The sequence below is a fragment of the Vanellus vanellus genome (assembly GCF_965231255.1).
Source record: "Vanellus vanellus genome assembly, chromosome: 5".
Lineage (NCBI taxonomy): Eukaryota > Metazoa > Chordata > Aves > Charadriiformes > Charadriidae > Vanellus > Vanellus vanellus.
Window position 1 is genome coordinate 45,033,589 of NC_138910.1, and position 102,811 is coordinate 45,136,399.

General features: G+C 49.1%; 5 protein-coding genes across 5 annotated transcripts; 2 read left to right on the plus strand and 3 right to left on the minus strand.

The window, feature by feature from the left end:
- Positions 1-3,024: 3,024 nt before the first annotated feature.
- FTCD (formimidoyltransferase cyclodeaminase) lies at positions 3,025-9,162 on the minus strand (the record flags this gene model as incomplete). The annotated part of the gene is made up of 14 exons (XM_082483677.1): positions 3,025-3,135; positions 3,332-3,427; positions 3,800-3,938; positions 4,019-4,062; positions 4,322-4,483; positions 4,622-4,751; positions 5,522-5,583; positions 6,240-6,371; positions 6,690-6,827; positions 6,916-7,095; positions 7,343-7,431; positions 7,648-7,776; positions 8,135-8,318; positions 9,109-9,162. 14 exons carry the CDS (start codon positions 9,160-9,162, stop codon positions 3,049-3,051), a joined length of 1,626 nt encoding a protein of 541 aa, XP_082339803.1. The 3' UTR covers positions 3,025-3,048.
- An 8,845-nt stretch (positions 9,163-18,007) lies between these two features.
- LOC309672483 (feather beta keratin-like) lies at positions 18,008-23,545 on the minus strand (the record flags this gene model as incomplete). The annotated part of the gene is made up of 2 exons (XM_082484012.1): positions 18,008-18,049; positions 23,282-23,545. The coding sequence occupies 2 exons, from the start codon at positions 23,543-23,545 to the stop codon at positions 18,008-18,010; spliced, it is 306 nt and encodes a 101-aa protein (XP_082340138.1).
- A 15,876-nt stretch (positions 23,546-39,421) lies between these two features.
- On the minus strand, positions 39,422-67,837 carry MCM3AP (minichromosome maintenance complex component 3 associated protein; the record flags this gene model as incomplete). The annotated part of the gene is made up of 28 exons (XM_082483257.1): positions 39,422-41,016; positions 41,504-41,654; positions 42,292-42,498; positions 43,440-43,569; positions 44,288-44,545; positions 44,692-45,082; positions 46,929-47,026; positions 47,390-47,648; positions 48,104-48,257; positions 48,593-48,727; positions 49,420-49,488; positions 49,788-49,985; positions 51,428-51,580; positions 52,094-52,207; positions 52,787-52,918; positions 54,521-54,621; positions 55,592-55,782; positions 56,478-56,722; positions 57,938-58,098; positions 58,675-58,837; positions 59,487-59,755; positions 59,975-60,172; positions 60,661-60,800; positions 61,754-61,950; positions 62,409-62,556; positions 65,956-66,034; positions 66,729-66,952; positions 67,036-67,837. The coding sequence occupies 28 exons, from the start codon at positions 67,835-67,837 to the stop codon at positions 40,858-40,860; spliced, it is 5,526 nt and encodes a 1,841-aa protein (XP_082339383.1). The 3' UTR covers positions 39,422-40,857.
- A 151-nt stretch (positions 67,838-67,988) lies between these two features.
- YBEY (ybeY metalloendoribonuclease) lies at positions 67,989-69,349 on the plus strand (the record flags this gene model as incomplete). Its single annotated transcript, XM_082483213.1, has 3 exons — positions 67,989-68,327; positions 68,785-68,853; positions 69,113-69,349. The coding sequence occupies 3 exons, from the start codon at positions 67,989-67,991 to the stop codon at positions 69,197-69,199; spliced, it is 495 nt and encodes a 164-aa protein (XP_082339339.1). The 3' UTR covers positions 69,200-69,349.
- On the plus strand, positions 69,216-87,760 carry POFUT2 (protein O-fucosyltransferase 2). The gene is made up of 9 exons (XM_082484145.1): positions 69,216-69,447; positions 72,936-73,186; positions 74,269-74,413; positions 74,752-74,862; positions 81,557-81,623; positions 84,940-85,065; positions 85,615-85,795; positions 86,652-86,775; positions 87,059-87,760. Exons 1-9 carry the CDS (start codon positions 69,263-69,265, stop codon positions 87,210-87,212), a joined length of 1,344 nt encoding a protein of 447 aa, XP_082340271.1. The 5' UTR covers positions 69,216-69,262; the 3' UTR covers positions 87,213-87,760.
- The last annotated feature ends 15,051 nt before the right edge of the window (positions 87,761-102,811 follow it).

Below are 102,811 nucleotides of genomic sequence, written 5' to 3' on the forward strand. Positions count from 1 at the left end.
CCAGGTTTTAGAGTTTGGAGCCATTATTTTTCTGCTTGGAGAATACAATTATGGGCATATCATGGGAGGGCTGGGTTTTTTATTATTATTTTACAAGGCTGTTCAGGCCAAATAAGCAAACTCCAGAAGGGTCCTGCTCTCTGCCAGCAAGGACAAACATCAAGGCAGATCACTGTCAGAGCTGTTACACAGTGAGAGGAAGTGATGGTTTGCTTTGTTTGGAAAATGCTCCTACTGGGAGCATTCAAATGGTGGGACTGCGGTTTTGTTGAGCAGTCCCTCACTCTATTCACCATCTATTCTAGATGGTGCCCATCCCTGGAATGGCATTTTCTGCAACATCTACTCCTGTCACAGAGAATTGCTTTTCCTTTTTTTTTTTTTTTGGTTTTTTTTTTTGGTTGGTTTGTTTTTGTTTTTTTTTAAGAGGGAGCTGAACTGCTCTTCTGCTGCAGGACACTGAGCAAATATCCCTTACGGAGGCATTACTTGCTTTAAGGTGAGCAGGACAAAGTCCTGCTACACTGTGTGGTGCACCCTAAGCTGTGTCACTGTTTCAAAAGGCTTCAAGGAATTTCATGGGTCATGTTTCAAAAGACTCTCTTGAAATGACTCATGTTTACCTATTTATTAACCAAAGGGGAGTCTCCCCATCTAAAAATAGCCACTGAGGTGTTGGCAGCCAACTCCAGCCACCAAAGGGTGGAAGAGGAGAGCCCCAGCTGCCCAGGCTGGATGCTGTGGCATGCATGAAGGTGTCCAAAGGACCACAACAGAGATTCAGAAGGATCTGCTGCTGCCTAACTCTTACCTTGCTTCCATGGTGCTTGGAGTGCTTCTTCTTGTGCTTCTTCTTGTGCTTCTGATGGCAGTCAGGGGGGCACCCCGGCATTCCTGGCGGTCCCGGATGGGGATGCCCATGGGGATGATGCCCCTGTGGGTGGTGCCCGTGCGGGTGCTGACCCGGTGGGTAGGGGCCAGGTGGAGGGGGGGCACAGGGATAGCCAGCTGGGGGTGCTTGCGGATAGGCTCCGGGGGCACCGGGCGGCACTGGAGGGTAGCCGGGGTAGGGACCTGCTGGGGCGCCAGGAACAGGGTATCCCGGAGGAGCAGGTGGGCAAATTTGCACTTGTGGTGGTGGAACCCCTCCGGGCACGCCTGGGAAGAAGAGGGTGGCTGTTAGCAAGCAGAGCTAGGCTCTCCCTGGCCAGGCAATGCAGGGAACTGGTGTACCCATGCACCCAAAGGACCCCTCCCAGTCTACCCCCCTCCTCAGAAATGATGTCCCACTCCCCTTTGGTACTCAGGTAATCCCCCAGGTTCACCGTGGCAATTGCAGAGAGCTCCTCTCTGAGCCCCGATGACTATGTGTTACCCACAACCCTGCCCGGCCGCATGGTCCCTCACCTGGGTTGGGGTTCCACATCCTCCGTGGTCCCCAAGCTGCAAGGGAAGGACAGGCACTGTCAGTGTCCTCCTCCTGTCACGGGGAGGTCATTGTCCTGCCAGCAGCTGGGAACCGGCTCCTCTGTCCCACATCTGCCTTGGACAGAGACCGTGCTCGCTTCCCAAGGAGTGCTGTCCCTCCGCAGACCCCAACAGCCACCCCATCTCTTCAAGTGACAGCCGACCCTGGCTGGCTGTCCCCACCTCTGTGCACACCCAAAGCCCAAGCATGTGGTTTCCACTGTTAATGGAAATAATAAACCAACCCCAGCTGAGTCTGGGTGCCCAGCCCATGTCCTTGTAGACCATGAGGGGCTGGGGACACCACGTCTCACTGTGGCAACAGCCATGAGGACGGTGCACCCTGACCCACACGTGCCAACTGTCCCACTGTGCCCAGGCTCCCTGGCTCCCATGCACCCCACCAGGTGCAGCTACCCAAGGGAGCCTCTTTCACTCACCGAACCTGCAGAAAAGCTCCCAGCAGAGGCGATGCTGGCAGCACCAGCACCAGCAGCACCCCTGATCACTGTCCTCAGCACAGCTCTCCTGGGTGGCAGGCACCCACTAAATACCCAGGCCCTACCCAAGCAAGGACGGGTGCAGTGGGCAGGGGTGACACAGAGGCACTCCTTGCACAGCGGCCGTCACCATGGGCACACAGGAAACGTCAACACACCACTCCCAGCCGGCTCAAAGGTCCAACAGGGCTGATAATAACAGGGAATGGAGGGTGGTGGTTTCACCTCCCAGTGTCAGGTGATGGAGTGAGTCAGGCATCCCCACCATGAACCCTGGCTTGGTGCTCCCAGCATGGACACAGAGTCCAGGGATGAGGGCCGGCACAGGGGTTGGGGGTGGGTGGGGTGTCACCTGCCTGCAGGCACTGCTGTGGGACAGTGGAGCTTAAGGTCCAGCTAATGTGACACTGCTTAGGCTGCTGCCATGGTGTGCAGTTAGAGGAGGTGATAACTGCCATCAGACCCAGTCAACAGAGACAGAAAGCAGGGCTGGATACCCCAATGCTCAGGTCTTCCTCTCAGGGGGGTCTGTGAGGAGGGGCAGAGCTCTTCCCGTCCCATCCTCACCTCCCCACTAACACCCCCGATGGTGCCCCACAGTGCTCCCTTCCCGGGCCAAGGAGCAATGCAAAAGGCTGATGATATACCATCAAAAAGACACCTGGCAGAAAGGGACTGTGCTAGGTCTTGTCCCAGACCTGCAGACAGGGGGGTGTCTTGTGGGGGTTTCTGGGCACAGAAACACACAGAGGTGTGTGGGGTCAGGAGGTGCCCATAGACAGGCATCTCCTCCTGGGCAGCACCACAGGGTCACTGCTGTCCCCTCCGTCGAGAGCCCTGTGGCCCAAGGCACTGCCAGCCCAGCTGGCTCCTTCTGTCCTAGGGATGAGGCAATGATGTCCCAGGGATGTCCGAGCCTCAGACAGCAAAAATCACCCTCAGCCGGCGAAAGCCCAGCAGGGGATATGCCTGAGTGGAGCAGCTCTCCCGAGGCGGATACTGAAGGAGCCCAGGCAGTGGCAAGCATGTTTCCCAACTGTATTTGCTGCTGCAGAGCCCCCAGTTCATCCCCAATCCCCTCTCAGAGCGCCCGCTTCTCCAGCAGTGCCAGCACAAGCGCTGAGCCTTGTTTCGCCTCCTCCAGCAGCCCAGAGACCTTCTGCGACATCTGTATGGTGAGGGAAAAGGTACATCATTTGCCACTTGACAGGACAGAAGAGCCATCCACCATCCAGCCCACACATCCCGTTGGTGGCAAAGGGAGGGGGTACCTGGGCATAAGAGGTCCCAGGGGCTTCATCTCCATCTCTGTCCCACCTCAACCCCACCACCAAGGTCAGGACACACTCATGGCCCCTGCTTACCACAAGCTTGAAGTTCTCATCCGTTATGTCTTTGAGGTTGATCATGACGTTGAAGTAAGCTCCGAACACAGCTGCTTCCAGCATTTTGGCTCCTACCTAGAAAAAAAGGCTTGCAAGAAGCTATCCTGCTGAACCAGAGCACTCACATACAGTCCTGCAGCAAGGCAGACCCTTATGCTGCAGGACTCCCACCCTCCATGACCCAGCGGCACGCAACACTTTCCAACACAGCGTTTTCAGGATGTGGCTCCAGCAGTGGGAACCATTCACGGCCTTGCCACACAGCTGGGAAAACTCAGGCAAGGGCTGGCAGAAGTCAACTCTCCTACAAAGGTTGCAAGCTGGCAAAAAGTTAGTGGGGTAAGTGTGTCTGGAAAGATGCAAGATGGAGGCCAGGACATGATGGGACACCTCGCAGGGAAAAGCAGTGAGCCTGTCAGCCTCCGATGCCCCAGCCCAGGGCCATACCTGGATGTCGGATTTGCAGGCCAGGTTGCAGTGGCATGCCAGCTCTTTCAGAGCAGGCCAGAGGCTGCTCACTTTCTCTGCCAGGGCACAGGGCACCCTCACAGCTGTCTTCAACCCCTGCTGCATGGCAGACCTGCGTCTGGGAGGGAGGACAGACCCAGGGTGAGTGCTGGCTGGCCGTGCTCCCCCAGTCTGCAAGTCCTCACCAGCCCAGCTCACCTCTCCCGCTCTTCAGGGGTGCTTTGTGGCAGCTTCATAGCTTCCTGCAGGCAAAAAAAAGCAGATTTGCTACCATTTGCTCCAAGACCTCGCATGTGTTGCATCAGGGGCCCGGGCAGACCTGATAGCTCCCATGGTCTTGCACACCTCTTTTAGGTCATGATGTCCCTTTCTCTGAACCTGGCTTGGGCCAAGGTCACAGCCCTACTCCTAAGGACACTGGGGCCATATGATGCCAGCCCCCCTCCCAGCTAGAAAGCCCCCCACTTCCCTGTGGGATGTCTGCCACCGGTGGGACCTCACCATGTAGCTGCTGAAGGCGCGGGAGTCGGCATCCACCATTGCCACCAGCTCATCCATGCCATGGTGAAAGGGGGGGATCAGCTTCCTCATGATGGGGTCCAGCTCCTCAAACTGCCTCTTCCCATAGCTCATCAGCCCCACCATGCAGCCCAGTGCCGCTCCCTGCAAGGGCACAGGGGTAAGTCCTCCAGCAGGACACAGCACCCAGCACTACTGTCATGTCAGCTCCCCTTGGGGGCTCAGCACACCCAGAGGACCCCCCAGGGAGGCAGGGACCCCATCCTGGTGTGGGACACATACCAGGGCAGCTGCAGCTGCAGACACAGAGCCTCCTCCTGGCGCTGCCGACCTCCCACCAACTGCTCGCACGAAGGCACCCAGTGGCTTGGCCACCAGGCCCCCATCCACCTCTCCTGCCTGCACCAGGTACCTGCAGCACAGTGGCCCTGTGGGTCAGAGCCCCCCAGGTGCAGAAACACCCACCACCCTGTCCCTTCTCACCTGGCACTGCCCTTTCCAACAGGTTTTCATCCACCCTTTGGCTCTGTGGGTGGCTGAGAAGGGGTCTAGCCCAAAAAACACAGCAGGAGGGTTGGGGAGAGGACACAGAGCCCCATGGGGACAGACGGACAGCTGGGGAGCACATGTCCTGGTGGTGTAGGGGTTTGCTCTGCATTAGACAGGGTGAACTCATGTAAACAGCACTTGGTGGAACAGAAACACACCTGCAGCCACGTCCCCAGGGGTCAATGACAAGGACTTGAAGTGCACGGCCTGATTTCATCTTGGCATACGTGCATTTCCCTTCCTCTATCCGCACAGACATGCATTTTACACCAGGCACTGCAGCATGGCATCTCTCCTTGGAGGGCAGCGTGTGAGCCAGAGACAGTGAAATTTGGGCTGGGGATGGGGTGGAGGATTTAACGTGTACATGCTCAAGTTTGGCCATGGAACCTGCTTCTGCTGCCTGCACAAGTGACCCGGAGTCCCCCCACCCCGCATTCACAACCATCAGCATTTGGGAGCAGGGACCACCCCACGCCTGCACAACACCCAGCAGAGATGTTCCCTGGTTGTGAGGAGGAGCTGGGCGCAGGTGCCACTCCTAAAAGAAGCTGAGAGCGAGAGGCAGGTAGCGGGACCCCCCGTCCAGGGAGGGATGGACATCATGATGAGACACAGGATGGGGGTCCCTACTCGATGATGCGCTCCTGGGGGTGAAACGGAGACAGGGAGTCCAGGCCCAGACGGCTGACCACCTGCGAGGAGCAGCACAGCCATGTCAGCCCCGTCATGATAAGTCCCATTGCATCCTCATTCCTTGCTGTTAATTAACAATATGTGATCCAGCTCTAGGACAGAGTTGCTCAGGCCACCACCCAGGGAGAGGACAGCTGGCGTCACCATTCTGTCCTATCCCAGACTTGGGGGTGGAGTGCAGCCGCCTGTGAATGACTGGAAACTGTGTTAATAATTAGCTGGCTCTTATCTAGCATGTTCCCCATAGGGTGGACATGTCCCTCCCTCTTGCAGCTGAAAAGCAGAGCCTGTCTCCTCATTTCCAGCTTACGCCAGTCCTGGTGCATTTTCCTATAACTCCATACACTGTCCTTGAGCTCTGGGGAGGTCTTCTTCCCCTCCTGGCCTCCATGCAGGCAAGCTGGGCAGCTGCTGCCCATACTCTGTCCTCATGGGATGGGCTTTCTGCTCCCTGGGCACTGCACCAACCTCAGGACAATAAAGCAACTTGTCCCATTTGTTGTGGTCTCACAGCTTGCCAGGCACCATTCTTAGAGACAAATGGCTGCTGTGGTCCCAAATCTCTGCTCAGTGCCACTTTGGGAGGCTGGGGGAGTGGGAGGGTGTCTCTCTCATGATCCCACCCTTGTCTTGGTACTAGGAGGAGCCACATTACCAGCCTGATCTTCTGTTCCTCCTCCAGGATGAAGAGTTTTTCCTTCTTGATGTAAAACTCAGCCGCGTCCAGCATGGCCTTCTTGGGGACAAGCCCCACCAGCTGGGACCCCACCACTGGGAGGTTCAGTGCCTGCAAAGGACAGAAACATGACTGTCCCCAGAGCCACCTGTCCTGCCACCACTCCCACCCCAGCCTAGTTGTCCTCATCCCTTCCCAGGACCTAGGGAGCTCATGGAAAAGCCTTCAGTCGAGGAGCTGGGAGCTAGCAGCAAGTTGCTGAGCTTTTGGGGTTTTCATGCCATTCAGCACCTTGCCCAGCTTGGCTGAGCCGACTGTGAGATAAAGCAGAGCCTGACATGGGGATGGGTAGAAAAACAACTTGGAGGGAGATATTCTCTGTGAAGCACTCATTGAAACAAGCATGCCGTGCCATCCTGCACTACCTACCTTCGCATCCTGGCAGACCTCCTCGTAGACAACATGGAGCGGTGTGGTCTCAAAGTCCAGCAGGTTTGTTGAAACCTGAGCTATATTCTCTTCCTCCAAATACCAGCCGATGCCCTGCACGCTCTTCAAGCGCCCGGGCTGCCAAGAACTGCTGCAGTCAAGGCATAGCCCAGGAAGCATGGGGGCAAGCAGATCTGCTCGCAGCATGCCACTGGCATGTGAGTACCTGATCAGCGCCACGACCCTGCTCGCGGATGTTGAGGGCAATGCGGTGAGCCAGCTCCTTGGTGCACAGCAGATTGATGTTGTATGCAATAAGGAAGGTCCGGGCACCCGTCACTGTGGCCCCCCACCGGGGTACAAAGGTTGGGGGCCCAAAATCAGGAGCCCACTCTGGTTTTGCAAGCTGGGGAGAAGAGAGTGTGTGGGCTGGCACCGCCAAGCAGCATGAGCCATCCTCCCAGGGACAGCATCTCCCTCCCCAGCCATCAGCTGCCATGTTCACCTCCATGTTCAGCAACACCCAAAGCATTTCAACAGCTCTTCTCTGTGTGAAGGGACTATGCCAGCCCCCAGCACCCTCTCCGAAGCCGGGGAGGTACAGCTCAGATCTTACCAGTCCATGCTTCCCAGAGGGGTGCTGCCAGTCTCACCTTCTCAGGCAGAGCCTCATACTCCCCAGCGCGGATGGTGGGCAGGGCTTTCCTGCTCTCCTCCCGCGCTGCCTCTCCATACAGGTAAACTGCAAGACAGAGCCAAGCATGAGCACTGCCAAGCAGGGGCTGGTGGCCATCTAGTGAGGTCATCTAGTGTCATCTAGTGAGGTCTGGTTTTGCCCATATGGGAGCAAACCTCATTTTCTCCTTGGTTAAGCTTTTGCAGAAGGTGTGCAGTTTCTCCACAGCTGGAAGCACGCGGGGTGGGATGGGACGGGCAGAGGTTCCTGGCTCCCACTCACCAGGAACACCCAGTTCTGCTGCCAAGCGCTGGCCAAAGATGTGGGCGCAGGTGACACACTCCTCCATGCTGATGTTCATCACCGGCACGAAGGGGCAGACATCCAGGGCCCCCATGCGAGGATGTTCACCTGAGGACAGGGCAGATATAAGGACGGGAGCTGGGAAGAGCAAACGGACAAAGAGGAAGGACAGCCCTTTCACAGCCTTTTTTGTAGACTGAGCACTGCTGCTGCGAGGAAAGTTGTGTTTGTGGCAGTAATGTCTACTCCAGCCTCTCTGGACTGGGGGGATGAGCAAGAGATTTGCACGGTCCCACCACCATCCATCCCACCAGCGCTGCTTGCTGTAGGTGCAGTAACCTGCTGTGCTTGGCTGCCAGCAGCTGATTTTAGCTCCACCCATGCAAGGTGCACCCGGAACCACCCATGCACTGCAGCCAAGGGATGCTCTGCACCAGGTCGGCTCCTGCGCCACCCCCGAGCTCACCCTTGTGCTGGCTCATGTCAATGAGCCGCCCAGCCACGCGGGCTGCACTCAGCGCCCCTTCAACAACAGCCTCGGGAGACCCCACAAAGGTGTAGACAGTGCGGTTGGTGGAGGCACCGGCATCCACGTCCAGCAGCACGCATCCCGGCGTCCGGGAGATGGCCTGCCCAAGCGCGTCGATCACCTGCCAGACAGTGGAAGGGGTCAAGACAGCTGAGCCAGCCAGACCCCTGGCACAGCCCTAGCTTAGCAAGGTAGGGGACACCTTTTGTCAGCTCTCCCACCAGCACTGGGGTTGGGGATGAGCCCACCATCAGTGGGGGTGCAGCCCTGTGCAGCAGAGGATGAAGGATCCAAAGGCACAAGCGTCCCACTCCTACCCAGGGAGTCTGGGACACCCCTGGCTCCCAGCGAGCCCCAAACCCACCATGGTGGTGAATAACTACCCGGACTGCTGCTGCACGTTGGAGAGCACCACTGCAAACTGCTGTTCTTGAGGATACTGTCCCCTGCCAGCTTCAAAACAGATTTGGCTCTGTAAAGCCTGTTCCCTTGGGGAAGCTGTGGTTCTATTGCAATTTTGGGTTTGCTGAACTCCCCCACCCCAGCAGGGCCAAAGTTCGGACTAGGGCTGATGACCATTAACCTGGACCGTGTGTTTTGGCACAACAACCACAAACAATATTTCTCTGAGAGGGTATGCCAGACTGCCCCAAGCCCTGGTGCTACAGCAACACTCAGGCAGTGGGGAGGAGGGCATCTGAGCCCCCACTTCTCACCAAGGTACCAAAAGGGAGCAGGGGCTGCCTTTAGGCATTTTTGGCATTAGCCAGGCAGGGAGAGCTGCACAGCATTTCAAAGGAGGCAGGGCAGAGCCTTGCAGCAGGCGCTGCCTGCATGGCTCCTCCACAAGGGCAGCCCAGCCACCTGCCCCGGCATCGCCCACCCCTCAGCCCCTCCTCGCGCTCCCTCACCTCCTTGTTATTCCCCTCTGAGAAGTTGGGGACGCACTCCACCAGCTTGGCCATGGTCCCAGCGTCTGCCTGCACCCCACGGCCACGCGCTCAGCTCTTCACGACCTGTGGGTTTGCTGGGTTTGCCTGTCCTTTCCTGTCCAACTGTGGAGCAAAAGCCTCCCAGCACCCAACCCGTTGCCTCTTCCCCGAGTCAGGGTTTCTCATTAACTGCATCGATCTGCAGCCAGGAGACAGAAAGGGTCCTCGGACAAACAACCCCTCCTGTGTCTGGAGGAGCTCCAGGCACAAGGGCACTGCATGCTCACCAGGGCCAGCCTGTAACAGTAATTACCCACAAGCGCCAATTAGTTGCTGGGAGAAGGTGATGCCAATGAAGGAAAGCATCTGTTTTGCCCAGCACCATGCCTTGGCTACCAGATGGGGGCGCAGGCAACAGGCTCACCAGCACTCCGCGGTGGTGGGGGGACATCTGTTCCCGAGGACGGCCGACATGGGTCACAGGGCAGAGGGTAAAATCTCTCACTGTGAGCAGGATTCGAACCTGCGCAGCAAAACCCCATTGGATTTCAGCTCCAACGCCTTCACCCCTCAGCCATCACAGCTCCAGCCGCTGGCACTCAGGGGGGACACCTGCAGCCCAACCAGGCCATCCCCCTGGTTCCTCCTGGGCATGCTGTTTTCCTGGGAAGTGGGAAAGTCTCTGGGGTGGCCTGTGCACCCCTGCACACGACCTCAGCCCTGTTCTGCTCCCCAGGCGCTGCCAGAAGGGTCTGGCCCTGAAAAGCGGCTGCTGGGGCCCCAGGATCCTCAGACAGCACTGCCCCCTCAGCACCCCAGTGGCTGGCACGGGATGGGGGTGCCCAGATGGCTGTACACTGTGGCTCGTTGGTCTAGGGGTATGATTCTCGCTTAGGGTGCGAGAGGTCCCGGGTTCAACTCCCGGACGAGCCCTCCTTTTGGACACCCACTGCCAAGCACAGCCCCTGTGGCAACGAGGAACGGATGGGATGACATTCCCATTGGGCAGCTCTGCCTGGGACTGTGATGCAGGGTGGTGCGGGTATGGGAATAGCGCTGTGCCCACCCTGTCATAACTACAGGTAGCCCCTGACCTCAGAATACGTGTCCAGAAAATCATGCTCTTGGTCAGGATGGAGGCATCCCCCTCCTGGTCCTGGACCAGCATGGGGCACCTGAGGCACACCCAGCAACTGCAAAGCACTGTACTAATCAGTCGGTTGCTCCGCGGGGCTGGGGAAGGAAACAGTGACTGGGATTTTCTGGGAGTGGTGAGACAGCCAGGTTAGTGTGGAACATTGGCTTTGGGGGATGCCCCATGAACAAGGAAAGGCAGGGAGTGATGCTGCAAAGCACCGGCCATTTCAACCACTGCAAGGCTCAGGGAGTTCACTTGGAGGAACAAAACCCCCAGAGATTGTGGGAATTGGAGATGCTGGGCACCAGCACCCTGCATTAACTTCAAGCTACTGCATCCATGGACCAGGGATGGCAAGAGGGACCTCCCTGCATCCAGAGTGCACAGAGGCTCGCACACAGTCTCAGCTGTGTGGGCCTCAGTGTGTAAGCCACAGAGGCTGGGGGTGGAATAGGTTGCAGCCCCCCAGCTCCTTGGTCTAGAGCTATGATTCTCAGGTTCAACTCCTGGACAAGTCCTACTTTTGGGCACCCACCTTCCCCAGTGGTGCATGAGACCATGGCGTAACCAGGGCATGGCAAGGGCAGCAGTGTCCAGCACAGGGGGGTTGGTGCCCTGTCCTGGCTGGACACATCTCCATGGGCAGGATGGACCCCCAGGAGCCAGCAGCGAGGTGCTGCCTGGTGCGAGGGCAGGGAGGAAGATGGAAGCAGATGGAAGAAGGGGTAGGAAAGGGCAGTTGGAGGCAGCACTGGGCACAGCAGAGAAGACCAGATACTGCCAGCAGCGTATGCCATAAGGGTCTGTTTCTGGGGGCAGAGCAGGATGGGTGGCGGGCAGAGGGACAGCGGTGAGGTGTGAGGGGACTTGTCCAGCCCCCATCCCTGCCTATGCACAGGGGATGTAGCTCAGCGGGAGAGCGCTTGCTTTGCATGTAAGAGGCCCTGGGTTCAACCCCCAGCATCTCCAGCTTTTGCCTACCCAGACCCCTCTCCCTGCCAGCTGCGCGGCTGGAAGAGCCCCTGAACGCCCCTAGAAATGCTCTGGGACTGCCTGTGGGCACGGCTGGCCTGGGGATCCTTCCTGGCACCTGCAAGCTGCAAGAAAATGCCCACTCCCCTGGCTGGGAGGGGGAAATGCTCCCTCTGCAGGGCATGGGCGCATACTGTTTCCCTTCCCCATGGGCTTGGGGTCTCACTTGGGGTGGACGTCGGTGCTGGGGGGAGCAGCCAGGTGGGAGGAGAGTGGTGGGTGTCCAAAAGGAGGGCTTGTCCAGGAGTAGAGCTGGGGTCTTCTTGCACCCTAAGTGAGAATCATACCCCTAGACCAATGAGCTGCAGTGTGCCGCTGTTCAACCCCCACCCCCCACCCCCACCCCCAGCTTGTGCCAGGCACTGGGGTGCTGGGGGAGCAGTGCTGTCTGGGGACTCCAGGGCCCCAGGAGCCACTTTGTGGGGATAGGTCCTGCTGGCAGGCCCTGGGGGAGCAGAGTGGGGCTGAACATGTGTGCAGGGATGTACTGCCACCCTGGAGATTCCCAGGAATACAGGGTGTCCAAGGGATACAAGGACAGATTTTGGGTGGCCAGTGCAGGGGGACCTAAGGGTGCACAGGCAGCCCTGCAATGCTGAAGGCTGGGACTGTGATGGCCCTGGGGCAGGAGGGGAAAAGTTCCCCCCTGTGGTTTTCCAGACTTTGCAGCCCTGGGATATGTGGGGAAGTGCCATTTTCCTGGAATGCAATGTGGACTACCCCACATTGCCCTGTGCCTTGTTGCTGGGGGAGCCGATGACAAGAGAGCAGAGGGGAGGGAGCGGGCAGCAGCCTGGGCCACCAACCACCTGTGCTGTGCACCAGGTTGGCCTGTGCAATACCCAGGGCCATGGGTCCATGGGGGACAGGAGCTGAGCTAAATTCAATCTGTAAGCCGTGGCTTGTTGGTCTAGAGGTATGATTCTCACTGAGGGTGTGAGAGGTCCAGGGTTCAACTCGTGGACAAGCCCTCCTTTTGGACACCCACCCTGGACAAGCCCTCCTTTTGGACACCCACCACTCTCCTCCCACCTGGCTGCTCCCCCCAGCACCGACGTCCACCCCAAGTGAGACCCCAAGCCCATGGGGAAGGGAAACAGTATGCGCCCATGCCCTGCAGAGGGAGCATTTCCCCCTCCCAGCCAGGGGAGTGGGCATTTTCTTGCAGCTTGCAGGTGCCAGGAAGGATCCCCAGGCCAGCCGTGCCCACAGGCAGTCCCAGAGCATTTCTAGGGGCGTTCAGGGGCTCTTCCAGCCGCGCAGCTGGCAGGGAGAGGGGTCTGGGTAGGCAAAAGCTGGAGATGCTGGGGGTTGAACCCAGGGCCTCTTACATGCAAAGCAAGCGCTCTCCCGCTGAGCTACATCCCCTGTGCATAGGCAGGGATGGGGGCTGGACAAGTCCCCTCACACCTCACCGCTGTCCCTCTGCCCGCCACCCATCCTGCTCTGCCCCCAGAAACAGACCCTTATGGCATACGCTGCTGGCAGTATCTGGTCTTCTCTGCTGTGCCCAGTGCTGCCTCCAACTGCCCTTTCCTACCCCTTCTTCCATCTGCTTCCATCTTCCTCCCTGCCCTCGCACCAGGCAGCACCTCGCTGCTGGCTCCTGGGGGTCCATCCTGCCCATGGAGATGTGTCCAGCCAGGACAGGGCACCAACCCCCCTGTGCTGGACACTGCTGCCCTTGCCATGCCCTGGTTACGCCATGGTCTCATGCACCACTGGGGAAGGTGGGTGCCCAAAAGTAGGACTTGTCCAGGAGTTGAACCTGAGAATCATAGCTCTAGACCAAGGAGCTGGGGGGCTGCAACCTATTCCACCCCCAGCCTCTGTGGCTTACACACTGAGGCCCACACAGCTGAGACTGTGTGCGAGCCTCTGTGCACTCTGGATGCAGGGAGGTCCCTCTTGCCATCCCTGGTCCATGGATGCAGTAGCTTGAAGTTAATGCAGGGTGCTGGTGCCCAGCATCTCCAATTCCCACAATCTCTGGGGGTTTTGTTCCTCCAAGTGAACTCCCTGAGCCTTGCAGTGGTTGAAATGGCCGGTGCTTTGCAGCATCACTCCCTGCCTTTCCTTGTTCATGGGGCATCCCCCAAAGCCAATGTTCCACACTAACCTGGCTGTCTCACCACTCCCAGAAAATCCCAGTCACTGTTTCCTTCCCCAGCCCCGCGGAGCAACCGACTGATTAGTACAGTGCTTTGCAGTTGCTGGGTGTGCCTCAGGTGCCCCATGCTGGTCCAGGACCAGGAGGGGGATGCCTCCATCCTGACCAAGAGCATGATTTTCTGGACACGTATTCTGAGGTCAGGGGCTACCTGTAGTTATGACAGGGTGGGCACAGCGCTATTCCCATACCCGCACCACCCTGCATCACAGTCCCAGGCAGAGCTGCCCAATGGGAATGTCATCCCATCCGTTCCTCGTTGCCACAGGGGCTGTGCTTGGCAGTGGGTGTCCAAAAGGAGGGCTCGTCCGGGAGTTGAACCCGGGACCTCTCGCACCCTAAGCGAGAATCATACCCCTAGACCAACGAGCCACAGTGTACAGCCATCTGGGCACCCCCATCCCGTGCCAGCCACTGGGGTGCTGAGGGGGCAGTGCTGTCTGAGGATCCTGGGGCCCCAGCAGCCGCTTTTCAGGGCCAGACCCTTCTGGCAGCGCCTGGGGAGCAGAACAGGGCTGAGGTCGTGTGCAGGGGTGCACAGGCCACCCCAGAGACTTTCCCACTTCCCAGGAAAACAGCATGCCCAGGAGGAACCAGGGGGATGGCCTGGTTGGGCTGCAGGTGTCCCCCCTGAGTGCCAGCGGCTGGAGCTGTGATGGCTGAGGGGTGAAGGCGTTGGAGCTGAAATCCAATGGGGTTTTGCTGCGCAGGTTCGAATCCTGCTCACAGTGAGAGATTTTACCCTCTGCCCTGTGACCCATGTCGGCCGTCCTCGGGAACAGATGTCCCCCCACCACCGCGGAGTGCTGGTGAGCCTGTTGCCTGCGCCCCCATCTGGTAGCCAAGGCATGGTGCTGGGCAAAACAGATGCTTTCCTTCATTGGCATCACCTTCTCCCAGCAACTAATTGGCGCTTGTGGGTAATTACTGTTACAGGCTGGCCCTGGTGAGCATGCAGTGCCCTTGTGCCTGGAGCTCCTCCAGACACAGGAGGGGTTGTTTGTCCGAGGACCCTTTCTGTCTCCTGGCTGCAGATCGATGCAGTTAATGAGAAACCCTGACTCGGGGAAGAGGCAACGGGTTGGGTGCTGGGAGGCTTTTGCTCCACAGTTGGACAGGAAAGGACAGGCAAACCCAGCAAACCCACAGGTCGTGAAGAGCTGAGCGCGTGGCCGTGGGGTGCAGGCAGACGCTGGGACCATGGCCAAGCTGGTGGAGTGCGTCCCCAACTTCTCAGAGGGGAATAACAAGGAGGTGAGGGAGCGCGAGGAGGGGCTGAGGGGTGGGCGATGCCGGGGCAGGTGGCTGGGCTGCCCTTGTGGAGGAGCCATGCAGGCAGCGCCTGCTGCAAGGCTCTGCCCTGCCTCCTTTGAAATGCTGTGCAGCTCTCCCTGCCTGGCTAATGCCAAAAATGCCTAAAGGCAGCCCCTGCTCCCTTTTGGTACCTTGGTGAGAAGTGGGGGCTCAGATGCCCTCCTCCCCACTGCCTGAGTGTTGCTGTAGCACCAGGGCTTGGGGCAGTCTGGCATACCCTCTCAGAGAAATATTGTTTGTGGTTGTTGTGCCAAAACACACGGTCCAGGTTAATGGTCATCAGCCCTAGTCCGAACTTTGGCCCTGCTGGGGTGGGGGAGTTCAGCAAACCCAAAATTGCAATAGAACCACAGCTTCCCCAAGGGAACAGGCTTTACAGAGCCAAATCTGTTTTGAAGCTGGCAGGGGACAGTATCCTCAAGAACAGCAGTTTGCAGTGGTGCTCTCCAACGTGCAGCAGCAGTCCGGGTAGTTATTCACCACCATGGTGGGTTTGGGGCTCGCTGGGAGCCAGGGGTGTCCCAGACTCCCTGGGTAGGAGTGGGACGCTTGTGCCTTTGGATCCTTCATCCTCTGCTGCACAGGGCTGCACCCCCACTGATGGTGGGCTCATCCCCAACCCCAGTGCTGGTGGGAGAGCTGACAAAAGGTGTCCCCTACCTTGCTAAGCTAGGGCTGTGCCAGGGGTCTGGCTGGCTCAGCTGTCTTGACCCCTTCCACTGTCTGGCAGGTGATCGACGCGCTTGGGCAGGCCATCTCCCGGACGCCGGGATGCGTGCTGCTGGACGTGGATGCCGGTGCCTCCACCAACCGCACTGTCTACACCTTTGTGGGGTCTCCCGAGGCTGTTGTTGAAGGGGCGCTGAGTGCAGCCCGCGTGGCTGGGCGGCTCATTGACATGAGCCAGCACAAGGGTGAGCTCGGGGGTGGCGCAGGAGCCGACCTGGTGCAGAGCATCCCTTGGCTGCAGTGCATGGGTGGTTCCGGGTGCACCTTGCATGGGTGGAGCTAAAATCAGCTGCTGGCAGCCAAGCACAGCAGGTTACTGCACCTACAGCAAGCAGCGCTGGTGGGATGGATGGTGGTGGGACCGTGCAAATCTCTTGCTCATCCCCCCAGTCCAGAGAGGCTGGAGTAGACATTACTGCCACAAACACAACTTTCCTCGCAGCAGCAGTGCTCAGTCTACAAAAAAGGCTGTGAAAGGGCTGTCCTTCCTCTTTGTCCGTTTGCTCTTCCCAGCTCCCGTCCTTATATCTGCCCTGTCCTCAGGTGAACATCCTCGCATGGGGGCCCTGGACGTCTGCCCCTTCGTGCCGGTGATGAACATCAGCATGGAGGAGTGTGTCACCTGCGCCCACATCTTTGGCCAGCGCTTGGCAGCAGAACTGGGTGTTCCTGGTGAGTGGGAGCCAGGAACCTCTGCCCGTCCCATCCCACCCCGCGTGCTTCCAGCTGTGGAGAAACTGCACACCTTCTGCAAAAGCTTAACCAAGGAGAAAATGAGGTTTGCTCCCATATGGGCAAAACCAGACCTCACTAGATGACACTAGATGACCTCACTAGATGGCCACCAGCCCCTGCTTGGCAGTGCTCATGCTTGGCTCTGTCTTGCAGTTTACCTGTATGGAGAGGCAGCGCGGGAGGAGAGCAGGAAAGCCCTGCCCACCATCCGCGCTGGGGAGTATGAGGCACTGCCACTTGGACCCTGCAGGGTGGGGAAGGTGCTGTTGGGGCAGTGGGGGACTGCATAGTGGTGCCTCACTGCCACCAAATGCCTGATGGGCAGCTCTGCCCGGCAGCAGAGGAAGATTGCTCTGAAACAAACACTGGGATTTCAGGTTGCAAGGTGGAGAAAAGAAACAGTGCTAGAGGGAGATCAGCTTTGGGCATGTCCCATGCAGCAAGAAAGGGAATGTTTCCTACTGCATGTTTTCAGGGAGGAAAAGCTGGAGATGCTGGGGGTTGAACCCAGGGCCTCTTACATGCGAAGCAAGCGCTCTCCCGCTGAGCTACATCCCCTGCCTGGGGTGATTCCCAACAGGTGTACTGTCCATGACACCAGAGCAGCTGTGTTCAAGCTTGCTAAAACCAGTGTCAGCTAAAAAAGAAACCCTATGTATGCACCACAGGGTGCCATTTGCATGCAGCCATGGGATGCCAGGGCTGACACTCTTCCACCAGGTCTGCAGAGAGCAGCAGGAATGCAGTCCCCAAAGAAGGGTTTGTGCCAAAAGGAGGACTTGTCTGGGTTTTGAACTAGAGACCTCTCACAACCAAAGTGAGAATCATGCCCCTAGACCATAGAGCCACAGTGCTGCACCCTTATTTGCACTCCCAGCCACTCTGTCCCTGACATTTTGGGGTTAGGGGTGCCGGGAAGCATCCCCAGGCCTGCCGTGCCTACAGGCAGCAGCCCCAGCACTTTTCTGGTGGGCCCTGCTAGCCACACAGCCATCAAGGAGAGGGATTTGGGTAGGCAAAAGCTGGAGATGCTGGGGGTTGAACCCAGAACCTCTTAGATGGAGAATAAGCACTCTCCTGCTGAGCCACATCCCCCTATACCAGCAGGGTCTTGCTCCTGGCTCTTGGGGGTCCATCCTGCCCATGGGTTTGTGCCCAGCCAGGACTTGGCACTGATCCCACTGTGCTGGGCACAGCTGCCCTTGCCACACTCTGGTCACACATGCTGCCACCAGGAAAGTTGGGTACCCAAAAGATGGGCTCGTCCGGGAGTTGAACCCGGGACCTCTCGCACCCGAAGCGAGAATCATACCCCTAGACCAACGAGCCATGGCAAAGCCACCACCCCTGCCCTTGGCACCTGTTCTCCAGCCACTCATTGCACTGGGCACAGGATGGTGGCTCTGTGTTGCCCCCATCTCCCATCACTGCACCTCAGAGACCCATTTCACAGGGGCCAGGGCTAATGATCTCCCTCTCCACTGCCCCACAGGTGCCAGTGTGGCTTTGGGACAAGGGACAGGAGCTGCAAGTGCTGGGTTACTGGGAAATAATCCTAGTCATTCCCTTTTCACAGCCCCTAGGAGCTGCCAAACTTGGGGGTCAGCAGGGTGCAGGTGCTGGTGCTGGGGCTCCCATGGGTGTTGTGAGGGACAGGAGTGGGAGGTTGGTTCTGGGGCAGACCAGGGGAATTTTTCAGGACACAGTCCCCAAGGATAGGGCTACCTGTAACTGTGCCGAGGTGGGAAGCTGAGCTGCTGCTAGAGTCCCAGCTGGCGGGGACCCCCCTCCTCGCAGGACAGCTGCAGGGGGAACAGGGCAAAGATCTGATTTTCAGACAGCCCACCTGCTTCGAGCCTCTGATGCTAATTATGTTGCATTGCAGGTTGTGCCAAAGCAAGGCTTTGCTCCCTGGGGGCACATCCAAACCCTGTGAGCTGACCCAGGGGGATTGGGAGGAAGGATCAGCCACAGACAGCGCAGGCAAGCCTCAGTCCTCTTCCCTGTCCTGTGAATCATGGAGATGTGGGGATAAGCGGGCAGGGGGAGTGCTGCATCCCCATGATTTCCAGGTCACATAACCCCCATGGCTGCCCCAATCCTTCAACCCCATGCATCCAGTGCTAATAACAGCCACCTTATACAACAATGACCAGATCACCCTTCTCTTTGGGAAACAGGCAGACACCTAATTCTCAGCAAACGTGAATTAACAGCCCTGGAATATTTAATTCAACAATTATTGAGTTTGAAACTCAAATCCCAAAGTATTTCACTCCCAGGACCGTGTAAACCATTGGGATTTGGGCCCCACTTTCATTGTGCTCATCCCTGTCTTTCCCCAAGGGCTGCCCTCCCCAGGGGGAAAAGCTCAGAAAAGAAGAGGGTGTAGGACAGCCAGGAGCAGTGTCTGGCAATGATTTGGGCTCAGCATGAAGCACGATGCTTGCGGAGCCAACAGGGCTGCAGGCTCACCAGGGTGCAAGCCTTATGAGCCCCACTCCCACAGGTAGCACCAGGAGGGCCAGACCAGGATGCCAGGTCTTTTTGATTTGCCTGATTCTTCCCCAGTGACTCACACATGTGAGTGGCCTGTTATTTTCCTGCTTCGTGGGATTTCCAGCCCGGGGCAAAGAATTGGAACCCTTGCTGGAGCCATTGCCTGTCTGGGTCCCCAGGCTGGAACAGGGCCCTTGCATGGTAGGGAGAGTGCCCTTGAGAAACCACAGCAAGCCCCTGCCTTGTGGTCAGTCTGTGGGTGCCTGGGATGGGATGTCCTCTCAGTGGTGCCCTCTCCTTCCTCTTATCTCAGTCATGCAACCACTTTCTCTCCCCTTCCTAAAGCCTAAGAGCAGCTGTTCTCCCTGCTTTGGTGGGAAATCTCGTTACGAGGCTTTGGTGGGTGAGGAAGGAGATTTTCATTGGGAAACAAGTACCATCTCAATCTGCCATGCCTGCAGGATCCAGCTCCAAGGGCTCTTTCGCTCAACCTGGCTGGCTCCAGGATGCATGTCACCAAGTGCTCTGGCCAGGAGCCCTTGCCCTGGTGAGGAGGATATGAGACACCACCTGTTAAGGCCAGCTTGCCCTACTGGCATTGCCGTCAGCTTGGTGCCCAGGTGCTGGGGTGGAATACTCTTTTTGCAACCCAGCAAAAGGCACTGGTAGTGGATCTGTCTCTTCATGCTATAGTACTGCTGTGAATCACCAGGATTTTTGTCTTCTCATCTGGATGTGCAGAGAAGCCACAGATCGATATGCTGGGATCTTGTTGACCCAGCAATCATCCAGCCACTATTGGTCCCCTCCATCCCAGTCACCAGCCCCATGCCACCCAGAGTTTCCACTCCTGATGGTCCTACTTGCTTGCTATTCATACCAGTCTTCTGTTTTTCATGGCAACTCTAAGCTTCTCCATTTGTTCCAACTCAAACCATGACTTCACCCTCCTCCCCACCTCATCCACACATGTGGTGGCAAGGTACCCACCATCAGAGATGCTCACTGGCTGCTTCTGTTGGCTTCCCCAAGTACATAAACGCAGAGAAACCTGAGAAAGCCCATTTGCCCCATGTAGTGGTGCAGGCTGGGGTGTCCCCAGTTACACAAATCCCAAAGAGGAGATCAGTACCCCCATGGATGTGACCCTGCAACGGGGAGCTACTACCATCACCTTCCCCAGTGTTTCATCTCCTCCCTGTTGAGCTGGTGTATCCCACCGTTATTAATGCAGTGTAATTTTTGATGGTGCTGTTGGCTTCACCAAAGCAAGGGATAAAAGAAATAAAATGAAGGGAAATAGGAGTCTCCAGGAAGCTGCTGGAGGAGGATGATGAGTGACAGCAGGGAGAAGGTTTCCTCCAAGAACACGAGCAGGTGAGGGAAGATAGGAGGTGGGGAGAAGACGTGAAACTCAACAGAGACAGGCATGGCCAAAGTGTTGCATTTGGGCTAAGATCCAGGCTTTTCTTAAAAATGCTTCTGCTGCTGCTGCTGTTGAAAACTGTAAGTAGGCAATGCTGGGGCCAAACCCCAGGACCCACATCTTTCCCTCCATGTGTATCCTTCCACCTGCTAAGCATTATTTTTCATCTCAGTCTTGGTATGTAGTTCCCTGTTTTTCATCAGGGCCTTTGGCTGCACTACCTTTGCAGAAACCTGTCTTTTAGGGCCTGATCAGCAGGTCTGTGGGGTCCTGCCCTGGGCAAGCACTGGCTGGGGGGGGATATGTGGCAGCTTGAAATCAGGACAGCTCTTGAGCTGGAAGCCAAGATAGCATGGCTCCCAGCTGGGAGTCACAGCACCCATGGAAGACAGCATGCCAGGTCCCTTGTGACAGGGATCCCTGCAGGGCACCAAGGTCCTCAATTCCCTGACTCTGTCTGCACTAAGATGTCACAATTTTCAAGTCAAATCAAGGACCTGTGTGGATTTTAGCCTCCTTTGAGACACTGTCTCTTCAGAAAAAATATCTGTACAACCTTACCAGTGGAGTCATTCAGTGAAAAGCCACATAAAAATGTCATTATTCTGTCTCCCTGCACCATCCTGGACTGTCCTATGCAGCAGACTGGTGGAAGACAGTTGCACAAGCCACAAATGCCTCCAACTTTCTAATGAAGCTTTTGCTGGAAATCCAATGCTTTTCCTCATTGCAGTGTTCAGGAGAATTTTGCATCCCATCTCTGCAGACAACTTCTGGAGCTGATATAAAAATATCTGAGCAGTCCTTGGAAGAGAGATGTGAAACCACATCTCTCTTCCCAGTTCTCTTACTGCTGATCAATTGCCATGTAAATTTTCTCCAAATTAGGAGCACCTCTGTGAAGATCTCCCAAGCAATAAAACCAGTTGAACTCAATCAAAGGCTTTTGAAGACCAACATGCTTTCAAGCTCATCATAATCCCTTATGAATAAACACTCATAAGCTTTATGCAAATTGTTATGCAAAATTTATTATGCAAAATACTTAAGGTATGAAGGAAGATTTAAACAATACCCATGGAGTATTGAGTTGCACTCTTACTCCTCCTTCCACCAGCTGAAAAGGTTCTGTTTGGTAATGTATGGCGTCTTAAAAAGATGCTTTATTCAATGCCTGGCATCTTTTCCCAGAAACACCTGCATGCCTTCCCTGTAAAACAATTATTCTCCAATTCTCTAATGTGTTCAAGTAAAATCTTGGGTCTCAGTTTTGGGGAAAACCTCAGTACGGAGCTCGTTGTGCTGTGGCTGGGGCCAAGGATTATGGGGGTTGGGGTTATCCTTGTTCTCCTCTAACTACCAGCTCATGGGCACAGGACATGCAGGTCTCTCCACTGAACAGCAAAGCTCCCTGCTGAGTGCCAGTCCAGCTGTTGCTCTCGCCTCTGCATCTGCAGCACACGGGAAAATTATAGTTTCTTCTTCACGTCCTTATTATTATGTTTATATATCTTTCCTGGTGGCATTATCACAGGTCTGAGTGTCCATCAAGCTTCATGTCTCTGAGAAATGTTAGGATGCATCTCCCCATGACACCTCTGATCCACCAGTGCTCAGTTACAGGTCTCAGCAAATTTGGGCTCCCAAATGTCTGTGTGTCTAGAGGAAACCTGGGTAACCCTGCACTGTGTTTCATACTTCAGGCACCGCTCTTTCTCTGATGAGGTTGTGGATGGTTCTGCAGTCATGGGCTGGACAAGGTGCACCCTTATCCAGAGTGGGATGCCATCCCCTGAGCCGTCATACTGAGCTGGCACCAGGGCATGGGTATATTCAGCTCATGTTATTCATAGGGCTCACTCAAGGCAAATGTTGCAGTCATGCCTGTACATATGCATGTCTATGTGTGCATGCAGCAGCACAGAAAAAAACATTTCTGCTGTTTCAATAAGAGATACGACTAGATGAAGACACATCACATGCCTCACAGGCATCTGGCTATTGGGGTTTGAATCATTGCATACTTAGTTGTATAAGACCTCTTTTTTCCCCATGCTGTTGTAAAGAGCAAGAATGAAGAACCTAATGCTTGACGTGTAGTTTTGTCGTGGTATATCTTAGGAATTTTTTACTCTTCATTGTCACCCATAAAACATTGGGCGAGTTGGGTGTAGGATGACCATCCAAAGGACCATCTGCCAAGAAGCCATATTCTGCCTTTTTTTCCCTAACCCCACATCCATCCTCATTAGCTCACAAAAAAAAAAAAAAAAAAAAAAAAAAGCTGCGAAATGCAGTATAAATACCATTTTGAAATGTCAAACCTTTGTGTTCCCATCTCTTCAAGGGAACAGGCAACAAGCCTGCTCCTGTGGGAAGTTGTCCCTAAGCAGGTGCTTGCTATGGAGCAGCAGGAGAGGTTTCCAGGCTGAGAAAGTTGCCTTTGGGCTGATCACGGCAAAACACAAACTTACTTCAGCCAAGTGGAGCTGAGCAGCAGAAACTCCCATTTCAGACAAAAAAGAAACTCCTCCCCATAGCAACAAGTTGCCTCCAGAGCAAGTTACCCCTCCAGACCAGAGGCACAAGGAACACCAGAAGACTTGGGCTATGATGTAGCATAACTTTAATGAGGAGGAGAAGAAAACAGTTCAGAGCATGAGAAGTGCATTTCCAGCACTTGATAAAGAAATGGATAAACCCCACTCCAGGACAAGCCAATCCCTACAAGGTTTTCCTCTGCCCCACCACCCCATGACTATCATCTTCTATAGCCCACTAGACGCATTTTCACCCAGCCAGTAGCAAATGCTGTGTAGCACTGCAGGGTGTGACACCTATGTGGAAATATAAAGTAAAGCTTAGCGAGAGAAAGGTATACAGAGGCACAGTCTTGAATGACAAGCTTTCATGGATCCCTTACTCCTGGGGGGGTTGCAGATGCCCCCCACAGCTGGGAAACCCATGGGCATTTCCTTAGTCCTCTTCCCCAGTCTTGGTCCTGTGCTTGGTTTTTCCTTCCTGACATGGCCGCTCAGCTGGCATTGGCAGGAGGAGGTGGCTGCTGGGGAAATCCCTACAGCCTGCTACCCAGGCACAGCAATCCCACCTTCCCCAGCCCCCGGGGACTGCCGGAGGCCACGGGGACCCCGCAGCACCGGAGGTAGCTCCCAACCGCCGCCGACGCTGTGGACCCCACCGTCGTGTTTTGTGGGTAGGAGCTGAGGATGGGCCCAGGCAGAGTCACCACGACAGTGGGGGGCTGGATGACAGCAGTGGAGTCCCCGCAGCGGCGGAAGCAGGGCTGGTTGCAGCTGGTGGCCAGCGGCCGGGGACCGCAGGAGGAGGGCAGGCACAGGTCGTAGCAGGACATCGTTCAGCAAGGATGTACACCTGAAAGCCAGAGCCAGGGAGTAAATGCAAGGCAGAGGCTGGTCCACCCCTGTTGAGCCCTCGTTTAGCAGCTCCCATAATAAGAGGTGTGGGAGAGCTAGCTACAGGGTGAGTTTGGATGGTTCAGAAATGCCGAAGGAAGCGTTTCCAAATGGGCGGGAGCTAGCTTCCCCCTTCCTTCACCCCATAAGCCGCTCAGGAGAAAGAGAGGAGTTTGGTTTGAGCTGCATGTCTGGGGAAGCTGGAGGCATGAGATGCTGAAAACACTGAGAACAGACCCACTTCTGCACACTGCCTGCCCTCAAGCTGATGGCAAGCCTTCAGCAAGTGAAATGCTCACTGAGATGCATCTAGTTGTAGCAAAACCCACTTAAATTAATACAATGTGAGTGAGCTGGACTTAACGTGAGCTGGGCTATCCCATCCCAAAATAGAAGGCATCTCTGCTGCCCTTCTGTAAACAGGAACACGTCAATATCTGCAACCCAGGCATGTGCTATTCTTTTCTTTTTCTTCAGCAAGGAAAACCATGCAGGATGCACCCAGCTATGTGGTTGTGGACCCTGCAAGCTCTGCATCCCACAACCCCTTGCACTTTGAACCCCAACTCCTCATTTTGCAGCGGAAATAAACCCTTCCCCAAACCCTCCACAGGCAGGAGGGAGCCAGGTAAAAAACCTTGAACTCTTGTGGAGGACCAGGCACAAGGCATTGGTGAAACCAAAAGCTCAGTGGGGAGAAGGAGACAGAGCCCGTATCGACTTACCAAGTTGGTGGAGGCAGCAGCAGTGGCTGGGAGCAGGTGGTAGAGCTGGGTGCCACGCAGGGTTTTTATAGATTGCACCGGCCCCTGGGGGAGCAGGTGCATGCCTTCCACCTGAAACTCCCCAACAACCAGCAGTTTTCTCCTGGAAAGCTCCCCCAGCTGATTAAACAGTTCCCTCTTTCATCTGTCATGTTTTGCTTCCACTTAATACTGAGTAAGACTGAAATGATTTGGGCTATAGGCATTAATTACCTTGCTTCCTAAGGCCTAAGTACATTTTAGGTCTTATGCCATAAGGCAGGAGAGTGTTTCAGCAGAATTTAGGGCAGGCACATCCCCAGCACATCACTCCCCACCTTCCTCCAAGCACAACCAATTCAGCTCCCCAGTGCATCTGAGGGGAACTCAGGGATTTAAGCTGAACATGAGAAACACACATCTGTACCTAAACCCTGTGACAGTGGTCTCATCGATGGCAGGAAAACCAGGGGGGCTGCAGGTGTGAGGGTGCTGGGGGACCATGTACGGCTGGGAGAAAAATGCTGGAGGGCCATTTCTCCTGCCCCAGCTGCCCAGCTGCTGAAGACACAGACACAGGGCCTTGAGACTTGAGCTAGCCTAGCATGAGCAAATTGTTACACTTTTGGATCCACTTGGAGGATTTTGTCTTTTGGGGTTATTATTCCTCACATCTGGGGTATGAATTCTGCTTGGAAGGCACATCAAATTTTAAAAGCAAAGTATCCATGGGCTCTGGAGTCCACCCCTGAAGGTGACACACACCAAAACTTAATAATTTTGCACAGTGATCTGATTTCTGAGACAAGAGCTTTTCCATCCTTCTCTTTCAATATGCTGACAGCAGCAAGCCAGAAGTTCACAGGTATGCTTCCTTGTGATGGAGTAACATCATCAAGACATTTTTAATTACAGGCTGCAGCGTGACACCAGATGGCTCTGCTGAAAGCCTGTTAGCTGCTAAACAGCCAGGGAGTCGCAAAAGTCCTTACCTGCACTTAAACATGAATCACCTGCACATTGGGGAGAGGGAGTTGCTGACATGGTCCCAAACAGGGGAATGAGCCATCAGGCTTTAGGGGCAAGGAAAGTTTGAAGAAGGCTTTTCATTTCATGCCAGCAAAGCCCAGATGAAGGCAAAAATATCTTCTGCTCTAGAATAAACCATGGTAGTACCAGGGCACATGTACTACGCATGTGTGGAGCTGGGGGTTGTCAGCATCACTGTTAAAGAAATGCCTTGTAGGGTTTCTGGGGTTATTTTAGTTCCTAGGGTGACTTGGCCTTGTAGAGCCATGGTTGATAGCACTGAATTGTCCCTAGTGACTCCTTCCTGCCCTGCCTACAGGGCAAAAAAGTCTTTCAGAGGGGTTGGGGTCAAGCTGAGCTATTTCTAACATCATTCTTGAAGGAGAAAGAGGAAATCAGCTTTTCCGAGGTGCAGCAGAAGACATGTGCGTCAGCCAGAAGCAACCTTCCAGCCTGCTGGAGTAAGGTTGAAGGCTGTGGGTTCATCACAACCTCCTAAATAGTAATTTCGCGAGCAGGAAAAGATGAGGTTTATTTTAAGCTTTACCTTTCTGCTTTTTGCACCTCTCATGAAGAACAAAATGATGCCATGGGTGCACCTTGAACCCACAACCTAAGAATTAAACTCTTCTTCTGCCGGTCATGGTTTCTTCCCCTTCACTAATCATCTTCTATCTCTTTTCTTTTTTGTGTGTGCGTCTGTGCACTTCCATGTTCCCAGTGAAAGCAGCTCTTACTGGAGGACTCCTTTCCTGGTTTCCAGGCAAAGGCTAGAATCTTCTGATTTGCAGCCTCACTGTGTTTTTCGGTTTTGCAACCCAGTTTAAGTACTTGAGGTTCTGCTCACATTGAACCATCGTGTCCCAGAAGAATAACCACGGATGCAGAGATGCTTGAAATAAATGCACAGGGGCAATTAGAAAGGGCATGTTGCTGAATGTGAGTGGATCTGTGTAGTGAAACAAGTCCTTTGCCTGGAGAAGGGGACAAGGGAAACAAAAGGCACGTGTCAGGAAGTTAAAATAATCAGATTTGTGTAATGAATAAGATTAAAACAAAGTAAAACCATAGGGAAAAGAGCTCTTATTGGAAATGCCTGGATCCAGGATATGTGGCCATCTAAGCCTTGGTTCTTCCTGCAGATAAGGGCATGAGGAGAAACATGGCCCTGGATCAATACTCTCTGTGTTTCCCTTTGCATCACTATCCCCAGCAGGACTTTGTAGTTCCAGTTTCACCGCTCTGCATTTTGATTTCCAACAACCCAAGGGCTATATGTCTCTGAGATTGGCTGGAGGTTGAAAGCTTGCCCCTGCCTCAAAATGTGTCCTGAAAGGCAAAGGCACATATTGGAGCACCAACAGACCCACTGCATCCCATCTCCAAAGAACACCTGCATCCAGAACTCTCACCCAGGGCTTGCTCCATGGCCACACCTGACCTGCCAGCAGCATGACATGCAGGGACCACTCCCAGGAAGTTGATGGGCAAGCAGGACACGCTGGTGCCAGGAGGCAGCATCCTGAGGCAGACAGAGTCACCTGGGTGGCTCCCCCTCCACCGCAGCTGCAGAGCATCCTTGGCTGCCTGTGTCCTTGTCAGGGCAGACTTGGGGTGCTTCAGGGCCGCTGTGTGAAGCCCAGGGAGTGGAGCCCAGCCGGTGCCACTGGGAAGAGCCAGGCTCCAGCTGCCATGTGCCGCCCTGGGGCTGCAGACAATCCAGTTTCATGCCGCCACACATACCCTATAATTGTCAGGTCCCTGGGTGGGCTGATGCTCCAAGGTGTCACTGAGGCTGGCATGTTTCCCCCAGGAGACCTCATCATCGCACACCAGGGCAGGGACAGGCATGTGCCAGGGTAGATACAGTCCAGCAGGGTTGAAGGGTGTCCCAAGGGAGTCAGCTTGTCTCGTCTCCTGGATGCCTCTGCCCTGAAAGCCCCCGTGTCCCATCCTGCTGCAGCAGCCCCTGTGCCATGCACCACCACCCAAGGAGAAGCCTGAACCCACCACCCCTTCCCATTTCACCATCTCCATCTGCAAGTTGGCGTTTCTCCAGGACTGTAACTCCTGTGCACCAAAACTCATGCCTTTCCCCAGGAAATCTCCCACATCTCTCTTGCAGGGTGCCTGGCTGTCTGGCTGTGGACATCCCCCTTTCCCAGGGCAGCAGAGCTGGCCAAGCACCACAGCATTCCACAGCAGCAGGATGGGACGGGGACGGTGTTTCCCTGCAGCCCAATCACCATTTCTGGCTCAGGAGAGGGAAGCAGCTCCTAGCTGGTTCCCAGGAGCATCTCCCCAAGGCATGGGAAGGAAACACGCCCCCAGGGAATGTCAAAAAGCCAGTGCAGGGCTTGCAGCATGGGTAGCTATGACTTAGCATCCTTGTCTTGCCTCCAAGCCACAGCATTGCTTGGCCACATCATCTACGGAAAGAAGGGGCGGGAGCAGGGAAGACACCTGCAAGGGTGGCACAACATGTTTCCCCAGCTGCATGCTCTGGGAACATGCTCTGAGAGAGGCTTCTCTCTCTGCAAGATCATCGGGATTTCAGCAGTTAAAAACCTCCCAGCAGGCGGGTCTTTTTACCTCTTTTTTTCATCTTGCAGTAGCTCACCTCTCCTCTCCCCAGGAACTCCCATTGTGAGCACTGCTGCAGACACAGGAGGGAGCTTCCAACATGCAGCAGCTATGCCATCCTCAAAAAAGCACAGCTCAGCAAGGCACAGCTTTGTCCAGGATTGGCTTTTGGCTCCCATTGGCATGATAGGGATGCCCAGGGCTTGTGAATGAGATGCAGAAAGGAATAAATTGGCTGACAGAGCAGAAGGGGAAAACAAGCAGTGTCCAGGCTCAGAGTGTGCCCACACTGATGCCCAGCCAGTCTGTTGCTGACCTTGCCTGCCCATGGTTTGGTGCTTTGCCACCTGGAGAAGACATGGTTGGCTGACAGGAGGTCAGTTAGCAGGTGGGCTGGGAGAATGGAGGGGTATAGTACTGTGCAGGGATGTGGGGCCCTCCATGTTGCGCAGAGAGCAACGAAGGTCCCTGATCAACTGGGAGCAGGTTTGGCAAGTAGGAGAAGCAATCCAAAGGCAGACGTGTATTTAAGATGAATGAGCAAAACAGAGAAAGGCAAGAGGAAACCAGTCATGCCAAAAGGCTCCACCTGCATGGAGGTCCCCAAAGTTCCGACGAGGGTGGGATTCGAACCCACGCGTGCAGAGCACAATGGATTAGCAGTCCATCGCCTTCACCACTCGGCCACCTCGTCCCCCATGATAGCCATTTTCTGGGAATTTTTTTCCCCTTTTTGACCAAAGGCTGCAAATCTGTGGCTGGTTCTTCCAGGTGTACTCCAGGGAGCCAGACTGGGCAGGCAGAGCTCTGGCAGCCTGTCTGCCTGTCTGTGGCAGCCAGCTGTCCACCCTCCTGTTGCAGGGCAGCTGGGCAGGGCAGTAAGCAGGTGTTTGGAACTCATTTGCCCTTCTCCATGCTCCCTTCTGTCCTTGTATCCAGACGATGGCAAAGGGCAGGGTGGCATTTATTTTTGTCATAAAAGTGCGTGCCCCAGGCTTTGTTACTTGTTGCAGGTCTCCATCACCCCTGAACCACCACCCACTTAACCTCAACAAGTGTCTGGAGGGTTTTCCTGCAGGATTCAGCAGCAATTGTGCAAATTACTGGGGAAGATGGTGGCATTCCAGACAGCATTGGATGTACCTCTTTATTTCCCAAATCCCCTGGGGTCTGGAGATAGTTTGGGTCATCTCTCCACTCTAAGCTGCCCAGGGAGATGGGACAGAAGGAAACTCCTTCACCCAAGTGGGGTTGATGGGAACAAAGGGGTGGGGGACTCTTCAATGGAGCAGGGCAGAAAGAAACTCCCAGCAGTGCCCCCAGCTTGGGGCAGGGAGTAAAAACAGCCCCTGAGCCCAGGCACCACTGAGAGTCAAAACCAGGATCTCCTATTTACTAGACAGGCACTTTAACCAGCTGAGCCATGGCACGCCTCCTTCCATGTGCCCTGTGCCATGGGGTGACCTCAACACACCTTCTCTGTCTGCCACTTCTCTATCTCTGTCTGCCACTGGGAACACCCCCACTGCTGACCCAGGCCCCTGGCAGGGAGCCCAAAACCTTTCTTAACAGCACCAGCTGGGTTTTGGAGTCCCAGCCCCTTCAGGAACTTGCTATCCCCTTCCCTTTCCCCAGCAGAGCCCTGCCAGCTCCCCCAGTGCCTGCACTGCCCCGAGGTGACTGCCTCTGTCTTGGCTCTCTCTCTCGCTGCTCACCCCAGCATCCTGAGAGTCCCCAGGGCATCATCTGCCTGCCCAGCTCACCTGTAAGCCCAAGGCCAACCCAAACAATCTCAGTGCAGCCTCTGAGGGCTCTGGCACCCGCAAATTCTCCAGGTTTTTGAGAGGTGCATGAGGCACATTGAGGGAGACAGCGACCGGGAGCAGCTCTCCAGTACAACAGGTGCTGGTGACACCCAGTGCTCACCCAGCTCCATTTACATCCTCCTGGCCTGGCCCAACCCCAGCACTGGGAAGGAGACCAGGGAAGGGGACCAACCCCTGCTCAGACATTGTCCACTAGCAGGGAGGCTGAAACACAGAGGATGGAATGCAGCCCTGCAGCACCCTCCAGCCGTGTCATCTGCCAAAGGTGGCCCTTCAATGGGGATGTCTCCAATCCCAGGCATCAGCAGCTGCTGGGTGCGAGAAACTCTGTGCTGTCCCTTGCACTTGAGCTGGCAGATCAGGCAGGGCTGGGGCAGGGTCCCTGTGGAGTCGTGGGGACAGGAGCTGTGCTAGGTCACAGCTGCCCACCCTGGCTTGTTGGTCTAGGGATATGATTCTCGCTTAGGGTGCATAAAGGTACAACCCCTGGAGGAGCCCTCCTTTTGGACACCCACTGCCTTCCTCCCATGCAGCTGCTCACACCACCAAAATCCACCCCAAGAGAGATCTCGAGCCCCGTGGGGAACAGACACAAGGTGCCTCCACACCCTGCAGCTCCTGGGCAGGGGAGGGAAAGGGCCATGTGCATAACTGGTAGGCTGTGGGTGTCAGGAAGCATCCCCAGGCCAGCCGTGCCCACAGGCAGTCCCAGAGCTTTTCTAGGGGGCTTGGGGGGCTCTTCCAGCCCTGCAGCTGGCAGGGAGGGGGTCTGGGTAGGCAAAAGCTGGAGATGCTGGGGGTTGAACCCAGGGCCTCTTACATGCAAAGCAAGCGCTCTCCCGCTGAGCTACATCCCCCTGAAGCAGCCTCTGACTTGGCTTTCTCATCACTCCCAGAAAATCCCAGTTGCTGTTTCCTTCCCCAGCCCCACAGAGCTGCTGACTGTGGGGTTTGGGGATTTGCAGGCACTGGGTGTCCCTTGGGCACCTGTGGGCTGGCAAGGGGGCTGAGACTGTAAGGACGGCTGTGGGGAAGACTGGGACTTCTTTTTCTGCACGCAGCTCCCAGGCAGAGCTGCCCACTGGGGACACGGTGGAAGCACGGTCTTGCTCTGATGTACCCCACTGCCATTTCCCCACCCAGAAGGGGCCAACCCCTGGACATGGCTGAGCCGTGTCTCTTTGCCCACGGGGCAGTGGGCAGCACCTCGCTCCCGACAGTGGTGGGACTGTCCCAGCAGAGGGGACATGGCCAAGCTCTTGAGGCCGCCCATCCTTCCTGTGCCAGGCAGCATGGCCCTGTCCCTGCAGGGGCTATGCCCGGTGGTGAGTGTCCAAAAGGAGGGCTTGTCCAGGAGTAGAGCTGGGGTCTTCTTGCACCCTAAGTGAGAATCATACCCCTAGACCAATGAGCTGCAATGTGTTGCTGCCAGCACCCCCCCCCGCCACCCCCAGCCTGTGCCAGGCACTGGGGTGCCGGGGGAGCAGTGCTGTCTGGGGACGCCAGGGCCCCAGGAGCCACTTTGTGGGGATAGGTCCTGCTGGCAGGCCCTGGGGAGCAGAGTGGGGTTGAACGTGTGTGCAGGGATGTACAGCCACCCCAGAGATTTTCCACTTCCTAGGAATATGGGGTGTCCAAGGGGGACCAGGGGGTGCCTGTGGTGGGGGCCAGGTGTCCCCCCCAGGTGTGAAGGGGCTGTGATGGCCGAGGGGTGAAGGCGTTGGACTCGAAATCCAATAGGGTTTCCCTGCGCAGGTTCGAATCCTGCTCACAGCGTGAGATTTTTACCTGATGCCCACACAGGGGAGCTGCTGTGGGAGTCAGGGCAATTCCAGCCCTGCACGTTCTCCCTGGAGAGCAGTTCCTGCAGCAGGGAACCTGATCCCTGGCTGAATCCAGCACAGCAACATCCCAGGCAGAGCTTGTGATGGACCCCAGTGCAGGAGGGGCACAGGCTCCCCCACGGTCTTCCAGGTTTTGCAGAGCTGGGAAAGGTGAGGAAGCAGCTGTTGAGGGGAGTGGGGTGTGGACCATTTTTCTGAGATACCGAGTGACACCCCATCATCACCCTGTGCCATGTCCCCAGGAGACCTAGGGTAGCTGATGGCCAGAGAGAGAGAGAGGGCAGCACCCTGGGGCAGCCACCACCTGCACTGTGCACCAAATTGTCTTATGCAGTACCCAGGGCTGCGGGTGACAGGAGCTGGGCTGGGTATCAGCTGCATGTTGGGGCTTGTTGGTCTAGGGGTATGATTCTTGCTTAGGATGTTAAGAGGTGCTGGGTTCAACTCCCAGACAAGCCCTTCTTTTGGACACCCACTGCCAGGCCCAGCCCTTCAGGCATGGGGCATGGTCAGGGTGATCCTGGCCTGCATAGGGCAGACAGGAAGCCTCGGCAACTCCGGTCAACACCAACATTTGCTCCAAGCCCCCTTGGGAAGGGGGAAACAACCGCACAATACCCGTGTAGGGGAGCGAATGGGTCATAGGCATTCCCTCACAGCCTGCAGGTGCCAGAAAGGATACCCATGTCAGCTGTGCCAGCAGATAACCCCAGGGCTTTTCTGTGGGGCTTGGGGGGCTTGTCTAGCCCTGCAGCTGGTAGGGAGGGGGTCTGGGGAGGCAAAAGGACATGGAGATGCTGGGTGTTGAACCCACAGCCTCTTATGTGCAAAGCAAGCACTCTCCTGCTGAGGTACTTCCCTCGTGTATGGGTAGGGGTGTGGGCTTAGCCAAGTCCCCTCACATCCCACCGTTGCCCCACTGCCCACTGCTCACCCTGCTCTGCCTCAAAACCAGCTTGACAAGGGCTGCACTCTACCAGCCCCATTGGTGCTTCTAATGGGCTCCAGCCTGGCCATGGGGACATGCCCATGCTCAACATTGCCCAACCCTGCTGCACCAGGCACCATTTCCCTCCCACCACCCTGGCCCCGGTCCTGTGGTTGGGCTGAGGCCACACATGCCAGCTGAGGAAGGTGAGTGTCTAAAATCAAAAGGTGGGCTCGTCCGGGAGTTGAACCCGGGACCTCTCGCACCCGAAGCGAGAATCATACCCCTAGACCAACGAGCCTGAGTGTCATAAGGAGGCAAGAACCCTGTTCTTGAGCTTCAGTTCTCAGAGAACAGGTTGGGCTGGGCTGGCACCCTGGGAAGTTTTTTTTGGTACTGATGGATATTCACAGCTGGGAGGTCCCCCATATTCTCTCCTGGCTGCAGGCCTGGCACCTGGACATGGCCATGGGCTGTAACAGCCCTGGCCTTCTTGGCCCCGCAGCTTTTGGGACCAGGGCAGGTAGCAGGACCCTTGGGTGTAATAAACCATTGACTGGGGGGGTGTAGCTCAGTGGAAGAGCGCTTGCTTCGCATGTAAGAGGCCCTGGGTTCAATCCCCAGCATCTCCACATAGTTTTGTCTCCTCAAACCTGCTTCCTCCAAGGGGCAGTTGTGATAAACTCCACTTCTACCTCTGGAAGGCATCCACAAAGGAGAGTTCCTGTGCATGCACCATGGCCCCCAGGCAGAGTTGTCTACCAGGAATGTGGTGGCAGCAGGGCCATGTCTCTTTGCTCACAGGGCATCAAGCAGCACCTCACTCCCAGCAGTGTCAGGACCATCCCAGCAGAGGGGACACAGCTAAGCTGTTGAGGCTGTCCATCTCCCCTGTACCGAGCAGTGTCACCCCATCCATATTGAAAAGAAGAGCTCTGCAGCGACTTGAACCCAGGGTCCCAACAGGCTGCCAGTGCTCAGTGTAGGAGAATGGCAGCTACTTGGATTGGATACTTTCCCTCCCTACGTAGCATTCTCCAGCCCTATAGGGATGGGGCTATCCAGGCCCCAAGCCATAGGTAAAACCTCTCGCTGTGAGCAGGATTCGAACCTGCGCAGGGAAACCCTATTGGATTTCAAGTCCAACGCCTTCACCCCTCGGCCATCACAGCCCCTCACACACCTCACTTTGGTGGGGACACTCCACATTTGCCCTGGGGTCTGTGTCTGGGGAGAAAATCTGCCCCAGCCTGGTGTGGGGCTATCTGCACAGTCTGAGTACCCCTTGCCAGCCCCAGTATCCACATGTGCCAGGGTTGGGAAAAGGAAACATCCAGGGGTATTTACCCATGGCTGGGAAAAAATCCAGGTGCAGTAGAGAGCCTTGCCAAAGGGCAGGCACCAAAGGGAAGTGTCCTCCAGCAATGCCCTGAGAGACAACGGGTTTCAGTGGGAAAAAGACTATGGAGATGCTGGGGGTTGAACCCAGGGCCTCTTACATGCAAAGCAAGTGCTCTCCCGCTGAGCTACATCCCCTATATTTATGCAGGGGTGGGAGCCAGGCAAGTGTGGGAAATTACCAGGCTTGTCAGTCTCAGAATATAGAGTCATTGTGAATCCAACTTGAGAGAAGTTAAGCAACATGCTTAACTTGCACTGGTAAGCACCAGCAATGGAGCAAGAGCTGCATACCTTGCTTTTCTTGCAAAGACCAGGACAGATGACTCGAATCAACTGACACCTGGGGTAAGGTGAAGGTCTCACAGCCTGATGTTATTTCAGTAAATCTGGGAGAGAAACTGTGCATCTCTACTGAACACAAGCCTTGTCAAGAGTTAATTGGCACATGATAAAAGACTAAGTCCCACCTCGCCAAAAGTATAAATATGGCATTTAGAATCCTCCCTTTTGAGGGTGAGGGTTCCAACTTCTGGATAGGTCTGGGCCTCTCCCCTCCCCAAGCAGGGATACCGCTTTGGTAAGATTCACACCTCCAACTACGTCAGATGTTACCTGGGAAAATATTGTTAACAAAAGCACTGAACTATTAATTCAAGCTCGATTTCAGCAGTAATTGTATTTATCAATAGCAATTCCAAATTTGTTATATCTGTCACCTTAATAAATCATTTAGCTTTTCAACTTTGTGAAACTGTCTCAGGGAAAGTCCTTGGCAGGGCTCTGAAACAGACAAATGTTGACTCTACGTGGCTAACATACATAATTCTTTGGACATAAAACATTGACAAATCTGGGACAAAGACTAGCTGCACCTAGACCCCTCTCTGAGAAGGAGTTCAGAAAGCACGGGGGTCCTTTTCAAACCTCGTGACTCAATGGGAGGGCTTCCCTCAGCCACATATCAGACTTACACTCCTAACGTGGCAGCAAGTCCCCTTCCCTCCCACCCCATCCCACTCATCCTGCTCTGCCCCAAAGACCCTGGCCCCAGAAACAGAATCTTGGGGCATGCACTGCTGGCTCTTTGGGGTCCATCCTGCTCACAGGGATGTGCCCAGCCAGGACGTGGCACTGATCCCTCTGTGCCAGGCACCACTGCCCTCATCGCACCCCGATAATACCACTGTCCCATGCGCCAGCCGAGGAATGTGGGTGTCCAAAAGGAGAGCTCGTCCAGGAGTTGAACCCGGGACCTCTCACACCCAAAGAGAGAATCATACCCCTAGACCAACGAGCCAGGGTACTGCATCTCACTACACCCCCAGCATCTGTGCCCCACGGTTTTGGGGGTTGGTGAGGGTGACTGATGCTGCCTTTTGCCCCTGGCACAGCCTGGAGCAGGTAAGTCCACCTTACTGTGCCCAGGATGTGGGGCTGGTGTTCAGAGGTGGCCACAACACATAACTGCCCTGGCCCCAGTGGCCATGGGGACAGCTGGACCATGGGGGTCAGTGGGGACCCCTGGGCACCATCCTGCCCAAACACAGGGGATGGAGCTCAGTGGGAAAGTGCTTGCTTCACATGTAAGAGGCCCTGGGTTCAACACCCAGTGTTTCCACATACTTTTGCTTCCTCAAAGCCCCCTCCCTGCTGGCTGCAGGGCTGGCAGAGCCCCCCAGAAAAGCCCTGGGGCTGCCTGTGGGCATGGCTGGCCCGTGGCGGGGGGAGTACAGCAGTTGTGCTCAGTGCATGCCCACTTCCCATGCCAGAATCCCGGAGAGAAGGAGCTGCACTACTTACCCTGCCCAGCCCAAAGCTGCAGTGACTGTCAGGGGGAACAAGGAGATGAAAGTCAACAGCTGAACTCAAATAAGCTCTGTACTCCCCAGACAAAAGCATGGCAGGCTTTGCCCAAAGGGAGGACTCCTCTGGGAGCTGGACCCAGGTTCTCTCACACATGAAAGTGGGACTGTACCCCAAGCCTGCATTGGGCTCCCCAGCTGTCCCCCTTGGCTTTGACCTTGGCTCGGTGTGGGTCCCACCTAGTCCACACCCCACTGGTAAAAGCAACTGCAGATAAATTCACAATTGATACCCCATGGCTGTGCTGTGGGTCCCCAGCTTCTCTGGGTGGTCCCATCTCACAGGGGAGAATTTCACATGGCCCCAGGGCAAGTGGCCCATGGCTCCTGCCCTATATTACTTCAGTCTCCCAGGGCTGCCAGCTAGCAGGTTTCCTGGTGCAGGAACTGCTTCCCAGGGAGGAGATGAGTTGCAGGGTCAGAGCTGCCATGGACCACAGTCTCCTCCTGCCCCTGCTCCCCCCACGCCCAGGCTGGCTTACATAACAGTGGGTAAAATCTCTTGCCCGGAGCAGGATTCGAACCTGTGCAGAAAAACCGCATTGGATTTTGAGTCCAACACCTTCATCCCCCAGCCATCACAGCCCCAGGCCTTGGCATTCAGGGGGGGATGACACCTGCCCCCCACCCAGGGCACCCCTTGGTCCCCCTTGGGTACCCCGTATTCCTGGGAAGTGGAAAAGTCACCGGAGTGGCTGGTACATCTCTGCACACATATTCAGCCCTGCTCTGCTCCCCAGGGCCTGGTGGCAGGGCCCCTCTCCCAAAAATAGCACCCAGTGTCCCCAGCACCCCAGTGGCTGGCACAGGATGGGGATGCCCAGATGGCTGTATACCGTGGCTCGTTGGTCTAGGGGTATGATTCTCGCTTAGGGTGCGAGAGGTCCCGGGTTCAACTCCCGGACGAGCCCTCCTTTTGGACACCTACTGCCCCACTCCCACCCAGCCAGCATAGAGCTTGTTTTGGACCTGGCTGTCAACTTTTATTCCCCAGGGACACCCTGGGGGGAATCACTGGGGTTTTGAGCTTAGCATGACACACAGGACTGTGCCCTATCCTCAGGGTCCCAACCCTTTGCCCAGGCCTTCTGGTCCTGCAGGGTGACCCTGGTATTGGGGTGGCAAGCAGGATGGGGACAGGGGATGGGCAGGGGTCATGGCCATGGCTTAACACCTGGCTGTGGGGCAACCCCTGCCACAGAGCAGGTGGGCACCATGGCTCAGCTGGTTAAAGCACCTGTCTAGTAAACAGGAGATCCTGGGTTCGACTCCCAGTGGTGCCTGGGTCTGTAGGCTGTTTTTCCTCCCTGCCCCAAGCTGGGGGCACTGATGGGGGTTTCTGCCTGCAAAGATGACTGGGCCCAATCTGGGTGCATGCTTTTACCGAGAGCTTATTTCAGGGTAGGACAGGGACAGTCCTTGGATGCAGGATACTTTGTATAAACAATACATACATTGCTAACGAACATACCCTTGAAGAGAAACAGAAGGCTGATAAAATGGGAACATCCCAGTGCAGGAGGCGCCAAAATCAGCCAAAAAAAACCAGACAACTGCTAAAAGAAGCATGAAGTCAACAGAGATCTGCAGTAACTGAGGTAAAGGCGGTAGGGGTTATCATGACTACCGACTTAATTAGCACCTGGGCAGACCTTGCCCTCACATTGGACTGAGCCATGTGCACATCAGTTAAAGGACACTGTAACTTTAAACGAAAGCGAGAGACCATACCAATCAATAGAAATTGTTAAGATAAGGTACTAACCCGTAACTGTAACTAAATGTGTGCATTTCTGTGTTTTGAACCGTATAAATATCCCAAGGAGTTTGTAGACTGGTGTGCTTTGTGGGTTAGCAGCTAGCACCCGTCTCTGCACAGAAACGATTTAAATAAATACCTCTGCTCTGCGTGTACATTGGCATCTTGCACACCGGGTAAATGACCCCGCTTTGGGACTACACTTCCCCTCTTCTCTGCCCTCACTCCCCAAGGTATCAATTTCATCATGGCCTCAGAGTTCATTTGTCCCCGTTTGCTTTCCAGTTGCTCCCTCCTCTTTTGCGTGTTGTCATCGTAACTGCTCAACAGCCTCTTTCTGCAGTAATAGCTCTTTTATGTATTTCTGAGTGTTTGGTTTTTTTTTTTTTTTCCCACAAGTCTAGGATAAGAGACTTCCAGCCACCTCCATGCCAGGACTTGGCTGCCCTTTTAGACGCTCCTTCGATTTCTTCTGCCTGGGCTTCTCCGTTTCCTCCTGCCTTCCCCTTTCCAAAGTCAAGCACTACTGGGGGGGGACTGGTGACCATTTCCCCATGGGAGGATGCAGTTCCCATGGTATACCAGGCACTTGCTACTAGATACCCCCGGGGCTCAGGCACCGCTGGGCGTAGAGCGCAGGGTACCCCTGTGCCAGGTAGGACCTTGAGTCAGTCTCGGCCAAAGGACACGCTCGCACAGGCTGACCCCAGTTCCCCCCTCGGCTCCGCAGCAAAAGTCCCGACGAGGGTGGGATTCGAACCCACGCGTGCAGAGCACAATGGATTAGCAGTCCATCGCCTTCACCACTCGGCCACCTCGTCCTGCCCGGCACCGCCTCCGGCCCCGCCCCTTGCTAACCGACGCGAGGCCCCACCGGCCGCTGCCGGCCTGAGGGCGGGCCGCCGCTGTCCGCCGGGGTACGGCCCGGCCGCACCTCCCCTGGGCCGCCCGCCGCGCTGAGGGCCGGCCCCGCCGCCCAGCCCGCCGGATGGAGGCCAGACCTAAGCACAACCTGCCATCGCCCTCTTAGCGCAGCCGGCAGCGCGTCAGTCTCATAATCTGAAGGTCCTGAGTTCGAGCCTCAGAGAGGGCAGGGCTTTTGCCACCCCGCTCTGGCGGGGAGCAGGACGCTGTTTTGCTGCCGCGCGCAGCCACACGACAGCGTGAGGGGGCCCTGACGTGGGCCCACCCCCGACCGCCCCCCCGGGGTCCTCCCCTGCCCGCGCCTGCAGGCCCGCTTCTCCCCGCCGCGGCGAGGCGGCCCTGCAGAAAGGGCGGTCCAGCGCCGCCGCCCCGCGGTAGCCAGCTCCCTTCGCCAGGTGGGGTAGCAAAAGCGCTGCCCTCTCTGAGGCTCGAACTCAGGACCTTCAGATTATGAGACTGACGCGCTGCCGGCTGCGCTAAGAGGGCACACCAAATTCGTACCTCTGCGGCGTCCTACCCCAGCTGGTGGCGGCGCAGGTACAGGCGAAGCTGATCGGCGGCGGGGAGGGGCGGGGCTGAGGGCGGCGCGGGGCAGGACGAGGTGGCCGAGTGGTGAAGGCGATGGACTGCTAATCCATTGTGCTCTGCACGCGTGGGTTCGAATCCCACCCTCGTCGGAACTTTTGCTGCCACCTTGAGTTCTCCCACCGCGCTCCGGAGCCGCAGCGAAAGCCGTGAAGTGCTGGGGCAGGACAACAGGAAGGCCGCCGGGGAACCAGACCAGCCTCTACAGCACTCGCACCCCTCTGCCATTTGGCAAACTGGGATATTTTACACTAGACAACCCAGGGATTAAACAATGCAGCACACTATAATGGAAACTTTTGCATATCAACCAGACAACAGCATATTCCAAGCCACTAAAAATTTATTAGGTACAAAACACATTTACATCAGGTGATGTGAACCATGCCCCAAAACAATTCCGTGTTTTTACAGCTGAATTCCAGGTAAACTGAGAACATCAATAGCAGTCCTGGGGTAAAGCATGTCTGAGAGCATCACACAGGCTTTGCTTTGCACACAGCAAATGAAAGTTAACACAACTCAGCCCAACAAAAGTATAGGTAGTATGAACCAGACTCAAAGCATAATTTCTTCAGTTCAAATTTCTTATTTCAACTTAATATTAAGCTACTATTTCTATTCTAGGTTTAAGAGAAATAATACAAATGCTATTAAACAAAAAAATAACTGTAAAATTACTTTTTTGGAAGGCAGCTGCCAGTTTTGGACTACTAAGAATTTCAAATGAAATTAGAAGCAAGTCAGACAACTGGTCTCTAGCAGGTAAGATAAGAGTTTACTGCCAAAGCTGCACTAATTTGTATTTCACCAGGCAGAAGTTTCTGTCTGAGAAAAATCTGCTGATACTGTAATTTAAAAAAAAAAAGAAAGGATGACTTATACAGGAGTATTAAAGACATGAAGTACATCTTCATACTATTAACTGGGAATCAATATTAAACTAAAAACAAAGGTCTTCAACTTCCAAAGCCATAGTTTTTCAAATACTGGAAAACACAGGTAATCTGCTCTTAAAAAAAAAGGAAAATAATTTCTCCATAGCTGTTTACTGAAGAAAGTGTCCTGCTTTCCAGCATGACAATTAATCTGTACAATAAGCAACTCATCTGGTTTTAATGATGTAAATATTCAATACAATAAAACCTGGGCCCAGCAGCACAAAAATCCTTCCAGATTTGCATTGAGCATCATTAAATACAAAATATGACCACGTGTTGCACTGACTTGAAAATGACAGTACTGAAATTCCTGGGCAACAAAACGGCAATTTCAAACCACAGTGCTGCTGCAAGGCAACTTCTGCATGAAGCAAGGAAACACAGAGCTGGAACAACATCTTGGGGACTGTATCTATGGAGAGCAATTGCTCTGATGTTCCCAGGGGTGCCTGCTACCTTATAGTTTTCTCCTGGTGAAGCTATGTTTACCCACCATAAGAGCTGGTAGAAAGAAAAATTACCACTAAGTGTCAATTTAAGGCCTTCCAAGAAAAGCATTTGACTCGTTTCTGTGCCTGTGAAGCAGAACAGGAGGGAGTCCCAGACCAGCCAACGCTCCGCAGTGAGCCAAAGGGACACAAAGGGACATGCCATCTCAGGCTGCCACAAGGCAGCCATGAGAGAAGGGTCCAGGCCGCACATCTGCTCTGTGTTCTTCTCCCAGGAGGACATCTGCTTTTTCTGGAACTTGCCCAAGGAGCTTGTCTGTTCAATCACACTGACATGGATTGCAGTCTCTTGGTCTGCACATGTATCTCAGCTCCGCTCAAATATCCACCATGTCCACCAGAGCAGATAGGTGGAGCTCAGAGGCAACTTCACCATCCTTGTTTGCTCTGAGGAGCTGTTGCAAGTGTTTCAGTCTGTCTGACAGCGTGGGGCTTAGCTCCTCTACCAAAAGCTTGCATCCCTCTTGACTCCCAGCCTGGGCAGAAGAAAAAAAGATATAAGACTGAAAAAGAAACATTACCCGGTACCAACAAGGAACTTCTCAGCTCACTAGCTGTTCCCCGACTTTTCAGAACCACCATGGAAGTCAGCAAGCCCCACCCCTGAGGAGGTAGGGCAAAAATACTATGTTCCATTTCTGTCCCCAGCCTTCCTTAACCTGGGGAAAGCTGACGCAAAACAGCCATTCCCCAAGTTAAAGTGCAGCACCACAAGAGATACTGCTATGACTGCCAGCAGCAGAAAGCATTAACACCTGTGAAGAACTCTTATTCTAGATCTGCAGAAAGCATTCCCCTCCCTGGAAAAAAAGTTATTTCCAAGGTGAAGCTTTTCAATTATTTCCCAAGCCTATCCAACACTGCACACCAAGGTAATTCCCACTAAAGGTTTTGCAACTACAGCAGGTTTGGTACCTGCGCTCCTCAGAGCTATAGCGAATTCTCAGTACCACCCTCTCTTACGTCTTGAGCAGATGATACAGGGGACTTCATCGATGGACAGGTGACAGTCGGAGTGGAGACCAGAGACTGAGGGAGATATAGAGGAAGACCTACAAGATCACCAAGGGGCTGAATGTCCTCAGCTATGCATTGATGCAACTGTTCTTCAAACCTGGACAAAAAGATCAAGAGGATCAGTCAGACTGCAGCCTTTGTTCTTGTAACTAGTGGGTTAACCAAGAGTTTTGGGTTCAGAAGTGTCTGCAAGAAGGATATGATGTTCAGTTGTTTCCAACATGGTCTGACATGCTATGATGAAAATCCATCATAGAAGGTTGTGGTACACAACAGAGCAACACAGACTGAAGACACCCAACTAAAGGGAAAGGCAGAAGAGACAAGAAATCCTTGGGCCAACCTCAAAAGCTTTAGCTCTTCAGCTTTGTGATCTGCATTGCTACAGGCACCAAACTGACATTCCAAAGTGGACTTCATAGACATTTGTGATACTGCAGGACACACAGACTACTGTACACAGTGTACTGCTTAGTTTTGGTGGTTTGATTGACCACTGACAGCTTCCTCAAAGCTCCAAGTATTTCTACCACCATGGACTGTTCCTATGATGCAGTAGGAGCTAGCAGGGACTGGAACGCACTGATGTGCTTGATGAAATTAGATGAAACTGGAGATAGTCTAGGCTGTTTCCTAGTACTGTTGAACTTCAGCTCCCCATTACATACAAGTTAGAAATCACTTATGACCCTGGGCTGGAGCTGCAAGGAAAGGATGCTGCTCTGGGAACTTACCTCCTGCTTTCTACTTTCTCCAGTTGCAACTGTGTCAACAGACGCTCTGAGAGAAGCTCCTGGACCGAGGCTGTCTCTGTGAATTCATTTGCACTAGGAACACTCTTTTCTTGACTTGAGTGCATGCTCATGCCAGAACCATATTGACCTGGCATCATGGAGACGCTATAGGGTTTCTTAAAAGAGCTGGGAGATTTAACCCTTGACCTGAGGGGGGAGGAGAAAAGAAAAAAAAAAAAAAAAAAAGCACAGAAATTGGTATGAGTACTTTTATTTTTCCCTACTGGCTTGAAGGGAAATAGCAGGGAGTAAGAATTGATCATTTGGAGACATAATTCCCTTGTCCCAGGGTCCAACATACCACCACCTGTGTGTGGGATTTGAGAGGAACTAATCTGCCAGGGGGCTGGGATTCACCCCAAAGAAAGGTATCTACCCAACATCTCCTGCTACACAGCAGAGCAGTGGCTAAGCTTCCAAGAGGGAAGACAGACTGGCTTCATCCTGAACAAGGCTAGGGAAGTAAGCTAGACTCTTCAGATCTCAAATTAATGCCACACAGCTCTAAGCTACCGTCCCCCCTCAGCCTCTAGCATTTTCTCTTTGCAGTGGGACTTCCCTGATGTCTTCCCACAAGCTGGAAACAAAGCCTCCTTTTGAACTCAAAATGCTGCAAAATTAACATGTAATTACAAATCATCTAACATACAATTCATTTGTCATGTCCAGGCTGCAACTGAAGGTGAATGTAAAGAAGGGGGCATTAAATAAAGTGCATATTCATGATTTATCCCTATGCTCTTCCCTAGCCTCGCACCATTTTTCCTCCATGCTTTGTGAACCTAGAGTATAATTCCAAAGTCTCAGCAGAACCTAATTTCTCCGTGTATAACAGTTTAAGCATCCCCCAAGCACTCCATTTCTTTAACAGATGACTAACCCTGCAGAAATAAAATCTACTCACTACCTGGTTTCAGCACACCCTTGTACATCATTTCAAGGAGATGTACACAAGCATGTTCTTGGAGGATGCCATATTCTGGTTTTCAGCTTCGTGACAGCACTATAGGTTCATAGTAGAGGCCCCAAGCAACCTCTGTGAAGTTCACCAAGCAACTCAGGTGGCACAACTCTAGCAGCTGCCTCACCTCTCGTGGCCTTGCCGGATCTCCTCCTGTGTGCGCAGTCTGGCTTGTTCCCACGAAAAAGGGAGAGTGAAGTTCTTTAAATGCTCCTTGAAGAAGTACACACGAATCTGTCCATCTTCACTTACTGCTTCTGTGAATAAACCCAAACTTGACTTTTAATATTAGAACAGATTTTCCCCTTCAGAAGAAAAGCTCAGTATTGAAAAGCCAGTTTGAAGAAAAATTGCATGTTCACTTTCAAGTAGCTTTAAGATGTAAACTGCATGTAAGAAGGTGCCTTCTTGAACTGATTTACAGTTCAAGAGATACTGGATTACTGGGAAAGACTATAAAATGCTGCTTTATCTTCATTTAAAAAATTTTAGTGCATCCAAGTTCAGTGTTCAGCGTTAAGTAATCATTTCATTAAAAGAGACTTCCTATAGTTAAGCCAAACAGCACCAAAAAAAGCTCACTGCACTTGAAATTGAAAAAACAGAATCTGAGACAATCTTCATCAATCCATGGAAGAGCTCATTAACACTGACAGCCTGCCATCTCAGCTGACTTAAGCTTACATGACTCCTGAGGGACCAAATTCTTGGCCTTAGGTTGAATGTAAACCCTGTTCTACTGGGAGGTGACTCTGACCAGACAGAGACAAAAATTTTTAATCACAAGCTCAAGTCAAATCATAATCAACACTAAATACAAATTCCAAAGAGAAGACATGTACAGTAAGTACAGCAAGATCATAGCTCCCTCCCTGCTACATATCACTTGCTGCCACACAGAAAGGCACCGCTGCCAAGTTACTAAACTCACTTATGCAAGAAGTATCATCCATGTTGTAGAAGGACACACAATACCTGGAGTAACAGGCAGTTTGGGTGGTTTCCAGTCTCTCAGTTTATGATCAATGCAGACTGCCACGATATCATCCCAAGGGATCTCATCAACAGAAGGTCCATCTTCATCAGAGTTCCCAGATGTCCTGTTTTTCCACTTCTGGTAAGTTTTGCTCAGCAGATTCTCCACTTGAGACTCGATCAGTGGTTGAGTATGGGAAGAACTAGCAATTTGAGACACATACTGAAAAATCATGCGGCAAACAGGACGCCAAGGAGCTATGGGAAAAAAACAACAAAGTAAAGTGCAAGAATTTGTGAGAGCGCCAAACTACCCACCTTACAGACTGGTAGTTCAACATGGCGCAGGCACATCTAAGAGAATGACATTCTGCCAAGTGGATACTGCAGTGTAATGTACATACCACCTAACGGAGGCAGATCTAGGTATGGGATCTGGAAGGACAGCACAGCCTTCTTCAGCCAGGCCAGGTGATCGGGCATGTTCCACTGCAGGTGGGGCAACAGCTTGTTACCCCCTGGCTCTGAAAACTCAGTAACAGGCCAAGACAAGTCACAAAGGTGCTCCGAGGATGCCACATCTGAAAGAAACTGCAGCACACTGTTGTACAGCTCTATGATGACCCCAGGCTCCTGAGATGGCAGGCCAGCTAAACGCCTCTCCTTCCAGTCATGGTAGAAGCGCTTGCCAAATTCACCATCAATCCCATCCTCAACGTACTCCTGAAGGGTCTGACTGCAGAGCTCAAGGGAGTCAGGGCACTGGGAAACCAGCCACCCCACAGCTGCAGAGATCTACAACACACAAAGCATAGGTGGTTGGAAACTGCTCCACAGTGATCAGGACACAAAGGATTTAACCTGCAACCTTAAGTTTGATGTAACAGTATTCAAGATACTATGCAGCACAATATAAACAAATCAACTACCAGCATCCTGGTATTTGCAACAGTAATTCTCCAACTAGGGGGTCACAAACTAAATTCATATGCAGGCTTAGGAAGAGACAGAGGCTGTTCCCACAAGGTGCGGCCATGCAGTGGAATTCCCTGCTGCAGGACATTGGAGATGCCAAAAACTTATTGGGATAAACTAGACAGATTCATCGAAATTAGCCCAGGGTGACTATACCCAGGGAGGCCATGTCTGATCCTGGCAGTCCTTAAACTGCAGAGAGATGCAAGCTGTGAGGGTTTGTGGGGGAGCATCACTCTGGGCTTGTCTTGTTCTCACCTTGTTTATTAGGCACTTTTTTCAGACACCTTGAGAAGGGAATACAGGGCTGGAGCTGCTTTTGGTCTGAGTCAACTTAGCTGCTCTTGGCCATTACACTCTCCCACCTCTCCAAACCACCCTGCTGACTCACACACAAAAAGCTATTTTAGATTTATAAGTATCATTTTCCATTGTGGGTTTTTGAGTCATCTCCAGGCCCCTATTGCCAAGCACACAGCAAACTGAAGGACAGGGGAGAAGCTGGTGTACTGGCTTCAGCTGGGACAGAGTTAATTTTCTTCCTAGTAGCGGCTGTGATTTGGATTTAGTATGAGAATAATGTTGATAACACATATTGTTTTAGTTGTTGCTAACTAATGCTTATATCAAGTCAAGGACTTTTTCAGCTTCACATAGACGCTGAGAGGGAGCATAGGCAGGACAAGCTGGCCAAAGGAATATTCCATACCACAGACATCATGCTCATTATATAAATGGAGGTTGGCCAGGGGGCAGGGATCCGTGATCGCTGCTGCTTGGGACAGGCTGGGCAATTGATCATTGGGTGGTGAGCAATTGTATTGCACCGCTCCTTTTGTGTATTCTTTTACCATTATTATTATTATTTTCTCTTCCATTACTGTTCTATTAAACTATCTTTATCTCAACCCACAATTTTTTTTTCCTTTTTCTCTTTTCCAGTCCTACTCGGGGAGGGGAAATGAGCAAACAGCTGCATGGTTCTAGTTGCCAGCTGGGGTTAAACCACAACAGGCTGCCAAGGAGAGATTCGTACAATCCTTCTTTGCATACGTGAGAAGACAGAGTCATCTATCATCAGGCATTCCTCAGTCCCATCCACCAAGATGGAATAATACTGGGTGATCTCACAGCAGCTAGAAGAGCTACAAAGGGTCATTTTCATTTTAGGACTGAGAGCTTAAGGGTACAAAGGCTTACCCACCACTTGTCTGTTAGGCAGAAACTGTACCCCTGCTAGTCAATGACCTAACAATCTGTGGATCTACATAATCCACTTATTTTGGTATTTAGTTTGCAGTATAACACAGATGAAAATACCTTTTATGCAGCAAATTCCACTGATCTCTAGTCAGATAGAACAGTCACAAATAATGGAAAAGTAGCAGAAATATTTCATTTCACAATAGTTCTGGCTGATGTTGGAATCATTATTAACAAGCGAGCAATCAACGCCAGCAAATTCAGGTGCATGAAAAAATGGTAATAGAGCTTTCTGAACAAAAACTATGTTACAGAAACTTCAATGGAAAAAAATATCCCATTACACAAGACTCAGTTGCAATTTAAGCTACTGAGAACATAATCATTTTTTATAAAGCATTAGTAATTGAGAGGTTAATGACAAATTAGTCAAGTATCTCTTCATGTGAGTTGCTGTTCTTACCCTTTTGGTGCCTTGTAAGTCATTGATAGAACCCGGGAGCTCAACAATGGTGTAGTCTGAAATAAGCTGGGCTGAAATCAAGTCCTGCAGCATCAAACCTTAAAAATAAGAAAACCTGCATATATACACAGAGAAAGAATAAATGGGTATTCTCCTACTCTGACCACACTCTCTGCTTACATTCACAGCATCACTTCTCTCCTCCATCCTTGCCCACAGACTCTTGGGATCAAATACTGTGCGCAAAGGAAAACTGGAAGCCAAAAAAGTTCATCTCTTTCCATATTGATCAGTTCTTAAGGCCTCAGGATTTCTAGCAAAGCTTTGAGAAGTATTTTACTTCACAGTATCTCCCTTTACTAGACGACACATTTGAGAGACTGCACTAGCAGCAATAGTTCTACTTGGGACAGCCCTAAACATTCACATTGTTTTTTCAAGGCACAGAAATAATTACATACCCTCTTCTACTTCTTTCTCTGTGGCCTCCTCTTCCTGACTGGGGACTAGAACCACCAAGGGAACTACCGGGTGGAAAGGTTTGGCCTGAAGCAACTGTTTCAACTGCAGCAAAGCTGAAAGCCAATAAACATCATCTTCTGCAACATCTTCACTCCTAACTCGAGGGGGCAGGAGAAGAATGAGACCACTGGTTCCAAGCAAGTCTTTTTGCATCTCAGCTGTATCAAGCTCAGAGTCAGAGAGCGCACCGTGTGCCACCTATATGAGTAACAAAGATGACAACAGTAATGTAGCTAAAGCTAAACAAAGCTATTTTCATGCTGAAATCTGCAGTTTACTATCATTAGCTTTCAACTTTGACATTCATTACCAGGAGCTTTACAATGAGCTGTTAGGCAGCGAAACGTGGATGTGTCCAATAGATGCAGGTGAGCACAAAAGTGCCCTCCAGCACTTGATTTGGCATCAGGAATTGATATGATTGAGGTTCTAAATATTGCGCTGCATTTAGGCAGGTACTTACTCAGTCGACTGGAAATAAGGAAAAATAATCTATCTTTTTTCAGACCTTTTCAACAAACCCATCCCTCCCAGTACCATCTCCCTCCATCTGACAGGACACAATGGGAAAAGCCTCCACACAACATCCACTGGAAAAGAGCACCACCCTGCTTTTATGGCCTCTTAGGTATCATGAAATTGTTCTCACCTACCTTTACGCACACGCTGACTTTAATGCTTCTGCTCCCTTGCATGCCAGGAGAATTAAATAACGTCAGTGTTTGAATTCTGCCTTCTGTATGTGAAGCGTTTTTCTTCCAGCTTTTGTCTCCCATAAATTTGGCTTTCAACCAATCCACCAGTACCCTAGCAAACATGAAAGAGTGGGCTTCTGGGGTTTTTGTTTAAAAAAACCAGCATTTTAGGGTTTTAGTACCAACACCTCTGAGACACCCCAACCTTCATATTGCTTGGATTTTGCTAAATAGCTATTAAATATCCTGAAATTGTCCACACTGGTACATATCTCAAGGTTTTTTTGTTTTCAGCATGAGCAAAAGGAATTCAATGACCAATGCCAGGAGAAAACAAACTGTAAATTTGACATGGTATGGGAAATAAATACATCAAGGATGTATACTACTACTCTTCTTCTATTTGACTGCCCTGTTTGAGACCCAGCAATCAACTCTTTTACTTACTTGTTGGGATCATCCTCCGCATATTCATCATCATTTGGCAAAACCAATAGCACCTTCCAAAAAACCCATTCTTGTTGAACCAGAATATGTTCAGTGATTAATGAGACAAGATCCAGCGGAGTCCAAGCTAAATCACTTAAAGAGAGACAAAAGCTGGTGAAAAGACACCCCCCTCTAGTGCTCATTCCCACCCGAGGAATGTTTTTCTTGCTTTGAACTAGTTACAATGTTGTAAGTTGCTACCATCCAGTTCAAACAGTCCAAAATTAGAGCCAATTCTTTAGATCTGTTGCCTATCTATTTTACTAAAGACCAGATGCTTTCATGAACTGCAGCTGCTAAATCTGCTACATGAGCCTTACTTTGGGGATTGTGGGACCATATGTGTATTGCTTCACTTCCACACTGCTTCAATACCCTGCTCTAACACACGCATCACTGGAGTGCATGACAAGCCATGAGAAGGAAGACCTCTTGCTGCACTTTAAACCCCCAGATCAATCCCTCTGTGCCACAAGCCTGGGTAGTAACAGCTCATTTATTCCTCTCCCCCTATACCCCATCCCAGGCACCATCCCACCCAGGTAGAAAAAAACCCGAATATCCATCAGATCCTTAAAGTTACACCCACAGCAATAGCATCAGATGGTCTAACACTTTCATGAGTTTATATTCCAGCTTCCCTTATCTGGAAAATACTCCCAGAATCAAGGCTGCATGTGGACACCAACAGTATGATTTGCCATTCCATACTGACATTTTCTATATCTCTGACATTTCTGTTACAATCTGCTTAGAAAGAAAATAAGGATTAAACACCAATGTACCTTAACAATTGCTGGTAGAAGTGCTGAACTTTAATTTCATGCATCGTCTTGTTTCTCAGCCAATTCAATCTGGAAGCAAGATTCTTGGTTGTAGTTTTTAGTGTAAAACAGGTACTTTAACCAAATTCAAGAAACACTAAGACCTGAGAAGTACTGCAGGCACTTTAGAAAGTTGCCATTAATAGAAGGGTTTCGTTAGGTTGCAGTCTTTGTCATGGCATTTGTGTAGCAAGGGTCTTTCTGGGGGTATTTGAGAACAAACAGTTTTGCAAAACTGTTCACAATGAAGGTTCAAAGAGGCCTACTTTGTAACTTACCTTCCAGAAATCAAACAGATTGCCAACTGCTGTTACTGTAAGTATCCTTACCTTGTGCAAGAGATCCCCAGCTTTCCGCCATTCCCCAGGTTTACAATTCTCTTGCATAAGTTTTCCATGTCTATAGGCCACTCAGCACTGGGGGACAGTGCTTTCAGTTTATTTTTTGGATCTGCACAACAGGGAGCAGCTGGAAACGCCCTCATTTGACGTTTCAACTTTGTTCGAGCTGCCACTGCCTCTCTCCACCTTTGGAAGAGAATAGATGAAAAGGTCACATTAATAAACTCTTCTGCAGACCAAACATGTTTTCTCATCTTTGCTCTTCAGACTGGACTGGGCTCTCAAAAACTCCAAAAGTCAGTCTGCCCAGGGTAAGTGCGAAGTGGTGCCTGTGGGTGCTGCAGCGGGCTCAGGCTGTTTTTCTACACGCAGACAAAGTCTGAGCTCAAACAGAGGTTGCACAGGACACAACCTGCCAGCTGTACACATGAAGTGTCCAAAAGGGGCAACTGCGTGCCCCATTCGAAAAAACAGTGCAGACAAAAGGAAGCAGCCTTCTGCTTAGCAAGCTGCACTTGCTCTCAGTGGCCAAAGAGATCACAGGAGGGAAGCAGGATTACCACTCTTCCATCTCATCCCTTCCTCAGCTGTCCTAGCTGTGCTCCCCAGGCAAAAGTTCAAGCATCGTTTTCTTTCCCAGTTTTCAGCGTGTTTATTCCTAGCACACAGAGCGTTTTACAATGATCCATTATAAAGCTTCTCTGATACCTCAAGCACTTGCTGAAAATACTGCAATAGATGTCATGAAGTAAGAAAGGTATATTTCTATTTTTCTTGTTCTGTTTTTAAGGAACATTTGAAAAGGCAAATTCACCAACAAGGAGAGAACATATAAGAAAGCCTTTATCATTAGATGCTAGTCTATTTTTCTATGACCAAAGGATTCGAAACATGTACCACCCAACAATTTTATAACACAAAAATTTATGAATTGAAATCTTTTATTTTGTTTCCTCAGGTATTTTAAGGGCTTATAAAAAAACATTCCTGCACCATCCAGTTTTCTTAACTGCTGCATGTACATTTGTTTCATGTATCTTTAGACTCCTCCTTAACCTCTCCTATTGCACTGAAGCTGATTTATGCATGCCTTGAAGAAACACATGAACTCAGTGTTAAGACAGAAAGAACTCTGCAAGGGAAGGTGCTCCACAATAAAGAGACTAGCCTGCTGCTTTCTCTTGAGCAGTGAGAAGTGCCACTCAAAACACACCTCAACCTGACTGCACAGGGGCAGCACAGCACAGGTAGAAATGAATCTCTGACTTGGAGCATCACAATAGCTACTGAACACTTCGCACACATCTAGAAAAACGCGCATCCAACAGAAAGAATAAAAGCAGAAATTACTACAAGCTTCTAGATAGAATGAAGCTGAAATTTCCTACCAAGCTCATTACCTGACTCTAATGAGGCGTGCTCCCCTCCCCACATACACCTAAGTAACTTATTAGAGACTGATAATAAGACCGTAAGTCTACACCTATAGTGGAAACAAGACGACAGAAAAAACAAACAAACAAACAACCCAAACCAAAAACACAGCCAGACAGCTGTAGTTCAAACTATTAACTGCTCCATGCCAATGCTGCCAAGAAAAGCAGTTGTGTCACAGGGCGGCAACTCACCGCTGCAAGTACTTGCAGAAACACTGGAGCTCCTGAAGGGTTTCCTTAGCAATCTGGAAAATCTCATCCTCCAGGAAGAGGTCCATGACATGACCACAGACAACTTCTGAACACCGGGCAATACGGGCTTGCCGGTCTCTTTCTAAGGCACATCTAGTTCAAAATGAAACAAACCAAGACCTCTAGTGAGATTGAGACTGCAGGAAATGCCAATACAATTAGCTGAGGTGCAAACAGGGAAGACCATCACATTTAGAAACATGAGAGATTTTCCACACTTCTACTCTATGGCCCTTCTAAATAAGGCCTGTAATCGATTAGAGGTCATTCAAGTTTTGCGCTGATCATGGGCTTCCAAAGAAGGGTCTACAAGAGAGCCCATAGCTGAGTGGTAAGGGAGTCAGAAAAAAAATAAGCACACAGAGCAGCCTTGTCCTAGACAAAGCCTCTATTTCGTCCACCGTGGAGGACTGCTGCTGCCTGACACAGTGCAACTGCAAACTGGTAGCCCACTGTACAATCACGTACCCTTATCCTCTCTTTAAAGTAGCTTATTGAAGATGAACTCAGAGAAGGCCAAGCAAGAAGTCCATCCCTCCCTAATAAATTCTTACCCTTAGAAAAGCATCCTACAGCAAAGTACAGCATACAGTATGTTGTACGTACTTTAACTCATTGGCTGAAGCTTCTTGAACACTCTCCTTTATTACTTCTTCCATTAACTCTATACCCACCAATTGGCTCAACTGCTTTATTAACTCTTCTCTTTCTTGCTTTTGCCTGGAAGGACAAAGAAGAGATTTACATAAGTTGCAAGACAAGAGTGGCAAGATTTACACAAGTGAAAAGACTTACAATGGCAAACCTGCCACTTAGTTACACAAGCTTAAAATTAAGTTTCCACTAGCTGGTTTCTCTCTCTAAAGATAAAGAGCTTTGCATGGAGCCAGGTTTCCCTCAAAAATACAGATAGATAACAACGGGGTTATTTTATTCTTACCCCAGTAAGCTACTGACAAGTAGCTCAGTAGCTCAATCAGGAGGAAAAGTTCCTGCATACAGCAGGACTGGGATGCATCTCCCTCTCTGGAAGCTCTGGGTGAATAAAAGTTCCCAAAATTCCCACTCACCATTTTCACCTCACCTCTGTGAGGTCACCAAAATACTAACTAGCAGATCACCTGAGAATACAGAAGCAACAGCCTGCCTGATCCCAGGGCAGTTCAAGGTGAGATAAACTGAGTGCTGTCAGCGTGACATATGAGCACACGTGCAAGGACTCAGGTTGGCACCAGCTGTCGTTATATTGCGTAAGGATGTATACAGCCTACCCCACCCACAGCAAAAGCAGTGACTCACCTCTCTTCCTCTACTCTGCGCCTTTCCTCTTTGACACGCTCCTTTTCCTCGCTAAGCACACTTCCAACCACTTGTCTGAGGATCTCCCCCATCACTTCAGTCACGAGTTCCTCCACGGTGGCCTCCGAGGTGCTATGCAGAAACAGCAATTCTTTTTTCAAAGCCAGAAAGTTTTCATTCAAAGCCCTATGTCTGTGCTTTTCTCAAGCACACCTTTGCTCCATTGTGGTGGGCTGATTCCAGCCACCAGCCAAACACCCGCACTGCTACTGGCTAACTCCCCTCCCCACATCAGGACAGAGGAGAAAATAGGAAGAACAAAAGCAAGAAAACTCATGGCTGGAGATAAAGACACTGGTGAAGGGAAAAAACCCACACCCATACCTACCAAGCAAAGCAAAGGAAGTCAGCCACCACATCCCACAGGCAGACCAATGCCCAGACAGTCTCCAATCAATGGTGAACCTGGAAGCCAGAAAATCACACCACCTTCTTCCTTTAACCCAGCTTTATTGCTGACCATGACATCACATGATATGGGCTTCAGTCTATCTGGGTCAGCTGCCCTAGCTATGTCCCCTCCCAGCCTCTGGCACACCCCTAACCTACTCAGGGGGTGCAGAGTGGTGTAGGGAGACAGTTAAGACGTCTCAATAGGAGACGGTAGTCAAAATGTCTCAAAATTCGCTTACCACAAGCAGACCAGCCACATCCTGTTTGTAACAGGGGCAAGGAGCACCCAAAACTTGCCAACCAAGCTGCAAGATGTGCCAAAGTTGTCTGCCAACATGGTACACATGACCACCAAGGGGTACATCAGGAGCAGCCATCTTCCAAGATACTTGTTACAACACACGACCAACTGCTAAAGATTGGCTGAGCAGAAGTAACACCTATACTGATTGATCAAGTATCAAGCAGACATTGACTATAAATTGGTGCCATGTCCCTCTACAATTGGGACCCTGGAACCCCTGCCATTGTTGTGATCTGAGGATTGTGAGTCAACAGGATGCTGCTGACACTAGAGGACTGTCGGGACACCACAGGCCTATGATGGTGACCATACTCTTGTTGTGCTTCTTAATACTGCTTCTCTCTCCTGCCTTTCCTCTACTTCCTCCTTTACTCTATTGCTCGTTTCAGTAATCATTGCTGGGAGATAACAATAACGCTTTAGTAGGTGGCATTTGACCTTGTTTGTCTTTTAATCTCATGTGTGGAATCATTATGGGTCTTCCCAGATCCTCCACTGGACCGGGACGTGACAAGTGGGTAACAAGGAAGACCTTGAGCCTGTGCTGTTCAGCAATAACCAAAACATTGGTACATTAATAACACTGTTTTGGTCACAAATCCACATCCACAACTCTACTAACTACCTTGGAGAGGAAGCATTATTTGAAGCAGAGAAGCAGCCAGATCTGGACTTACTCCTCTTGTCCCTCTTTGGGCACCTTCCCTTCCACAAGACACATTTCTCATGGCAGCAGTGTGAGTGTCATGCAAGGCAAGGTTTACAGAGGTTTGCAGTTAGCCTTCCATTAGGCTAACTGGTGTGTAACAGAGAGGTTGCAGACATCTGAAGAAGACCTGCTTTTCCCTCAACTCTATAAGTAAGACCACTACAGACCTTGCCTTGCTTAGTTTTATGATCTTCAATTTGCTGTAGCACCACCATGTGCGCAGCTTTGACAACAGACTCCAGGAATACCAGCAATAAATGCTCTTTACCAGAGGGCAGCAGTCACGTAAGCCACTCCTGCTCTGCTGACTTCGCCACACTCTCCTTTGAGGACATCATGCACAAGCCCATCCACCACTTCAGCGATGTCCTACAACACAGCAGAGGAAGCAGCTGAAGCAAGATGCAGTTCTGCTCAGGACAGCCTGGGCTCACATGTGAATTGGGAGCAAGGCTTTTCAGCCTTGTTTAACTGACTGCAATTAGCAACATCATCTGTACTTACAAACTAAGCTAACTTAATCAAACATAACAGCCTGGAAATTTTAGACTATCTAAAAGATTATTAACAGCCCAGAAACAAAAGCAGCTTCCTGTACTAAATATCAGCAAGTCAAGTTAGGAAATAATAGTTAAGAAAAGTGAATTTTGAGAGGGACTCCTATTTTCTTACTTCAGAGTTTCTCTCATTCTAACTTATTTAATTCCAAGTGACCAGATCTAATCTTCACTGAAACGCAGCCACATTTAGGTAGAATACGGCAGCTGTACTTTACAAAGCAATGAGACACTCCCAGATGGGTTCAGCATTAGTACATACCTAAACATATGTGGAATGGAGAAAAAGGGGAACAGCACAGATACACAGGGTACATATTCAAGACCCAACATTAATAATCATATAACCACAAGAAGAAACTTTGTCATGTCTCATTTGAAACATGAGCCATTAAGAAACAGTTCAATACTATTCACTAAAGAGAAGTTTACCTACTAATTCAAAAGATAACCACTTTCTACTGTCACTTTCTGACTCTCTCCTTAGAGGTTTCTCAAATAAATGCCAAACAGACAGGACTACTTATCCTATGAAGGAGTCAAAGCAAGCACTGACATTTCAGACTTGCAGCTGAACTCACTTAAGACTTTCTCTTTTCAGAACAGTCCAAGGAAACAACTTCTCAAAGCATCCAAGGCACTGAAGCAGGAAGTGTCTCCTTTTGACTCTACATAACACATGCAGATTCTGGAAAACTAAAACAACCTAAGAACTCAGTTACCTTTTATTATGTTTCACAGATCTTTCCCAAATACTTCATGATGGTTTTAAGTTTCCTTACTGTGTCTGTGTAGACAGGCTGAGGTTTTGAAGAGAGAGGCTCAGGTTGTCCAGCAGGCTGGGAGATTGCCTGCGCAGGAGGCAGCACTGGCACAAGCTGACGAGGTAACAGTGAGGGCAGAAGATGAGCTGGGGGCTGGACTCTTACTCCTGCGGCATCTAAATCCACACCTTTGCTTTCCACCCTTCCTTCTTGGGAGAGGGGAAGAGAAAAATTAAGGAAACCAGGTCAATCATAAATAGATGCAAAACTATTCTTATCTTCAAAAGCTGGCTTGTCTGATAAAACTCATCAGGTCATAAAACGAGTCCATAATAGAAGCTTGCTTCCTTAAAGCTAAAAATAGAATTCTATCATGAGTATTTTATACAAAAGATTCAAAAATTTCATTGCACATTACCTTCCATACCAAGTACATACATCTCCAATAAAACAACTGTTTTAAGTCAAGTACACCTAGCACCTACACTGTACTTTCTGTACATCTGTGCTTTCAACAAGGACAAAAAAAAGCATATGTTCAGCTAACTTGAAAAACAACATGATTACACACACAGTGGGGAAAAAAACAATTGCAATACATATCTGCAAACTGAAAATGGAAGCTGGCTATCTGAAATAGGCAAACATCTAGCTATTTAACCTATGTTGGCGTACTCATTTCTATTAGCGTGTTTCTTGTATTGGGAAATATATTAATCAGGTTGCTTCTTAGCTTTTACAGATACATTTAAATCAAAACATGATTTCATTTACATCCAAATTTCCATGCAACTTCAACCCATATGAGACAAGAACAGTTTCCGTTTTGTAAAATAAAACTACTCACAGTACTGACCAAGCAGTATGTTCCTAAGCAGTATCTAAAATACATGTTCGCTCTTACCTATTGCTTCCATGCTGGATTTTTGGCTACTACTAGCTTGATCCACAGAGGCACTTCCACCAGTATACTTGTTCTGTCCGTTGAAGCTGGACACAGGCATATGGTGAGGCACCGAGGGCAAGGGCCCACCGTTTACAACTTCTCCAACTGAGACAGTTAGCTTCTGGCTGACAAACATTGATTTACGTGGCTTAGGTAATCCATCTGGCTCCAAGAAAGCTGAGCGATTCAGCTCCACGTAAGCACTGGGGAAAAATAAAAAACAGGCGTGCATCCTCAAGGCTCCAGTAACCTATAGGTTTTCAGCTGGACAGCTTAGCAGGGCAAAGTGAGATGGGCACTGGGCACTCCAGGATTGCTCCCTGTAGCCCGGATCTCAACCTTTGGCTGGAACTAGAGCAGGGAAGGCAGAGAGCATTGTCCTCACAGCTATTCTCCTGGGACAGAGTACAACCTGCACTAACATTTCTGGGTACCCTTGTGGACTATTCTGTCTCTTTCTCCTTTTAACCTTTATCTACCATGTATATTATCTGTGCACATTTTACCTACACTACATCCCACATGACAGATGCCATGGCTGTCTACAGAAGTAATTTTAAAAACTGCAATCTTCTTCCAATCTTGGCACCTGTAGTCTGGCCAATTTATTATTTCAAAACAAAATGTTAACAGAAAATAGAGCACTAACTGGTATGCTCAAGTTTTTTGCCTTCTCCCATCTCTTGAGATTGCAAATCTGTATAAGTACACCTTACAATTTATGTATTTCCATAGCACACACTCTTATCTGCAAACTGTTGGCCTCCAGCATCCTCTAAAAACTGGTTTGCACTGTTCATCCTGCCCTACATGCATCACCATAACGCCAGTTTCCTGGGAAGCAAAACTGTATCCTCAATTCCTACAGAGCTGCAGTTTATGACAATTCAAATGCAAGATAAGAACTTAAAACAATTATTTTTTTTTCCCTAGGCTATCCACAGTTTCTTTCTAGGGAGGAAGTCCCTGGAGTCCAGTGTAGACCAAGCTCAATATCCAGTCTCTCCTTTGGGGGACATGTTTCTCTTGTTTTTTCACTATCTTCCAGAAGGCTGAATGAATTTTGTATCCTTGAAATCCTTTGTCACCAAGTAAAAAAACATATACAAGTGCAAAAAAAATCTACTGTGGGAAGTCACAGTAGTTACAGGGATACAAGCCCCATTTCTTTAGGGAAAGATGCAAAATTAAAGAACTTTTCACAATTACATCAACAAAAATGGAACACATTATAATAATTTGCACCCATCACTATCCTAGCGCTTTGCTTACAGAGCCCAGCTCCTACTCTTTGCCTGTTCTATTCTTTTTCTGGTTGCAAACTGCAGGAGCAGCTGATCCACATTAACGGTTCACCTAACATCAGTCTAGCCCCACTAGCCATATTAAGGCACAGACATCCTCTTCCTTCCACTTACCCATCAGACACACTCAGGCCATAATAACTTATAAAATCAGTTGCTTCCTCACAGTCTTTGAACAGTAGCATGCGGACCAGGTGATCCAAGGGAAACACTGTACATCTTTGGGTGCTCACAGTGTAGGCAATATTGAGAGATTTGAGAGCATCTTTACGAATCTGAGGGGAAATAAAAGAAAAAGCCACACAACCTCTAAGTTAATGACCCCAAAATACACTATAAAGTGTACTATAAACACGAAAATCACATTTAAAAGAAATCAGTACTCTGTCATCAAACATCCACACAAACAACTATTCAGATTTAAATTTCTTTTGAAATTCTATGCACTTGCTTTCTAGTTTCTGCTACTCTTCGATGCTGCTCATTTTGAGCATATCCCTTTGTGATTTCTGTGCAGAAGAAAAAGCTTGCAAGGCTTCTGAAAGTGCAGGTTGATACTTCCTTTGCAAAAGTTTCAGGCCTGCTTCTCTGCTTTCCAATTATTTTCAGGGGAAATACTATGTATTTGCACACAGTAATGGGAAAAAGTGCTGAGAAGAGCATTTTAGTGTTTACCATTTATATCACAGCACAAAACTCTTGATAAATTTGAAACGCTTTTGAAGAAGCAAAAATAAAATTATTTTTAAGGCTACATATTTACCAAGTTTTCTGCTAAGACTTCCTCCCAAAAGTCCCAGACTGTTTTACTGATTAACACTTTAAAAAATATCCATCTGCCTTTTTCTTACCTGGTTGAAATAACAATGTAAGAGACAGGCGTTCAGATAGGAAGCTGCTTGCACTAACTTGAAAAACCTCACAAAGTTGTTGCTGTTTAATGCAGCAAAAGCTTGAACTGCAAATCTAACTTCAGGAGAGTTTCTAACCTCTGGATGAAACTGCTGTACTTCTCTGCGGAGACAAAAGACAAAGACAAACCTTTTGCTTCAGTATTAACAATCACAAAACAAACGGCTGTGAATTAAATTTGCAGCATTATTTACTGATCATTAATCTTCTAATGATGCTTGCACAATCAACATATGATTATTTAGGTACATCAGCCCAACATCTAGGGAGGAAGGCAGCTAAGAGGTTGACCAGAAGAGCGAAGTATGACTCTACCCACAAAACAGTTTTTGCTTGGTCCAACTGCAGACAGAGCAGTGAACCTTGGATACCACTCTGGGAAGAAAAAAAAAAAATATTTCCTTGATTGAGAACAGTGAAGATTTAACTTTCTTTTTGTTTGGTTGGTTGTTTTTTTGGTTTGTTTTGTTTGTTTTTTTGGGGTTTTTTTTTTTTTTTTACTGCCTGCAGAGTTACTCAAGGAGATAAAACAAAGCTTTTATTTTCTTTTTTTCTTTTCTCAAAAAAAATACACTTTTTAAAATGACCTATTAAAAGATTCAAATAAAACATTACTAGAGTACAATTTCTTCGGCAAAAAAAAATTTGCAACTAAGCTCTTCACTTGCATTACAATTTGTCTGGACTTAATTCTAATCTCAATTCTTCCCAGAGGCAAAGACAGAAAACAAACAATATCTGTTGTTCCTACCTGAGAATATCACCCTTGTTGAGATTCAGCAAGACATTATAACCTCTGAACTCTGCTTCACTCTTGCAGTAAATCCCCTTGTTAGCCAAGTCTTGATACATCTCCTTCAAGCTCTGCAGGCATTTAGTCATGTTCTCATTGTTGATTTTGGCATCAAAGGAGGACATGGGCTCTTCACACAAGTGGTGAGCACAATGGATGTGAAAGCGAGTGCACTTCTCAATCAGAGACACCATCAGTGGGTTGCAGAGATGTTGCTGAGTTATATCCTAAACAGAATAACAAAGCAAGCGTTGCATGTACTTCTAAACTACAGTTGAAGAGCACAGGCATCTGGTACTACATTTGAAAAACTCATTTCAACTGTGCTTTGAGTCACTTTGCAATTCAAAACATTTCAATTACTATTGCTTTTTGCTTCACTTTTTATGGCATTATGTGATCTTTTGCTTTCTATCATCAAACATCTCCATCTGCCAAGTGCTTACCTTTCTTATTCCACGAGTTCTGTTCCAGACAAAGTCGTACCATTCTCGGTAGTTTCCTTCTCCTTGATCCATAATGTTTGTCACTAAATAGTCCATGGTCATGCTCAACACCTCAGAGGGTCTCAATTCATGGGGTAAAGGTTCCTCCTGATCTGCTGAAGACCTGCTATATTCCTTGATTGCTGCCGCATGATCTACCTGCAAGATATGGAGAAAAGAATCAGTCTAAGGAGCATGTTCCAACTTTTCAGGAATATAGAGGATTTCATTCCATCCATACCTTTATTTTAGCAAGGAGCAGACTATTAAAGGAGTTTCTCCACTTTTTACACTAACAGCCCACATCCATTCTGCTACAATAGCAAATGTATTTTATTTTCTTTTATGATAGGAACCGAAGTGTTGACTTATTCTCAAACTCATAACCAATGTATACTTCCTATAGTTTTAGAACAATAGTTCTAAAAGCCTGTCTGTAGCTAAAGAAAAGACATGACTTAGAGTGAAAATGCAATTCTCTAGCCTTCTTGTTCTACAATGGGGAATTGAAAGACATTAATGAAATGGCCTCCAGAATTTTTCCACCAGAATTAGCCCTGTAATCAACGAAACACTGACACCTTTATATAAGCAGCAAGCAAACACGACCTGGGAATAACAAACCCCTGCATACAAAGGGCTCATACCTTGTCAGATCCTAGAAGCAATTCAAAGATACTGAGCTGGTTTCTCGTCTCCCTCATGTAGCGCTCCTTTTCAGGACACATGTCTGGGCAAGTGCCAACAACAGTCTTTGCTTTGCCAAGATCAGTCCTTTTTATTCGAGCTAAAAAAAAGAATAAATAAAACTGAACAAACACTAAGCATCTCTTGATTTTGTTTTCATGACAAGCTATTACCCTGATGTGCCAACACAGCCCTAAGCATGCCAGGTGCCTCAGCTAGAGTCTGTACATTGGTCAATGGATGGATGTCAAGAAGTACATTGCTCAGCAACAATTCACAAAAAAAAGCTGGTGGGAAAAGGTCTCAAGAGATTCCCATCCTACATCTACTTAGACCAAGGCTGTACCCACACCTTGGCGTGGTCAGAAATGCACAAGAATGGATTTCTCTCACTCTGGGACTTGTCCCAATGCTGCACCACTCCTTTGGTGAAGTTTCTCCTATTGTCCCACCTGGACATCAAGAGTTCTGCTGAAAAGACTGAAGCTTCTAAAAGACATCCAACGTTTTGTGTCCTAATTAAGCACTGGCAATTTCACAATTCCACATCAAGTGGATGAGAAATTTGTTTGTCGATATTAAACACCAGATCTTAAATTAAAAGTAGGGTCAGCTTTGAAATGGCAAGAACAGAATAGAAGGCTTTACAACCCAGCACTGTGAAACAAAGGCCCATTTCCTGAAATAATTACCAGCTGTGTAGCAGTTTGAACTTAGTGAAACATGGTTAGGCTTTAGGTAGCTTGCTTCAAAGAGCCTGCAGTGATGCAAATCTCCCTACATGGACTCCTTCACAGAAGACGAACAGTCTGCTATTCACTTTCCACAAGAAATATGCATGTGTAATACGTAAAACAGATTTGTGCATGTCCAGCAAGAAATTAATGTATATATGTACATATGTACAATAGAAGAGTATTTTACAGACAGATCCATGTTAAACTCCCTCTTTAAAGCCATTTTCATAATACCACAACAGCTTGGCAACAGATACCAAACACATTTCTTTCCAGCAGAGAAGTAGATGTTACACTCATTAATTTGTATAATAACCTTGTCGCATGATTTTGTCCCTTTGGTCCAAAAGACGGTATCTTTCTTCAGATGTCTCGGCAACTAATCCTACCAGGTTACCAAGAGATGACAATGAAGCTCCCAAGGCCTCCGAGCTCTGCCCTTCAGAACTAGAATCAAACAGATCTGCTTCAAACTGCAGTGCCTTTCGAAGACCAGGCTTCTTTGCTGGAGAACTAAAAATAGAAGATTTTTTTATCAATAATGCATTAATGCATGCCCCAGACTTAATCAGTTCACTGTTCTTTAGGACATCAATGTCTCTGTTTAGAAGAATATTTTGTTCACAAAGCAACATATCACATAAATGAAGTATGCATTGATGTACTAAGGTTGTTATGAGCTAAATCTAGCGCCGGGAGTTAATGCTTCACTATTGCAGGTATTGTTACGCATGTTGTTATGAACAAAATATTCAAAAGAAACATTCAGGCCAAAGTAAGAGGCCTTAATATGCAGTTAAAAGTATCTTTCCGACAAAGTGTGAGATCTGTGAGCTTGTAATTCAGGCAAACCAGGAGACCAGGGAAGCACGATCCCCGATAAGAACATGACTATTTGGCACACACTGATCATCGTTATTCCCCATGCACCCTCTTTCCTGCCAGGTGGATTCCCAGAGGAGCAGACATACCTTTTACCAGGCATGACGCTGCCGGCAGAGGATCTTATTAAAGATTTTCGAAGAGGGGAATGCTGATAGTTTTGCTCTTCACTGCTTTGCCTTCCTTCATCTTCACCTGCTTTTTTCTCCTTGGATGAAAATTCTATTTTTGCTGGACCTGAAGTGACATATAAATATGAAGCCAGTTGCTTGCCAAATAGTTTAATCAACAACTCTTTTTTCCTCATGGGAGTAGTGGTGAGCAGTTTGTTTAAAAAAATAGTATGAGAAAATAAAACTAAGAATCACAGTTTTGTACACGAATGCAAAGTTTCCAGGATAACCTGCACTAGAAGCTGTACCAAGTAAGTCTAACAATTGCTAGTCAGCTTCACTGTTCTATAAAGAATCAGTATTTTTCAATAAAATATGACTTTGCAGTAACTATAACTGGTCATCAGATTGTCAGTAAATGAAGTCTGATCATCACCCAAATTTAAGTTCTCTCAGGTTTGCGATATAATCCAAAAGTCATAAGTCTCTACAGGATATGAAATCCACTTCACCTATGTAAACCACAATTCCCAGTGCTCCTGCTGAAGCATTTTAATTATTTATTTCACATACCCAAGCTTAGACTGAGACTGGCATGCTTTCTCATCTGCAACTTGCAGGAAGGGAGAATTTCTTCTCTCAAGTACAAATTTTCAACCAGTTGGATTTCTTAAATTCTCTCAGATTAGTTGTTTTAGAATATTGCCATTCACATTTCTATAGATTTAACACCACAATAAAGTGACAAAGGCAACCAGGCACCCCTATAGCTGCTGCTTCAAGATGTTAATTCTCAGGAAGACAGCTCTGCAGCTGTTCATGTTCTGGAAGGCAAGTTTGTGGTTGGTCAAAGCTGTGGTGAACCATTCCTTTGCTGACAGCATTAGTGTATCTCAAAGGCACACACACAGCAGTCATAAAGCTAAAGAAAGGGAAGCACCAGACGATTCAAGTATTGGTGAACAACTGATGTTCGCACCTCTCACCCTAATCCCAAGCAGGGTCTGGAATCCAGGTTTTCCCATTTTTGAACTTAGTTCTTGTGAGGCCAACCACGCACACTGTTGTCTCTTTCTGGTTCAATCAGTATGTAATTGTTGATACACACAACAGCAACCTCAGCAACACAGACACTTGCCCCAGGGTACTCCTTAACTTCTCAGGACACTTTCCTGAAAGCTGGAAGCCCACATCCCAGCCCATGCACTGAAGCAGGCAGCAAGGCACTTGAAACTGGGTTTTCTTACATCCCCAAAGAACATCCTGCTTCTAGATAGGAGCACAAAGTTAACATCACCATATTCCTTTTGTGTGGCTGCATGAATGGTTTTAAATTCTCTTGTAAAACTACACTGGTATTTCAAATGTCTTCAGCTCTTTCATATAGCTGAAACAGCATTTTGGCTCAGATCAAGCAAAATGTTTTAGACAGCAGGAATTTAAGAAAGAAACAGTGCAATTTCCAACTGTGATTTGCAGTCGCTCACTTAAAACTCACTCAATACCAGAGAACAGTACTGTGGATGCTGGAAGTTTACACAGCTTACAAAAGCAACTGGCTAACTTGACAAGACAAAAAAATTCTCAAAGGGCTAAGACACCCCTTCTGGCTCCCAGGGTTCCCGAGTCATACACTGTTAAAGGCTGAGAAATTAGTCTGGAAGCCATTACATGCTTCATCCTGTTCTTTTTCCCCTCCTCCGTATATTCACTATAAGCCTCTGCCAGACAAAACTAGCCACCATGTCATATAAAAGTCAGAACTATTTTTACGCTTCCGTAACGAATAACCTTCAGTGCTCCCAGAGCACAGTCTGATTATAAAAAGTCAAAGAGAACCATCATACTTCTGGAACTGTAACACTCCTACTGTGGAGAATCATAGAATTGTCTAGGTTGGAAGAGACCCTTGGGATCATCGAGTCCAACCATCTACCCTACTCTACAAAGTTCTCCCCTACACCATATCCCCCAACACCACCTCTAAACGTCTCTTAAACACATCCAGGGATGGTGACTCAACCGCCTCCCTGGGCAGTCTATTCCAATGCCCGACCACTCTTTCTGTGAAAAACTCTTTCCCAATGTTCAGTCTAAATCTACCCTGTTGGAGCTCGAAGCCATTCCCTCTTGTTCTGTCATTAATTACCTGTGAAAAGAGACCAGCACCAACCTCTCTACAGTGTCCTTTCAAATAGTTGTAGAGAGTGATGAGGTCTCCCCTCAGGCTCCTCCTCCTCAAACTAAACAGTCCCAGCTCCTTCAACCGCTCTTCATATGATTTGTTTGCTAGGCCCTTCACCAGCTTCGTTGCCCTCCTCTGCACTCGCTCCAGCACCTCGATATCTCTCTTGTAATGAGGTGCCCAAAACTGGACACAATACTCGAGGTGCGGCCTCACCAGTGTACAGGGTCACAATCACCTCCCTACTTCTGCTGGCCACGCTATTTCTAATACAAGCCAGGATGCCGCTGGCTTTCTTGGCCACCTGGGCACACTGCCGGCTCATATTCAGCCGCTTGTCAATTAGAACCCCCAGGTCTCTTTCTGCCAGGCAGCCTTCCAGCCACACTTCCCCAAGCCTGTAGCGCTGCATGGGGTTATTGTGGCCCAAGTGCAGGACCTGGCACTTGCCCTTGTTGAAACTCATACCATTGATGTTGGCCCCATGATCCAATCTATCCAAGTCTCTCTGTAGAGCTTCCCTATCCTCCTGGGAATCAACACTCCTGCTTAACTTGGTGTCATCTGCGAACTTGCTGGTGATACACCCTATGTCCTTATTGAGATCATCAATAAAGACATTAAACAGAAACGGTCCCAACACTGAGCCCTGAGGTACACCACTTGTGACCAGCCACCAGCTGGATTTAAATCCATTGAGCATCACTCTTTGGGACCTTCCAGTCAGCCAGTGCTTGATCCAGTGGATCGTAAGCTCATCCAGGCCATGCAAAGCCAGTTTTTCCACGAGAATTGTATGGAGGACAGTATCAAATGCTTTTCGAAAGTCCAGGTATACAATATCAACAGCCCTTCCCTCCTCCAACATTCTGGTTATCTTGTCATAGAAGGAGATCAGGTTCGTCTGGCAGGACCTGCCTTCCATAAACCCATGCTGACTAGGCCTGATCCCCGGGTCGCCCATTATGTGGGTTTTGATGGCACTCAAGATGACCTGCTCCATGACCTTCCCTGGTATCGAGGTTAGACTGACAGGTCTATAGTTACCTGGGTCCTCCTTTTTGTCTTTCTTATAGATGGCTGTTACATTTGCCACCCTCCAGTCCATTGGGACCTCCCCAGTTAGCCATGACTTCCTGTAAATGATGGAAAGCGGTTTGGCGAGCACATCTGCCAACTCTTTCAGCACTCTTGGGTGTAGCCCATCCGGTCCCATAGACTTCTGTGCATCTTGTGAACATCTTTGTATTGATCTCAGCACATCAGGAAACAAGAACAGGGCAGATGCCAAGCCATTTATGTATCACAGAGGAATCATATATGGAAACACAAACTTACTTGTTTTCTTCTTTTGCCAAAATGTTACTATGTCTTTATGCAACAATTTCGCTTTTTTTCTAGCAAGAGCTGCAGAGGCCTGAAAGAAAACAAAAGCAGAGTACTAAAACCTATTAGCATAACAACAGCAAAACATACACTACAGTTTTTGCCAGAGAAACATTTACTAATTTCCATAAAATTTTGGTTACTGCATTTTAATCTCTCACTTAAGACCTACATGCAACCAGCAGGACTGGGCATGTTTCCACAAAAATTGCTGCTTTTTGCTAGAGCCAGCTTAGAGCACTTGAGACAGAAGGTGTGCTTTTAAGCACAAAGCAGAAACAGAGCACACAGTCTCCAAACTGGCTCTTCAACACACCTCAGCACTGACTTAATGGCCGTATTTACAGCCAGCAGGTCACCCTACAGAGATGGCACGAGCTCACCTTACCCTTGGTGCTGCTGAGCCTGAGCAAGAATGCAGCAGCATATGTAATTCAGGTTTGGGCGACATGAGACAATAAACAGGGAAGATCTATTTGGTGTTTTGAGCTGGATGCTAACAGGACAGCTAAAGCCAGGCCGAGCTCTAACAGCTACCAAGCTTTAGTTGCAGCTCAGTACGCTTCTATCCCTGTCTGTAATACAACACTCACAATACAAAGCTTTCCCCCAGGGGAAAAACATACCGTATTACCAAACAGGGTTGCAGATCTCACTAGAGCTGGACCCATCTCAAGCACTCAAGATTTAAACCTGCTTTTGTGCCAACCCATTCTGACACTCACGTGATCAAAAAAGTGGAGAATAGCCATTTTCTTATTGCGCCTGGTCATGATCCGTCGAACTTTTACGAACTGGCCGAAGTGCTTCTCCAGCACCGTCCTGTCGTTGAGGTAATCAGGGACGTTCTTGCACTGGATGGCCGTCAGCTCGCCGGGAGACAGGCCCCCCAGCCCCTCCGTGCTCTCGCTGCCCTGAGGCCGGCGGGCGGGGGTTGCGGGGACGGCATCTGTAAAGCGAAGTGACACCCGGTCGGCAGGGTGTCGCCCGGCTCCCCCTCCCTACCCCTGCTCCCCCGCAGCCTTGCCTTACCTTCCCGGGGGGACTCCCGAGCCTCGGCCGGCGGCGGCGGCGGCGGCTCCTCGGACGGTCCCCGCTCGGCCTCCGCGGCGTCTCCGCGGTCGCGGTGCCCGCGGCCCTGGCTGCGCAGCACCTCCTGCAGCATGCGGCCGAAGAGCGCGCCGCCGCGGGGGCGGCTCAGCAGCACCGCCCGTTTTTCCGGCGGAGCCACCGCCGCCCGTCCGCCCGCTGCCGCCCGCCGCGGCGAGCGCTCCCGCTCCTCCTTCCGCTTCAGGCCCTTGGGCACCGGCTCCCCTGGCTCCTCGAAGAGCGGCCGCGGGCCCTTCTCCTCCGGCCGGCCCAGGGCGGCGGCGGGACGCGAGAAGGAGAAGGGCCCCGCCGCCTCCGGACCCGCCTCGGGCGCGAAGCCGAAGGGCGGCGAGAAGGTGAAGGCAGCGGATGCGGCCGGGCCCTTCTCCGCCTCACCGCCCGCCAGCGGCTTAAAGGCGGCGCCGCTCTCGGGCGCCTTGAAGCGGAACTCGGGCGCTGCAAAGGCCCCACCGCTGCCCAGCGCCTCGCTCGACCCCGGGAAGCTGCCCAGGTTAGTGGGCGGCTTGAAGCTGAACCCCGCGTTGCCCGCCGGAGCCCCACTGCTGACCGCCGCCGCGAAGGCCGGTGCCTGGCCTAGTCCGTAGAGCGGCCCGAAGGCGGCGGCGGGCCCAGGGGCGAAAGGGAGGCCGGCGGCGCCGCCGCCCTGCCCGAAGACGGCGGCCTGCCCGAAGCGCAACGGCGGCGGGAAGGCGGGCGGCCCCCGGAAGGGTCCCCCGGCGTTCATGGCGGCCGCAGCCACCGCCTCTCCTCGGCGGGCAGCTGCGAGATCCCGCCGGTGGGGCGGACCGGGATGACGGGGCGGAGCGGGAAGGCGGGGCAAGGCCGCGCGGGCGAAGCGGTGAGGCTGGGCGGGTCCCGCCGCCGCCGCCGCCATCATGAGCGTTGCGCTGCGCAACGCCCAGCGGGTCGTGCCGGTGCGGCGGGCTCCGCTCCGCCGCGCTGTGTGTGCCCTACGGGCTGCTCTGGGCGCCTCCCGCTTCGATGTGGGGCTGATCTGCGCTGGCAACGGGCTGATGCAGCGTCTCAACGGCGCGTACCGGCAGCGCCCGGAGCCCACCGACGTCCTCTCCTTCCCCTTCCACCAGGTGGCGGCAGGGGAGCTGCCGCGGCCGCGCTGCCGCGACGAGTACAACTTGGGGGACATCTTCCTGGGGGTGGAGTACATCCACCAGCAGTGCCGCGCCACTGGGGAGGACTTCGACAGCGTGCTGGTGGTGAGCCCGGCCACGGGCAGCGGGCCTGCCCGGCCCTCCCCGGGCAGGCCTCCCCCTGGTCATGCGCTGCAGGGAAAGACAGCCATGGGGTGTCCTACAAGGACAGGGTAATGGCTGCCGCTTTCCAACCCCGGGGGGGGGGGGGGGCTAAACAAGGAGACGATGATCTCACAGCTTACCCTAAGTGATTAAATGTGTTTTAAAACTCATTTATTTTAACTGGTGGATTCAGACACTACTTGATACTTGTCGTTTTGCATGCTGAGTACCAGCTTTCCCCCGCGAGTTCTGGCAAAATGGCAAATTATCAGGTACAGGTTTAGCCCTGGTCACCCTCCTGTACCCCGGTTTGTGCGGGGCGGGCTGCGGCAGTGGTGCTGGTGCTGTCTGCGCAGGCGAGCTGCTAATGTGGGGGTTAAGTTTGTGATATATGTCGTTTGCTCTTACCTCTGAACAGGTGACAGCAGCCCATGGGTTGTGCCATTTGCTTGGCTACCAGCACAACACAAAACCCGAGTGGCAACAGGTATGGTGGTGCCCTGGAACTGGGGAAGGTGTGTGGTGTCCAGCCTGTGTCAGGTCCTGCTCGGGTGGAAAGCATCTTCCTGTCTTGCACCCCAGTGGCAGGGAACCTGCGGGTCGGGCCCACTGGGCAGGTGGCTTTTCAGGGCTGTAGCTCACGTTGATGCTGATGTTGGCAGGCACTGAGACCCCGCTAGCCCAGCCACAGAGCACAGTGCCAGTAGCACTGACTGTGACTTCTCTTCTGCACCTTCCCCCCGCAGATGTACCAGAAGGAGGTGGAGATCCTGGAGGAGCTGAACCGGCTCACAGGGGCCAGCCTCCGGCCCCTGACCGCAGGCCTCTTCTGAGGGAGCTGCGCCAGGGACCCCATAGCTACTGCTTCCCGCCTGTGCACCAAGGGGCTGCCCCAGATGTGGTGTGGCATGGAGATGGCGGTGCAAGACCCTGACTGCCGCCTGCTGCTGCCGCAGCTGCTGCTTGGCCTAGCCGTGCTCACCCTCCCACTGTCTGCTGTTGCCCAGCCACCGCCTGCCGCCCTCCGTGCCGGCCACGCCGCCTCCTCGCTGCCTGCTGCCGCTGCTGCACCACGCACCAGGTGAGAAGCTGCCCTACTCAGCCACCATGGGCCTGGTAGGGCCATGCCTGGGCAGCAGCCCCCCCACCCTGCATAGGCTCAGCCTGGGCCCACTCACCCCAGGCCAGTCCTGCTTGCCACCCCTGCGACCCTCCTCTCATCATTGCCTCCTGTGTGGTGTCCCGGGGGGACACAGTGGGTGCCCTCCACCAGCGACTTGACATGTCTCTGAGTCATCGGCTGGTGGGCATGTAAAGGTCCTCCTTCACCTACTGGTGCTGTTTGGGTTGTTTCTGGGTGATGCTGCCACTGCAGCTGTTTGGGGGCTTTCCTGCTGTGTCCGTGGCCTGGGGACCCGCAGTCATCTGCCCTACAGCAGGTGATATGCACCCATTTCCTCTGTCCCTCTTGAACGTGTCCTCCCACCTTCATATTCAGCTCACAGGAATTAGCTCAAGTAATGTGCCAGTGGTTTCATCATTGTCACCACACACCATGTTACCCTCAGGACATGGAAGACATATGAGGGGTTCACTACTTGAGCCCCCACATCCTGCCCTGTTGCAGGAGAGGCTTGTGGTATGTCTGCACTCAAAGAATTGTTGTCAATGGCTCAACGTCCCAAGTGGTGACCAGTGACAAGTAGCATTCCTCAGGGGCCAGTACTGGGACTGGTGCTGTTTAACATCTTTGTTAGGGATGTTTACAGCGGGATTGAGTACACCCTCAGTAAGTTTGCCGACAACACCAAGCTGTGTGGTGCAGTCAGCATGCGGGACGAGAGGGATGCCATCCAGAGGGATCTTGACAGGCCTGAGAGGTGGGCCTGTGAAAACCTTATGAAGTTCAACAATGCCAAGGGCAAGGTCCTGCACCCGGGTCGTGGCAATCCCAAGCAGAAATACAAGTTGGGCCGTGAATGGATTGAGAGCAGCCCTGAGGAGAAGGACTTGGGGGTGTTGATGGATGAGAAGCTCAATATGATCTGGCGATCTGTGCTCTCAGCCCAGAAAGCCAACCGCATCTTGGGCTGCATCGAAAGAAGTGTGGCCAGCAGGTCAAGGGACGTGATTCTGCCCCTCTACTCTGCTCTGGTGACACCCCACCTGGAGTACTGCGTCCAGCTCCGGAGTCCCCAGCATAAGGACATGGACCTGTTGGAGTGAGTCCAGAGGAGGGCCACAAAGATGATTAGAGGGCTGAAGCACCTCTCCTATGAAGACAGGCTGAGAGAGTTGGGATTGTCCAGCCTGGAAAAAAGAAGGCTCCGGGGAGACCTTATAGTGGCCTTCCAGTACCTAAAGAGTGCTTCTGGGAAAGATGAGGAGGGGTAGCATTGAGTGTTTATGGGTAAGAATTAGGGGAAAGGCCAACAAGGCAGATATCATAGTGGGAGCCCAACTAGGATCAAGAGGCAGACAAAATATTCTGTAAGCAGCTGGGAGAAGTCTCACAGTCACTACCACTTGTTCTCGTGGGGGACTCCAACTTACCAGACATCTGCTGGAAATACAATACAGCAGAGAAGAAACAGTCTAGGAGGTTCCTGGAGTGTGTGGAAGGTAACACAGCTGGTGAGTGAGCCAGCTAGGGAAGGTGCCCTGCTAGACCTGTTGTTTGCAAACAGAGAAGGACTTGTAGGTCATGTGAAGGTTAGAGGCTGTCTTGGGCATAGCAATCACGAAATGATAAGAGTTTTCAATTCTTGGAGAAGTAAGGAGGGGGTTAGTAGAACTGTCACCTTGGACTTCCAGAGGGCTAAACTGAGAGCTCTGTCTGGAACTCCAGAAGAAAAGGAAATTTTGTGGCCTATGGAAGAAGGGGCAGGCCACTCAGGAAGACTACAAAGATTGCGCGAGGCTATGCAGGAAGAAAATTAGAAGGGCCAAAGCCCAACGGCTACTGCTGTAAAAGACAAAAAATGTTTCTATAAATACATTAATAACAAAAGGAGGACTAAGGAGAATCTTCATCCTTTATTGGATGCGGGGGGAAACATAGTGAGCAAGGATGAGGAAAAGGCTGAGGTATTTAATGCCTTCTTTGCCTCAGTCTTCTAATAGTAAGACCAGTTGTTCTCTGGGTACCCAGCCCCCTGAGCTTGACAACAGCGATGGGGCGCAGAGTGAACACCTCATAATCCAAGGGGAAATGGTTAACGACCTGCTGCACCACTTAAACACACACAAGTCTATGAGGTTGGATGGGATCCACCCAAGGGTACTGAGGGAGCTGGCAGAAGTGCTCACCAAGCCACTTTTCATCATTTATCAGCAGTCCTGGTTAACAGAGGAGGTCCCAGTTGACTGGAGGTTAGCAAACGTGATGCCCATCTACAAGGAGGGCCAGAAGGAGGATCTGGGGAACTACAGGCCTGTCAGTCTGACCTCGGTGCTGAGGAAGGTTATGGAGCAGATCATCTTGAAAGCCATCAAGCAGCACATACAGGACAAGCAGACGATTAGGCCAACTCAGCATGGGTTTATGAAAGGCAGGGCCCCTCCCTACAAGAAAGACATTGAGATTCTGGAGTGTGTGTAGAGAAGGGCAACAAAGTTGGTGAGGGGTCTAGAGCACAAGTCTTATGAGAAGCGGTTGAGGGAACTGGGGTTGTTTAGCCTGGAGAAAAGGAGGCTGAAGGGAAACCTTATCACTCTCTATAACTACCTGAAAGGAGGTTGTAGCGAGGTGGGAGTTGGTCTCTTTTATCAAGAAATAGCCGATAGGACAGGAGGAAATGGCCTCAAGTTGCACCAGTGGTGGTTTTGATTGGATATTAGGAAAAATTTCTTCACTGAAAGGGTTGTCAAGCATTGGAACAGACTGCCCAGGGAAGTGGGTGAGTCACTATCCCTGGAGATATTTAAAAGACGTAGATGTAGTGCTGAGGGACATGATTTAGTGGTGGACTTGGCAGAGCTAAGTTAACGGTTGGACTTGATGATCTTAAAGGTCTCTTCCAACCATACCGATTCTATGAGTCTATGACTATCCGGGAGTGTAGTGATAGGACAAGGGGTAATGGTTTTAAACTGAAAGAGGGTAGGTTTAGATTAGCTATTAGGAAGAAATTCTTTACAGTGGGGATGTTGAGACACTGGAACAGGTTGCCCAGAGTGGTTGTGGATACCCAGTCCCTGGAAGTGTTCAAGACCAGATTGGATGGGGCTTTGAGCAACCTGGTCTAGTGGGAGGTGTCCCTGCCCATGGCAGGGGGGTTGGAACTACGTGATTTTTAAGGTCCCTTCCAACTCTAACCATTCTATGATTCTATGGGCCACCTTGATGATGTCCTGTGAGGAGGCTGCAGTGGCCCCCCTAGCCCCTGCAGCACGCACTGCTCTGCCTTCCCCTACTTCATCCCCTTCCATCTTCTGAGTACCACAGGCTCATAAAAGAGGAACAGTTTCCATCGCAATAGAGTTTTGCTGCATGATTGTGGGGTAAAAAAAAAAATGTATAAATGTTTTAAAGTCCCCAAAGAAATTATGTTGCTTTGTTCTCCCCAGGTACCTTTTGTATGATGTAAATCCTCCTGAAGGGTTCAACCTTCGCAGAGATGTCTACATTCGCATTGCTTCTCTTCTAAAGACCTTGCTGAAAAGTGAAAACTGGGTGTTAGTTCTGCCTCCCTGGGGACGTCTATATCACTGGCAGAGCCCTGACATCCTTCAGGTCCGGATCCCTTGGTCTGAGTTCTTCGATATTCCAAACCTCAACAGGAACATCCCTGTCATTGAATATGAGCAGTTCCTTGCAGGTAGGGTATGGAATCATACAATTTACAATTGACTAAATATTCAAAGTTATTTCTTCACAGCTTTATCCTTATATGTTCTTTTATTCTTATATGTGAAATAAAAGTTAAAGTTGTCGAGAGAAGGGATGAGAAATAATTGTGCTGAGTAACAAACCACTAGGATGAAATAACCCAATTATTTGGCAGCTCATTTGACGTAGCACTATTGGCTCCTTGGCTTTCTAGGGACCCCAGAGAAAGACAGTTAATGCCTCTGGTTGAAGCCAAAGATAATTCTGCATAATTTTGGCCATAATAACAACCCTGTAAGGGGGGAGAGGCAGCCTTCAGCTCTCTATCAAAATACAGACAAACCACCTTTTTCTAGAGGTGGCTGGACAGTAAAAGCTGCACAAGGGGTTCTTTGGTGAACTTACTTTTCAGCGTTGATGCTGCACGTACTCAAAATACTTATCCCTTGGTTTTTGTGTACAAAGTGGTATATAAGAGAAAGGCTTTCCCTAAGAATATGGAAACTGTGAAGTTGATTCCTTTGGGATTTAATGCCATGTTGAGCTAATCACCAAATGCCAAAATCTGTTGCAGTGTCACAGACTTTTTCAGCAAAGGAAATAAAGGCCACCAATTGTCACTCCTCGGCAAAGAGCTCTTAAGGGATCATTGTCCCGTACCTTTCAGGAAAAAGCATTTAGAAACGCTGAAATTTAGGGGAAGAAGGGTTTGTACTTGTCATTTTTTTGGACACACTGTTCCCATAGCAGCTACCTACAGCATTGAGAACCTCTGTGCTTCGAGGTGTGTTTTACCCAGCTTTTAAATTTACGTTTCCATGGTGATTCAGTTCTATTTAGCACATTAAATCACACATAGCTGGGTGGGAGGAGCAGGTTGTCACATCCCCTGACCCTTTTAGCTTTTCTGGTTCACACAGAACTTCCTTTCCTTTTTTATATGGAAAACAAGGAAGAGAGTAGTGTAATATTAGCATTTCTAGCAGATTTTCAACTGCAAGTAATGCTAGTTCATACCTTTATTGTGTGTTTTTTCATGCTTATAAATGCTTTGCTTTGCCTTCTGCTCAGAGTCAGGTGGGCCCTTTATTGAACAGATTTATGTCCTACAAGGCTATGCAGAAGGATGGAAAGAAGGAACATGGGAAGAAAAAATAGATGAAAGGCCATGCATTGATCAGCTTATGTACTCGAAAGACAAACATGAGTACTACAGGTAACATCTAACAGTCCTTTCAGTCTTCTTTTTCATTGTATTCAATGAGACATTTGCCTACTCTAACAGAACAGTGTGGTTATTGTAGTGTTGTCTGTGAATCTCTGGATGCTTGGGGTCCACTTTGTTTTTAAAACCCCAACAATAATATAATGTTGTATTGGTACTACAAGATCTGACTTTAGAAAGTTGTTCCACACAAAAACAGTATAAAGGAGTTGGCTGGTTTATTTACATTATATATCATCTTTCTAGGGTGTACTTTTTATTTGTTTCATTATATATGTCATTAATTTAAAATACAAGCCTGTGAAACAATACTTTGTGTTCCCTTTCAGGGGATGGTTCTGGGGTTACGAGGAAACACGGGGCCTAAATGTCTCTTGCTTGTCTGTCCAAGGATCTGCCTCTATTGTGGCTCCCATCCTTTTGAAGAACACTTCAGCTCAGTGAGTTGCCTTGTATTACTATTTATTGTGGTAGTGTGTGCCCACAAACCCATTGCCAGGTGGGAAGAGCAAGGAGAACTTGCAGGCTATGTCCCACCGTTGTGGTACTTCATCACTGAGTTACTGTAATCTGTTAAAATAATTACAAAAGGAATTTACACTGTAAGAAACACTTAACTGTAAGTTAGGTTAAATGCTGCAGTGCTAAAACCTGAGAGGAAATAGCCTTGAGCTCCTTTGTATTCTCTCTCAGGTAGCTAAGTGTCCTTGCTGCCCTGTGTTCACCTTTCCTTCCTGTACCCTTCGATGCTGGGTCAAGATGGAACAAACAGAGTGCAATCAGTATTTCCCAAGCCCACATCTTGGATCACAAGGTGCAGTGCCTGGTCTCCTGTGACATCCATTCTCAATAGTGTAAGCTGGATTTAGAGAAAGCAAGCAGCTTGTTTCATCTTTCTGCTCTGAGATGCCACTAGGGTGATCAGAGGAAAGGAAAGCTCTTATATGAGAGATGGAGAGTGCTTACCTTATCCCAGTAGCAAAATATTTCTAGTCAGCTGTGGTCCTGTAACAAGACATCATAGCAAAGCAAAAGCTACTGGGGTACAGGAGAGAACAGGAAAAGGAAATAATTACTTTCTATGAATACATCAGGGGAATAAATCTCCTGAGCAAAAACATCAAAAAATTTGACATCAATATGATTTAATTGGAAGTGAGATGAAGGTTCCCCTAAGCAGAGCAGTGGGGATCTGCAGTACCTCCCACTGGGAGCAGAGAAAGCAAAGTCTTGGTTTTTTAACAGTAATGTTGTTCTATATGTAGGAGTTATACCATAATCTTTGCCAGTGACAGCAGAAAACTGGATTAAATAAGCTATAGAGGTCTCTGTGTTTAGCTCTACGGTTAACTATTTCATGGCAACTCTCAAAGTTCTGGTGATGAGGAAGGTCAAGGGAAAAATTAGGAGTGGTGCCCAAGTATTCCTAACATGCAGACAAGGTGCCTTGTCCAAAAGATCACATTTCTCAATCAGACATAAGTAAGAAGAAGTACAAACAGCAGTGTAAGGGCAGCTACATTGGTTCATGTTAAAAATAGTGCTTCATGTTAAAGTCTGCCTAGTTTAGCATGTGAAATCCAAGAGTGGCTAAAATCAGGTATCTGGGAAAAAGCAGAACTGGGCAAGTGAGTGTAATGCCTCCCTTGACTCCTGTCATGCCTTTCAGATTTGTGGTTGTAGGGACCTTCTGAGCCAAAAGTGATCTTCCTATCTTTTATATCCTTCAGTGAGTCCATGGATCTGCGCAAGCTTCGCTTTATACCCCCTTGCACACTGTTAGCGTCCACAAAATCTTGGGGCAAGACCTGGAGGTTTTGTACCTGAACTGTGCATCCTATGAAAACTCACCTCCTTTTGTAACTCCTACCTGCAAGTTTCACCTAATGTCCCCTAGTTCATGTAGTGGAAGAGACAGTGAACAAACAGCTTTTCCATATTCACCTCTGCACCATGCTTGATTTTACATCTCTCTATCATATTCCACCTCGGTTGTGTCCTCTGAAGTGTGAAGAGTCCTGGCTTCATTTGTTGTTCTTTGCGTGAAAGCCATTCCATGCCTTTGGTCATCCTCGCTGCCATTCTCTGAAGTTTTAGAGTTCAACTGGATCCTGCACACGGAGTGCAGGTAAACCCATTACAGAGTGGTATAATGACATGCTCTGTTTAGTGTTCTTTTTTTTTGTCCTGGTAATTCCTATATACAAGTTCCTTTTTTTGACCTCTGATGAGTGTTGTCTTGATTTTTTTCATCAAACTGTCCTCATTCCTGAGCATTGAACCCTTTAATTATCAGGTGAATCCAGTTGTTTTTTACTATATGCACTCTTACATTAGATTTCATCTGCCACTTTATTGGCCAATCATCAAGATTCTCTAATTCTTCGCGATTGACCTTTGTCTTCGCTGCTGTGAGCAATTTAAAATTATTAGCAAGCTGTCACCCCAAAGTTCACACCCTTTTGTAGGTTGTTTAGGAATATGGTGAAAAGCAGATCCCTTCCACTTGTGACCTCCCTTTACAATGGAAACGGGAGACTTGTCCCTGTCTTTAAACTTTTTTTTTAATCTGTCCAAGAACCTTCCCTCCTGTACCATTGCTGTTTTCTTAAAAGCTTTTAACGAAGGCTGTCAGGAAATCCTGACAATGTCAGTGAGACTTCCCCTGTCTGCATGTGTGCTTATGTCTTCAGACTACTCTGATTCTTCAGAGCACCATGTGATACTTCTCCAATTTACTTTAGGTATCTATTAATTCTGTTTTTTATAACAGTTGCTATTAAGTTGTCCAGTACTGACATTAGGTTTACCACTATATTGCATCCCAGACCTCCTCAAGTGTGTTTTTGGAAAATTGACATCACATTTGCTGTGTTGCAGTTTTTTTTAAGCAAGAAGTTGCATACCAGAACTAGTGGCGCAGCTGCTTCATCCTTGAGTTCCTTAACAATTGTTGGGTGAATACTGCCTGGTGTTGGCCGTTTGTTGGTTCATTTCATCTAGCTTTTGCATCACTGGACACTTCCTATGGACACTTTGGTTTGAGATGTCCTCTGATGAGTTGCCCTGTAAAAAGTAGTTCTGGCATGTGGATCTTCCCAGCTCGTCCAGCTATCGCACAGGTACAAAAAATTATATTAGCCGTTTCTGTCATGACATTACTGTCTCTAAGTGCTTGTTAAGCCTTTAATTTCTCTTTGCATTGGAAGGAAGATTTGTCATTAGATTGAAGGCCTTTATTTCTTATTGCTCAAATTCTTTTTTGGCCTTTTTTATTGCCTTTTTCTGTTTAACTTCATAGAGTTTATAAGCCTTTCCATTTTTTTCACTTGGACACTTCTTCTGGGTTTTTGCATAGCGGAGTGTGGAAGACAACTTTCTAATACAGCTGGTGAAGGAACCAACTAGGGGAAGTGCCCTACTGGACCTACTGTTTGTTAACAGAGAAGGTCTTGTGGGGGGTGTAAAGGTTGGAGGTCGTCTTGGGCAGAGTGATTATGAAATAATAGAGTTTTCAATTATTGATGAAGCAAGGCGGGGAGCCAGCAGAACTGCCACCTTGGATTTCCGAAGGGCAGACTTTTGCCTGTTTAAGAGCATGGTCGAGAGTGTCCCTTGGGAGGCAGTTTTGAAGAGCAAAGGTGCCCAGGAAGGCTGGGCATACTTCATGCAGGTGCTCTTAGAAGCACAGGAGAAGGCCATCCCCGTGTCTTGAAAAATGAGCAGATGGGGAAGAAGACCAGCCTGGCTAAATAGAGAGCTTTGGCTGGACCTCAGGAAAAAAAGGAAAGCTTACATTCTCTGGAAAAGGAGGTTGGCAACTTATGAGGATTATCAAGATATAACAAAGCTATGTAGGGGGAAAATTAGAAAGGCCAAAGCTTAATCAGAACTCAGCTTGGCCACTGCAGTTAAAGACAATAAGAAGAGATTCTTTCACTGTATCAATAGAAAAAAGGAAGATTAGGGAAAATGTAGGCCCACTGATGAATGAGATGGGTGCCCTAGTGGTGGAAGACGCAGAGAAGGTGGAGTTACTGAATGCCTTCTTTTCATCAGTCTTCACTGCTAAAGCTGTCCCTCATGAATCCCATACCCTGGAGGCAAGGGGGAAGGTCTGGAGAGAGGAAGATTTTCCCTCAGTTGAGGAGGACCGGGTCAGAGATCACTTGGCCAAGCTGGACATCCATAAGTCCATGGGCCCTGATGGGATGCACCCGTGAGTTCTGAGAGAGCTGGCAGATGTTATTGCTAGACCACTCTCCATCGTCTTTGAAAGGTCACGGGGAACAGGAGAGGTGCCTGAGGACTGGAGGAAAGCTGACATCACCCCGATCTTCAAAAAAGGCAAGAAGGAGGACCCAGGGAACTACAGACCAGTTAGTCTCACCTCTGTCCCTGGGAAGGTAATGGAGCAACTCATTCTGGATGTCATCTCCAAACACATTGAAGAACAGGAAGTTATTGGAAGTGGTCAACATGGATTTACCAAGGGTAAATCATGCTTGACCAATCTGATAGCTTTCTATGATGTTATAACTGGTTGGCTGGATGAGGGGAGAGTCGTAGATGTCATCTACCTTGAATTCAGCAAGGTTTTTGACACTGTCTCCCATAACATCCTCATTAGGAAGCTGAGGAAGTATGGACTAGATGAGGAGACAGCGAGGTGGATTGAGAGCTGGTTGTGTGACAGAACTCAGAGGGTTGTGATCAGCGGCACAGAGTCTGTGGCACAGAGTTGGAGGCCTGTAACCAGTGGTGTCCCCCAGAGGTCAATACTTGGTCCAATTTTGTTCAATATATTCATTAATGACCTGGATGAGGGGACAGAGTGTATCCTCAGCAAGTTCGCTGATGATACCAAACTGGGTGGGGTGGCTGACACTCCAGAGGGCCGTGCTGCCATCCAGCGTGACCTGGACATGCTGGAGAGCTGGCCAGAGAAGAACCTAATGAGGTTCAACAAAAGCAAGTGCAAGGTCCTGCACCTGGGGAGGAAGAATGCAAAGCACCGGTATAGGTTGGGGGTGGATCTGCTGGGAAGTAGTTCTGAAGAGAAGGATCTGGGGGTCCTAGTGGACAGTAAATTATCCATGAGCCATCAATGTGCCCTTGTTGCCAAAAAGGCCAATGGAATCCTGGGTTGCACAGGGAAGAGTGTGGCCAGTAGGTCAAGGGAGGTCATTCTCCCCCTCTACTCGGCACTGGTGAGGCCACAGCTGGAATACTGTGTCCAGTTTTGGGCTCCCCATTTCAAGAGGGACAGGGAACTGCTGGAGCGAGTCCAGCGAAGGGCAACTAAGATGATTAAGGGATTGGAACATCTCCATTATAAGGAAAGGCTGAAAGAGCTAGGACTCTTTAGCCTGGAGAAGAGAAGGCTGAGAGGAGACCTTATTAATGCTTACAAGTATCTAAGGGGTGGGTTGAAGGAGCATGGCTCTTTTCAATGGCTCACAGTGACAGGACGAGGGGCAATGGGCACAAGTTAGAACATAGGAAGTTCTATTCAAATACACAGAAAAACTTCTTTACGGTGAGGGTGAGAGAGCACTGGCCCAGGCTGCCCAGGGAGGCTGTGGAGTCCCCTTCTCTGGAGATTTTCAAGACCTGCCTGGATGCAGTCCTGAGTAATGTGCTCTAGGCAATCCTGCTTTGGCAGGGGAGTTGGACTAGATGATCTCTAGAGGTCCCTTCCAACTCTGAAACTCTGTGATTCCGTGATTCCATGATAGTCTGTTTTTTGAAACTGAATTCAACTGCAGTAACTTTCCTTTGGCCATTGTTGATCCAGTAGGACGTTGAAGATGAGTATATTTATGGCTACTCTCATGGAGTAGTTTATTCTGCTGTGAGATTTTGGTCCGTGTCTTGCTGCTGCTCAAGACGATGTCAGGAGCTACCCCCTGCTCAGTTGGTTCATGGAACTGTCTTTAACAGTGTCTCAAACTGCAGTTGCAGGTGTCCTGCTATGACACTTACCAGCCTACCTGGCGATAGTCGAAATCTCCAATGGCTATGATGACTTGTGCACCATAGCCTTTCTCATCTCCCATATTGCCTTTTCGGCCAGACAATCAGTTGTACGGTCCTAGTACTGTATTATTACTTTTCAGCTGTGGTCACTTACAGGAATCTTCCTGATACATTTAGATTTTTAATGTGATGCACCTCCTCCAAACTTCCTGTTAAATGCAGTGCTGCTTCTCCACCAGAACAGCCTAGTCTATTTTCCAGATTATTTGTAGCCTTATGTGCAAGTGTCCAGCTGATTATCAGCACTGATAATCTAAAGTTGATTGGTTATTTGCTTCCTCTCATTTTAGTAGAAGAAGGTCCAGATAATGACTTTGACCCCCTTCAGCAAAAGCATTTCTCTTTGTGTTTGCTCATATAGAGTATGCTCAGAGCACAAACTAAGCCTACATGCCCTATATATGCTCTTGGATACTCAAAACTCTCAAAATCTCTTCTGCTTCTTAGAACTTGGATAGTGCAGTTAACGTTTCCAGTACACAATCCTGAACTGTGTGTATATAAAAGCACAGGCTGTTTTCATGTTAGTGAAAAAATTTCATTTTAAAATTTGTGTTTAGTTGCTAACACGCATTTTTGTAGTGTCTATGTGTTCTTTGATCTGTTGTTTTACTGTAGGACATTTTATTCCACACGTGGAAAACACCTTCTGTGGTTTTGCTTTTGTGATCATGACTCCTGCTTCCTCCAAGAGGGTCTCCAAGAGTGCTCTGAGGCTGAGCATCATCCTATACATCACTTCTCCCCTTTGGATCACTCTCCCTATTAGGAATCCTATTTCTCCAGCAGCACCTACTGTGAGGACTATGTGAGGGATTCTTAATGCTTGTTTGTCTTTAACTGTCAGAATTCAGAGTACCATTTATTAAGGAAGAGAGGAGGTACATGCAGTGTCATAGTTCCCTTCTCTCCCCAGCAGGCTATGGGTCACAATTTGCTTTATACGGAACACATTAGCAGCCTATCCCTCATTCCCCGTGCTCCGTTACAAACAGATCATAGTCTGTGTTTTGTCGTAGCAACTGTATAAAGAAACATTGTAATGTAAATTCTATCCCTAAGGGAACTGCACTCAGTTTTTACCATTTTTAATAGGTCAGTGATGTTAGACAGAGCTGAAAACCTTCTTCATGACCACTACGGAGGGAAAGATTATTGGAATGTGAGTATTTTCTGGTTAGCTTCTCTAAGCTTTCTACTTGGTTCTGGTAAATATTCAATAACCAATAGCTCTACCTCAGGTTTCTTTTCTTGAAAGTAACTTGTGTCTTATGTTTCACCAGTGTATGCTGAAGGTGGGCTGCAGGGCGTGGTGTTTAGAAGGACCTCCCCTATGCAACACATCTGCAGCCAGAAGGGAACTGCCTTTGTGCAGTTTCTTGCCTAGTCGGCCTCAAGATTAGACTTTTCAAAAGAATTCCCGAAAGTGCTCAATACTGTCGTAACTGTCTCCCCATTGGCTTTGGTGACAAAATTCCCATGGGTTTCAAGGTAACACTGAGCACTTTGGGAGACCACACCCAAGGGTCTATGGTAAAATAATTCCTATGGGAAAAGTTTTAAGACAAAGTTAAGGATTCAGCCACAGGAAAATGGAACCCAATATGGAGTGCTTGATATAATTAAAATTTCTAAGAGAAAGTGACTCTCATGATATTACAAGACAAGGTACATAGACTTCAGTCTTTTGAGATACAAACATCTTGCTATTCGCTTGGTATATGGCATATTTCTCAAAAAAGGACCAAACAGGAGTTTGCTAACTATGATTTTGTCATTGAGAGTGACTTTCCAAACAGAGAAATGCAACCCATATATCATTTCTGAGTCTGACTTGTAGTCCTGTAAAAGCAGACATGAAATCCATATAGGTCCAGAACACACATTTCTTAACAGGGCACTTTAAACATTGTCTCAACAATTTAAACTTGTCTCAAAATTATTTCAAACTCTCTGGATAATATTCTTCTTTCTTTTATTTCAATTTTAACTATCTGCATGATTTTTGGTTGTTGTTTTTTCCTTAATAACTGTCTGGATAACATCTGGAGTTCTTTATAAATCTTGCTAACAGATGCCTTCTTGTCTCATAGAAGTTTTTAAAATTTTAACAAGCCAGCTTCACTTTGCAATCAACCTATGTCTTTGATGTCCAAAAATATTTGAATTTAATATTAAGCCACGTTGTTCTCGCTGTCGTCACCATTTTTGTCTAGGCTTCTCTACCACTGCAAGCTGAAAGGTGTTGTTTTGGGATTCTTAAGGGTTGAATGACCATGGAGCAGGAAAGACCTCCCAAAATGATTTAGGAGCAACTGTTGAATCCCTTGAAGAGCATCAGTGTAGCGTGTAAACCACCTGAGTGCTTTAGCATCTGTATGGAAGCAAAAGGTTCTCTAAGGACAACTCTAGAAAAGCCAGCAGTTTTACATTTGGTTTCATTATTTTGGGGGGACGATCTCAAAGAATTAGAGGATCCATATCAATAATTCAATTCGTGTACGTGAAAGGGAGCATAACCAACACTGATTTATTGTGTGTGTTTGTTTCCCAAACTTAGAATCATAGAAAAACTTAGGTGGGGAGGTGTCTTGGCCTCCCTGCCTTGAGATTTTCACTCCAGAACTTGATCTGGTGGTTTGGGGCTGGGTTCAGTTGAAGGTGGAAAGTCCCCACAGATGGAGATCCTCCACTTCTCTGGTGCCTGTCCCACAGCTGTGCTGCTCTTAGGGCAAGAGGTTTTGCCTGATAGCCAAGCAGAAGTTGCCTTGCTGCAGCTTGGGCCCATGGCTTCCTGTCTTTTTCCTTGCACTTCTGAGAAGCGTCTCTCTTCTCTGTTGTTTCTTTTCAGACAAAAAGGAAGAAGCAGCAAAACTGGTAGGTAGTTGGAACGGGTGACAATATTGCATGTGCAGATTTGAAACATATGCTTTAAATAAGAGGATAACCAGATACAGAGGGTATCCACTTTAAAAAGTATATCAGTGGAGGTTCACACATTCATCTCTTTTCTCTTACATATGCTGTTGCAAAATAAGTGTTCACCCAGAACAGCTGCTGTCAGAGGAGTGCTTTGGGCCCAGGAAAAACTCGGCACATCATACTGTGTTGGTGCCAAACATGACACGGTTGTCACACAATCCATCTGGATGAAGTTTAGAGGTGTTTAGCACAAGCGTAGTATTCAGAGATGTTTATTGTCACCCCGAGTGCACTGCACAGCCATGGGTTGTGTACGTGTTTGCTGCCTCTTGGGCATACCATGTTCATCACATCTCGGGTAAGGTACCCAATGACTTGATTTGACAGGATCGTATTGTGTTGACGTAGTACAAAAAGGAGGGAAAACGTCTATCTCTGAACTGCAGTGTGAGCGTTCTGCAGCAGACAGTGTGTACATCCTCCCTTGAAATGTTTTGCTGGATGATTTGGAATGGGATTAGAAAGCCTCTGGTGATCTCTTCAAAGATGCTAGAAGAGCAAACTTTGTACTTCCATTAAATATTTAGAGGGGCATGGATCTCCAGGTACCAACATGATGGATCTTACAGAAGACTAAATTGTTTATTTCTCACTGAATGATATGGAGGAGGAAACCATTCAACCACAGCAAGTTTGGCATATGGAGAAATAGCCGCTCCAGGAAAAGGTGAAAAAAGGCTGGCAGATTCTAGTTCCTGCTGCCTCTTTGCTAGAGCAAGGCAAAGGCTTGATCAGTGTGGCTATGTCTGGAGTACTAGTAATGCTCTGCCTGGCTTCTCTGCTGCATAGCGAACTCTGCCACTGTGGGCTTCACCGTGCTGAGAGAAGAGGCCGTTGGAAATTGAAGTGTTTGCGTTGCACCTTCTTTGGTGACCATCACACGACAGACTACAGACTTGTATAAAATGAAGAATTAGACCAAATTGCAAGTGTCCTTTGTAAGCAGTGTAAGTCACATGGGATTTCCTTAGTTTTGTTGTGCATGCCTGTTAATAAGAAGGCTACGTGTGACTGTGTGCAGTGGTAACTGCATCAAAAAATCTTTGAAAGTGGTTATTATCCACAGGTGAAGGAAGTAATTCCTTTTTCATCACTTTTGGACTGAATTTGATAGGAGTGTTTGTGGCTAGACGCATGATTTTTTTAAGCAGGTTTTATTCTTATGGGTGTTTTGCAAGCTAAAGTTTTGCCCAACTTTTGTTTCCAAAGGTAAGATACTGCTAGTGTTTAATTTGGTGTATTATGTGTCCCATTGTGTAAATAACCGCAGTCTACTCTGTACAGCTATATATTGCAGGGTCAGATGAGTATGCTGATTATAAATGTGGTTACAAGTAGGATTAAACGGTTAAAGCGCAGATGAAAGGTTAGAAATTGTTGCTTGTAGTGCTGCATGGATGTATTATCCTGGAAGCTCTGTGTACATGAAACCCTCTCCATTTAGTCATTTTTAGCTCTTCCTTTTTCTGACTTGGCGTCTGCTCTTGTTCCAACAGACCCGTCGGAGCATGGTGTTTGCTAAACACCTCCGTGTAGTAGGAGACGAGTTTAGAAACAGGTATCTTCAATCCACAGATGAGGGAGACAGGACTCATTACAAGGAGGACTGGACACAGATGAAGGTAAAATTGTAACAGTCTGTTTCCCATAACAAATCATGTTTTCCTTTTTACCTGTGTATTCCTGGCTGTACACTGCAGGGAACAGTGGAGGGTACATGTGAATCTAGCTGTCTCTGCTAGACCATGGTGACATGCATGTTCCTACTGTACATTCTTCTCTCTGTGTGACATGAGTTAACGAGTCTGTTGAGATGTCACTGACTGGTTCTGGGTGCCAGATTTCTGTTACCCTCGTTTCACTAAAGGAAACTTGTATTTCTTCTTGTATTCAGCATCATCTGTGAGTGTAAAGTGCAGCTGCAAACTGATCAAGGAGAGCAACTTTTGCTTACAAAGATTTCACACTCTGGTTTCTTTTGTATGATGCAGGCCACCCAAGATGAAAACATTGCAATAAGTGTCCCAAAATACTGCTGAATACCTTAAAATTACTTTCTTGCAGCTGGAGTAACTCAGTGCCTTATCCAGAGATTATGCATTCAGGCTTTTCCAGTGTGAATGAATAGTGGTGCTCTCAAGTTTTAAAGTTTATTCATCTTTCTCTCTTAGGTTAAGATGGGCACAGCTCTAGGTGGTCCATACCTTGGGGTTCATCTCAGAAGGAAAGACTTCATTTGGGGTCACAGAGAAGATGTGCCTTCCCTGCAAGGAGCAGTAAAGAAAATCCGCAGCCTCTTGGAGATGCATAAACTTGAAAAAGTTTTTGTAGCCACTGATGCTGTTGAGGAGGGTAGGCAGATTATAGTCAGTTTAGGATTGTTAACTTTTGACAATGAGTGCAGCAATTACCACTTTAGTTTTATAAATGACTGGAAGTTCATATTTCTCCATCATTGAACAGGGAACTGAAGAAGATTGGGCAGCTGTTTCCTTCCTGCTTGAATAGTTGGTATCAAACCACTCATTTGGTATTTTCTATAGGAGGTTTGGTGGTCTCTACAATAGCAAATTGGGAATTGAATCTGCCTGTTCCTACTCCTTTTTCTCTCCTCGCACCTGTTTTCTTAGCATTTCACAGACTCTCAGACATGCTGGTGGGAAGGGTCCTCTGAAGTCTCCCACCCAATCTACCCTTGGCTGCCCCCAACACCAGACTGGGGGGGACCTGGCTGTGGGTGGCCAAGGCTTAGAAACCCCCAAGGGTGGGGTTCCCCCCCCCAGGCCTTATCTTAGGGCTGCACCTCCCTCCCAGTAGTATCTAGAGATCTGTTTCAATGCTTGATATTAGAATAACCCTGCAGGGCATGGCATCTGCAGTAACTAATCTAAGTTAGCTGTCAAGAAAGGCTTCTTGGTATACCTACCCTATAGGATTAGACAGCGAGGCTAGTGGTAGCATCTCTTCTACCTCTTGCAGGCTTCCCCACCCCCTGAGAATTGCCCCACTTGGAACTGTGTCTCTGCCGTACTGGCTCCCCCACTGCCTACGATACTCTGACGTTTGGCAAACGTGTTGTAAAATTTGTAGGTAGATTTTGGTTTTGCTTGCTTTGTAACTGCTCACCCAGGGTTTCCTTAAACACATTTTATGACAGCAAGTTGCTCTTTATAGTGTAAGAATAAATTTGCGTCTTTCCCTTTGTCAGAGGTTGAATTGCTCAAGAAAATGCTGCCTGAGATGGTGAGGTTTGAACCTTCTTGGGAGGAGCTGGAACTCTACAAAGATGGGGGCTTGGCCGTGATTGACCAGTGGATCTGCGCACATGCAAGGTAGTGAATTTGACTTTTCTTTGCAGAGCCAAATCTTACTGTCACGTAACTGAATGTTAGTTTTGACCCATCTATAGTTTACAAATTATATATGACATGATATTATATAATTGATATATATAGTAGATGTATAATAGTTATATAGTACCTATATGTATAATATATAAAATAATTTCATTATCATGTCATTTCAATGAACATTAAAGTTCATTGGACTGAAATCAACTACTTGCATTTTAAAAACTGGCCCCCTTCACAAACCCATTCTGATTTTTTTTCACAGATATTTTATAGGCACCTCAGTTTCAACGTTTTCCTTCCGGATCCATGAAGAAAGGGAGATCTTGGGATTTGATCCAAAAACAACTTACAACCGATTTTGTGGTGAAAAAGAGAGAAACTGTGAGCAGCCAACTCACTGGAAAATTGTATACTAAAATACAGGGAAATCCAGACTTCAATACTGGTGAGCTCAAAAGAATAAGGAAAAACTACAGGGAAATCCCTCCCTTTGACCAAACTGCAACTCAGTCCTCTACCCTCTTCTCAGTGTTTACTTGACATTTGGGTTTTGAAGTACAAGCAGTATTCATCTTCTTAGTCAGGCGCTGATGGAGCAAAAAAATGAATTCAGCCTGGGATCCAGTTCTCAGCATAGCTAGGATTAGAGGACAGTACCAGACACTGCAATTGAGACTTGAAAGGCAAACCTTTGTTCTGAAACTGAGTAACAAATGAAGTAAGTTGCCGCTTTCTTTGGAGTTCTGAGGAAGAAGATGAACAGTTTTAACTTTTATAAGTGTAACACAGCTGTGGTCTGTCTTGCATTTCCGTCTTTATTTTTTGTTCTGTTCAGCGTTTACCCCTCTAATCGCAAAAAATGTCTTGGTTTTGTAACCTACACAACGAGCTGCAGATTGTATGTAAACTCTGCCGTTCCTTGGGGAAATCTTCCCTTTTCAAATAGTAATTGTGAACATTCAAATTGTCTGATTCAATCAGTGCTTGATAAAAGAAAAGGAGGTGGTATTTCTACCTGAACACCAACTGCTTCTAATAGCAGTCTCAGTGGGTCTGTGCTGAGAGAGGCACAAAGATGGGGCTTGTAGAGTGGTAAAAGAAAAGTTATGTTTCTTCTTATATTTTATCTTCACAAAGGAAACTTTTTTTTTCCCCATTGTCCTCCCAAAGGCCTGTTCAGTTGGGCTGATGCAAAAGGCAGCACCCTTTTGGGATCACACAGTCACTCAGTTCAGTGACAGCGATGCTTTGCTAAGGAGCATGCTAAAAGGCCTTTCTGGTTTCCACATCAGTTAAATGGATTGTCCCAGCAATTCAACAAATGAATTTTCTGCGTTTCTGCTTGCAGTTTATGCAAGGGAGCAAACTGAGGACAATCACAGACAGCAAAGGTCATTGGGCCTTGAGATAATGTGTATAAGCCTAGCAGTTGGGAACCTTGCAGGTGAGGTTGTGCTCTGATGGAGATGGCTGGCTATGGTACATGGGAAGAGGCCTGTGCTACACCACCAGCCAGAGGGAAAGCACAGCTCCTGTTTGAGAAGAGGTTTGTATGAGTACTAATTCTAGCTCTTGCAGTCTCCTGCTATGTAGAATTGGCTGCTGGGAAGTATTCTGCTCCATTCTGTGCTTCAGGTGGGTCTTTTGACCTGCAGGTCTACATGGCTGTGTTAAGCAGGAGAAACCTTTTTCAAAACTGGACTAGGAGACCTATTTCAAAAGGTGAAGCAGACATTTTTCCTTGAAGTCAGTTTTACCAGATTACCTTACTGTTAGCAGATCCTTCACTTGATCTTTCTTCTTGGCTTGAGTAGGAGTATATATAACTCTCCTACAGTCAGCAATGGGCATTTCACAGATGCTGCCAGACAATGAGGTTGTTGCCTCCCATGCAACTGCAGCGGAAGCTGTGAAGACTTCTCAGACAGTTGTAGCAGCAGCTGTCTTGTTCTTACCAACTATTTATTGTATCTCCGTGTAGCAACTGAGCCTCTCTGGCAACAAAGTGGGGAGCCCAGCATTTCAAAGCGTTGCCTTTTCCTACCAAATCAAATGTTCTCGTTTAGCCTATGCACCATGTAAAGTGATGGTGGCATTTTATGTGTAATGTATACCTCATTAAGAAAAATACAAAGCTTTGTAGCATTTTATGTGATGTGTCCGTGCTGCTTCTTTCTAACCATGCATTTTGCTATTTCCTGGCTCCCTAGCATTGGACTCGAGTGTAGGAAAAACTTGAAAAAAACCTGCATTCCCTGATAAGGTTCTTTTTATCATCTGTCGCATGAGGTGCTGCGTTAGCAAGTGTAGCTGGCATTACCCATCTTGGCACTGGGAGACTGCATCTGGTAAATCTTGGTGCCCCCCACTGCAAGAGGGATGTACACAAACAGGAGAGAGTCCAAAGGCAGGCTGCTAAAACCATCGGCAGCTGGAGTACATGGCATATGAGGAGAGCAGGAGAGAGCTGGGCTTTTTCAGCCTGGAGAAAGTGAAAGAGGGATCTAACTGTTGTCTTTCATTACATAAAAAGGGTCACAGGGAAGGCAGAGCCCAGCGTTTCTCAGAGGTGCACAGCAAAAGCACAGGAAGCTATAGGCACAACTTGCCTGCTTGGGATGGGGCCTGGAGAGAAGTGGTGGGTATTTCAGCTGTGCTGTTGCAGTTAAAGGCAGCAGAGGACATGCTTACATGCAAGTAGGTTGTAGAGAAATAATATCCACCTTTCTGGCTCAAATACAAAACGGATTAGAGAGATGGGAGCGGGGTGACAGCTGCCATGGTCAAGGGTTTCCAACAACATGACCTCTCTCTTGAATCCCTGTCGTCACAATAAAAAGCTGGAAAGCTGACAGCAGTGGGTGAAAGAGCAGGATTTCTTTCTGGTTTCTGAAGTCCACAAGATCTTGAGACATGACTCTCCTTTGTCTTTGCAGTGACAATACATGTATTTACAAACATATGTATGCATGCAAACATACACCATGATATATATGACCACAGCACCTTTCACCTAGCAATCTGTGCCAAAACATCTGTTGCCCTGTAGGTCTATATTTTCTGGTGTTCTACCACTCTCTGGGTTGAAGAGCAAGGAATTGAACAGCACAGACCTCATTATCCCATGGCACGGGAAAGCTTAGAAGATTTGTATCTTTGGCAGTAGTGATGTTACATGCCACTTTTAGAGTAGATGGACTTGCGGGATCAGTTCTTTCTGTTTCAGCATACAGTGGAAGAAGACATACTCATTGGTGTGAAAATAAGAAGAGCAAAAGTTCCATGAGATGCAAAAATATCCACACAGAGTATTTTGACGGGTTTTTCTTTCCACATTCTAGGACAAGAATCGCGTTTTGTGTCTGCTCCCACTCCTTTCTGCAGAGGAAATTTTAAAGAGGGAGCAGAACCCAAAGCACAGCTGCAATCATGTCCTTTGCACAGCCATCGTAGGAGACTGCTGCACTGGTTTTTTCGTTGGTATGTCCTTTCTTGGTCAGTAGCCTTTCTGTCAGTAGATGGAGAGAGTAGACCAGTCTGCAATCAGCCCCAGAGCTAGATCTCCAGATCCACGCTGGACCAGAGCAGCTGTCTCCTGCAGCCAGCACTGGAGTAGGTTTTGTGGGTATCTATAAAACCAATCAAAGAAACAGTGGTTGCCTTTAAATGATGATAGTGCATATGGATTACTGTAATCACTCATGAATGGTTGATGAGAGAGCTGGGTGGTGAGGCAGGAGTTATTTTCCCTTGTTTTGGTGAAAAATTTCCTTTTGGGGAAAGAAAGGAGTAAAGATTAATGGCTTCCAGGCATGTCTGTGGGTCTGCTGTGTGGCCTTGTAAGCCCTGGTGTTTCTTTTTAGATGTGATTAGAAGTAAGTCCCTTTCTCTCCTCTATAAAATTAAACTGAGTGTTACACCTGTTGCTCCCAGCACCTTGCTGGCCAGTTCCTGGCACCCATCTCAGCTCCCACTGCCCTTCCAAAGGATGCAACACAGGGTGGCTGTGCTGCTCCATCATTCTCTGTCTCTGGACATCACAGCGTTTTTACGTGGTAGCCTCCTGGGGCAGGGACAGCTTCCTCAATCCTGGGGCAGATGCCCTCTTGTCTGCTGCATCTGGGTCCCCTGTGCTTCCTTCCCAGAGCAGTCCCGCGTGCACCAAATGGCTCACTGCAGACCCCAGGGGCCTCTTGGCTGTAGCACTAGGGGGTTGGGAGGCAGCAAAGCAGTGGCTGGGATGTGGCTGTTTAAACCAGGCTTGGCTGATCAAGCATTTCTCTCCTGGCCCTGATTCCCTGTTAGGGTCCATGGGCATTTTTGGATTGAAGGGCTGTCCATGTCATGGTGAGTGCTCACCCTGGGAGCACCAGTCTCTGCCCACCATGAGGAACTGAGCTGCCACAGCAGCAATCAGAGCAGGCAGGGGATGCTCCCACCCCTTGGGAAGAGCCTGTGACACCCACCTTTTGAGCATCCACCCCTTGTGTGAAGGCACGTTACCCAGCAGAGAAAGAGGTTGCCACCTGGTGGAGCAGGGGCAAGATTCTTCTGTCCCAAGGGATGTCCTTAAGGCCTCCAGCAGCCTTGCAGCTCAGGGATGTTGAGGACACAAACCCAGCCTGGGGGCTTGCAGCAGAGATGGCATACCTGGATCAAACCCTCATCTGGAAGGTAGCAGTCTCTTGGCAAATATAACATACAGTATTTATACACCTGTCTTAGCAGCTCCCTCCTCTGCCTCCCACAGCACAGTGTGCTTCTTTGATCACCTTAAGGCTGCCCTCCTTCCACTTCATCTCTTCACACAGCTCTTGTGGCAGAAGACGGGCAGCTCCAGTGCTTGTGCGCCAGAGGCTGTGGGGACAGAAATGGCCTGGTGCTGTGGGCTGTACCACATCCACCCCTTGCCACATGAGACATGAGCACTGCAGAGTGGGTGCCTGGGAGGCAAAAGCTTTTCCTTTCCTTTCCTCTTGCTCTCACAGGCCAATGGAGCAGCTGACGCCTGTGGCCAGGCACCATGGGGGGTGGGTATGTCTGGCACTGCTGATGTCCACTGGAAAGCGGACATGGCTGGTCATTCTCTGCTGAGGGCCCCGGTTGCTTCAGGGTCTGGGTTTTCCTCTGCTGTTTCATTCCCACAAAGGAAAGACACACGAACAACGTGAAGGAGCAGGACAGCAACCTCAATCCCAAAGAGTGGTGGTGAATGGAATTAAATCCAGTTGGCGACTGGTCACAAGTGGTGTTTTCCAGGGTTTGGTATTGGGTCCTGTTCTCTTGAATATCTTTACCAATGATCTGGATGAGGAGATCGAGTGCACCATCAGTAAGTTTGCAGACGACACCAAGTTGGGGAGGAGTGTTGATCTGCTTGAGGGTAGGAAGGCTCTACAGAGGGATCTGCACAGGCTGGATCGATGGGCCGAGGCCAATGGTATGAGATTCAACAAGGCCAAGTGCCGGGTCCTGCACTTGGGTCACAACAACCCCATGCAGCACTACAGGCTTGGGGAAGAGTGGCTGGAAAGCTGCCTGGTGGAAAAAGACCTGAGGGTATTGGTTGACAACCAGCTGAGTATGAGCCAGCATTGTGCCTGGGTGGCCAAGAAGGCCAATAGCATCCTGGCTTGTATCAGAAATAGTGTGGCCAGCAGGACAAGGAAAGTAATTGTCCCCCTCTAGTCAGCACTGGTGAGGCCCTGCCTAGAACACTGTGTTCAGTTTTGGGCCCCTCCCTACAAGAAAGATATTGAGATTGTGGAGTGTGTCCAGAGAAGGGCAACAAAGTTGGTGAGGGGTCTAGAGCACAAGTCTTATGAGAAGCGGTTGAGGGAACTGGGGTTGTTTAGTCTGGAGAAAAGGAGGCTGAGGGGAAACCTTATCACTCTCTATAACTACCTGAAAGGAGGTTGTAGCGAGGTGGGAGTTGGTCTCTTTTATCAAGAAATAGCTGATAGGACAGGAGGAAACGGCCTCAAGTTGCACCAGTGGTGGTTTTGATTGGATATTAGGAAAAATTTCTTCACTGAAAGGGTTGTCAAGCATTGGAACAGACTGCCCAGGGAAGTGGGTGAGTCACTATCCCTGGAGATATTTAAAAGACATGTAGATGTAGTGCTGAGGGACATGATTTAGTGGTGGACTTGGCAGAGCTAAGTTAACGGTTGGACTTGATGATCTTAAAGGTCTCTTCCAACCATAACGATTCTATGATTCTATGACTGTTTATTCAGGGAAGAACAAATGGAGGTCCTGGGATCAGCTCTGCACAGAGAGCTGCTCCAGCAGCACAGCCAGCCATTGTCCCGGAGAGAAGGCTGCCTCCTCTGTGCCCTGCGGAGCTAGTCTTGCAGCACCAGCAGCCCAAACCTGGAGGAAGAATTTCTCTCTGCAGCTCTTAGCAGGAATAGTGTTTGAGCTGCCAGGTTTGAGACGGAGTGGCTGAAGTGATTTGTCATGTCTTGAAGGGCTGGAACAGAGAGGAACAGAGTCAAGGTCAGAGCCCAGGTCTGTGAGGACCCCAAGAACCCCTCCTGGCAAGGCCACCCCACCCAGCTCTTCTCATGGCCAGGAGGGAGCAGGGGCCAACAAGAGCAGCCGGAAGGTGCCAGCCACAAATACCCAACATGCCCCTGAAATGTCTTCCTGCTCTGCCCACACCGCCCCTTGTCCACATGTGGGGACAGCAGAGATCTCCCCACCCAGGGCAGGGATTGCAGCCCCCTGCCAAGGGTCTTTCCTCCTCCCCGCCAGTCCCCGCTGATACCCCACTGCCCTCACTCACCCTCATAGATGACCTGGAGCTTCTCCTGCTGTCCCCTCATGTGCCACCCAGGGAGCCCACAGCCCGTCACAAATCCTGCTGGCCCCAGCGGCACAGCTCCCTGACACCGGCCCTGCCGATGTGCCCCACACACCCTCCTCCCCTTGGCAGGGCTGAGCTCGGGGCATTCCCCGAGTGTGACGCCCAAGGGCAGGGGTGGGAGAGGGTGATAGGGAGCCCCATGGACGCCCTGGCCCCGCATCAGATAGTTGGGGATCTACAGCCATGGGGTAGTCGGGGATCCACAGCCACTGGGCCAAATCCTGCTGCTGGTGCAGCAGCTGTGGCTGGGGCCGAGCTGCAGTGGGGCAGGGAGGGACTCCTGGGGGTTTGCAGCTCACCAATGAACCTGATGGCCGCCTCTCACATGGACTCCTGTGGGCTCTGCAGGTACAGCAGGCACTGATGCAGGTCCTCCCTGCTCTGTTGCTGTTCTCTGCCAGCTGGAGAGAGCGCGAGGGGATGGAGGGAATGGTTGGTGCAGACTCTTCCCCTTGGCCGGGCAGGACTGGCCTCCCCTGACAGGACACCCATGATGCCCAGCCAGGTCCTTGTGAAAATTAAGTCTATCCCTACAACAACCAGGACACATAGAATACCAGGTTGGAAGGGACCTCAAGGATTATCTGGTCCAACCTTTCTTGGCAAAAGCACAGTCTAGACAAGATGGCCCAGCACTCTGTCCAGCTGGATCTTAAAAGTGTCTGATGTTGGGGAATCTACCACTTCCCTGGGGAGATTATTCCAATGGCTGACTGTTCTCATTGTGAAAATTTTCCTCTTGTGTCCAACCAGAACCTCCCCCGGAGTAATGTGTACTCATTACCCTTTGTCTTTTCCATGTCACTCCTTGTAAAAAGGGAGTCTCCATCCTCTTTGTAGCCACCCTTTAAAAAGTGGAACATGGTGATAAGGTCTCTCCTAAGTCTTCTTTTCTCAAGACTGAACAAACCCAGTTCTCTCAGCCCTCCTCATATGGCAGGCTTCCCAGGCCTTTGATCAGGACTGGACCCTCTCCAGTCTGTCCACATCCTTTTGTATAGCAGCGACCAAAACGGAACACAGTGTTACAGGTGTGGCCTGACAAGCACTGAGTGGGATAATGACTTCTTTATCTCTGCTGGTGATGCCCTTGTTGACGCAATCCAGCATCCTGTTGGCTTGCTTTTGCTGCTGCAGCACACTGTTCACTCATGTTGAACTTGTTGTCCACCAGGACCCCCGGGTCCCTTTCCACAGATCTGCTCCCCAGCCAGGTAGATCCTAATCTGTGGTGCACTCCTGGATTATGTTTTTCCAGGCGCAAGACCTTACACTTGTCCTTGTTGAACTTCATAAGGTCCTTGTTAGCTCACTCTTCCAGCCTATCCAGGTCTTCCTGGCAGGTGGCTCTCCCACCTTCCCAATTCTGCAAAATGTTTTGCTGAAATTTGGCCAGGAAGTTCCCCTCTTTTTGGATGTCACTCAGTTGTTCTTGCAAATAAACTGGAAGGTCTTAGTGCTTTTTTCTATTTGTAACAAGTGGCTCCAAAACCCTCTGAAACTATTTGTCTGGGATATTGTTAAGCAGTTTAGAAAATTCTGCCTCCAAATTTTGGAAGCACACAGACAGGAAATCTTTTATGGGCCACATGGCAGTAAAACTACTTGATGGAAATGTTTCCAAATCTGTTTTCAAAATGCACTCTCTCCAGCATGGTTGCCGCCCAAAAGCTGTTACTTTCTCACTCCTTGGTCACACATCACTTTCACGTTGAAGGGACAGATTAAGAGCATTTATTTTTTTGAAAATGTCTGTTAGGTAGCGTAGTCCTGACAGCCCCTTGTCCTCATAGAAGCAGCCAGCAAATCTGAAAGATGTAGCTTTTTGTGCAAGAAAATGCACAATTCACCTTCATGTGCGCCAGCTCTTTGAAGTGCTTTGCCACGAGATGATCAGCAAGCAAACCGCTGCATGGCACAAAAGATTTCCATGGTTACTCTCCATCTCCATGGTTTAAAGTTCTTGTTTTTATAAAATTAACCACATCAATACAGCACTTAGTGTACTCCTGGGTCCAGCCTCCATGCTGCAATTACTTGCCTATGAACAACACAGTGAGTGGATTTCATGTGCTATCTCTGCTACCTCACCCTGGGATCCATTTTTTTATTGCAGCCAAAGCAGCCACTCCATCACTGTCCTGCTTGTCTCATGCCCGACCCATTGCCATCACACACACTGAAATTTGCCTCTTATGCCAGGGGTTTCTGCATCACACTGCCAACAAAGCCAGGATCCTCCCTACAAAAAGCCCATCTCAAATGTCTCTTTGCAGCTGGTGAGGCCCTGAAAGATCTCAGGCAGGTTGGAGGTGTGGTGAGAGGGCATACAGCACCCGTATGGCTGGAGTAATGTCAGCAATGTTGCCAACTCTGAGACGACACAGGGTAAGACATGGCAGTCTGCTTTTGGTTTGTGGAAAGGCTATTATTCATCCCTGTCCTCATTGATGCAACGTATGAACCACCACAAACGAAGCTGTAGCTGTCACTTGTCCACCAGTGAGCCTTACCTCAGTCATTAGGAAAACAAATATCAAAACTGATGAAAAGCCTTATGCTTTTCTGCAACTGGGGATCTGTCACATATTCTGGGGGCCTCTCTGGGGGCTACTGCTAAGAAGTTGCCCTTTGTGGCAGGCATCACTGGAGGGTTTAACTTGCTCTACCTCTACACGGACCTTCTAGAGCACCACCCTATCAGGGACTTTGCGGTTCCTTTATTGCACTGTGTCCCGACCAGCAGGAATAAATAGAAGATTATGATGGTGACATCTGGTACACCATGCCAGATGTCTGGTACATCTGGTCTACATGCCAGTAAACCACCAGCACATCAACATGATCACCGTCATGTGAGCATGACAAAAATAGTATGGAACAAGAGGTGGAGATTGTACTGGATTTGGCTGGGACAGAGTTAAAAAGCTACTGACTCCATAACCTTCCCATCCTCATGAAAGAATTTGCCACAATGCACTGATTTTCAAGTCAAGGAAACCAAGTAAACATAGTTTCACCTTCAGGGGAAATGGCTTGTCAACCTGCCTTTCCTGCCTCAAGCCACTGCCACCCTGCTTTCATTAGACAAGGAAACACCTCTGGAGGAGATTGCTGCCCTCCCCTAAGTACCTACTGCTGAGTCTGGTGTAACAGGTCCTTGAGCCAAAGTGGTCCCAGCAGGTGAATGCCCTGCCCTGCCCTGCCTCAGCCGTCACTCCAGCCCCCGATCTGAGAGGACATTTATGTGGCTGGTCAACTGAGTGGATACCAGGATCTTCCACTCCCCTGCTGGGGCATTTCAGCTGGGGCAATGTTCCAGGGTTCTCCTGGCAGTTTCTAGATGCTGTCGCAGAGATGTCCCTTGAGCAAGACCAGCGCATTCAGGACCAGGGTCTCCCACTTTGCCAGGACAGGTGCTATGGGTGAGCACCATGTGGTTGCACTTTTGCTGTCCTCAGCATTAGGAGCTGGGTTCCACCCCAGGCAGTGGCAGTGCTGGCACCCCATGGGGCTCACCCAGCCCACCCGGCAGCGGTGCTCAACGCTGTGACCATATGCAGGATCCAAATGCAATGGAGGACGCACACTCAGATGAAAACCCTGGTAACCACCTCCAAGTCCCTAGAATTTAGGGACACACCCACTTGGGATTTGAGTAAATGACTGCAAAACTCCATTTTCCAAAAGCAGCAGCAGTAGTCCAGCCCTCCCTGCACCCAGCTGCAGGCCACATGTCCACAGTGGAGCTGCTGACCTGTCACGTATTTTTTCGCCCTCCCCTCTTGCAGGCTGTGGCTAACCGACACTGTGCATCACCTGCCTCACCATGCCCAGGCAGCGGGTCAGTGTCCCACAGGCAGGGAGGGCAGCTCCCACCTCCAGAGCTCTCCATTTCCAGCCACAGGCACCCACACCCCCTGGCCACTCTGCTTCCTCTGTGAGGCAGTGCCGGGCATTCCTAAGCATGCAATCCCTTCCCCTTTCTCTTTGCAAAAGCTGTGATTTCAGAGATCAAGTTGGCAGCTTCAGAAATATACTCTCAGCTTACTTCCTCTCTAGGTCTTCAGGATGTAACCAAACCCACCATTTTAAGGACATGCACAGTATTTTGTGACATTTCACTTATTTTTTTGGTGCCACTACTGTTATCAATATACAAAAACAATGATGAAACTTAGCAGTGATATAGCTCTTTATATTTTCAAATCTCTGTACAAACATTAATTAAACAAAGCAAGGTAGTATGCAAAACAGTCATTGCTTAGAATAACCAACCAATGGGTTGTGCTTCAGCGGTGACACTGGGACAGGAACAAGTATGCTGTAAGGAAAGTGACAACGAGGTTTGATCTTCAAAGTTGTGATTATGAATGGAGAAAATAAGTGTTGAGGACAGTATCTGAGAGTGTTCTTTAATATCCTTACACCAGGTAGGTAAAGCTAATGTATTCGCACTATCACACAGGAAGACTGGAGAAGAATAACTGCTTAATGCAAATCATATACAGCAATATATATATGTATAAATATAAATTCACACACACATTTGATCTTAAATTTGTTAAAGACGCCTCAGCTGAACTATAACAAAAAAAAGATATTGGTATGATAACGATGAAGACATTAAAAACATAAAAAACACCGCAGTGACCTCAACTGTGGATCTTTCCCTCCAGAGAGCAGAAATTCTTTAAATTTTAATTTTGGCCACCTGCGGAGGCCAGCTGCCCTCAGTACTGACAGAAAACATGGCTCTTTTCTGGAATGATTGAAGAAAACAAAACATAGCTATCGATAAAACTCATTCCTGCACATGCAAATGATATTGGCACGATTAGCAGCCCTCTTTTTAGCAGGCAATGGGACAGACCTTTGGCTGCAAAGGTTCTGAAAAACACCATGCACTGACATGATCCGAGGAGAAACTCGGGTTCTATCAGCTCTCCACCAGCTCTGACAGGGTTAGGATTTCAGCCACAGCTCATTTTTTTTTGCAGCCCCCATTGGTTTGCATCATTCCTACCACAATCAGCTCAACAGGAACAATGAAAGAAAAAGTTTTATCAGAAGCCCTGTAACAGCTTAGGCACATGATGCTAGTGGAAGTACTGAGGGAAATCTGGACCTTAGTTTTATCCACCTGAGTGTGATTTAGGGACAAACACCTGCCTAATGATGAAATATCACGCATCCTGCGACTGTAAACATCCAACCTGTATGCCACAAAGACCCATCAACCTTCTTCCTTGGGGGTCAATCCAAAATTGTTGCAACTACTCTGGACCAGTTGTTTCCATAAAGGAATGGCAGCAAGCCCAGTGCACCCTAAAAGCCTGTGCTGGGAGGTCTCTGGGAAAGGCTGGGAAGCTCCTGATGCTGAGTGGACAATTTGTTTGGCCCATGCTCCCTGTCTCCTGCCCAAGGGCCTATCCAGTGGAGAGCAGGAGGGAGGAGAAATCCCACCCCACGCCATCATTTCTGCTTTAGGAACTAGAGAAAGCAGCTATTTCAATTTCTCTCTCCTCTTCCTGCTTCTGTCAGATGTTGACTTGGCACATCAGACCGACCCCACAGTGGTTTCCACTGAGCCACCAGCAGGACAAGGAGAAAACACAGGCCACCACACCAGGGTGCAGTGGGGACCTGCCCCTCCACCAGCCCCCTCCTGGCCTCGTGGCACCAAGTCTGGTGTCCCTTCCTAAATCCACCTCATGTCCCTGCAAAAACCTGTGCCTCTGTTAGTTCTAGGTAACCCTGGAATAAATGTCAACTCCTCTCCAAACAGGAGCATGCTAAGCGAAGATGTAATCTTTTAAACTCAACTGAAATCACTTGGTATTAGGAAAAAAAAAAAAAAAACAACCCCAAAATAAAAACCACATTGCAATATTTTATACATTTTATTTCTGTGGGTTTTTATGTTTTAAATAACAGTAGACATTTTTGTTCTGACTGTATACCCAAATTGCAGCTCTTCTTTCTTTTCAGTAAACTTTGGGATAATTCTCACAGTGGACAGTTTATGATGATAAAAATGCAAAGAATTCAAAGTGCAGCTTCTCTGCAAGCATGACCCTTCCAAGCATTAAAGCTTTATTTAAGGAATGGCAATAACAATCTTAGCTATTTAGAAAACCATTGATATTTTTTAAAAGAAATCTCAATTATGTGGTGACCGTGACTGAGCAATTCTTAGAATTGATTCTCAATTCCTGGTTGGCTTTTTTTTTTTTTTGAAAGACAGCTTGGTTTCAAAAGGTGGCACTACTCTTCCATGAGACGCATGCTCTGCTTTGTGCTACCAAGCACTCTCAACCAAGAGCTCTATTTCACACATGTTTTCACTGAGAGAGCAGGATTAGATTTGTTTTTTCCCTTGGGTAGATGGCACTCTTAGACATCACAGAACTGGACTGATGAAATGCAACACTGGCTCTGAGATCCTTAGACTTTCAGCAGTTATTTTAGATTTAGGGGATGTACACAGTAATAGCACACAAAAATACTCTACTCCTAAGTTTTCTATGCAGCAACCAGTCGTGAAAAGATTTCTCTAAGATAAGAAGATCAAAATTGCCAACTGTACAGAAACCCCCCTGGTGTACACTGCTAAGTATGCAGAGTCATGATTACCATCACTTGCTACAACAGGGAAGTAGAGGCCGCAAGCATGAGAGCTACATGGATATCCACGACGTTGGGGGAGAACAGTTGCTAACAAAAACTTCTACACACGATATGCTTCAGACACAAGCAGTAAGAAATAATCAATAGTTATTACCAGTTCCTGAGTACAGCCATAACCGATATCTCAAGTGTTAACCTTTAGGCCCAAATTTTCTTAAAACAATCCCGCAGAACATATATATGTTTCAAACATCTATATTTAAAATGATCTATTTTACTAACCTACAAACTTTATTCTAGTTAGACGGTCATCTGGAGAAAACACCCTTAAATTAGATTTCAAGTATTCATCAGCATTAAAGTTGTTACTCTTTAAGTCCTTTGAAGAGCCTGAGACAAACACCCACATTCAATTAAAAATCAGGAAAAAATGTAATAAAAAGAACTGAAGCAGCTCCCAGAGCAGCATTGCAAGTCCCTGTGCAGGCCAGTTCCCATCCACCCAGCCCACACTTTTCAGACAAGACCTTTCAGCCTCCCAACCTCCTGGGGAGACTGGCAGCTCCCAACAGAAAGGTCAGCCACAATATTCAGCAGCTACTGGAAGCTGAGTTGTCTTATCTTTTGCAATCGCTTGAAATTCTATATATCACTATCCATTTGTGTTCAGTGACAGTGATTTGTGAGGAATACAGGAGAATCACCAATCACAACTCTGCCTCCCAACTTCTTTCCACATATTAACTGCACAAAAAGGAACAAGCAAGTGAAGGAAGCCAAGCAGTATTTTATTGACTCCCAGAGGACAGATATGGATTGCATACAACTCTGGAAAACTTCTTACTTTTTAAAATCCTGGAATTATAAACAAGAAAACTCATTCCTTATAAATAACCTGACATCATTCCTTTGTCAAAAGGTTTTGGCATGGAACATATTTCCTTCAATTTTAATTGTTCATTTGGATAGCTTAAAAAACTATGTCTATAATAATACTTAAATATATTGCTCATATTTGTGACAATAAAAAAAAATAGTTTGAGCTAATACTTTCCTAGTCATCAAAAAAATCCAGAGAGACAGCAACTTTTGAATGAACACTTCAGAAAGATGGGTAAAAATAACTTGCTGGAAGTTCTCAAAAAGACTTCATTGATCAATAGACTGAGTCCCTTAAAAATGTATATTTCATCTAATAGCAGTAATGATCTCAAGAAAATGCACATGGTGTGACCAGCGATCCTGCAGAAAGGTACACACGTACTCAACTATAGCCGCAACAGAATTTCTGCAACATGAACCTGACAAGGTTGATGTCAAAGGCAGATGCTTGACTGCTTGCAAAATCTGACCACATAGAATTAAAATCCTTTTAGTTTTAGAATAGGTCAGTCTAAGCCTCAGTTGGATGATGACGGCAAAAGCCTTGTCAGGCTGGCAGAGGCCATGGGAGCACTCTTGGTTTTAACGAGAAGCAGATAGGATGGCTTAAGACACCAACGAAGCTGAATTAACACAGCCGGTCTATTGCAGCTTGCAACATTTGTTCCTCTGGTGTCTCAACAAGGCAGTAACCTCTGAAAGCATCAGAGTCTTTTTCAAGGGTATCACTAGGCCACAGAATTGCTTGCTTTCCCACAGCAGTACTTGCTATTATCTATAATACTGCCAAAAATGCACTGTTTGCACCTCAATGCATTACTTCCAAGACACTAACCCAGAGGTTTCAACTAATGCACAAGTGATTTTCAGGCTTGATCATTTTTTGAAGTTGAAAACAGGTTCCTACTTGAGCAATAACAAAGCAGTACTTTTCCTTGGCATTCATGATTGGCCAGAAGTGGTTTTACATCAAAGTCTCCAATACCCCAAGTATTTGCTAACCCCCCAAAGATGCTGGTGCTGAGGTATGATAACTCCAGTTACAGCTTCATGGTACACAGGCTTTGGCCATGAAGCTGGCTGAAGGGACTTTCATACTCCACTCCACTGCCTCTGCAGATGTGCTGGCACAATTCTAAACTGGATCTATGACCCAACATGGGTCTAAAAGTAACCCTTGACTTTACTTCAAAGCATGGACCAGCCTGCTGATCTGATGTTATGTGCGGCACAGGCAACGGGTGGTGGATCAGAGGGACAGGAACCAACAGCCGGAGCAATAGTGCACCGATTTGGATTTGTTAGGAAAACTCCCACGTCACAAAACATCACCTTCACCATTTGCAAAGGGAACACAGAGGATCTCTGAAATGCTCTTCAGAAAGCACAGGTGTTACCTGGATGGGCATGAGCCAAGGGATGTGTTGGACACATGCCATGTGATCAGAGAAGTGATACTGTACATTGTCTCATCTGCTCCTAACTGTTATGTACTAAAAAGTGTTTTTAAAAGTGCCTTCTATACACCAGTTAATCAACCTGATCTCACAATATTTCCCTTCTATCTTACATTTTTACATAAAGCAGAAGTGTCTACACCTTTAGGAAAACACACCTTTCTAAGTAATCGTC

Excerpts from the sequence above, each read along its gene's own strand:
- POFUT2 (XM_082484145.1), top strand. The coding sequence starts at position 69,263 with ATGTGGTGTGGCATGGAGATGGCGGTGCAAGACCCTGACTGCCGCCTG. Across the intron at positions 69,448-72,935 it reads GCTGCTGCACCACGCACCAG|GTACCTTTTGTATGATGTAA; the intron begins GTGAGAAGCTGC and ends TGTTCTCCCCAG. Across the intron at positions 86,776-87,058 it reads TGGATCTGCGCACATGCAAG|ATATTTTATAGGCACCTCAG; the intron begins GTAGTGAATTTG and ends TTTTTTTCACAG.